This window comes from Biomphalaria glabrata, chromosome 10, assembly GCF_947242115.1.
Source record: "Biomphalaria glabrata chromosome 10, xgBioGlab47.1, whole genome shotgun sequence".
Classification (NCBI taxonomy): Eukaryota; Metazoa; Mollusca; class Gastropoda; family Planorbidae; genus Biomphalaria; species Biomphalaria glabrata.
In genome coordinates, this window is record NC_074720.1 from 19,476,945 (window position 1) to 19,605,402 (window position 128,458).

A 128,458-nucleotide genomic window follows, 5' to 3' on the forward strand; every position below is an offset into this window, starting at 1 on the left:
TTTGTTCGTGGGGTGACTGACTATCCGAAGAAATAAGAGAGTGATCTTTCCTTTACTTCTTCTCGTTTAAATTGTTGAGGGAAGATGAGAATTATATATATATAGATAATTGGTCATAATATATTCATATACAAATCGCGATTTTGAGAATGTACTAGGTGGAAGCAAGAGCTTTTCACATTAATTAAGTGCCTCTCTGACCGTTCTGCTTTCTCTTATCTTTTAATGGAATGGGTTGCCTTAGTCAGCCAGGAAAACCAATGATTTAGCATATTTTAAGTCACAGATCAACATGCATGACTAGATTGACACATGAAATGCGTAAGACGTAACAATCTTATTTTTTGAAGAAACGTCTGTAATCTATAAGAAATACCAAAAAGCTTCAAACTCATTAGGCTGCTATTGTATTGTTTACAGTTTTCAGACTACATACATGTATAAAAAGAATACATTATGTAATCTTACTAATACATACATCCAGTTTTCCATGCGTTATAAACTTTATATATTTTGTAGAGAATTAGGCTCACACATATAATATAACACATGGGCGTAGCCGGGAGGGAAAGGTCTTCAAACCATCACTTGCCTCAGACCTCATTGTCTGAAATGGAAACTTTACTTACTGCCCCAGTGCAGCCAACGTAAGCAAACTACAGTTTCCAAATTTCATGAGCGTAGCCAAATGGGTTTTGTGGTTTCCCTTCCCCCTCCAATACAAAAACTAAAGCATTTTACCATTTTCTACCAGTCGCTGAACTCCATTGAATAGCAGATTTAGTTTTTGAATTTTTTTTAGCGGAAGAGTAGCAGGCTAATTGCACTGTAGATACCTCAGAATAAGCATTTTTAAAGCTTAAAATAACGGAAATAACGATCCCCCAGACTCCCTAGCTGTTCTTTGGCGGTTTGTTGGCCTACTGTCTTTCTACTAATTATAGGAAGAGAGTATTCTAGGAGAAAAAAAAAGTTTAAAAGAATGAAAGATCAGAATGTAATATAGATTAATTACATATGCACACACACTAATATATATATATATATATATATATATATATATATATATATATATATATATATATATATATATATATATATATATATATATATATATATATATATAACATTGAGGAGTGGGGAAAAAATCCCCCCCCCCCGAAAATATATGACATGCCATTTATGGGCCGGTTTATATGGTAATGCCCGGGCCGATTTTGATACACAGTCCGCCCCTGGAAGCAGCCCACAACAATATCATAAAGATGAGAAACTTAGTGATTGAGTTCAGGAGCGTTGTGAAGCCCTAGTCGAATTCTCTGATTTTGAGTTTTAGAAATCTATTAGTCCCTTTTATTTTAGTTGTAAGATCCAAACTTTTTTAGAAAATATATATGTTATGGAGATGTAAGGTTGTGCTGGCCAGACTAGATCCTCGTAACACATGGAGCATGGCAGCTTGACGACGTTTAGTCCTAGAGAACTTCAAGTTTGAAAAGACTTATGATCATGACCACGTGACTCTAGTCACGAAAACAACTTTAGTATCAATGTCACCATCGACGTTGTCGTCAACTTCATGTTGAGATCTATCAACAACTTCTTAATCAAACTTTTCCTAAAATTCACAATCAACTTCACAATTTGTCATCAACTTGACTGTCAAATTCGTCGGTAGCTTCCTACTGAACTTGACATCAACTTGATCAACTTTATTATCAACTTTACAATTTATCTCATCAGAAACTTCATCATTAAATTTCTCAGCAAACCTAAAAATCTTTTTTTATCATTGACTTCATCAAATTTATTAACAACTTTATCCACTTTATCATTGACCTTATCATCGCATGTGCAATAAATTTTAGCCTCAACTACACAATTAACTTAATTGTCAGCTTCAATATTTAGCATCAACTTCGCCATTAACGTTATTATCAATTCCATTATTTCATTATTATCTTCCCCACCAACTTAATTATTAACCTCATTGTGACTTTCATCATCAACTTCATCGTCAACTTAATTATATAATAATTATTTGCTACAACTACTCTCGATCTTCCAAAACTCATAAATAATACAAGATACATGAAACGATACGGGTGTTTGCAACACGCACTTTTCTTTTTCTGTATCTTTTACTTTGAATAAAAAATGTTCAATACTTACACACACACATACACATAATAAAAAAAAGTTAATACAACTTAATTAAACACACTTATAGTAGACACCCTCACACACACACACACACACCGCCCACATTTCTGTATCTATTTCAACCACGTGACTTCGTAGAGAAAATAAAATGACGAGAAGAGATACAAGAGAGGTAACAATGTAACATTAGAGTATCGTAGTACTGGATTCAGTCCCTTGGTCTTCTGTTTTCCCAACAGACCTGTGCCGCCTCAAGCCTCGCTCTGATGACGTGACTGTAACCCAGTGTTTCTCAAACTGTGTGCCGCGGCACACTAGTGTGCCGCCGAAGATTTGCAGGTGTGCCGCGGGAGTTTTTAGAACGCCACAAGTGCAGGCGTTACACAGGTCTGCCTAATATTAAATTTTTATTTTACGTTGCGATGACATCTCCACTTGCAATGATCAGTAGTAGTAGTGGATCGCTCCATTATGACGGAAAGGGCTGTTAGCTCTTCAGGTTATGGAATTTTTAAACTATACATATATTATTATCATGACTTAAATGTAGGCCGCCTAAGCAAACGCACCGCAGTTCTTGAATTGGTAACGATAATAATAAGCAATGCGTTTCGTGTAAATTTTTTAGGTGTATGATAAAAATAACAAATTATCACTAAGCATTGTTATCCATGGAGAAATACGTTAGCGAGAATGAAACTGCGAAAGCGTTCAATGAAAAGCAAGGAACCAAATGAAGGTACAAAGAAGATTTCATCGGATATGGTTTCATATCTTCGGGACCTGAAGATTCTCCATTGCCATTCTGTCTGATCTGCAATGCAACTCTGTCGAATGAGGCGCTTGTTCCAAGCCAATTGAAGAGACACTTGGAAACAAAATATCCAGCTGTAAAAGCGCAACCGAAGAAATACTTTGAAAACATCAGGGCTCAACAAAATAAACAAGCTAAGCAACTTACGAAGTACCTAAAGCTAACAGAAAAGGGATTGATTGCAAGTTATAAGGTTGCTCAATTATTAACAAAACACAAGAAAGCACATACAGAGGCTGAATCAATCATTGCACCAGCTTTAGCAATAGTTGTTGAAACTATCCTTGGACCCGATGCCACCGAAAAAGTTAAAAAAGTTCCTTTGTCAAATGATACTATCTCGCGCAGAATTTTGCTCTTCAAACTACAGTGGAAAAACTGTGTCAGCGTTTGCACCGATGACTGTCCTTCCATGCATGGAAAGGGATTCGTCACTCTTGTGCGTCAAGAAAATCCAAATGTATTAGTTGTTCACTGCATGATCCACAGAGAAGCTCTTGCCTTCAAATCTTTATTTGATGTTTGCTCTGGATCAAGTGATTGAAGTTGTAAACTTCATCAAATCTCGACCGCTTGCACCCCGACTTTTCTCAAAGCTTTGTGAAGCAATGGATTCAGACTACAAATGTCTCCTGTATCACACCAACGTTTGTTGTCTCTCCAGGGGAAATGTGTTAAAGCAAGTCGTCCTACTCAAGGCTGAGCTAATTTCATTCTTGGAGGCTGAAAAAAAACAACTTTGGAGATTTTCTATTCATGACGAGATCTGGTGGGTTAAGGTGACATTTCTCTCTTATTTATTCGACAAATTAAATTCATTGAATTTAAGTCTTGAAGGACCATCGGAAACCATCATCACTGCATCCTCAAAACTGAAGTCATTTGGTGAAAAATTGTCTTTGTGGCAAAGTAAGATCTCGAAAGGAGTCTTCGACTGCTTTCCTACTTACTATGAATGTGCTTCAAATAAAGAAATCACCCCCGAAATTCTGGACACTTTGACCCACTTGCAGTCAGCATTGCAGCATTACTTTCCAACAGTTGGAAGTAATGAATACGGATGGGTCAGTTATCCATTTGGAAACAATGAAGCTACAAATCTAACAACTGAAGAAGACGAGCAGCTCATTGATTTAAAAAACGATGCAGTTCTAAAGTCAAGTTTTGCCGAGAAAAGCCTGGATGTGTTTTGGATTCAATCAACAAGTTATATCCTGCAATCAGTTTAAAAGCAATCAAAATAATTCTTCCATTTACATCTTTATAGTTTTGTGAGTTTGGATTTTCAGCATTGACTGAAATCAAATCTAAGAAAAGAGAGAGACTTCTTGCAATAGACTATGAAATGCGATTTTGTTTGTCGACTCTGGAGCCTCGATTAGATCGCATTTGCTCTAAAAAAAAAAAGGCAAACCCTTCACATTAAATGTAATACTTCAAAACAGGTAAAATACGTTTTTTCCTTTTTATTATAAAACAACTGTTGCTCTTCGTAGTGTGCCGCGAAATTTTTGTAGTTTTTTTTACTGTGCCGCCAGACAAAAAAGTTTGAGAAACACTGCTGTAACCGCTTCGTTCGTGGTCAAGCCCCGGAGCCATTCACACACGGATTTATGGCTGAATGGGCGTTTCCTGTGGAGTCTCACGGAGGGAAGAAACACGGGCGAGTGATTTTGATGTAGGGAATTAAAATAAGCGTCTTCAAGATATTGAGCAGAGTCTAAATGTGTAGTTTATGGAGAAAACGCTACTGTGGGAACAAGACATATATCTGGTTTATTAGCCACTTTGAAATTGTACAACTTGACCCATTTTGTAGTGACTATTGGCTTATATAGTGTAGTAGAAAACTATTCACTGGTATAGTTTTGAATACAAAGGGGAAACTATTTAATGATATAATAAATAATACAAAGGTGAACTTATTTACTCATTGGAGTCCTAGTAAGGTGAATCTATTTACTGGTATATAGTTCGATACAAAGATGAAACTATTTACTGGTATGATTTCAAACATAAAGGAAAAACTATTTACTGGTATAGTTTTAAATACATCTTAGAATGAAAAAAAAAAAAAAACACTCAGTGCTCAAACATTGAATGATGCATACATGTACATAAATAAGGGAATTGTACTTGGTAAAATCTATCCTATCGGAGATTTTCGTCTATTAAATTAAAAATTATTAAATTATAGCTTTTATATAACTCTACTTTCATGCTTATGGCGTGATCAGAGCGCTATGGTCCAATCTCATTTGTGGGTATCTGGGAGAAGGTTCTCCGTGCTGCCTTCACCATTAACGTTATCATCGATTCCATTCATAGCTACATTATTACCTTCCCCATCAACTTAATCACTAATGTCATCGTCACTTTCATCATCAACTTCATCGTTAACTTGAAATAATTGCCACCGCCTTTAGGCGCTCAGTAAACACAACTCGAGTCGGGTGTCGAACCTCAAGCCCCCTTCATAGGTAGCCAAGCCAAGTACAAGCGACCAGGCTTCCCACTCTGACAGACAACTAAAAATAGAAAGCTATTTGGTGTATCCGGTGTACAGAAACTAGGAAGTGTGGCTGAGCTGTGTGGCTGAGCTGTGTGGCTGAGCTGTGTGGCTGAGCTGTGTGGCGGAGCTGTGTGGCTGAGCTGTGTGACTGAGCTGTGTGGCTGAGCTGTGTGGCTGAGCTGTGTGGCTGAGCTGTGTGGCTGAGCTGTGTGGCTGAGCTGTGTGGCTGAGCTGTGTGGCTGAGCTGTGTGGCTGAGCTGTGTGGCTGAGCTGTGTGGCTGAGCTGTGTCATAGTGAAGGAATACGAAACTCAATTGTAGTCACTATTTAGAAATGAACATTTCTAAGGCTATTGTGCATGTAGGACCAACACATGTTTATTATTTTGTTGGCAGCTGTGATGTTTTAGTAAAAGTTCCCCTTTCAGACCTTGTGATCTATAGATGATGTAAAGGGACTCAGAGGTGCCTAAAGATCTCGAAATTTAAAATCCCAGTCTTCACCAGGATTCGAACTCGGGACCCCCGTTTCGGGAGCCAAGCGCTTTACTGCTCAGCCACCGCGCCTTCTTGTGATGTTTTAATGTTCTTGAAATTGTTAAGAATTAAAATATCTTTCGTTAACATGCCCACTAATTAGCATATACAACATGTACAACATATACAACATATACAACATGTACAACATATACAACATATACAACATCTACAACATGTACAACATATACAACATGTACAACATATACAATCTGTACAACATATAAAACATATACAACATATACAACATATACAACATGTACAACATATACAACATGTACAACATATACAACATATACAACATATACAACATACATATACAACATGTACAACATGTACAACATATATATTATAACATTGTTACAATTTGTAACATAGCGGAACTACAGTCACTAGAACGAAAAGGCAACACGTACTACTTGTCACTACTTACTTGCCGTCATTTGATTCTTGAGAACCGCTGCTATTCACAAATGCTGGTTTGTTGACTCAAACAGGGGATAATTAATGACAATTATTGATACGTTCTATTAATTCCTCATCCACTGTTCACCCACCATCATATCCACTTCCTCCGAGTGGGAGTCGCTGCTAGACATACCTGGGGCCAGGGGCTCTCACAAGAGATGACTGCACCAGTGAGCTTTGAAGTCCGACTGGTCGTAATGAATGGCTTTTTGTGTGTGTGTGTCCACACCCGCGCAGACTTTGTTTACATCCAGGCCTGGCAGGCTTTACGTCAACATTCAACAGTCCGGCACTGGAGAGTATGGGTTAGTAGAAAAATATTCAAAGTCTCTTTTCAAATCATTACAAAGGTTCTAAATTTATAATGAAGTGCCCCGTATTAAGGAGTGCTCCAAGGAAAAAAAGTGAAATGGACCTCATTCACCAATAGTAAACAAACAACATTTTGCCACGTGGTTCTCTTAATCTTCTATGCAAATTACGCAATCCATACAGGCTGTCACGTGATACGTAATTTTCATTGTTTTATCAATATTATCACGTGGCTAAATGTTGTTTGTTTACGATTGGTGAATGAGGTCCAGTCTGTGCTATTAAACGTTAGTAAGTCAGCTTTCTACAAACTTAATGGGAGGAAACTGGGAATACAAATCTCGTTTTGAGGGAATTAAATACTGACGTATTGATCATAAAAGGTGATGAGTTAATCTGGGTACATGGTCAGTCACAAGAGGTTAAATGTTCATAATATATATATTTATATAAGATATGAGATAACATAATAATATCATATCGTTTAATGTCAAAATTATAAAAGTTCATTGTTTAATAATCAAAAAATTGTTTTTCTAATGAATAATTAACGTCAATCTTGGTTTCACTTAGTGACCTTAGATGTAAATTGGCAGATCACGACTGCGCGATAACAAAATATTCCCAGGCACCGATTTTCAAAAAAGCGAAAGTGTGGATCAAAACTAATTTTTCAGTAACATTTAAATGTAATTTTTAATAAATAATTTCTTTATTTACTTAATGAACATTCAACATAATGAGCTTTTAATAGTTTTTTTTTTTATTTATAACATTCGATGCACATTTTTTGTACCAATACGCGACCTCTGTTGTTTTTTTCTCAATATACCTCAGGTACAACTGTCAATAAACAATAAATATGATATATGGCTTGAAAAATGTTTTATTTTTAGAAAAAAAAAACGTTATCTCTTTTAGAAGACAAAAAGAAGCCGTTGAAATAAAACTTTATAAGCTGCAAAATATTAGGAAAATGGATTTTAATAGTTTTTCTTGTGTTTGAGATCTAAACTTGATAGATGGACAGATAGACCACACAAAGGTTATAGTGTCTCTTCTCTTTTGGAGCCGCTTAATTATCTAAGGGAGGGAACCGCAGAATCATTGACTTAAACCTCAATACTTCAGGAATGAGCTCCATTTTTCTATTTAAAGCAAAATTAGTTAATTACTAGTAACTAATGGACTAATAGGCTATTTTCTTTTGTATTGACTCATACATTGTCATTGATAAAGAATAATTGTGTAAAATTTCAACTTGATTCTAGACCGGTGTGAGAAAAACATGTACAAAAAACGTAATAAGGTAAATAGCTCCACATATTCAGCCACATCACTCAACAATTAACATTTATTTCCATTTGTCTATTTCAAACAAAAGAATTAGTTACCAATATTTAACTAATTTTTTATACAGCTTAAATCAACTCACTCTGCCTTTTTGTCTGGTAAAAAGTTTGTACACATTTCTCTGACACCCAATCTCGGATCAAGCTGAAATTTTGCACAATTATTTCTTTTACCTGACAACAAAAGAATCAGTAAAGAAAAATTGACCAATTAGTTAATTAACTATTAATAATTAATAAGTTTTTTTTTTTTTCTTATCTCGAACAAGGGAATGAAATTGTACTTGACTGAAGATATGGTATAAGCTAAATTAAGCTTCACGGGTCGCCGCTTCAAAGTAATTTTGTAATGAACCATAGATAACTATACAATTTTCTATTTTCATTGGCACCTCACTAGCGGAGTAGTTAGTATGTCGGCTTGAGGAAGCTTGAGCCATTAGTTTCAATTCAGGTCGTTCCCTACCCCCCCCCCCTTTTTTTTTTATATAATGCTTTTCAAAAGTGCATCCTTTCTTCCCCCCCCCCCCCCTTTCCTCCCATGTCCCCAACTGGTCCAGACACGTGATAGGATCCTAGCGTCTTGACAAAGCGAGAAGCTTGAAATAGCGCTATACAAAAACAATTGGTAAAAATATTTATAATTACACAGAAGTATTGTTGGTCTAGATCTATTAATAATGAAATGACATGACTGATGCAAACTAATTAATACAATTACATTTCGTTAAAGCTTTGTTGTTGTTGTTTTTTTAAGTATTTTTTTAAAATGATTTTTCTTCTTATTTTGTTTTATTGATTCATGTTTTGTTAGGTACAAAAAAATAATTATGTTTCAACCTGATCTGAGAATGAGTGTGGGAGAAATAGCGTGTACAAAAACTGTACCAGAGACCGAGACCATTGCTATAAGCTTTGTAAAAAAGAAACCATCAACACATACTTCTATCCCATACATTTCTCGTGTATGAATTCATTGTATTCCAGGAATAAACTTTCGCATTTAAAAAAGGTTTTCAAAACTACATTATTATTGATTATTTTAAAAAGACAATGCATATTTTTTGGGGTTGTTTATTTTCTAACAAAATACAAAGTGCGTCTCTATGGACGTCTAAACAACTCAGCGCTGGGTTACAAGTTGGTCACATGAAACTAGTCCACATAAATTGCTGTTGGAGTTCTGTGCCTGTGTCCTCTCCTAGATTGTTTAACTCCGAGACTCAGCATGGTCTACGCTTGCTCACAATGTAACCACAAAACTCGGACTCAGGTGATTATTTTCGGACAAAACAATTCATTATAAGATGCATGACGGCCAGGAAGTGCTTTTATGTGAAGGCTTTCAGTTTGGCCAGTTGAGGATTTGCATTTAAAACAAAACAAAAACTGTACAACACAATTCTAACAAAACAATGTGCTAGGTTGTTTTTTTCTTGTTTCTGTATATTATATTTGAATACATTGCAAATGTGACATCTAATGTGCTATTGATTGCCTTCTGTTCACTTGTTTATTGTATTCGTATTTTATTTTGTAGTTAAGGTTTTCCTCTATAAAAATCTTTTTTTTTTGTTCATTAAACAGTATAAGCCTGGTTTGGCCGAGATTAAAAGGTCTGCACTCCTCTACTGGTGTGTAAAAAAAAAGCTCTTTCAACAGAGATCAGTCGAGTCATATTAGTTCCGTCATTTTAGTTCAGTCCTACTAGTTAGTCATATTGAATTATGCTTAATAACATGTCATAGTTACTTCAGTATTGATCAATACAAATGCCAAGGTGAAGGTCATGTAGTACCGATGACGTTGCTGCTACTCTGCAGTCAGTTGTTAATGTCTCCGATGTTTCTTCATCATCAGATAGAAAGATAATTACATTCTAGTCCAAATCTGACGCAGGATGACGGTGGATGGCGATGGGCAGCGTTTGGACCCTGGACAATTTAGAGCGTTTGGACCCCTGGACAATTTAGAGCGTTTGGACCCTGGACAATTTAGAACATAGAACGATAGTCCAGAGTGCATACTACATGACCAGGCTGAAGGGAGAGAGTGCAAAGGTTGGCTATTGGCTTTTGAATATCCTTCGCTATAGCACTGACACAGTAAAATCCTTTTTTTCTTTTTTAACGTATTGTCTGTGCTGTCAGTAGATATGTTTATTCAGTCGAGGTTTATTTTTAAAACAATTGAAATTTATACAACTAAAAAAGTATGTCTTTATTTACCCAATACACGTTTTGGGTGGAGAAGAAAAACCGAGAGCATCCTAGATCCTTAAACAGACACACTGTTACCAATTAGTCAAAAACAGAGAGTATTCTAGATCCTTAAACAGACACACTGTTAGCAATTAGTCAAAAACAGAGATCATTCTAGATCCTTAAACAGACACACTGTTACCAATTAGTCAAAAACAGAGAGTATTCTAGATCCTTAAACAGACACACTGTTACCAATTAGTCAAAATCAGAGAGCATCCTAGATCCTTAAACAGACACACTGTTACCAATTAGTCAAAAACAGAGAGTATTCTAGATCCTTAAACAGACACACTGTTAGCAATTAGTCAAAATCAGAGAGCATTCTAGATCCTTAAACAGACACACTGTTAGCAATTAGTCAAAATCAGAGAGCATTCTAGATCCTTAAACAGACACACTGTTACCAATTAGTCAAAAACAGAGAGTATTCTAGATCCTTAAACAGACACACTGTTAGCAATTAGTCAAAATCAGAGAGCATTCTAGATCCTTAAACAGACACACTGTTAGCAATTAGTCAAAAACAGAGAGCATTCTAGATCCTTAAACAGACACACTGTTAGCAATTAGTCAAAATCAGAGAGCATTCTAGATCCTTAAACAGACACACTGTTAGCAATTAGTCAAAAACAGAGAGCATTCTAGATCCTTAAACAGACACACTGTTAGCAATTAGTCAAAAACAGAGAGTATTCTAGATCCTTTAACAGACACACTGTTAGCAATTAGTCAAAATCAGAGAGCATTCTAGATCCTTAAACAGACACACTGTTAGCAATTAGTCAAAAACAGAGAGCATTCTAGATCCTTAAACAGACACACTGTTACCAATTAGTCAAAAAACAGAGACCACTGAAAATCACTAGGACGGAACACATCAGCGTATCTGTAAATCCGATGTGCACTCTTCAGCGTCCGGAGATCAGCTACAAACAACAAACAATAGGGAGATGTTATTGGATTCCATGACAATGAGACCAGTTCTGCGAATGTTCTCGTCATGTTGCTGTGTCGTGTGGATGCAATCAAGGGGTGGGCTGCGGTGGGAAGGGGCGAAGTAAAATTAAAAAGGATTACAGATTCCATAATTGACATCAACAAAATTAAAAGAATCTTTTTCTATTAGTCTTGACTTGCGACATGGTGGTGATGATGCAGGCTAAGAAATCTGTCAAATGTAAATTATTACTAGGAAAGAAAACTATGGAAGATTTATATAATGTGTTAGAACTTAGATCGCTTTATTCTAATCTGTAGCATGGAATTGTATATATGAAATCAGTTGGCCGCAGAATTGTCTTATTACAAGGAACTATGTGCATCAAATAACTATATGACTTGACGTAGTGTGCCAAACACCAAGTAACTATATGACTTGACGTAGTGTGCCAAACACCAAGTAACTATATGACTTGACGTAGTGTGCCAAACACCAAGTAACTATATGACTTGACGTAGTGTGCCAAACACCAAGTAACTATATGACTTGACGTAGTGTGTTCAGCCAAACACCAAGTAACTATATGACTTGACGTAGTGTGTTCAGCCAAACATCAAGTAACTATATGACTTGACGTAGTGTGTTCAGCCAAACACCAAGTCACTATATGACTTGACGTAGTGTGTTCAGCCAAACACCAAGTAACTATATGACTTGACGTAGTGTGTTCAGCCAAACACCAAGTAACTATATGACTTGACGTAGTGTGTTCAGCCAAACACCAAGTAACTATATGACTTGACGTAGTGTGTTTAGCCAAACATCAAGTAACTATATGACTTGACGTAGTGTGCCAAACACCAAGTAACTATATGACCTGACGTAGTGTGTTTAGCCAAACACCAAGTAACTATATGACTTGACGTAGTGTGTTTAGCCAAACACCAAGTAACTATATGACTTGACGTAGTGTGTTCAGCCAAACACCAAGTAACTATATGACTTGACGTAGTGTGTTCAGCCAAACAGTTTCAATTAAAATTTTATTCCAACATTTTAAAATGTTTGAAAGATGATCTACAAGACTTTACAATAGAAGTAACACTGTATGGCCCTCTTTAGAGATATAGTCCAAAACAACCGATTAGCCCATACAACTATATTGCCCAATACAACTATATTGCCCAATACAACTATATTGCCCAATACAACTATATTGCCCATTACAACTATATTGCCCATTACAACTATATTGCCCAATACAACTATATTGCCCAATACAACTATATTGCCCATTACAACTATATTGCCCATTACAACTATATTGCCCAATACAACTATATTTGCCCAATACAACTAAATTGCCTAGTACAACTATATTTGCCCAATACAACTATATTTCCCCATACAACTATATTGCCCAATACAACCATATTGCCCAATAACTATATTGCCCAATACAACTATATTGCCCAATACAACTATATTGCCCAATACAACTATATTGCCCAATACAACTTCATTGCCTGAATTGCCTCTTTATTTTCCAATTCTATCACGTTTCCTCGTGTTGCTGTGTTGCGTCATACGAAGGGCTTTACTTATATATTGGTTTCTTGTTCAGGGTCGGTCAAATACTCATTAAATTCCATGAGAGTAGCCAAAAAAAAAGAGGGGTGGTGAGTTTATATATATATATAATCTAAATCCTAACTGATGCCAATAAACGTTTATGCTGTGTGCCCTTGTGTGGCGGTAACAAATGATTTATTTCAACACTTAGGTATAGACACCTTTGTGTGGCGGTAACAAATGACTTATTTCAACACTTAGGTATAGACACCTTTGTGTGACGGTAACAAATGACTTATTTCAACACTTAGGTATAGACACCTTTGTGTGGCGGTAACAAATGACTTATTTCAACACTTAGGTATAGACACCTTTGTGTGGCGGTAACAAATGACTTATTTCAACACTTAGGTATAGACACCTTTGTGTGGCGGTAACAAATGACTTATTTCAACACTTAGGTATAGACACCTTTGTGTGGCGGTAACAAATGACTTATTTCAACACTTAGGTATAGACACCTTTGTGTGGCGGTAACAAATGACTTATTTCAACACTTAGGTATAGACACCTTTGTGTGGCGGTAACAAATGACTTATTTCAACACTTAGGTATAGACACACCTTTATTGCAAAACATGTCTAGTCAGTTGTCTTCATCCTAGAGAATTCATTTTATATTGCATTTAAGCCTGGGGTAGAAAAACACAATGTTCTAATATCCAATTTAAAAGCAATCTTCTCTATAAATAATATCGACACCATCAACACAGAATTAAAACAGGATGTACTTCTTCTGCCAATGTCATCAAAGAAAAGATATGAAAGTCTCTGTGACTCTGAGCGGCTGGCAATGTCTTAACACTATTACATAACACTATAACCTCTGTTGTGGGGCGAGGTGAGGTTGCTGTATTTGGTTCTGAGTCACGTTCCACGTTAAACTATCACGACACGTCTGTACAACAAGATCAACTGACATTTTCTAAAAGTTTTAACTGACATTTTGTCTGAACAAGTTGACCTGACACCCCTGGGGTGATTTGAAGATTGTAGTAAAACTACAAACAGTTCTAAAGAGATACACCTTTTACCCAAAACACTTTATAGGAAGAAGTTTCTAGCGCTGCACGGCCACGTTTGAAATGAACACTGGCGTTAAAAAGGGAGAGAATGGAGTAATAATATTTACCATTGAATTATCTGGCTTATTCCTCTTTTTCAAGGACTCCGAGAAAATATTCATTGTCTGGCAAGAGCCTTTCTCTATCTGGGTTTTCCCCCTAGATTTCTGTTCTAAATTATAACACATACATTTCAGAAAATAGAATCTAATGTTTAATTAGTCAATAAGTTCTAAGCAGAGGCGGCGCAAGGCGTAGGCGACGTGTGCGATCGCCCGTGGGCTCACGGTACTTGGAAGCCCTAATTATTTTTTTCTAAATTTATTTCAGCTACAATATCTTATTTACAAAGCTTGCAACAACTCACTCTGTCTGTCTGTTTGTCTGGTAAAAATTGTGTACACGTTCTTTATCCCCCATCCAATCTCGGATCAAGTTGAAATTTCGCACATTTCCTTTACCTGACAACACAAGAATCAATAAAGAAAAATTAACCATTTAGTTAATTAAGTAACTAATTAATTAACTATTGGCATTTAATTATTTTATTTGGTATCTTGAGCAAGGGAAAGAAATTGTACTTGACTGATGTGATGGTATAAGTTGAATTAGTTCTCTATATACTTTGTAGAGAGAAAAATAAATTTAAAGCTAACAACAGATAACAATAAAACATTCCATCAAAAAGGAATTCTATTTTAATAAGCACTCCCTGGCACAGTGGTTAGTGTATTGGCTTAATTGAGGCGGCTGGAGTTTGAATTCAGGTCGTTCAACTTTTTTTTTATTTTAAAAAATACATTTTAAAAGCAATCACGGTAACATTCACAATGCCCCCTTCTTACTCAACCCAGCCCTTTTCCAACTTGATCTGACAAAATTTAGGATCATAGAGGCATTGAGAAAGCTAAAAGCATGAAATCGCACTACACTAAAACAATTAGTAAACATATTTCTAATAGCACAGCTTTACTACTGTTAGTCTAGATCAGGGGTGGTCAAACTTTTTCTATCGAGGACCGCATTTTAAATATTCGGAAAGGGGTGCTGCATATATGTGTATAAAATATGTTGACAATCCGAATTGAGGAATTACAACAAGAGTTAGCAATTTCTGAATTGTGATGTTGCTTATTCAGGCTGTCTTGAAGTCAACCAATTACTCTGCAATCGTTTGGGTGTAATTGTTCGGGTGTATTACGTGTTGTTGACCAACAAGTCAAACAAGAATAAAACAACACCGGTTGTAACAAGTGAAGAGATGTAGTCGACTCTGATGAACAATTGTATATGGATTTATTCTGATAAAAGGCCACAGTAGAAGTCTCTGTCACTAAACACGTCGTTACCCTGGATTGTTCTATCGCTAACTGATTTTCCGGTCTCTAACCCAACATATCCCAAACGTCACTAGTCCCGTTCAATATGCGTCTACTATGGTGCGTCGCTAAATAACTAAAATAACTAACCTATATAAATAAGGTGTCTAACAGATTCCTCCCCCCCTTGAAAAAAAAATATGTCAATATTTTTCCACTACTGTCAAGTCGTACAAGGGCATTTTCAATTTAATGGGAAGACCACAAACATAAAATCTTGATCTCTTCATCTTGACATCTTCATCTTGACAGTTCCTCATATTCATGTCAATGTTCATAACAGTTCATAACATTCCAGAATCATCTTCATTGGTACACAGTTCATCATAAAAGAAAATGTGGCATCTTATGGGCACGTCACACGTCACAAGTGTTCTTCACTGGCAGTAATCTGATAAAATACAATATTTCAAAAAACAATTATAGACTTTATTTCCACATTCCATAAATTTTTTTTCTTACCACCCTTTTATACGCTTTTGTCCATTTTTCTTTTATACTCACCCTTTTCCATAGAACTAACTTTCGTCAATGATATATGAAATGATTCACACAAAAAAAAATATCCATACTTACTTTCAAATGCTTAACATCAAATTTACTTATCTCCCTTTTCCATAACATATAAATTGTGCCATGTTAATTAATATTACAACATAATATCAAACAGCAATGTACTATATACATAGTATTTACAAGTTTCAAACATATCATTACTATTCTATGGAATGTCACATCATAGAATTTACTCATTATCATTATAGTCAAATATTTAATTAATCAACATTATACTCCCAATTTAAATTCATTTGTCTCATAATATTTTTCAATACATAAATAAACTTTAATAGACAAGTTTAAACCTGATCACGATTCCATATTCAGAATATTTATTTATTTATATCATATCTTGTCCTGTCATTTTGTTTATCATAAGTTCTGTACCCATTTGATCTATGATCATTGTATTTATTTCTACTTTGGTTAATTCTTCCACCAAATCTACAACGAGAACTCGCAATCTTCTGATTGGTATGGAACCCACTCCAACATTCTTTAGCAAAATGTCCTTGTTTATGACAATTATAACAAGTCATGTTTCTTCCATTGTATGAGTTCATAGGTCTATTGTATTGTCTAGTATTTCTGTTTAACACATTTCTATTCAATAAATGTTCGTATTTGTTTTGCCATCTGTTAATGTCCCTCATGGTACAAGACCTAATTCCTCTAATGTTACCCAATAACATATCCTGTGTCAAACTAGGTATTGCTACAGCATTACAGTAACCAGTGAAAAATGGTGTCTTTATAAAAATTCTACAAGCCTTAAATTTCTTAATACTGCCATCTAATAATCTAACCTTTTTCATGTAATCTAAATAACACCATGGTCCTACAAATTTGGAATGAATTGCAATTGTAGTGCATGCTGTGTCCCTGATAAAATTTATAGATTTTCCATTTACTAGACCTTTGAATAGTTTAAAAGTATTTCTCTTTCCCTCAACCATGTTAATTTCTTCTATAGTGTTACCATAATTTAGTTGTTCAATATCACTATCCTCATCACTATAATCTCTATCCTGATTTTCATTAGTATAATAAACTCTACTTGTTTGATTCCTATCTCTATGTTTATTACTACTTCTGTTTTGGTTTCTATCTCTATATGAGTTCCTATCATTAGATTTATAGTATGTTGATTTTTTACAATGGGAAGCTATGTGACCTTTCTTATTGCAATTGAAACAAGTTATTTCCTCATAATGATTATCCCTAGATTTTGATCTTGCATTTCTATCTCTATTTCTATTTTCAAACCTATCTTCAGTTTCTTTAGAATGTCTATCATTACTTCTGACTTTTTTCTCACTTGTGTATCCTATTAAGTCTACCTTATTCTTATCTTTAGTAGAGAATGGATTAGTTGGATATGCATTTTTATAAATTCTCATTATTTCTGTAACTTCATCTAAACATTTTGGATTTCTCTCTTTAATGAATGATTGAAGTTGGGGATCACACTTGTTAATAAAGTTGTCTAACAAAATGAAATTTTTTAATCCCTCATAAGAATTTCCTACTTTTTCTAGTTTTACCCATTTATTAAAAAAATCTTTTTCCATATTAATGGTAGTTTGGGGTTCTATTTCTAATGATGGTATATTGTCAAAGTATTTCTTTCTAAATGTTGTAGCATTATGACCATATGCATTCAATAACTCTCTTTTTAAAACTTGATAGCTATCATCAATATGATGGTCATGATTTTGGCATATTGTTAGAGCTTGACCATGAACAAAGTCTATCAGTATTTCAGACCACTCTTCTTCAGGCATATTAAATGTAGACATTTTTGCCTCATATCTTTTCAAGAAATCACCAATGTCATCCTTCTGTTCATCAAAACTTTGAATTTTTCTTTTTAGCCATGTCTGTGAATTAGGGTTGTCTCTTTGTGTGGTACTATTTGAGTTATTTGTGTTATTTCCTTGTTCAGTTTGAGCTCTGGCTTGTGCTGCATCCAATCTCATCTTCTCCATTTTAACTTCATGTTCTCTAATTTTTTCTCTCTCTTTGTCTTGCCTTTCTATCTCTTCTTTTTTTTCTTCTTTCTGTCTCTCCATTTCTTCCTTCACAACTTGCTGTACATAAGCTGCTAAATCCTTTCCTTTTAACTCCATGGCTTTTCCATCCTGCATAGCTGCTTCCTTAACCTCCTTAAGGTCCACATATGATAATGTAGCCATTGTATGTTATTTTCACTCAAATTTATATATTTTTACTTAGCCTATATTAGTTATGGCTATACTTTAAACTTATTTTATTTTTAAGTTTTTTCAAACTTTTATATAAGTTTTAAATGTTATGTCTCTATCTAGATCTATAGATTTAGTAAATGAGTAAATCTAGTCTGAGTTATTATGGTTATATTCAAATCTGTATATTAGGTCTAGTATCACACAAATTTAAATCTAGTATATTATAGTATGTATAATAATACCATTTAGATCTATAGTTATCAAGAGCACTATGACTATTAGATCTAGTATGAATAACTATGATCAATTTTAAAATTTGATGTGACTGAAGTGTCTAGAGTACTCAGTAGACTCTAAGACTGTCTAGAGTAGATAAGATAGATCTAGATCCAGAAATTATGGTTCTATTTAACCATGCGAAATAAATATGTGTATACAGTGTCAAATATATCTTCAACAAGATATATATATCTAGAATGTACTACCTTCATTCATCTTTCAATTAATAATATTCTCAAATTAGAGTCTAGATGATTTAATTGTACCAAAGAGATGTACAACAATTTGCAGATCTAAATTTAGCCAGACGACAGTGTTTGACTACATAGCCAGTTTCGGCATTATTCTCATGGCAAAATCATATTTGATTTTAACCGCTCAAACTAAAATTATTTTAGTCTGATTCACAGTAAAAGAATCCTACCCGCACTTTCTATCATTAAGTGAAAAAAAAATACAGATCTAATTAAATTAATAAAAATAAATAATTTAAAATAATATAAACAAATGAAATAATTAAATGAGACTATCACTATGGGTTGGGATGTGACAATATGGCACACAATGATAACGTCACGAAGTAACTAGGCAACAACGGATATGACGTTTACACAAACAAAACAAATTACAACTCTAAACGTATAATATAGCTTTTCATCTAAATTATGTCTTTACCCCGAACGGGTTTAAGGCTTCAGCACCACCTGAATTTACTCAGGCTAACATACCAAATTTAGACAAAATCTATTTCTAAGGGCAATCTAAACATACACTAATAAGAAAAATGGCACTTAGCTTTTGATAAGAAAGATCCCTTTGTTCGGACTCCCGAATATGCTAGATCACAACAAATTCCACTGCCTCTCTTCCAGTTCTGACTCTGTTCTCCGGTGCTACCAGTATCCCACGTAATGCCACAGATGTCTTGATATGCCACAGCAAAATGAGCAAAATGTTTCAGTTTCTTCGACGACTGTTGATGACTGTATGTGTAGTTCCGACGACCTTGTGTACACAGTTACTGACGAATAGGTTAACGGTTCTTCTGGCGATGACTTGATTTGTGTAGACGACTACTGACAAATAACAGTCTCTTGACGGCAACTTGATCTGGACGACTGACGAATAACGAATTTCTTGACGATGACTTGATCTGGGCTGACGAATAACGGCTTTCTTGACGATGACTTGATCTGGGCTGACGAATAACGGTTCTCTAAGAATAGTTCACTGCTTCTGCTGCTACTCTGGTAGTACGACGAAGTTTGCTGTTGTACTCTGCTTCAATAGACCAAACTGTCCAATGTAGACTAGGTGAAACCAAGGTCACCTCCGACGACGTTCCGTTAGACGATTAACGGTTTTCAACGAAATTAAGTGGACGTAGCTGTTTCCACAACTTCACTATCAACAAATCTAGATATGGTCTAGACCGACGAATATTAGATATATCAATGTTCAGCAAATACGATTTTACTAACCTTCCAAAGGTTAAACACAGTGACCGTTATAAACGTGGCAAGCAACCGGTTCAATGAGCAAACTGCTCCACAAGAATCTCTCCAAGGGTAAGACGACAGAGCGATTTCGATTTAGTTAGCTACCAAACTTGTAGTACTCACAATACTTCTGACAGCGGGCAAACTGTCCTTCTCGAAACTGACGAGGTAAAACTTGATACTCGATGTGGCTCCTATGACGAAGAAAAAAATATGTCCAACAGGTTCACTAACGATCTCTCACCCGTTATGAATGAACGGTTTCTCTGGTTGTAGGTCGATTCAGCATATGAAGATCAGGCTTTGAGAATATACTGGTTAAGTAGACCAGACGTTACGATGATTACTGTCCTGACGAAGGTCACCCTGAGTTAACGGCTCGTTGAACGTGCGATCAAACAGGCGACGACTGTATGTAGATCTAGAACAAAGTCACTCTGCGATGATAATGTGTTCAGCCGTACTCCGATGAAATCTTATATCTTCGAGTGCACGACCCTCACCTGAGTAAACGTTCTGCTTCGAGGTCCGGTTCGATGTTCGGGCGTCGGGCTTCGAGCGTCGGGGGTCGCCACTGTGATGTTGCTTATTCAGGCTGTCTTGAAGTCAACCAATTACTCTGCAATCGTTTGGGTGTAATTGTTCGGGTGTATTACGTGTTGTTGACCAACAAGTCAAACAAGAATAAAACAACACCGGTTGTAACAAGTGAAGAGATGTAGTCGACTCTGATGAACAATTGTATATGGATTTATTCTGATAAAAGGCCACAGTAGAAGTCTCTGTCACTAAACACGTCGTTACCCTGGATTGTTCTATCGCTAACTGATTTTCCGGTCTCTAACCCAACATATCCCAAACGTCACTAGTCCCGTTCAATATGCGTCTACTATGGTGCGTCGCTAAATAACTAAAATAACTAACCTATATAAATAAGGTGTCTAACAGATTCTAATTTTACGATTATTTCTTTCGATTCGTTACTGTCACATTTCAACACGAATTCACATTGCACTTAATGTGAAATATTTAACTGTTTACACTTTAACAAACTTTTCCGGAACTATGGAACAACTTTACTAGTTGTTATCCCTGTGACTGTCAAATTGCAGCCAGTCAGCATCGACCTTTTGTTACACTTGTTTAGTTTCAAACAAAAAAAAAATGCTTGTTCACAGATATATGCGGACCCAAATAGTGTACAAGTTTAGAAACAAAGTTTTTTTTAGTATGGAAATACAACTTCTGGTTTCCATAAAACTTCCGCGGAATTACTGAATGGAACTTCTCTTTCAGGTCATAATTTGTTATGTCCTCTGGAGCTGAATCAGCTTCTGCACTAAATGGTGAGCTGAGGGTATTGAAAACTGGTTCTTGACGTCATAAACTTTGCTTTTAAATTCTACAATCAAAGAATCCAAATAAGTTTTGTACTTTTAATCATTTCACTAGAAATAGTCTCACCTTTCAGCAAAGGAAAATGACAAAATCTGTTTTCACTTGTTTGCCTGGAGAAATAGGAAAGTTTTGTTTGAAAAGACTTAACATGCACATACATTTCATTTTCAAACTAAAAACATGGAAATGTCTTCCACTCTTCATTTGAAATATTAGTATTAGTCACAGTCTACTTTAATAAACCTAACAATTTCTTCCTTAAGGTCCCATATTCTTCTCAATACCTTGCCCATGCTAAACGAGCAGACGCTACTGTAGTACCGAACTTCGAAATGTTTTGTTTCCAAATCATCAAGTACTTCTCGGACCTGCCTGTGGCTAAGACCCCTTGATAACTGTGATAACCAAATATGTTTAATATTCAATGCAGCTTTGTGCAAACATTCTCGATTAGAGTTTATGATTGGGATATTGTTCTTCAATTTAAAAAAACAAACTATTTTCCTCAGTCAAAGCACGGACTCCATCAGTTGTTACACTTGCCATCTTGTTCACCGTAGCATTGAAGTTTGTGTCTTTGACAGAATATTTCGAAATATTGCCAATAAGAATAATCTTCGTTTACTCAAAACGTATTAAATGACATGTAGAGACAATGTTTCTTTAACCTCTTTTATCATAAATGATAAGAATAAGAAGTTTCAATAATTTATATAGATATTTACAATTATTTATTTTAGTATATTTGCATTTTATATGAATACTTTGTGGGCATACCTGATTTCTGTAGGTGTTCGCGGGCCGCATAAAACACTCCGCGGGTCGTAATTTGCCTACTCCTGGTCTAGATTTATTACAAATTTAATTACATGACTGATCCAAATTATTGAAACAACTACTCTAAATATAAGCTTTGTATTTTAAAAAATTAATGTTTGTCTTCTTTAGAACAAACATGTTCAAAGCCGGGTATTTCTTCTAGTATGAACTCAAACAGACTCTTATGTTTACATCCTCATTCAGTATTGCTAGAACAATATCACTCAAGTTGAGGCTTTGAAGTACATGTTAGTGTGTGTGTTACCATGGAGATTACACACTGATATTAACCGATATTGAGCCTTCGTATTGCAAAAGAGCTCACAGCTCAGCAACAAAAAGCTGGCTAGAAGAAGAACCCTTGTATAAAAAATCATCAGAAATTACATTCATATATCCCTATCTTCTGTGTTTCTATGGAACTATAAGTGTATTTCAAATTATTACAGAAATATGTTATGGCTTTTAAATCATTCACATTTACAAATTGACTTATATGAATTAGCAATACTTTAAAATACTATAGTTTTAAAAATCATATATTAAGCTGTTATAAACATACAACATATATTATATGTAACATGGGCGGGGTTTGAAGGTAAAAAAATACCTCTTTAATATTAAAAACAAAGTAATTTATACACTCAACATGTTATGAGTATATTCAAAGGTGTTTTGAGTTTAAATTCCCCTCCAGTGGGGAGTGAAGCTAAAAATTACATCTTCAATATAAAAAAAAAAGAAAATACACACTCAGAAATCTATGAGCGTTGCCAAAAGGAGTTTTGAGTTTAAACCCTCTTTCAGAGTGGTTTGATACTAAAAAAAGACCTCTTCAATATAAAAAAAAAAAAAAGCAAATTACACACTAAAATTATTTGAGCGTAGCCAAGACAATTGGGGGTTTTGAGTTTAAATCTCTCTCCTACAGATTGCTTTTAAAAAAGTTTAAAACGACTCCAGATGGTTTTGAGTTTAAAATCCCCCTACAGAACGTTTTGAGGAGAAAAACCTCTATCCTCAATATTATTCTAAAGCAAACTACAGTTACTAAATTCTATGGGGTTTTGAATTTAAAAAAACCACATAAGTCCAGAGATTTTTTAGTTTAAAACCCCCAACAGTTGATTTTGACGATAAAACTTCCCTTTCGATATAAAATATAAAGCAAACTATAATCACTTAATTCCAAGAGAAGTTACATATTTCTTCCAGTGGCGGGGCTCAATTATTAAAGTGCATTGACTAGTCATCTGTCGAAATTGAAAAACACTAAATGTGGCTCAACAAAGATGGCTAAGACAGATTTTAGAAGTCAGTTATAGACAAGGAAATCCAATGCCGAACTGGGAGTCGACCCGTTAGTAAGATTGTGACAGAGCGTCGCATGAGGTTTGCGGGACATGTTCTCCGACAAAATGAATTACACATACGAAGATGACATCCTAGTACAACTTGGCGCCACACATTCATGAAGGTCCTCGGAGCAGGTGGGAAGAGGCTTCAGACATTACCAGTGACAGATTTTTGTGGAAAGAGCAAATGCACCGAACGGCGCGGGAGGGTCAAAGTCAGTAAGAATAAATAAAGAAAAATAAAAGTTTTTAATAGCAGTAAAATGCACTGTAGATACCTCAGAATATGCATTTTGTTGGCTTTCAATATCAGAAATAGTGCATGGCCCCGCGCTGGGGGAGCTCCTGGCGCTCCCCCAGACCCCATTGCTGGCAATGGCGGGAAGTCTACAATTTTCCCACTAACTCCAGGAAGAACCTATTATAAGGCACAATAAGCGTCTTCCGAAAGAATGATGGGTTAGAATGTAATAAAGATTATATACACACATGCATACTTATAAATATATTTTTTTCGCGGGGGAGGGGCGCGGGGGGGGGGAGAAAAAATTCCCCCTCAAACCCCCCCCCCCCCCGTAAAAAAATCCTGGCTACGCCCTGATATGTAATATTTCTATTAAAAAGTAAGTTATTATATCATAATATCGAAGAAATGCCAACAACCATAGAGATAATACAGAGTGACACCTACATCTGAAATATTGAATGTTGAATGTTATAGAATGCATACACTGGGTGATGGGTTCTCAAATTTACATAAATAGGACACTGTATTAAGTTTTTGTTTGAAAGACTATTGAGAAGATAACTTTAAAATTTATTGCCTCAAAATTACCAAAATATATCCATTATTTGGATCTCTCTCTCTCTATCTCTCCGCACAAACACACACAGTGCTTAAAACAAATACTCCAATGGGAAGTAATGATATAATAGTATAATAGTACTGATGAATTAAATTATCTCAATTATTTCCCCTTATTCCAATTCTAGTTTTAAAAAGAAATAAAAGATAAAGACCTTTCAAATATTGGGAAAATTTGTTCTAGTCATAGAGCTGTTTTTTTTTTTTGTTCTCAGAGCGATGTCTGAACATTATAGCATAATAACCGTAGATCTCGTGGGCCTCTATCTCATGGGCCACACACACATATATATACTTTATTTATTTTAATGGCATCTCAGACATCTTTTGTACCCTAGACAAAGTTCATTCTGGAGTTTGTGAAAGGAAAGTAGACACCCCTCCCTTGCCAGCTTTGCGATCCGTGGGAGCGCTGTGAGTTCCCCCAGCGTATCTCGGGACGGAGCACCAGCGCCAAGCATTATTTCCTGTATTTGAAACTAAAAAAAAAATGCATCTTCTGAGGTGTCAATATCCTGCTACTTTTCTATTTAAAATAGCAGGTCGAAAGTCAAATCTGATATTGACTGAACTGTATTAATGGAACCCAGTGACTGGTAGAAAAAGGAATCAATATGTGAAATCTTTTATTCCCGGTAGGGTTGAACTTCAAATGACTGTAAAAGTTTGCTTTAGTTTTTAATTCCGTGGTTTGAATTTCTCAGATTTATTTTAGTAATGGGTTCCTGCAACTGGCAGAGAAAATAAAACATTGCTAGTCTCAAATGGTTATTATAGTTTTGCTTTAGTTTTTAATTGGGGGTAGGGGATAACCACAAACCTCTTTTGGCTACGCTCATGGAATGTAGTGATTATAGAATTTGTAGCTTTATTTTTTTTATTGGAAGAGGGTTTTAACCTCCAAACCTACTTTGACTAGCTTCGTGGAATTTGTTGACTTAAGTTTTCCTTCATTTTTATTTTTTTATTGGATGAGATTTAACATTGGCTGTAGCTTTTAACATTGGCTGTAGCTTTTAACATTGGCTGTAGCTTTTAACATTGGTTGTATCTTTTAACATTGGCTGTAGCTTTTAACATTGGCTGTAGCTTTTAACATTGGCTGTAGCTTTTAACATTGGTTGTATCTTTTAACATTGGCTGTAGCTTTTAACATTGGCTGTAGCTTTTAACATTGGCTGTAGCTTTTAACATTGGCTGTAGCTTTTATCATTGGCTGTAGCTTTCCTTTTTTTTAATAGGAAGGGAAATTTTAACATCTAAAGCCCCCCTTGGCTACGCTCAAGGAATTTAGTGACTGTAGTTGGCTTTATTTTTTTATTATTGAAGAGGGACTTTTAATCCTAATCAGCCTGAAAAAGGGGTCAAACTCAAACTGTTGGACAGTTGGGGCACCACACATCATCTGTTAATCATTTCTCATTCTTGCATTCACATTTTATAAATCTCTAGGGTCATTTCATTGATGGTATCACTTCTTTTGACTGTTCCCTGCAGTTAGATCTTTGCGAGCCCTGAAGATGTTTTGATATAGCCTTACAGTCCTAGCTGATCTTTGCGAGCCCTGAAGATGTTTTGATATAGCCTTACAGTCCTAGCTGATCTTTGCGAGCTCCGAAGATATGATATAGCCTTACAGTCCTAGCTGATCTTTGCAAGCCCTGAAGATGTTTTGATATAGCCTTACAGTCCTAGCTGATCTTTGCGAGCCCTGAAGATGTTTTGATATAGCCTTACAGTCCTAGCTGATCTTTGCGAGCTCCGAAGATATGATATAGCCTTACAGTCCTAGCTGATCTTTGCAAGCCCTGAAGATGTGATATAGCCTTACAGTCCTAGCTGACCTTTGAGAGCCCTGAAGGAGTGATAAAGCCTTACAGTCCTAGCTGATCTTTGCGAGCCCTGAATATGTTGTGATATAGCCTTAAATTCCTAGCTGATCTTTGCGAGCCCTGAAGATGTTGTGATATAGCCTTAAATTCCTAGCTGATTTTTGCGATCCCTGAAGATGTGATATAGCCTTACAGTCCTAGCTGATCTTTGCGAGCCCTGAAGATGTGATATAGCCTTACAGTGCTAGCTGATCTTTGCAAGCCCTGAATATGTTGTGATATAGCCTTACAGTCCTAGCTGATCTTTGCGAGCCCTGAAGATGTTGTGATATAGCCTTAAATTCCTAGCTGATCTTTGCGAGCCCTGAAGATGTTTTGATATAGCCTTACAGTCCTAGCTGATTTTTGCGATCCCTGAAGATGTGATATAGCCTTACAGTCCTAGCTGATCTTTGCGAGCCCTGAAGATGTGATATAGCCTTACAGTGCTAGCTGATCTTTGCAAGCCCTGAATATGTTGTGATATAGCCTTACAGTGATAGCTGATCTTTGCAAGCCCTGAATATGTTGTGATATAGCCTTACAGTCCTAGCTGATCTTTGCGAGCCCTGAAGATGTGATATTGCCTTACAGTCCTAGCTGATCTTTGCGAGCCCTGAAGATGTTGTGTTATAACCTTACAGTCCTAGCTGGCGTGTTTAGACAATAGGAAGAAGGTAATTGTACAATTACTTGTATTAAATGGTTTTGTATTAAATAGTTCATCTAAAATCTAAACTATACGTTTTCCAACTGTAGGGAATGCACCGTGCTGACAGTGTAGGGTGGGGTGGACAAGAAGCACGTCAATTTATTTTTAAGTGACATAAAATGTATTTTATTTTTTGGGCTAGTTATGAATCCATTTCTGAATATTAACCAAGTAAAATGATAGAAATGTCAATGTGTATAAAATCAAAGTACTTTAAGTAGATAGACATCGTTTCACCTTCGAAGTATGACCTTCTCAAATTTGTAAAAGGCGCCTGCAACACCGTCAATTAAAAAGAAATTATAGTAAGACATTTCAATACGTCTTCGCCAATGAGATTCTTCTCGACTTTCTTTAAGTCAGAATGGTTGAATCTCTCCAGACTCGTGCATCATTCTGTTCAAGAGTTATTCGTGACAAAATTAAAAAAGGTCCTCGTCAAAATTTGAAACGAAGCTGATCTTGGGAAGACCACGCTCATTACAGACGTACGTGCGACATTTGTATGTTGTAAAGGCCAGTACTAACTCTTAGCAAACGACCAGGAGAATGCATTTCTCAGCTCTCATTGCAAAAAAACACCAAAAAAACAACTTAAATAACGCCTCGTTTCACGCACTATTACTTCAACCTTTTTTTATATGCGCTTTTATCACTATGAGAAAAAGTGCCTTGTAGACGGCAAGAGACCGAATTTCTGAAGACCTGAACGCAGGAAAACGCTTAGCTCTGGTTTTCAATACAATTTGTTAACTTCTTTCCAGAGGCTAAGTCAAAAAGTCTTTGAAATGTTTTGTATAATTAAAAAAAAAGTCTATTAAGTATTTAAAATGATCGTTAGTATCTAAATGTGTTATATATAAATTCCTATTTAGCGTCAATCAATGTGAGCCGTACTAATACTTCGTATAGGCTGTATGGCTGCTTGGTTATGTGGTTCGTGCTTCGGGCTGTTCTCGCGATGGTCCAGAGTTTGAGCCCTGCCAGTTTTAGGAACAATGATCTAGATCGAATTAGTGTTGATTGAGCTTTCAATAAATAAACTGTTGAATTAGAAAATCAATGGAAGGACACACCAACCATTCACCGAAATGTTTCACTGTAAACATCCGTTGCGATTGACAAAAAAAAAATAAACACTTCTTTTTAGCAGAACAAGAAATATTAGATTAAGTCAACATTCATTTGTCACCATACACTGAGCAGCGGCCCCGCTTTCGTGTTCCACCTTCCAACATACAGAGTAACTTTTGAAAAGTTCTTTCATTAAGATTTGAGTCAATAGTGTGGGCGGAGGAAGTGCCTTGAGTCACGTGAATGGGATATTTAGGTACGCTACAGCATTTACACACGCGATCAGCGTTTTCTATAGAAAATGTGAGGTTTGGTGAGATGCTGAGAGGCTTCACAGCAGGGAGTGTGGGGGAGAGCCACCCGACTCGATTTTGTTCTCGGCTTCTCGTCAGACAATTAGTCGAGATCCTCAAGTGGCGCGAGTAGCGAGGGACGTAGGTGACAAGGCTGCGCCCGGCAGCTCGGTGTGATTGAGTTTGAACGTAGCTCTCCAAAGGAGGTCTTTGTTTGGAGGTTCTCAAGATAGTACCAGAAAGAGCACGCATTTTAGACGTAAGGATTAAAACGAAGTGATGGGTACTAGTTAATTAGAATCTGAACACGAACTAGGTTGTTAGAATCTGAACACGTACTAGGTTGTTAGAATCTGAACACATACTAGGTTGTTAGAATCTGAACACATACTAGGTTGTTAGAATCTGAACACGTACTAGGTTGTTAGAATCTGAACACGTACTAGGTTGTTAGAATCTGAACACATACTAGGTTGTTAGAATCTGAACACATACTAGGTTGTTAGAATCTGAACACGTACTAGGTTGTTAGAATCTGAACACGTACTAGGTTGTTAGAATCTGAACACATACTAGGTTGTTAGAATCTGAACACGTACTAGGTTGTTAGAATCTGAACACGTACTAGGTTGTTAGAATCTGAACACAAACTAGGTTGTTAGAATCTGAACACGTACTAGGTTGTTAGAATCTGAACACGTACTAGGTTGTTAGAATCTGAACACGTACTAGGTTGTTAGAATCTGAACACGTACTAGGTTGTTAGAATCTGAACACATACTAGGTTGTTAGAATCTGAACACGTACTAGGTTGTTAGAATCTGAACACGTACTAAGTTGTTAGAATCTGAACACGTACTAGGTTGTTAGAATCTGAACACGTACTAGGTTGTTAGAATCTGAACACGTACTAAGTTGTTAGAATCTGAACACGAACTAGGTTGTTAGAATCTGAACACGTACTAAGTTGTTAGAATCTGAACACGAACTAGGTTGTTAGAATCTGAACACGTACTAGTTTATTAGAATCTGAACACGTACTAGTTTATTAGAATCTGAACACGAACTAGGTTGTTAGAATCTGAACACGTACTAGGTTGTTAGAATCTGAACACGTACTAAGTTGTTAGAATCTGAACACGTACTAGGTTGTTAGAATCTGAACACATACTAGGTTGTTAGAATCTGAACACGTACTAAGTTGTTAGAATCTGAACACGAACTAGGTTGTTAGAATCTGAACACGTACTAGGTTGTTAGAATCTGAACACATACTAAGTTGTTAGAATCTGAACACTTACTAGGTTGTTAGAATCTAAACATAAATTATGTCATTATAATCTGAACATAAATTATGTCATAAGAATCTAAACACGAATAAGGTTATTAGAATCTGGACATGAACTAGGTCATTAGAATCTGGACATGAACTAGGTCATTAGAATCTGAAGAAGGTCTGGGGGGAGGGGGGAGGAGAGAGTCTTTTGCTCACCTCCGCAAGAAGACAATCTATTGAAAGATCCTTGTGATAAAGTTCCATATAGTCTTCGTTTAGTTCATTTGTTGTTTTTTCTTTTTGATTCTTGTCGTGTCTGTGCCAATGAATAATTGTGCAAAGTTTCAACTTGATCCGTGAATGGGTGTGGGAAAGATAACGTACACAAACTTGTTACCAGACAGACAGAAAGACAGACAGAAAGACAGATCGAGTTGTACGAAGAACTTTGTTTGGATATACTTTAGAAGGCTTCAGAAACAGGCATGACCTAGAAAGCACTTTGGAAGAGAGTTGCCTGACTCAGTTTCAGTTCGAAGGTTGTCGAGTGTAGCTTTGACTATCTATCATGGGCGAATGGAGGGTGAGGACACAATTAGCCAACCATACTGTTGGGCACAACCCTGGTGACGCCTCTGATTATATCAATCTCACACAGAACAAAGAAAAAAGTTAGATGATTTATTTTTTTTTTGAGTTTTTTTGCTAGGAGCGTGTTACGGTTAAAGATTGTTGCACATGTTTGACATGGAATGAGAGATCTAGTATAGGTTGTCCAAAATGATGAACATTCCACTTTTTTTTTTGTTTCCAATGTCATTCTGCTATTGAGCTAATTCAGTTGGTTCTATCCTCTAGTTTTTGCGTCAATTAAATCGAAGGGAGTATTACCAAGCACTCAGCCCCCAGGCCCCCGAGTCTAATATTACGTTGAATGTTGTATGTAAGTGTGTTGTGACCAGTCAGACGTTCCACCAAGTAAGCAAACTGTTGAAGGATTGTCAACAGATCTCAAATTACGCCTTCACTCACTTGACAGTTCTGTTGACAACATCATAACCTCCCTGCTGGGATAATTACAGACAACCTGCATCTACCCCCCCCCCCACCCCTGTAAGATGTCGACTTGGGATTAGTCTCTTTTATCCATCTCTCATTAACAGCCAATCGGAAGTAATCCTCTGAGGTAGGTCACTGCTGCAGCACATATTTGTAGGCCCTTTGTTCAGGCTCGGGCTCCGAAGGAAGCATCTGCACTTGAGCGATCTCGTAGAGATTTGTAGTGCCCTGATTAGTAACGACATCATCGTTTTGTGTCTCGGGCTTCATCATCACGCTGTCAGTCCACAGCTCCTAATGTTGGGCTACATCTGATGCTGTACACCGAACGCGGACAAAAGAATTTCCCGCCTAAATATGTTTAAAGACGTCTGCTTAGCGCGCGCACTTTTTCAAGTGTTTATAGTTTTTGATTGTGTTTTAAGAGGTGAAGGAGGTGCAAAGAGGCGGGGGGCTGCAATAATAAAGACAGCAAATACTACGAGTTAAGGCATTAACTTTTGCTTGTGTTCTGATCTAGGTTCACTATGTGTCTGATAGGTGGGGCATATTTTGGGATCCCGTGCGGGACGGACACTTCAAATATGTGTGCACTATATGTTTTAAGAATTTAAATGTCGGATTGTTTTGGGTGGATGTCTTTGAGCATGAAAGTAAACGTTTGATTGAAGAGGGGAGATGTCCAAAGGGAATGTACCATTGATAGTATTTAAACTATGTAAAGAATTCTAAATATATTAAAGGACAACGCAAGATGTGGCAATAAAAGATTTTGTATTTGAGCTTGTACTGAAAGGTTGTAATGACAGCTTTTTAAGAGGTTGATGAGAGGTTTTGCGAAAGGTTTTGGTAAGATGGAGTAGTGAAGAGTTGTAGTGAGAGCTTATAAGAGGTGGAAGTGAGTGGCTCTCTACTTCTAGGACGACAGACTTTTTGATTTGTTTCTGATTGCAATTGGAGGAGTTCACATAAAATTTAAAAAAAATGTGAAGGACTCTCAATTCAACTTCAATGTTGTCTAAATTTAACTTCAATGTTGTCTAAATTTAACTTCAATGTTGTCTAAATTTAACTTCAATGTTGTCTAAATTTGAAAACAAAATGAGACACAAATGGAAAAACTTGGGAATTTTTGATTTGACAGCGTTAAAAAATGACCAAAATATTATGACTTAACTATTTAAATAGACATAGAGTTTGGCGTGAAGAAGGATATTTCATTAATACACAACGAACATTCTAATACCACCAGAAGAGGTGTGAATATAATACACAACGAACATTCTAATACCACCAGAAGAGGTGTGAATATAATACACAACGAACATTATAATACCACCAGAAGAGGTGTGAATATAATACACAACGAACATTCTAATACCACCAGAAGAGGTGTGAATATAATACACAACGAACATTCTAATACCACCAGAAGAGGTGTGAATATAATACACAACGAACATTCTAATACCACCAGAAGAGGTGTGAATATAATACACAACGAACATTCTAATACCACCAGAAGAGGTGTGAATATAATACACAACGAACATTCTAATACCACCAGAAGAGGTGTGAATATAATACACAACGAACATTCTAATACCACCAGAAGAGGTGTGAATATAATACAAGGAAACGTAAATTAACAAGACCGTGACATGAATCACCTGAAGACATTCTGGTCCATCCATGTTAGACTTTCTATGGCATGAATCAACTGAAGACATTCTGGTCCATCCATGTTAGACTTTCTATGGCATGAATCAACTGAAGACATTCTGGTCCATCCATGTTAGACTTTCTATGGCATGAATCAACTGAAGACATTCTGGTCCATCCATGTTAGACTTTCTATGACATGAATCAACTGAAGACATTCTGGTCCATCCATGTTAGACTTTCTATGGCATGAATCAACTGAAGACATTCTGGTCCATCCATGTTAGACTTTCTATGGCATGATTCAACTGAAGACATTCTGGTCCATCCATGTTAGACTTTCTATGACATGAATCAACTGAAGACATTCTGGTCCATCCATGTTAGACTTTCTATGGCATGAATCAACTGACTTTATAGCATTTTCATATAGCAATTCATCAAAGACAACGCCAAAACTTAGCGATTCAAAAAAAAATATTTTTTCTCACTAGTTGTGAAGCAGGTAAGTATTTTTATTTACTTTCTCCTCTCTCTCTCTCTCCTCCCTCTCTCTCCTCTCTCTCTCTCTCTCTCTCTCTCTCTCCTTTCTCTCTCTCTCTTATATTTCTCTTTCTCTACCTGCTCTTTCTCTATTTCTTTCTCTCTTTTTATCGTTTAGCCTCTTTTTTTTTATTCTTCTCATTTCAGGCGTAGAAGAGCTCCATCTCTCCTCGAGTACTTGTCAAATCAGAGTGGATGTAGTAGATCAAAACAGAAGGACCTAATTGCAACGAGCGAACTCTTTTGTCAATGGAAGGCCTTAGAAGACGATCTCACTACCAACTCTCGAGCTCAGCAGGGAAACGAGACTTCAACTTGGAACTAAACAATAGACCTGGAGGGCTCTTAGTGTGCCCAAGTGTGTGTGTATGTTGCTGTACATTCAAATGTGTGTGTGTGTATGTTGCTGTACATTCGAATGTGTGTATGTATGTTGCTGTACATTCAAATGTGTGTGTGTGTATGTTTCTGTACATTCAAATGTGTGTATGATTGTTGCTGTATATTCAAATGTGTGTGTGTGTGTATCTTGCTGTGTATTTGAATTTGTGTTCGTTTGTTGTACAATATGTGAGGCGCAGTGGCTGAGCAGAAAAGCGCTTGGCTTCCAAACCGGGATTCCCGGGTTCGAATCCTGGTGAAGACTGGGATTTTTTATTTTCGGGATCTTTGGGCGCCTCTGAGTCCACCCAGCTCTAATGGGTACCTGACATTAGTTGGGGAAAAGTAAAGGCGGTTGGTCGTTGTGCTGGCCACATGACACCGTAGGTCATAGTAACAGATGACCTTCACTTTATCTGCCCTATAGACCACAAGGTCTGAGGGGGAATGTTACTTTATGTGTATGTGTGTAGTCAGTGTGTAGATATAAAACGAGATCATGTTTGATTCACGATCCTGAGGACTTAGGTCAGTGATTGGCCAACTTGTAGTGAGTAACATGGGCAGTTTAGGTTAAGTTCATATGTTTCAATGGCCGATGTTAAAGGACCAACTGCCTTCACTTTTCCCTTGTATTTCAGGTACACATTAGAGCTGGAGGACAGTTGACGATAAAGTTATTTCCAAGGTTGAGCTGAGGCGTTTTTATCTCTCTATCTACTTCAGGCACAGTTCCAAGAGTGAGCTGGGGCGTTTTTTTCTCTCTACTTCAGGCACAGTTTTTTTTATCATTTTTATTATTGAAAAAAAAAGTAACGCATGAGGGTGCAAATGTTGAAATAATTATCTGTGTAAAAGATTTCAATTTAGAAAAGTGCATTTCCACCAGCGATTGCATAAACAGTTCAAAATAATTCTTTGCGACTGTAAAATTAGGAGTTCATTCAATTCAATCTGTAAGCCAGGATTCACTTTTTTACATCTAACGATAGTGCTACCGCTTTAAATCATCTTTTCAATCATTTTTAGCCTTTGAAATCGTGTTTCAAATTCGCTTTGGAGAGTCTAGAATAGTATCAGTTTAACCTCATGAAATGCGGCAATTTATTTCTTTGCTTGCTATAAGACAGGCATATATAACAATTTGCATCTTTTTAATTCCCCCCCCCCCCCCCAAAAAAAAAAAACCTCCACATAATGAATTTTTTTACTTAGATCTTTAACAATAAATTAAGTCATGTCACAAAGAATAGCTATGAAAATGCAAATATCAAAAGTTATGCTAAATTTTTAAATAGATCACATTCCGAAGACCTTGGTTCTCATAAAAAAAAAATTCGTTTTTTATTTGCCAAATTCTCCTAAAATGTTGTGCAGTTATGCACATAGGAGTCATCAGATTGCATAAAATTAAAGAACTATTGATATGGTCTGTAAGCCCACGGGAACGAATATAACAAGTTTTACTATGAGCTTTGAGAGCGATCTGCAGCTTTACCCACCAGCCACTTTCAGACAATGACCTGAAGGCCAGGGAATATTTCCGAGCTACGGGCCTACGCACAGCACAATCACCGTCCAGTCCAGGAACAGATCGTCTGCAAGCTCACCTTGCACTGTAAATAGAAGTTTCAAGTGGTCGGCACAACACGGGTAGGATATGACCCGCGTGTCGTAGTTTGAGCATCCCATCTATTGAAGGTGTGATTTTGATAATGTGGTTTGTAAAGATCTTCATAATCACAAATGATTTGATCTTGAGGTATTTGAGGAGAAATATGTTTAGAGAGTATTAGAAGAACTGTTATAGAGCTTAGATGCGTTTATTATGTATCTTTTATGTAGATTGTTAGTCCCCACCCAATTGGAAACACAGCCTCTGTACATAGATCTGAGTTTCCTGTCTCGCGCCAGACACTCTCACCACCTGTTCCATTAGATATAGTGCTCAGTATGTGGTCGTTGTCTACCGTCTGATATAACATCCACTTATTAAGGTAACTAAATCCCAGGTGTTGGATCATTAAAATATCGGAGGTGGCCGTCTTCCAGAAGCTTAGTGGATTTCTAATTGGACCCTTCACGCGCTGTCAAGCACCCATTGTTAGCCTCGTTAGTAGCGGTCAATGGTTAGGAGAAGCTCAAGCCCCAGAACCAAGTAAACATAATGTACAGAGAAGAGAGATCACGTGACATGAGGTCACACTGGTGTGACAATTTGTACATATATCCGTTAGGATAGTGATAAGTTTGAAGAACTGTAAGAGTTATCTTTTTTTTTTAAGGATTAATTCCCCCGGTACTATATTCGTTATTTTTAGACTTGGACACTGTTTCGTGGGTGGGTGTTCACACTTTCTTTAAAAGAAAAGAAAAGGAAAAAGAAACAAGAAAAATCTTACTCTGGAATAAATGCAACCTAACACAACTACACCAAGCTGCATTAAACTTTCAACAAACATTCTTATTAGAAAAAGACATTAACCAACTAGTCGATGACCTCTGGAATTTCATTAAAAACCATCTTAAAAGCATTATAGAAAATCATGTACCAACTGGGTATAGCTCAAATAAATGCTGTTTTAATAATAGACTAAAGAAGCATTTTAAACAGAAGGAAAACCTATACAGAAAATTTAAAGAAACTAAAGCAGAAAGAGTTTACAAAAAGTATATAAAGATTAAACACCTAACCCAAAAAGTAAGCAGACAGCTGCAGAGTGAATACATAAACAATGTAATATCTAAATGTGAGCTTGCGCTCCCAGAGCTATATTTTTATATATTTTATTTTTATAGGCTAGTGCCAAACTTATTATTGGTACTTCCGCTTTTTTTGAATAAAAAGTGATGCCACGCTGTTTTAAAAACAGTTCAGTGTACAGTTGACCAGTGGTCAGTACCATATCTGTCTGTGTGACAGCTGAAGATATTTGTGGTCTGTCGTCTAATTATATTTTTATTCCTGTACCTGGGACGGCCTGTAAGTGTAGAAATATTTATTTTTTTTTACTAGATCTATACTATGTGTAAGGTAGTTATTTTATTTTCTACTTGGACTATTTGTCATAATAGTTGGCAACATGCTGTACGGAAGATGGCGGCGTCCATCAGTCCTAATAGAATATAGATCTAATATAGTTTTGCATTTATGTATTGCAGGCTATTGTTACTGCTTTTAACTGCTGCTTTTAGCTGCTGCTGTTGAATATTACTGCTAATAGCTGCTGTTTATAACTGCTGTTGTTAGATCTATTCTAATTCTAGGGAAGTTAGTGTTACTTTTGTTTCTGCTATTGATAGTTTTGTTATTGTTTCTGTAGATCTATTCTATTCTAGATCTAATTCTAGGGAAGCTTAAGCTAGTGTTATTTTGTTTCTTTATTATCGCCTTAGTAAACTTAGTTATATTTATAGTCTGTTTCTCAGTTCTGTTCTTAGTGAATAGTAAGGTACTGAGCCTAAGGATAAGATATTCTTGTTTTAGTGTTAGTGTTATGAGTGTAATAGTAGGATATTGTAGATCTAGACTAGTTTATTGTAGTTTGTTTGTCGATCTAAGTCTAGGGTAGTAGTTGTAGTGATTTAGTTAGTTGGTTTGGTTAGTTTGTTAGTGTTTGTAGTGGTGTAGATTTAGAGGGTTTTAGTTAGTTGATGGGTTCAGTAGTAGTGATTAGTCAAGTTAGTGTATATATTATTTATTATTATTTGATTCCATGTAAATAAAGTTTCATTTTGTTTATTTATACTAAACTAAAGTTTGTTATCTTGTTTTCACTTAGTTAAGTTAGTATAGTTAGTTGTCTGGTTACTTAGGTGACTCTAGCCCCTTGGTCACCATACCGAGGTGCACAGATTGAGCCCACCCAGTAGCGCAAACATCTGCCTACTGTTGGTAAATTTTAATGTTGAGCAGAGAATAGGTCCTCTCTATCCACTCGCGCCTGCCTGACCTGCTCACATAAAGATAACAACAAAAACCTATGGTCATACATTAAGTCTAAGAAAATGGAAACAACAGGCAAAGCGCCATTAAAAGATGAACATAACATAATACATAATGATAATGATAACTAAAGCAAACATCCTAAACAAGTACTTTGCATCAGCATTCTCAGCCCCAGGAGACAAAGACATATTACTTAATTTGAAACAAGTAGAGAACATAGAAGATATAGTAGTACAAGAAAATGAAATCCAAAAACTATTAGCCAACACCAAACCAAATAAAGCGTCTGGACCTGATGGTATTCCAGCTAGATTACTCAAAGAACTAAGCAATGAGCTAGCCCCAGTGTTCAAAATACTCTTTCAGGCATCGCTTAACCAGGGCAGAGTACCAAAGAAGAAAAGGACTGTAAAGAAGCTTATGTCACACCCCCCCCTTTTCCTATTTAAAAAAGGAGAAAAATCTGACCCAGGAAACTACAGAGCAGTATCACTTACCAGCATCACATGTAAAATCCTAGAACACATAATATGTAGCAACATCATAACCACTTAGACAAACATAATGTCCTCACCCCATAGCAACATGGCTTTAGGAAATATAGATCATGTGAAACACAATAGGACTAATTGATGATTTTTCAAAAGGTTTAGATAATAGTGAGCAAATTAATGCTATCTTACTAGATTTTTCCAAGGCTTTTGACAAAGTTCACCACCATAGTTTGCTTAAAAAAGTAAAATATTTCGGCATTAATGGTCCATTGCATCAGTGGATTAAAGATTTTCTGATAGGGAGAGAACAAACTGTAATAATAAATGGCTCTAAATCAACACCGATAACAGTAAACTCAGGTGTACCTCAAGGAACAGTCTTGGGTCCACTACTATTTTTAATTTACATAAATGATTTACCAAATTGCATTACTTCAGGAACAAAAGTCAGATTGTTTGCAGACGATTGCATAATATATAGAACAATAAAAACAACACAAGACACAGATATTTTACAAAGAGAATTAGATGAATTACAGAAATGGGAATCAAATTGGAGCATGTCTTTCCACCCAGAAAAATGTCAGTTGTTAAGAGTAACAAAAAAAACTAAAACAAATGAATTCCACTTATCTTATTCATGGCAAACCAGTAACACAAACTAAAAACGCAAAATACCTAGGTGTTATAATAAATGAAAAACTGTCATGGAATCCACATATTGATGAAACTATTAAAAAAATCAAACATTAGGGTTTATTAAAAGAAATTTCTATAAATCAAATAAGAACATACAACTAAAATGTTATTTAACCTTGGTTAGCCAATAATAGAATATGCATCCTCCGTTTGGGACCCCTCAACTCAAGAAAACATTAAGAAACTGGAACAGACACAAAATAGAGCAGTGAGATTCATAACAAACGAATATTCACATTTGACTAGAGTAACACCTTTAGTAAAATCACTAAATTTAGAAAGCCTACAGGACAGAAGACTCAAAAGTAAAGTAGCAATTATACATAGAACACTGAACCATAATCTTCAAATACAAAAACAAAATTTAATAAAATACTCTGAAAGACACAAAGATAAAGGCACATTCCTCATCCCATATGCTAGGACAAATTTGTACAAATACTCCTTCTTCCCTAGTGCTATTAGAGCATGGAATGAGTTGCCTGAGCTAGCCAGGAAAACAAGTGACTTGGCAGAGTTTAAGTCATTGGTTAATATGCATGACTAAATGCATGACGCGTAGGACGTAATCATCTTCTTTTTTGAAGTAACGTCTGTAATATATAAGATGAATACACAAAATGAATTCATGTGAGGCTCCACTGTTCCTAATCCGAAGTCGTCTACTAACAATAAAAAAAAAATAATTTAAAAAAAAAGATATACATAAATACACAATAACTGTCATATCTCTCAATGTTGCAATATTTATTTCCCTTTTTCTTGAAAAAAAAACACAATTGATTAATCACCTATAATAAATTAACTAATTAATTAACTAATTGGTTAATATTTTGATTGATTTATATGTCACAAACAACAATGAATACTTGTGCGAAGAATGGGAAGTGTAGTGCATGTCAATGAAATACAGGAATCCTGCCAAACAGACAGAAGAGAGTTATCAATATAAGCTTTGTAACATTGCTATTTGTAACAAAAGTTATCCAAAGGAGAGGGGGGCTTGTCTTTCGTCTAATGATTTTATTTTGGCTCGAAATGCCATCGACCAATAAATAGTATAATGATAATCTTTACCCTGTTCTCTGTTTTGGCATTTTGGGTTCTATTAACGCATACTACTAATTCGGACCACTGGCGGATCCAGGGGGGGGGGGGATCGCCCCCCCCACTCGGCCGACCCCCCCCCCCGAGGTGGGGGCGGACGAATTATAGTATAGAATTCACACAATTTGTATGCGAATTTATTACTTATGTTAATAATATATACTAATTATTTATATTTCAACCTATTTTTAGATTATTTCGCCCCCCCCCTTTCTAGTATTTTGGCCGATTTGGTAGGGTCGGGGGGGGGGGCGATGGCATCAATCCGCCCCCCACCCACCATAAACTTTCGAGTGGGGGGGGGCGGTCAAATCTATTTGTAGAAATCACAGCTTGCTAACAGAATCAATTAAATATCTATATGATTAAAACTTGTTATTGGTATTTTAACCGGTCTTTATATAATTTCGTTCACCTGTTGGCCGATTGGAAGGGGAAGAGCGAATACCTCCACCACCCTTCCCATCTAAACCCTTTGAGTGGGGGGGGGGGGCGGTCCTACTTTTATGGAGAAATCATAGTATGTGAACAAAATTAGTCGAATATCTATATAATATGAACAGGTGGAAGTGTGATACATGCAATCCCCTTCCCCCCATCGGACAAATCAATACTTTTTCTTTTTGTATTATAGTAAGAAATTACAAAATTAAAAAAATCTGTCACTAATATAATTTATATATGCTATAAAGTAAATTCTTATATCGAGTCGCCCAACCCCTATTCTTTAATGCAAAATGCAATCAATAGCAGAAATTATAAAAAGGAGCGAGAATTAATCGTTTTCATTTTACCGCCCTTCCCCTTTCCAGACAGAGTTTGTGTAATTTGACATGAATTTATCATAACTATTTTAAGAAAGACTTTGTTTTGGAAAAGTTATAATTCTAACGAAATTTTTCAATATAACAGTCACGGTTGAGATTAGTTCAAAAGCCAGATAATCTTTTCCTAGTCGACTTTTTTCAACCTTTACTCTATCTCATATTTTTCTAGTTAAATAAATTTAGGACTATAACTCACAATTTATGCTTGAATTCTATTGAATATTATTAATCGAATTTTTTATTTTTTTTGGCGGCGATCTTCAAAACCTTAATCTAAATATCTGGGGTATCTAATCTTTTCAAAGAACAAATCAGTTGTATTTGCAATGTATTAAGGGACTATAAATTCATATTAGAATATTTTTCTCATTATTCAAAAGGCACTTTATAATAGAATGAATAATGAGTTGTAGGTCAGGAGAATGCGTTACTGCAGTGAAGAATGCCAGAAAACGCTTTTAGCGTCGAAGCTTCGCCCCGAACCCCACTGATAAATAATGAGCTGTAGATGTCAGAAGAATGCGTTTCTGCAGAGAAAAATGCAAGAAAACGCTTTTGGGCGTCGGGGCTTCGCCCCGAACCCCACTTAAGAAGCTTACAGCGCTCTCCCAGACCCCCAAGCTTGCAAGAGAAAGACTTTTTTTTTCTGTTTTTTTCGCCGTAGATTTAGAAACAGTCTTATTTTATTCTCATATGTCGAATACATACATATATATATATATATATATATATATATATATATATATATATATATATATATATATATATATATATACATGCTGTACGCACGTTTATGCATAGGGTTAGGGTTTACTGGGCGTTAGGGTTAGGGTTTGGAAAAAAATCGCCCCACCCCAATCCAAAGTTCTGGATCCGCCAGTGATTCGGACTGATTTAATTATGTCCTGTTCAGAAGACTGAATATCAATAAGGCTTTTAGTTTTTCAAAATAATATTAGTAACATAATCAATAGAGATACTATTACGATTAGTAAACTAATATGAATAGAATTACCTTTTCAAATTCATTTTTAATCATTTAAAATTATCTAGATCTTTTATATAAATATGACATACTATTAGTCTCTACAGCTCAGAACATATTTATCTCCCTTAGTCACTGACATCATGTTGTCTATAAATAAAAGCGTTCAAAACCATATTTGCCTCCCTTTGTCTTTTACACTACACTGAACTCCGACTCGAGGAGAGCTTGTTAGTCCTAGAGATCAGCGGCAGACGTCCGCTATTTTGATCTGTTATGTCCACAGGCTAGCGGGCAGTAGTGGTCAACTGAGCAAACCGAGGGTCGCAAGGCAAGAACAGAAATAGTTTTGATAATCCATTATTTAAACATGAATGTCTGACCTCAAGTTCGTTATCAAACCCTGGCTGCAAATCTGGAAAGGTGTGTGTTCCACTCCCAGCAAGCTCTAGTCTTTGATAAAGTCATACAAGAATACACTGTTCTGTCTGTTCAACGTATGGATAAGCTTCATGTTGCTCAGAATTCCCAGACCATATAAAGATTCGGGCTAATGTATACATTGTTTTTGCCATACCCTCGTCCGTGGCCTCCTTCAGTCCTAAGGAGAATATGGATCATCTCATAGAAATGAGATAAATGCTTGTGCATTTGCTTTGGTCGGAACGATGTCGCCCACACAGCAGCTCCTCCTTACACACACACACACACATTTAATCTCTCCAAAGGAACAGTTTGGGGTCATCGGAGTCGCAGGTTCTGTGTGCTGCAAACTGCCTAAGTGTCGCCGACTCCTGATTTTTCCTCAGGGTTGACTCCTGAAGCTTTTCCCATGTTCAGGAGTAGCCGCAAGGCAGCATAGGTTTGAGTTCAGAGTTTTCCTTCAACTAGGTGGGTAGCCAACCAAGGCTTTGGATCCCCTTCAGTCCGAATCGTACTGGTTTAGGCGCTATACTTTTTTAAAATAATAAACCCTACATAATCACGTGACCACTTAATGAGGTTTTGACCGAGCGTCACGTGAGGTTTGCGGAACATGTCCTTGAAAAGAATACATCACGCATCCCAAGGGTAATAATGGTATGGATGCCGATAGTTGGAAGTTATGAGTCAGTGTTATAGGCATTATTGCTTCTTAACTCTTAGTCATTCTGTCTTTGAGTGTCATTAAAATTAGTTATGTATATTTCTACGAATACATTTATATTTCACAGTACAGGATTTACGTAAGGGGCTCCACAAGTTTAGGGCCCCAATATTCTAAAGGCCCACCATAAAAAAAAATGGTCCGAGTGAGTCTGTTATGAATAATAATTATTTTAAGTTAAAAATACATTATATCACTATCTATTTGCTTCTTGATTGTATATCAGTTTTACCCTCACTCTGAGTATCCGAAAAGTTGTAATTGGCACTGACATATTATAGGCCTAAGTGGACTTACAAAGGACTTCATAATTGAAATAGCTCAGGACCTGACATGTCACGTCAATAATCAATGCAAGTTTTATTCTGAAGCTGATAAAAAATACAAGTATTAAAGTATTAAAATAAGCTAATTGAGGTTCCATACAGAAGATGAAACATATGATCAAATACAATTTAATAACATTTTAATGTTTTAGCAATTTTGTCTAGCGCATATTTAAATTAATTTCGGACCTCTGACCTCATTTTGCATATTCTCACTCTGCATCAGCATTATGCATTAAGTTACAATTAGTTACACCACAGTGACATGATTGTATATTTCCTGTACCCTCCATCGCCCAATCAGTTGTGCAATAACAAGGAACTGGTGGCCAAGATTAAATAAAGCTTTGGTCTGTGCCGTTTTGTTGGTTGAGGGGAAGGGAAGTTTACTCTCTAAAATCAGGTGTCACACGCCAAAGATTATTGCCAGTGATTTCACACTTGATTTTAGACTTTCACTTCCACCGATACAAATGTGCTCCATTGTTTTCAAATCTGTTTGGTAAGGAGGAAGTGCTGGCTGATCTTGTGTGGGGCTGGCGAGGCAATGATCAGATCAGTCAATAACCCAAAACATCGACCATGTGACCAGAAGGACGGCAAAGTTGAAGCCATCATTTCACGCCCCACCCACTTTAAACCGCGTTGAATGCAAAACATTTTTTGTGCGGTTTTGAAGGGGCGGCAGGGGACCAGGGGTGGGGGATTGTTTGCCCAAGCAGAACTCGCAAGCACCTCGCGCCTCCACGTCACCTTGGCCGCGACAAGTAATTACAGTGTTATGTCCCGTCGTTCTCCTTAATTCATGGGACATAATCCAACCGAAAAAAAAAAATTGCTATGGGTGGTCTTCCCCTGGATCGAATGCACTAAGATTTTTTTTTATTGCGGACGAATTATCGAGTTCACTCCCTTTAAAAAAAAAAGGCTTCATTCATAAACATACTACAGCACGCTTCGGCGTAGACATTCATTCATAAAATCACAAACAGTTGTAGTTTTCTAAAAACTATGATGAGTGATTTGTCATGAATGCGACCCCTGTACGGTGTAGGATGGAGAATTGAAACTTACAAAACAAAATCTCACTTATTGTTGTAGAAACCACTTTAAGAGTTCTTTCCCCTGTCCATCGGAATTTAATGCAAGGCTAAGTTCAAATTCAGAAAATTCTCTTGGACTGCCTGCAAAGTCAGCTAATCAAAGGGAGATTACACAGTGGGACAGAAGCGTGTATTTATGTTCTGTGCTGAGTTCACGTTCATTCGGGGTGGCGGCCATCTTGATTTGTTAATTTCAACTATTAAGAATGTTCTTAAGAGATAAAGTCTACAGGCGGTTTATACGCCAGATTTTTTTTAAAGCTGTGTACAGAGGAGAGGTTTTATTTTTCTTTCGAAATCAAATTGAGAAGTTTCGTGAGAGGATATTTATTTTGATCCCTACAACGCTTGATGCGGGGCATTAACAATATAAATGTGACTAGGGTGGGGGGCGAGGTGCTATGATGAAGTGGGCAATTAGTAGTGATTAACTCCCTGCTCAGTCAAGCATAAGGTCACACCTGGGATTAGTAAATAGAATTATAGGGACGAAATCATTATGAACTTCAATACGAGTTCTCCCTTTTTGCATTGTTTATATTTCCAATCCATCTGATGGGTCAAAGTTGCTTTGCTTAGAGCTGTTGAAGAGTATTTTAAACAGAAAACAAAAATAGAATGACTGCAACGATTTAGTCACGCCTTCATTTAATTCATTGCTGATTTTCTCATTGGTAGCGTTAAACTATTGAGATTAAATAGTCCGTATGGGGGTTGAAGTTTGCAGGGTCAGATTTAATTGGAGTATTTTGTGGAGCTCGTACTTTCTTCCAAAAGATTTAATTAATATTTAATATTGCTAAGTATATGGAAAAGAATGTTATAATGTTGAAGAATAAACAAAAGACTAATCTATATATTTTTTTATTATTCAAACTTTTTTTACATTCTAAACATGCTTGATATTAGTGCATTATGTGTTATTATCATAGTGACATGTGTCAGGAGCGTGAAGAGATCTATAGCTCTTGGTTTCCAAAGCTTGGGTTCTCAATTACGTATCTAGGAGAAGATTGAGATTTATGATATTTAAGAGACCCCTGAGTCCAATCAACCTTACTGGGTACCTGACATAGATTCACGTTTGGGAGGGCGGTCGGTCGTTGTGCTGACCACATGATACACTCGTTAACAGCGGGCAATATAAACAGATGAGCTTTGCATCTTCCGCCCGTAGATTGTATGTTAATTAAAGGTCAACTTTTAGTAGTGGGTTGTAATAAAACGTACCAATCGAGACCATTCGTTAGAGACTCATCAACACTGACCTGCGACGTCGCCACTTGTGCTGACTTGTGACGTGGCAACGAGGTATTGGTCTCCATTGCCCATGGGCTGGGACATTGCGGATCAGTTCAGGCCTTCTATGAAGAGGGATCTCGGATCAATACCAACACCATAAATATATTAAAACTAGCAGAACTCACCGGCTACGCCCGTTGTTTTGTTCCTAGGCTTTATATTGTTTATTATGCCCGAAACACCCTCTTCACTTGACAGAGTGGTTTCTTACCGAACCGTAGGGCTAGGAGTTTAAATCTTGATTTAAATCTGATAATTAATGTCGGAATTTTTAGGACGTCTTTGAATTCACGCAACTCTTACGGTTGGCTGACAGTTGCTAAAGGTGAAGGTCGTTGTGCTAGCCACATGACACCCTCGTCAACCAGAGAGATAGATGAGATTTACATCAAAGTGTCACACAAGGTCTGAAAGCAGAATATGTTTCGCTGAGTATCCGTTGTTCCTTTCATGTTTGTGTTTTGGGTATGCTATCAATGTTCATGATACTTATGTAAGCTTTTTATATAACTTAGATATAAATGTTCAAAATTAGTCACCAGAAAAAAAAAGTTCTCCATTGATCATTACATCGTTTTCTTTGCACTCTCTGACAATGAACGTTTAAGATCAGACTGTGTTTCCCGAGGAAAAAGTTTCATTTATGGCGGAAAACTATAAATTATTTCGGTATCGAACAACAGAGTTAATTACCAAAAGTTAATTTACTAATTACTTAATTTTTTTATCGATTCATATATTTTAGGTACAATAAACAAATATATGAGCTATCAATTTGATCCGATAATGCGTGTGGGAGAAATAGCGTGTTGTTAAAATTTTTCTAAGGGGAAAAAAAAACCTACACATTTAGCCATGTGTGTGAATACTAAAGGATTAATTTCCCTTGTTGGTGTCAAACAAAATAATTAATAAGAAGTATTTAGTTCCCCTTTTTTTTTTTTTTTCATTGTTTCATGTCTTGTCTACGCCAATGGATAAATGTGCAAAGTGTCATCTTGATCCGAGAACAGGTGTGGGAGAAATAACGTGTTCAAACTTTAAGCTTTTTAGCGGCCCCGAAAGAGGAATAGACGCTATTAGTTCTGTGTGCTCTGTCCGTCCATCCGATCCGTTTAGATCTCGTAAACTAGAAAAGAGAAAAAATCTAGTTAGTATGCATATTATTGATACATAATTTAGAATAATGGAGTACACACTGTCCAATGCATCACTACTTGAACTGCTGCGCCGCTATATAACCACATGACACCTAACCAAAGGAATTTTTTTTATTCAAGGAAATGGCTTTGAATAAGAGATTTACTCTGTACAAAACAATTAGATCAATTAGATAATCATTGTATGACATCGGTTAGGCCAGGTTCACATCTAACTTCACCTTCACTTTCACCTATCCCTTGGTTTGTTGGACTGTTGGGGCACCAGACAAGATCTGTCAACCTTCTTTCTCCATTCTTCACTGTCATTTGCCTTTGATAGAATTTCATTCTGAAATTTTTTTCTGAAAATATTGAAACCTGCCTTTTTGGACCACTTCGGGGGCCGATATTGAGTTTGTGTTTCCACATAAACCGTCTTAGTAACCTTGTTAAAAATACTTTTTAAAAAAATGTTGCTTATATTGTGTGAAAAGCATAAATTATTTTCAGTCCATGTTATTGATTTTCAATAGACGTAGACATACACTCTCTCTCTCTCTCTCTCTCTCTCTCTCTCTCTCTCTTTACGTTCTTCTCTTTCACTTCTTTTTCTACATGTTTGAGAGATAGTCAACATTGAATGCTGGGATATTTCTTTATTGTTCACATCTAGTCCTAAAACGGTTAATGGACAAACGTAATATAGACATCTCTCTCTCCACAATACAATACAGAGTGCAACGTGTCTGATAGTATTGAAGATAAATGGAATCTCAACTAACCATTATAGCCCATGGAATGGGTTGCCTGAATCAGTCAGGAAAACAAACGACTTAGCAGATTTAAAGTCACTGATTAATAAACATGCACGATTAGAATTTAGATTGATACATGGATACGTGTAGGACGTAATTATCTTCTCGTTTGAAGTAACGCCTGTAATTTGTGAGATAAGCCTTCATAGCCTTTAATAAAGATAAGATAAGATAAGCCGTCATGGCCTTCAATTAAAAGATTACGGAACTCTAACTATTGAATGGTGATACATGACAGCTATTTATATCAACATTTGGTTAGCGTGTTAGTAGGCGTGGACAATAGTGACATTTGGGCGGAGCTAAGTATGTACTAAACTGACAGGTACGAAGAAAGATGGAGACCCCACACACCTTTTTCTCTTCTCCCCTCCCCCCCCCCCCCTCCGAAAACAAAAAAAGCCCTAGATGTGAATGAAACAGATTCTGAGTGACTAGTACGTACAAACCAAATGGGAACGTGCAGGAACTAAGAGGGGAGGGTCACTGGAACGTTCAGCAGCCCCTAAGGTAAGAGAGAGAGAGAGGGGGGGGGGGGTCCAGTTCTGTTCTTCCTGTGGTACGCGACACCTGAGAGGTACATCTTCTCTCGCCTGGGTTTGAAGCCAAATCTTCAGTCCGATTTGAAAGCGAGGTTTTTATGTGGGCTTTTTTTCCCTTCTTCCCACCACTCCAAGTCTAGTTTGACATTACAGTGTGCTTTTCAAAACAAAGATCAGAATCTCAACGAAATAAAACCTAAAGTTTCATTTTTTTTTGTCAGCCGTAAAATCTTTAATAGTTTTAGGTCGCAATTCGTGAATTATATGTGTATTTAAAGAAAGTGCCAAAAAGAAATATTGGATCTTAAAAAGTTAATAAATCAGACTGAGCGGAACGCATAATTCCTGGAGACTACACAAGTGGACATAATACAATAATACAATAGCCATTTCTATTGATGTGTTGTGTATTTCTTTTCCGTGGAGCGGCAGTAGTGTGGTGAGGTGATCTACAATAGTATCATTTCTATACATTTTCAATATCGATTTCTTTAAGATTGTTTGGTTTTGATATTCCACTGGTCAGTTTGGTCGTTAACGTCAATACCATTAATATGACCGCAGTCTGTAAAGAAGTAGAGGACACTGTCCAGTGGCTGTACCATAAGGTCATTATACCATGATGCTGAGTGGTCAACACAGGACTTGAGTTTACGTTCAAAGAAAGACTTCTGAAACTGAAGTGTAACATGTCTGGTCAGACAATGACGACGGTTCTAAGGTGGGCTTTATATCTGTGCGGTGCCGTTGTTGTTAGCGATGCGTATATGACCCGCATTGACCAGTGTGAACCTATTGAGATCCCCAAATGCCGGGCCATGCCCTACAACATGACCCAGATGCCTAACCTGGTACATCATAACACCCAGGAAAACGCCAGGCTGGTGTTTGAGAAGTTTGAAGTCCTGCTGGAGCAGAACTGCAGCGACTCCCTTTTGTTTCTTCTCTGCTCCATCTACGTGCCCATCTGCGCCGTGTCCTTGCAGCCCGAGGCCATACCTCCCTGCAGGAGCGTCTGTGAGAAAGCGAAGGCAGGGTGCGAACCCTTGATGAACTCTTACAATGTGTCCTGGCCGGAGTCCCTGGACTGCTCACGCCTGCCGCGATACGAGAGAGGAGTCTGTGTTAGTCCTGAGGCTTTTGTAAAGCCTGTCAAGCCCAAGAAAGGTTAGAATTGTTTATTTATATACTTTATTTTACGCTCATGCCTATGCATATTTGTCTACCTAGGAGTATTTATTTCACATTCACACCTATAAATATTTATGTACGACGTGGCTACGAGCTATTGGTTTAAACTGCCCACAGGTTGTGACGTTGGAGGTGAGTGTTCAGGACTTCTATAACGAATGGTCTTGATCAAACCCATTAGTATTTATGTCCTATTAAACCTATACACTTTCATTCCACATTCACACCTATAAATATTTATGTCCTATTAAACCTATACACTTTCATTCCACATTCACACCTATATATATTTATGTCCTATTAAACCTATACACTTTTATTCCACATTCACACCTATAAATATTTATGTCCTATTAAACCTATACACTTTCATTCCACATTCACACCTATATATATTTTTGTCCTATTAAACCTATACACTTTCATTCCACATTCACACTTATAAATATTTATGTCCTATTAAACCTATACAATTTCATTCCACATTCACACCTATAAATATTTATGTCCTATTAAACTTATACAATTTCATTCCACATTCACACCTATAAATATTTATGTCCTATTAAACCTATACACTTTCATTCCACATTCACACCTATAAATATTTATGTCCTATTAAACCTATACACTTTCATTCCACTTTCACACCTATAAATATTTATGTCCTATTAAACCTATACAATTTCCTTCCACATTCACACCTATAAATATTTATGTCCTGTTAAGCCTATGAGTATTTAGTTGCCGTTCACATCTATAAATATTAATTGGATCATTTCTTCTACAACTATTAATGTCCCGTTCACACCTACAAATAAACCCGCATGAGATCTTTTGAAACGTGAGTGCCCTAGATGCCCTCACGTTTGAGCTAAGGATGCAAAGATGTGCAAGCTTGCTGTTCAGGTGCTTGAGGCATACTTTCATTTAGAAGCTGAGGATTTATTTCACCTTCACCTTGTGATGGAATCTTAGTTCATTTCCGACCATGAGGGGTTTCAATAATTCTCGTAGCACGCGACAGCAAGAGTCACAATACAGAGTCACAATACAGAGTCACAATACAGAGTCACAATACAGAGTCACAATACAGAGTCTATTTGCTATATTGGTACATGCGCTGACGAGAGAATTACTTCCACTGTAGACTGGTCTGGTGGGAGATTGTTGCTTAGTTTGATTTGTTGTATTTTATACGATAGGTGTTAATTTGTCCAATCTGGGTCTGTAGAGTGTGTACTGATCAGAAGATTGATTGCGTGTACGTGTAGTATTACTCTTGAGTTCGTTGTAACAGACGTACAGATCAAAAACATAAACAATAAAGTCAATCAACAGGTGTAGATCAAATAGGAATGTTGAAGTCAGCTCGGGAACAGTCTCAGCCACTAGCACAAAGATGTTGCTCCTATCAACTCCTATGAAAGCCTAGCCTCGAGTGTCTGTTTTTCTTAGCGTAATTTCCTGAGCAGACAAATTTACCTTATCTAAAAAAAGTGCTGTTAGTTTAATTAAGAAGACAAAGTGTGTATGTTCTGGGCTAAGCAGATCAGCCCTAGTTAGTGACCAGTGACCAAACACTAAGTACTCGAGTCTAAAGTGTGACTATTACAGTAATTCAATTCAACAATGACATGATAATGACAGGGTTAAGGTTCTTGTCACTTTATGAAAATAAGGAAGAAAAATATAAAAATAGAATTTTTCAAGGCAAATCTTCCTTTATTCGAGCGATTATTTTGCTCTTAATTATTAATGAAAATTTAATTTAAAACACAAGAAACATTTTTTACCGCTCCCCATTTCCCCTCCCCCGGAGTAAAAAATCTTGATTAAGCGAATGAGTAAATCTACAAGACTTTATGACATTCAAATGATCGGCCTATAGATCTAGATCTAGACTTAGGAGGCGGTGTTCCTGAACATTAAGTTATAAAGTTATTTTTTTATATATATTAATATGCCTTAAATGCATATGTCTGTGGGCGTAATCTGTTTCAGATAAAGATTTTAAAGTTTTTTTTATGTATCTCTTAATAACTTAAAAATATTAGATTTTTTTAGTGAACGTTTGTAACCACACACACACACACACACACACACACACACAAACACAAACACACACACACACACACACACACAAACACACGCGAGAAAGAATCCTAGTCAAGCGAAAGTATAGATCTACCAGACTTTCTAATATTTCAATGTAAGGCCTTTGGGTTTAGACTTTAGACTTAGAAGAAGACACGCTAAATGTTCCTAACATTAATTTATTAAACACTTGAATAAATGCGGAAATACCCAAAAGAGTTCGTTCAAGATAAATATTCTCTAGTTCTCTAGCCAAATTTCAACTTATTTCTTTTTATACTTTCAAAAAATTGTAGGCGAACTAGAGTTTTTCTGGATGGTCAACGAGCTAGTAACTCTTTTACCAAACATATACTTCAACTGTCAAATTTCTTGGAAATAGTTAGAGATTCGTGTCCAGGTTTTTTGAGCCCCACCCACCCAAAAGGTTTTAGTTTCCATGAAGGTAAGAGCTAAATAGAGGTATTGTAGAACTACGACTTTAGGCTACAGCGCTCATTTCTATTAGCTCAAGGAGCTTATCAAAGAAACCGCCCAGCAGAAGTGCAGCCTGCTCAGTCTGTACACTTCTATTAGCTCAAGGAGCTTGTCAAAGAAACCGCCCAGCAGAAGTGCAGCCTGGTCAGTCTGTACACTTCTATTAGCTCAAGGAGCTTGTCAAAGAAACCGCCCAGCAGAAGTGCAGCCTGCTCAGTCTGTACACTTCTATTAGCTCAAGGAGCTTGTCAAAGAAACCGCCCAGCAGAAGTGCAGCCTGCTCAGTCTGTACACTTCTATTAGCTCAAGGAGCTTGTCAAAGAAACCGCCCAGCAGAAGTGCAGCCTGCTCAGTCTGTACACTTCTATTAGCTCAAGGAGCTTGTCAAAGAAACCGCCCAGCAGAAGTGCAGCCTGGTCAGTCTGTACACTTCTATTAGCTCAAGGAGCTTGTCAAAGAAACCGCCCAGCAGAAGTGCAGCCTGGTCAGTCTGTACACTTCTATTAGCTCAAGGAGCTTGTCAAAGAAACCGCCCAGCAGAAGTGCAGCCTGGTCAGTCTGTATAACAAAAGGTCAAAACTGAGACTACCTTGTAAACTGCAGTTCGTGAAAGTGAACAGATGGGTGTGAAATAAGACCAGGCCTAGGCTAATCTCTGCTCGACCAGTTTAGGTTCACCAAATAGACTGTAGCCATGGATCGAACCGAGAAGTCAAGAATGCAGTTATTTCAGTTTTCTAAACGTCTCTAGTAATGAAAACAAAAAAGTTAATTCTGTTCGTAATTCTAATTTTTTTCTTTCTTTTTTTTTTTATCTTTAAATAGCACAACTTTCATCTTTCTATCCTGTTCAGTGCGCTATCATCCAATCTCTTTAGTGGTCCAGTAGGGGGGAGGGGAAGCTGAGAGGTCTCCGAGCTGCTGCCTTTAGGCGCTCAGCAAAAACAACTCTTCTCAAATCGGGATTCGAACTCGAGTCTCCTTTATAGGTAGCCAAGCAGTTTTGCCACTCTGCCACACATCCTGTTGAAAAAACAAACACTAAACGCTTGTCTGACCTTGAAGACTGTAAATGAAACTTTTTCTAAATTTGGATACAGAAGCAAGTGGAAAATAATGAGCTTGCGGCCCTGTTTTATTTTAAAATATCTTTTTTTTTTTTAAATAATTCGTTTTCTTCTTATTAATATCTCCCAGACAGAAGCAGAGACACCTTTGGCCTTCTGTCTGAAGGGTTCTCAATGTGACATACCATTCTAGGTTTGGCTAAGACCAATTAAGAAATAAGGTCAGCTATGGTGGTAATTAGACTAAGACAAGGATACCTAACCTACGACCCGCGGGTTATCTTCGAGCCCATGATGCGGGTCCATCCCGTCCATTTAGACTTCTGCCTGCAGTGGGCAATGCGTCTGCAGAGGCTTGGTGCCAATGGACTTTTAGATTTTTTTTTTCATCACCACAGCCTGTGACACGCGAGTCAGAAATCGCTACTACCAAAAATGGTTGTCAACTTCTGGACTAAAATGAAGACAATGAAACAATTGAAACTCTTATCAATAACCAGACAGAAATTCATTAACCTTTGAAAAAAAAAAAACTAATAAGACACGAGTCAATTTATATGTTTCAATAACAAATCGTGGGTCTGTTATTAATTATGGTTATGAGGCAGGGTAAAATCTTGATCTGGCTTTATACTTGATAATAAATCGATCAGAAATAAGACAATTTTTTAAAGGTTCCAATATATATGTAGTGGGGAGGACATAATATACGGGTCGGCTCAACTTGACCAAGCACCGGTCAGCAAAGGGTCAAGTTGACCTCTGCCCCGGTAGCTGAGATTTGAATTCCTTTTCCTGCTGGCATCCTCGATTGAAACTTGCTGCTACGCACCTACTCCAATACCACCTTGTCTGATCCTGCTGTGTTTGTCCTAAGTTCATTGTTTTGACCAAGGCTGCAGGTAAACACATTTTTACTGTTTCTTGTACATCACATATTCTTGTTTATTTTTTATATATCATATTGCTACCCAGGTTTTGTCCTCATTGTCGGACTACCTTTGTTTTGTAGTTTTGAGATGCCTTGGAAGGAAGGCCCACTCTGTATATAATGTGGGGACCTCAGTTCCTATTTTGTTTTTTCTTGTCAGTTGAGCTCATATCTTATGAGCCAAGCCCATTGTATCTTTTGTTTGTGAGTCAAGCTCACCATATTAATTGTCCCTCTTGTAAATATATTCCTATAACCAGTTGTAGATACTGGCTGTTAAGAAACCGTGCATAGATTTGTTCTATTTAATTGTCATAGTTTTTGTAAGAAAAGGTAAGAGCGAAGCTCTTCAATGTATGTTAGTTTTCTATAGAACTAGTTGATTTATTTTTTATTAATTACTTTGTCATTTATTTTATTAATGTTTGGTGGTGTTCCATATCTCTCTTATGTTTATAAAAGAGATGATTGGTTCACACTATAAGATTTTCTTTTTTGTTTTTGCTTGATCTAGTATTTATACCTGATGTTGTGTTTACATTTTTTTACAAATTGGTCTGTTCATTTAGACCATATAATTATGTTTATTTTATGCTCTTTAGTAATCATGTTGTATGTTTGCCTTTGGCAGGTTTTTTGTGTACATTAAACTTATAATAAGCCTCCTGACTTGCTTCGTCATTTTGGTTGTTATAATTCTGTGTCGAACCCACCACATTTATAAAAGAAAATAAAAACATATATATATGTATATATATCGCCAACCACCCATATGCCCTCTGTGCAAAAAAAAAAAAAAAAAACAATTGGTATTGTGCTTAAATAAATCATTCTAAATCTCTACAGCTACATTGCTCTTACAATGACAACATTTATTTTGTCTTTTCTCACATACCTGTGGAACATACCTGTACATGTGTAACTATTTGTTGTGACTAGATTTGTCCTCTGATAGGCACTTCTACTTAATGTCAATAAGGACATCATGACATTTGTCTTTGATGTCATGACATCAAAGGGCATGAATTATGTCTCGCACATAGGCACAAAGATATAAGTTACTCTAGGGAGATTATATTTTTTGTCACTCAATACCACCTTCAATATTTTGGCATATTGGACTTTCTTTTCTGTTTTAAGATTTCTTTTTAAGCTGTTTTTTTTTAAACTCACTGTCTGTCTGTTTGTCTGTCTGTCAATCTGTCTGTCTGTGTGTGTGTGGTAAAAAATGTGTACGTGTTATTTATCCCACAACCATTCGCGAATCACGTTGAAACTTTCGCATAATTATTCATTGGCTTAGACAAGACATGAATCAATAAAATAAAAAGTAACCAATTATTCAAGTAATTACTGGTAATTAATTATTTTATTTGATACCATTAAGGGAAACTAATCCTTCACTGTTCACAGGTATGGCTAAATGTGTTGGGTTTAGTCCCCTTAAATAATTGTTAACGCTATTTCTCCTTCACGTCTTCTCCGATCAAGCTGATCCTTTAAACCATTATTTATTGTACCTAACAAAACATGAATCAATAAAATATACCCAATCAGTCAATTAATTATTGATAATTAATTATTTGTTTGATATCGAATAAAGGAAATAACTTGTAAATTATTGGTAGCTATAGCTCTTCGCCTTAAAATAAACTTTTTTATTAGAGGATTATTTATATTTGGCATGTTTTGGGGTACATTTTGTTCTGTTTAAAAAAAAAGTTATTCTTTTCTAATTGCTTTGAGTTACTTATGTTCTTCTTGTGCATGGCGCAAACCCAATTGAATCTGAAGTTCGAATCTCTGAATGTTCGTTTTAAATTCAAACTGATCTCGAAAACCTTCTCCCAGCAGAGATCGGAAGAGAGCGCCCTGAACATTGTTCTAGCAGTAGTGGGAATGTTCACGAGCAACTGATCTATGTCAAGGACGCTGAATCGAGCTTCATTGTTGCCAACTAAAGAAAAAAAAAGGAGAGTTACAAACCGAAGATTCACTTTCAATACCAATGACAATGTTATATAAATGTCAACAACTCAACGTCTCCCCCCCCCCCCACTTCCTTTGCACACCGGAGACACCAACAATAGAGCTTTCTAAATTGGGTTGTTTGTTTTCACCATTGATACAAATAATTTCAGCGTGTATCAATAACAATAAAAATAATCATTTAGTCAAAGGAACAATAGAAGTATCCAGAAAAGCCTCACTATTCACTACACAGACAGGCCGAAATCTCCCATTTTTAACTGCTAAGCACATTCTAGGGGTGAAATACTCAAGACTCAAACTTTTTTTCTGTTCAGTTTTTGCACACAACAAAACGAAACCAAACCAGGTGATTGCGTTCCCACGTGCTCGCGTCTCCAAGAATCTCAAAGATGAGATTATGTGACTTAATCCCTCCCCTTGTCTCACGGATGTAAGAGGACTTATGGATATAAATCTTAACTTTTTTTTTCTTTTAGTTCTGTGAAACAGTTGATCCTGGAGACACTGGTGTAGGTCAAGATGACTAGAGGACAAAGTTTTTACTTTAGTGACTGGCACAATAATACTTTCAGGTCTGTAACGATCGGCGGAGGGAGGCTGCGTGGGGGGATGGGGGGAGGTGCACACGTACACATTGTTGAGTAGTGTCAGGTGTGCTAATGACTGCCAGGGAGTCTCCAGCTAATTCTGTAGAGGTATTCTTAGCAAGTCTTATTGTTATCATGAAGCAAGAAGAGTGGCCAGGGTGAAAGAGCGCCGAACCAACAAAAAGCTGAGAGAAGAAGCAGGCCTATCTGCAACCGACCAAACCCTACCATGCCACGTATTCGGCCGGCTTTTTAAAGCGAGGATTGGACTTTACAGTCATCTTCGAGTCCATAGGAAATGAGAAATGTGCACATCTTCGATCACGAAGGAGGAGCTCTATATTGTTATCATAATGGCTTGAATTGTTGGTCGGTAGCTCTTGGTGCTCGGGTGAAAGGTTACGTTTCACCCAAAGATGACAGTTGATGTTGTTTATCACTTTGAAATGCAGACGACAGTTGATGTTGTTTATCACTTTGAAATGCAGATGACAGTTGATGTTGTTTATCACTTTGAAATGCAGATGACAGTTGATGTTGTTTATCACTTTGAAATGCAGACGACAGTTGATGTTGTTTATCACTTTGAAATGCAGACGACAGTTGATGTTGTTTATCACTTTGAAATGCAGACGACAGTTGATGTTGTTTATCACTTTGAAATGCAGACGACAGTTGATGTTGTTTATCACTTTGAAATGCAGACGACAGTTGATGTTGTTTATCACTTTGAAATGCAGACGACAGTTGATGTTGTTTATCACTTTGAAATGCAGACGACAGTTGATGTTGTTTATCACTTTGAAATGCAGACGACAGTTGATGTTGTTTATCACTTTGAAATGCAGACGACAGTTGATGTTGTTTATCACTTTGAAATGCAGACGACAGTTGATGTTGTTTATCACTTTGAAATGCAGACGACAGTTGATGTTGTTTATCACTTTGAAATGCAGACGACAGTTGATGTTGTTTATCACTTTGAAATGCAGACGACAGTTGATGTTGTTTATCACTTTGAAATGCAGACGACAGTTGATGTTGTTTATCACTTTGAAATGCAGACGACAGTTGATGTTGTTTATCACTTTGAAATGCAGACGACAGTTGATGTTGTTTATCACTTTGAAATGCAGACGACAGTTGATGTTGTTTATCACTTTGAAATGCAGACGACAGTTGATGTTGTTTATCACTTTGAAATGCAGACGACAGTTGATGTTGTTTATCACTTTGAAATGCAGACGACAGTTGATGTTGTTTATCACTTTGAAATGCAGACGACAGTTGATGTTGTTTATCACTTTGAAATGCAGACGACAGTTGATGTTGTTTATCACTTTGAAATGCAGACGACAGTTGATGTTGTTTATCACTTTGAAATGCAGACGACAGTTGATGTTGTTTATCACTTTGAAATGCAGACGACAGTTGATGTTGTTTATCACTTTGAAATGCAGACGACAGTTGATGTTGTTTATCACTTTGAAATGCAGACGACAGTTGATGTTGTTTATCACTTTGAAATGCAGACGACAGTTGATGTTGTTTATCACTTTGAAATGCAGACGACAGTTGATGTTGTTTATCACTTTGAAATGCAGACGACAGTTGATGTTGTTTATCACTTTGAAATGCAGACGACAGTTGATGTTGTTTATCACTTTGAAATGCAGACGACAGTTGATGTTGTTTATCACTTTGAAATGCAGACGACAGTTGATGTTGTTTATCACTTTGAAATGCAGACGACAGTTGATGTTGTTTATCACTTTGAAATGCAGACGACAGTTGATGTTGTTTATCACTTTGAAATGCAGACGACAGTTGATGTTGTTTATCACTTTGAAATGCAGACGACAGTTGATGTTGTTTATCACTTTGAAATGCAGACGACAGTTGATGTTGTTTATCACTTTGAAATGCAGACGACAGTTGATGTTGTTTATCACTTTGAAATGCAGACGACAGTTGATGTTGTTTATCACTTTGAAATGCAGACGACAGTTGATGTTGTTTATCACTTTGAAATGCAGACGACAGTTGATGTTGTTTATCACTTTGAAATGCAGACGACAGTTGATGTTGTTTATCACTTTGAAATGCAGACGACAGTTGATGTTGTTTATCACTTTGAAATGCAGACGACAGTTGATGTTGTTTATCACTTTGAAATGCAGACGACAGTTGATGTTGTTTATCACTTTGAAATGCAGACGACAGTTGATGTTGTTTATCACTTTGAAATGCAGACGACAGTTCAGATTCAAAACGTCCATTTTTTGTTTTGCATTTTAGTGTATCTGTTAGTGTCGCATCCATCTCACAATATGCGTCTCACAATATGCGTCTCACAATATGCGTCTCACAATATGCGTCTCACAATATGCGTCTCACAATATGCGTCTCACAATATGCGTCTCACAATATGCGTCTCACAATATGCGTCTCACAATATGCGTCTCACAATATGCGTCTCACAATATGCGTCTCACAATATGCGTCTCACAATATGCGTCTCACAATATGCGTCTCACAATATGCGTCTCACAATATGCGTCTCACAATATGCGTCTCACAATATGCGTCTCACAATATGCGTCTCTTTCCGCCTTTCTTCTTTTTATTGTCAACCACAATGTCTCCCCCAAAACTTCTCTGAAAGCGTTCAGCAATGACCCAGCCACCTGGGAGACAGAAGCACATGACAGAGCATCAAGGCATTGCGCCGTGAAAACTGGCGCACAAATTGCTGAGGACAAGAGAACAGCGCTGGCAGAAGAAAAGCGCCAGAGAAGAAAAGCAAGGCCAATGACGCTCACAAAGGTCTCACCAGCCACATGGGGAGGCACAAAACCCCAGTGCAAAGCCCTCAGCCCCCTGGATGACAAAAGTGGTCATCATCGAACCTTGATGGACGAACTATATGTTTGTTTACAATTCCTCTTTTCAGCTTGCAGTGTCTTCATGTGAAGAAAAACGTGAACACAGTTCTCCAAAACAATTTTCCTAGAAATTTGACAGTTGATGTATATTTGTTTGGAAAAGAATTACTTGCTAAATTGGCGACACTGGGGGACCTCTACTCTGAACGTTATAATTTGTCGAAATATTCTCTTCTAAAATTATATTTGGTTTAGATCATCTGTATCTTGAACAGACATCGTCAGCGGGTTTTCCGGCTTGTAGGCCTTATTCATTAATTTGTTAATCATGACATTAGATAGATAGAGGTCCAGGAATATTTTGCGCACCGTCTGCTACTTCTGGATCTCATTACAATTGTATAGATTTGTACATTCACTTAACCAGGACTTCTTTTTGGGGTACGGGGGGGGGGGGGGGAGTTAAGGCGGAGTAAAAAAACTTTTTTTTTTTAAATTTATCATTAATTAGTTCCTAAGAGCAAAATAAGAGATGTATAGAGGAGGAATTTAAAACTCTTGTGTGTGTGTGTGTGTGTGTTTTGTTTTTCATATTTATTTCCCAGCCTTTTTTTTTCTCTTTCTCTTGAAATTATTTGTCCAAAACTCTGACTCGAGTGAACAGGTGATTTCAAATAGAGACATTGTGTCTTGGCAGGGAGAGGATGCTTGGGATAGACTTCAGTACTGCAATTGCTATTAGCTTGCATTCTCTTCAGGGGCGGAAACTGGATGGACAAGTATTTCGAAAACGTCTTCAACGATTTTCCTAGAAGTAAGACAGTTTATATATTACCTTGGGGAAAAAATAACATTGGGCACACGGTGAAAAACTCTGGGTAGATCGTTTTTTTAAATATAATCATCTTGAAATGGAATTTAGCTTAATAGAAGAAGCTGATTGTGAAAATCTCACTGGCAAGACTCCTTGCATTAATGAAGCAGTAAGGGAAATACATCAAATGAGAAACAATAAACCACGGCATCAGCTTTATAAAGTAGGAATGAATTTTTAGATAAACTTGTGTGTGTGTGTGTGTGGAATAGGACCTGTTTTAAAATACGAATATCTAGGTACAAATGTACAGCTCATCAGTTACAATTAGTTGCCAGAAAGAAGCGTTTAAACTCAAAACTAGTTTCCTCTGTTGATATTTACAATCATTATTATTTCACTGCATTCACATATAGACAAATGAGGTTCAACCAGGAATTTAAAAATGTCGCTAACAAAAAGATGTTTTAAAATAAATTTAAATACATTTTTTAAAAAGTCGAAAGTGCAGAGAACATCATAGAAAAGTCATTAAATATCAAACGCTTTCCTAGCATTTGTAAAAACGCTAAATATACTAATTAGTGAACACCAGCCAGAGTTTGTACTTATTCATAAATTTATTTGTCGCCGATAGACAAGGTTTTAGAGTTAATTCCTTGATCTGTATTATTTTAGATACCTTTTGGCGGTGTTGTCCTTTGCCACCCCCACCCCTCTATCTCTCTCTCTTCCATGCCCCACGTAAGGCCATGTTTGCTTGCCTAGAAAGTAGCGCTTGGGAAATACACCCTAGAATTAGAGGAGGATGGTATCACTAGGTAATGACGTGACAACTTATTAAGAATTGTTCTGATTTCACACTGTGACATCGATCCTCTGAGTGTGACAGCGTGTCGAGCTAGATCTCTTTACTCCAACGGCACACCGTGATATCGATTCTCTGAGTGTGACAGCGTGTCGATCCTCTGAGTGTGACAGCGTGTCGATCTTCTGAGTGTGACAGCGTGTCGAGCTAGATCTCTTTACTCCAACGGCACACCGTGACATCGATCCTCCGAGTGTGACAGCGTGTCGATCTTCTCAGTGTGACAGCGTGTCGAGCTAGATCTCTTTACTCTAACAGCTCTTAGATTCCCTCCTCCCTCTACTTCCTCTAACCCCCCCCCCTTTCCTCCTAACGTCACCTCCTATGAATCAAGCGCTCCATTCACAAGGACCAAATTCCTGCCGATACGTTTCTACCCCCCCCCCCTTTTTTTATACAGACACACACACACACACACACACAATGATGACACAAGTTATCTTATGTCCTGACAGAACGACATGGAAAGGGCGGAGGGGTGGGGAGATAGTTTGTACAAGGAGGAGAACACCCCCTCCCTGCACCCTAGATTCGGTGTAAAGGTACATACAGAGTTACCTGTCTTTTCTTCTGTTGTTTATAGCCTTGAGATAGTGAGCAAATTAATAGGGGAGGTAATTAGATGCCGGGATCTTGTTTTAGCGAATTAACGTTCTTTGTAATCCCACACGCTTGTTAAAGTAGCGGTTCGTTCAGCCTGGCGGATGTCCAGACTTATGTATCGACCTGACCTTAAATAGTAACCCAAGAGTTCGTCTGCTCAGCAGAGCAGAAGTAACCAAAGCGCAAAGAATGCGAGGAAGTGGCAGCATTCCAAGGACTGAAGTAAATGAGAGACCAGTACAGTGGAGGCCAAGTACTGAAGTAAATGAGACCAGTACAGTGGCGGACGTATTGAGGCCAAGATATTTGTTTATTACCAAAGAGTTGACCATTGAACTTTCAAGAATGTTGGGGGAAAAGTCTTATTAAATATCTGGACATAATTCAGGCACATCACTTTAGAAGTGGGCTGGGTTAAGTTATACCAATATGTAGGCAGGGATTAGAAAAAAAAATAATGTTTTTATTTACACAACTTATACTAACTCACTCCGTCTGTCTGTCTGGGTGGAATCTTGTACACGTTATGTCTCCCACTTCCCTATCTCTGATCAAGTTGAAACTTTGCACAATTATTTATGGCCGATGACAACACATGAAATAACGGATTAATTAATCAATCAGTCGTAATTCATTAATTTAGTTTTATATAGCAATGTAATAATGCTAAAAAACTAAAGGGACTTAAGCCTTGTGTGGAGAATAGGTTGTTTGCTAAAAATTTGGAGCTATAGACTTTATAGACAATAAAACCTTCTCTTTTCATATGCACTTGAATAGCTCAGTGGCTAACGCGTCGACCTTTCATCGTGGAGGCTGGAGAAAAAATAATGAATGACTGATTTTTTTTTTCTAAATTTAAATCTATAACATCTTAAGACTGCTAACGAACAGGCATCCTTTGAGGGTTATGAAGGTGGAAAGGTAGTTACTGCTTACAGAGCGGCTTTGAAAATAGTACAGACTTGAAAATGGGAAATAATCGACAGTTTCGGGAAAAGGGGAAATAACCACTGACCATCTTTCTAATGCTAGTTAAAATGTATTCTATCTTTGTTGCTCTACACACCACACAAACTGTTGTAGTCTAGTTATTTGCTTTGAGCAGTTGAAAAGATTGGATTGCCATGTCAAGGTATAAATACAAGTATATATATGTCGAGATAGGGTCGATGTCAAAACAATGTGTTCAGAAATATTTCTGATATGAATCAGGGGCAATGTTTGGAACGATCTAATTTCGCTGCTTTAATCCAACGACGCGATTACTCCCCTTTGTAGTCGTCACACAATACGTCATCAAAGAACTTTTGTTTTGGTTCCGCTAAGGGCAATAACTTCAGATTGCATCAAGTTGCAGTCTACATTTTTTTTTTAAAGATTGAATTGACTGACCTCGTAGTTGAACACATTTCATGTATAAAAATAATATTATTAAAGGAAAATAAAATAACAGTATTGGCTGAATGTCACGATAAGAATGAAAAGTTATCCATTTAAAAATCTGAAAAACAATAACAAATTGAACATCGACGAATATGTTATACCTTATATTATGGAGGTCGTATAGTCCACTATATATGATTGATTTCGGCCAATGATTAATAGGAAAGTTTTTATAATAAACATTTGTTTTCATTACACTATACTCTATAGCAGTGATGCTCAACCTTATTCGGCCAGCGGGCCATTTTAATTTCCGACCCTCGTGTCGCGGTCCACATCTACAAAAAGTAAAAAAAAAAAAAAGGAAATAGACAGTGAACCATTCGTATTAGAAACCCGTGTATCTAGTAGTTACATAAATTCATGTGAAGTTTATCCTAAACCAACTTTTAAATATTCGCTGCACGAGATGAGCACTGGCTCCAAAATGTCGAGATGTTCCTACGTGAGGTGAGTACATTACACGGGTTCCGGAGGATTCTCACTGCAAAGGTTTGTCCTCACACTTGGGGGCTGTTAATTATTGTTATCATCCCTATCGCTTGTTTTCGGAGATCTAGAAAAGTTACTGCAAGCAACACGGGGTATAAATCAATTCACTTGAAATTACACAAGCAGGGATGTTTAGCTTTGTAAATAAATCAGTTCCAGTTGCAGCTCTGTCTAGGCACTTGACACATTGGTCGCAGATGGATTTTTGAAACGACGAACATTGTTCAATCTGAACCACGATCATCAGCACTTGGTTCAGACTGAACACTTAGCCACTGAGATTTTGTTGGTGAATAATTCAATGAAGCCACAGAGGCTCGGTTCAATTAGACTCAACAACTTTTCTAATCATTCTTGCTGTCAACTATACTTGTGGCACCATCACTCCCACTCATTTCTCTCAAGCAAGAGAAAGATCCTCAGCGTTGGTTGAAACTTCTCTTTGACAGGACTTTGCTAGTGTTGGTCCCATGCATGCTCCTCATAGCTACTAACTTCTCTTCTTCAAAACTGCTGTTTGTACCGCGAATAAATACCAAGATTGTGGGCGTTATCAGATATGTCGGTAAACTCGTCAGTGGTAACAGAAAACATTTCGAAATCTGGTTTGTCTGTTAGTTTTGAATGGAGAATTTCAATCATATCTTTCACTCGCCTTGTAATTGTTATGAGAAAGGCTGACGGCTTCAACAGTATTCTTCTTTTCAGGATTCATTTCTTCCATCATTGCTAGCAAGCACTTTTTATGCATTCGCTGTCGGAAAATGGCTTCATGTCTCTACTTACAATGTGCACAACTCTTTAGCTAGCTAGCCTTACAGCCGATTCATTTTCTATTTGGTCAATATTTTCATAAATCCTCCACCTTAGGTGTATTTTACAATAGCGTCTCAAACCTGGAATGCCGCCTATATTTATGTGTTTAGTTTCATAAAGCTGTTTAATATTATGTTCTTTAAAAATATCCACTCTCCGGGTATGTTGGATAACTATCGATGCCAATCTATTTACCCTAAAGAAGGGGAAAAAATTCAAAGTTTTTTGTTTGTTGTTTTTTTGGGGGGGATTTTCTACACTTTGTGCCAACACTTCGGCGGGCCGGATCGATTCACATCGCCGGCTGGACGTGGCCCGCGGGCCGTATTTTGGGCATCACTGCTCTGTAGTAAACAGCATACATTCCACCCCCCCAGCCCCCCCAAAAAAAGGTTCACTAAAGGTTTTGAATATTTCATTAATATATATTGCGAAATTTGATAGGTCAGATCTTTACCTTAAAACCATCATATCATAATGTAATCGGAGAAACATATTTTAAAATTAAATAAACCTATTTTTTATTTGTTTGTTTGTGTATGTGTGTGCGTGTGAGTGAGAGAGAGAGAGAGAGAGTGAGTGAGAATTACAACGATTTTGTCTATCATTATGTCATTTATATTTTGTTTTGACAATATTAAAACTCACACACCATTATAATGTTGAGTGACATAACAATAATTACACAACAAACTGAAATCCAAAATCAAATAGAGAAGGAAAAAAAAAATTTGAACACAAGATCAAAAATTAATGATGACAAGTCTGTAATGGGGCGGATATTTAATTCACGTTATGGTATTGTGTGTGTGTGTGTGTGTTTGTGTGAGCTTTGTGATTGAGTCGGTTTTGTAATGAGCGTTCAGTGTACATTTTAAGCCAGTGGTTCCCAAAGTGATCCGTACTAAACCCCTGAAGTGGGCGGCATCATTCAGGGGGTCCTTGGCAATGCAAGATTGAATATAAAATACTGAAATAACGACGATCTGTGGCGCTGATTGCGGGTGGTTAACACGAGTCTGTATGTTAAAGTTTCTTGTAAGCAGACTGCGTACTCCTTATCAGATTTCTTTCTTAGTTGCGTACACTATTAATTGACCAACTGCAAGTGAGATTCAGTGCGTCCTTAAAACAACTGAATTTCTTCTAGAGCTTGACGAGTCACTTGACCAGGCCTTACATTTAGCTTATGTAGAATTTGTAAAAGAAGAAAAAAACATTTAGCCAAGAATTGTTATTTTCTAAATGGTTTGGTAACAAATACGAAAGGTGATACGTTATTTACTAGATAGACAAAATGTGTCCATGTAAAAGCTATACTCTTGACTAATATCATTTCTGTTGCTACTGACGGTGCCCCAGCAATATCTGATAAAATGTTTGCACACGTTATTTCTCCCACACCCTATCTCCTGCCACGCTGAAATGTTGCACAATTGTTTCTTTTACCAGAAAAGTCCAGAAAAAAAAAGGATTAACCAATTAGTTAATTAACTATTGGTAATTAAGTATTTTTGTTTGGTATCTCGAACAAGGGAAAGAAATTGTACTTGACTGAAGTGGTAGTATAAGCTGAATTGGTCCCCTTAATAGGTCGCCGCATTAAAGCAAGTTTGAAACAAACAATAGATAACCTGCAATCTTCTATGTTCATAAGCATCTCACTAGAAGAGTGGTTAGTATGTCGGCATGAGGAAGCTTGAGCCATGAGTTCGAATTTAGGTCGTTCCCCCCCCCCTCCTTTTTTTTTCTTCAATAATTGCTTTTAGAAAGTGATTATGACCAAATTTACCCAGATATCACCACACACACACACACACACACACTTTTTCCCATGTTCCCAGTAGGTCCAGAAAAGTGAGATAGGATCATAGCGTAGTCAGAAAGCTAAAAGCATTAAATAGCGCCAGAGCAAAACAAAATATTTCTAATCGCACAGATTTATTGTCGAGATCTATTACAAATTTAATGACATGATTGAAGCCAACAAAGTGTTACCTAGATATAACTACAGCGGTAGATTGTATGGCCCAGCTAGAACAAAAGCAGATCTACAAAAATAGATTGGTCCCCATCATCGTTTTAGTGGTCATTTCAAAGATCAATCATTTTATTTAATTTAAAAAACAATAAAGTTGTTGTTTTGTTGTTGTTGTTTGCTGTTGTTGCTTTTTTTTGCCATTCAGTTCTTTATTATTATAATATAACACGTGAGCACACAGTCTCTGGCTACGCCTTCGTTAAAGGGAAACAAATTGTATTGTTAACTTCTTACTATTGTCCACTGAGAAATGTCTTGACCTTGGTTACCGCCCTCTGACAGGTAATGAGACTCTTCCTATACATGTTCAGGGCTTCCAAGGTGTCTGTTAGGTCAGCTTTTGTAACTCCTTCTGCTGATATAACACTCTTGTTATTTAAGTTTCAGAGTTTCTGTTCTTATTGGCTTAAACATCCAAGTGTTAGTTCTTAGGGCGACACAGATAAGCAGAGTCCAACCTAGACACAGATAAGCAGAGTCCAACCTAGACACAGATAAGCAGAGTCCAACCTAGACATAGATAAGCAGAGTCCAACCTAGACATAGATAAGCAGAGTCCAACCTAGACATAGATAAGCAGAGTCCAACCTAGACATAGATAAGCAGAGTCCAAGCTGGTCATCTTGCCGTTAAGTGCTCGATCGTCTCAAGATGGGCATTTCGGTATTTCGGCTTTTGTCGAGAAGATCAAGTTGTACGCAATGCTTTTTGTCTAGTCATGATAGTCATGGTCTTATAGTGCGGCGACAAAATATAATGTTACTGAATGTAACTATGCAGCATTGACTAGCCACCTGACAAGGCTGGAGTTCTCATGGCCTCTCTCATCCGAACCAATGTCAGCATCAGTATTTTTAGGTTGTGGGAAGTAGCTTCAGAGTCATAGTTTTTTATGAAACAAGCTAAAAATTGCCATGTGTGTGCAGTTCGAATCTTATTTTTACAAAGTTTATTATCAACTCACTCTGTCTGTCTGGTTCAAATCCTGTACACGTTTTGTCTCCCTCTTCCCATTCTCGTATCGAGTTGAAACATTGAGCAATTATTCATTGTCGATGACAACACAGGAATCAATAACAAAAATTAAGTTTATTAGTGTTAATTAATTAGTTTTCTTTTATATATGAAAAGAGAGATTAATACTGCAAAGTAAAGTTTGGCAGTTATTTTGTGGTTCTTTCCATTAAATATTTTTTGTTGAAGTATTTTGTATATTTCGCTTGCTAAAACTTGCTTTTTGTTCAATTCAAAGCCGCCGTCTTGTTTTGGAAGGTACACAGTTATAATGGAAGACTTTTGAAGTTGATGAACAAAAGGACTATCCAAATAACAAGACAATAAGAAATAAAAATCCTACTTTGAATTATTGGATTGAAGACATGGCTTCGTGTTTCTCTGCATAATTTCTTTTAACTTCTAAGTCCATTTTATTATGTGTCACAATATCAATGTCATTTTATTATCTGTCACATTATCAATGTCATTTTATTATCTGTCACAATATCAATGTCATTTTATTAACTGTCACAATATCAATGTCATTTTATTAACTGTCACAATATCAATGTCATTTTATTATGTCAAAATGTCGTTTCCAAGCTTACAACGTTAAAGCTGCTGAACCTCGAACACCTCCCCCCTCCCTTTTTTTCCCCATTCAAATATTTTTTTTACAAACTTTAATCTCGGAGGGGGGGTGGGTGTTAGATTATTTCTCCCTTTTGTCCCCAGTACCGGTCTATCTGTGCTAAGTTGTTTCTAACAGTTCCTTTATGTTGAGGCTTAAAACAAATGATACGTCAGCTAAAGTTACTTCTTGTTTGGAGTCATCTACCCCCCCCCCCCTCCGTGTGTAATATTTAAGTTCCTTCTTTTTCGGAGTCATTTACCCACCCCCGCAATATTTTCTTACGACGTCACACATGGGCTAATGCATATGTGTGTTGGGTTTATGGGAGTGTGGGGGTGGAAGCTCTATTTAATATTCCTAAATGAGAGTGTGTGTTAGGGATTTTTCCGAGTTACATTGCGACAAATAGAAAGTAGATAAGAATAGCGCTTTCAAGTTAAGGAATACTTATAGAGTCACTATATTATGACACTAATATCAGGTGACCGAGCATCGCTCGGATGAATAATTTGTTAAGGAAGGATATTTACCCGAAGTTATTTTGGGAATATTGTTGTAATTACGAAAATGAACTATCGGGTAAACACTATCAATCCGAAGAGTTGCTTTTTAGTTCTTTCAGTTCTCAATGTAATTGTACATGGCGATAAGAATAGTAAGTCCCTATAGAAAACCACAGCTCACGTCTTAACGTTTTACATTGCTTCTTTCATGTAGAACTATTGGACTATTATAGGCTAGTAAGAAAGTATTTGCAGTATAACTTCTAAAATGGTTACTTCATGACATTTAATACTGCAATTAGTATATTCATTATGGCTCTGAGACATGGACACTTTACAGAAAAAACTAAGACTTCTTGAGTGCTTTCATTAAAGATGCTTGCGCTCCATCATGGACATACGGTGGCAGGACCCGCACTACAAACAGCGATGTCCTTGCCAACGCCGGTATGGACAGTATAGAGGGACTTCTTATGGTCCGACAGTTGCACTGGGTAGGGCACGTATCCCGTATGGGAGACGAACGAATGCCAAAGGCAGTCTTTTTTTGTGAGCTAAAATGTGGTCGACGTGACAGAAGCGCTCCACGGAAATTCTTCAAAGACCAGCTTAGTCAACTTTTCTTGGCTGACATAGAAGAGAGCACCTGGTTGTATGTGGCCTCCGAACGAGACAGCTGGAGGTCTCTCACGAAGGCCGCGGGATACACATTTGAGACAAAAAGAAAATCTGCTCCCGAGAACAAACGCAGACGGCGAAAAGGAAAATCTAAATCGGCCACCTGCGGACAATGGTTATGCTTGCCCTGGATGTGGCAAAATATGTAGGTCACAGTTGGGGCTGCACAGCAAAGGGAAATACTGCATTCCTCACTTATCTTCGGACTCGAATTTCATACCATTTTGCAAGAATATCGCTGTTTGTATTGTGGTCTTTGGTGAAGTCGTTCAAGAAGTCTTAGTTGCTTTCTATAAAGTACTCATGTCTCAGATCCACATAGATGAGTTGAGAGAATACTGGTTGACACTTATTTTCGTAGACAGGCGAGCGATTTATTTCGCCACACTCTCGCTTGGAGGCGTCCAAAAGCACGACTATCCATGATCACATATCAAACTCTCTTTAAAGCAATGCGTCAATTGATTCAATGCTTCCCAGATAATGTGAAGTTATCTACCACTTTAAGGGATGTCTATGGCAGTGATCTTTGGGCTGAGTAGGTTTTATTGGGTGACTTTTGGAACATGACTTCTGTTTTACCGAGGTTTATAGGTTAACAAATAAAAAAAAGGCAGCAGCGTGATGAAAATTCGTTGACCGCGAGCTGGATATCATCAGGGCCAGCCCTAGGCCTATGCTGTCACAGTGGTGGACCCCGAAGGTTCAAAAGCCCCGCGCTAATTCTAGGTGTAACTTATTAAATTAAACCATTATAATTTATAATAGGGTTCCCGTGGTCTCCTTGTTTTCAAGGAGCTCCTGGAAATCTCCTGAAACTCATAAAAATGTCCTTAAAAAGACAAAATTGTCACTTTGGGGTGTCAATCAATATGGTAAACGCCAGTCCTACGCGTAATATAAAAAAACGGCATCGTCAGCTTTCATTTAATAAAAATGTAATGCAAATACGAATTTATTTTCTAATACAAAATCTTTATGTTCACTTATTATCCTTATCAATACCCTTACTGGTCCACGCGCAATCCTCATTTTTTTCACATAGGGCCCCGCAAATGTTAGGGCCGGCCCTGATTGTGCAAGTAAGGCATAGATAAGCTGTGTTATGACCATTTCCTACGTTTTGGTATTGGACAGCAGACTTCGAAGCTTAAACACATTGCAATAATTCACCAGCAAAATAATAACAAAGTAAAAGCTACCTACGGGTGTACGCAATTCAAGTGTAAACAATTTATAAAGCCTTTAAAACACAATAACTAATCATACATAAAGATATTTCATTATTTTTCTTCCATAGTTTCATAATGGATCAATGTAAATTAAGATGGTGCGCAAATGTTTAATTACGCCAATTGAATCATTAAAACTTTTTCTTGTTTGCGAAGAAATGTCTTAGTGTACTGATGTGAGCCTAGTGACGTAAGCGGTGTCAAGTTTTTTTTCCCATTGACGTCATATAGAAAATTTCATTCATAAAACATTCTAGCCAAAATAAATTTTTCGATAATGAGCCATTTTCAAACCGATATAACGATCGACCTTGAGTTTTCCCGATGTGGCCAATGAGTTGAGAATTTTTTTCTCACTATTATGCACATACCGTGAACTTTTAAAGAAAATCGTTAGAGCCGTTTTCGAAATAAAATTTATATATATATATAAATATAAATATATATACATACATACATACAAGAATTGCTCGCTTAAGAGTATAGGATAGACTAAAGATCCCCCAGATTTTGCCTATATAGAATCACCATATTATAACTAATATCAGGTGACCGAGCCTCGCTCGGATGAATAATTTGTGAAGGAAGGATATATACCCGAAGTAATTTTGGGAATATTGTTGTAATTACGAAAATGAACGATCGGGTAAAGACTCAATCCAAAGAGTTGCTTTTTCGTTCTGTCAGTTCTCAATGTAATTGTACATGGCGATTTGAATAGAAAGTCCCCCCAACAGTAGGCCTATAGAAAACCACAGCTCACGTCTTAACGTTTTACATTGCTTCTTTCGCGTAAAACTATTGGGCTATTGTTGTAATTACGAAAATGAACGATCAGATAAAGACTACTAATCTGAAGAGTTGCTTTAGTGTTCTGTTAGTTCTAAATGTAATTGCACATGGCGATTAAATATAAAGTCTCTTAAGTCCTCCTACAGTCTAGACAAACCACAGCTCACATCCGTCTTATAGTTTTACAATCCATCTTAAAACTATTGTAGGCCTACTATTATTGGCTTGGAAGAAAGTCTTTGCAGTGTTACTTCTCAGATGGTTACGTTCAGACATTTAATTATGGAATTAGTATACATTCATTATGGCTTTAGTACGAAACATCAAGTGACGCAAATCTCTACGTTACATGGTAAAATAGGCACTTTGTGAAAAAGTAAAATGGCAAATTTTTTCTTAATAGGCTTAAATCATTGCATTAGTTTTCTAAAGAAACGTTTCCGTGGGGCACCTCTGTTACGCCGAAAAATATGTTCGTCCCCCATACGGGATACGTGCCCTGCCCAGCCTGACTGTGGGACTATAAGAAGTTCGCAAGTAAGGCGCAGAGAAGCTGTGTTATGACCATTTCCTTTGTTTTGGTACAGGACAGTAGACACCGAAGCATGAACACATGGTAATAATTCACCAGCAAAATAATAATAATAATAAGGCTTGTCTTCGAGTCCGAAAATTAATGAGGATTGCAGCTGTGACCTACATATTTTGCTACATACAGGGCAAGCATAACCATTGTCCGCGTTGATCGATTAAGATTTTCTTTTAGCGTCTGCGTCTGTCCTCGGCAGCAGATTTTATTTTGGTCTCAAATGTGTATCCGCGTCCTTTGTATAGATGGAATTCTTTAAGTCCGACAGTTACGCTGGACAGAGCAGTATCCTGTATGGGAGACGAATCTCAGACGAACGTATGCCAAAGGCAGTCTTTTTTGGTGAGCTAAAAAGTGGTCGACGTAACACCGTAACGCTTAAAAGACCAGTTTAGGCGCCAACTTGCCTTAGCTGACATAGAAGATAGCACAGAACGAGACAGCTGGAGGTCACCAGCAAAATAAACAACAATGTAAAAGGTATCTACACCACTCTACGCAATTAAAGAGTAAACAATTTATTAAGCACCTAAAACACAATAACTAATCATACATCGGCACATTTAATTTCATTACTTTTCTTTCATAGTTCTATAATAAATCAATCTACAGTAAGATGGTGCGCAAATGTTTAATTAGGTCTAATGGTTCTTTAAAACTCGTTCTTGTTCGCAAAGAAATATTTTAGTGTACTGCGATAAGCCTAGTGACGTAAGCAGCGTTTTTCCCGTTTACGTCATGGAAAATTTTCATTCATAAAACATTCTAGCCAAAATTAATTTTTCGATAATGAGGCATTTTCAAACCGATATAACGGTCGACCTCGAGTTTTCCCGATGTGGCCAATGAGTTGAGAATTTTTTTCTCACTATTATGCACATACCGTGAATTTTTAAAGAAAATCGTTAGAGCCGTTTTCGAAATAAAATTTATATATATATATATATATAAATATATATACATACATACATACAAGAATTGCTCGCTTAAGAGTATAGGATATAGAATCACCATATTATAACTATATAGAACCACCATACTATAACTATTTAGAATCACCATATTATGACTATATAGAACCACCATATTATAACTATATAGAACCACCATATTATAACTATATCCTATACTCTTAAGCGAGCAATTCTTGTATGTATGTATGTATGTATGTATATATATTTATATGTATATATATATATATATAAATCCTATACTCTTAAGCGAGCAATTCTTGTATGTATGTATGTATGTATGTATATATATTTATATGTATATATATATATCCTATACTCTTAAGCGAGCAATTCTTGTATGTATGTATGTATGTATGTATATATATTTATATGTATATATATATATATATAAATTTTATTTCGAAAACGGCTCTAACGATTTTCTTTAAAATTTCAAGGTATGTGCATAATAGTGAGAAAAAAATTCTCAACTCATTGGCCACATCGGGAAAACTCGAGGTCGACCGTTATATCGGTTTGAAAATGCCTCATTATCGAAAAATTAATTTTGGCTGCAATGTTTTATGAATGAAAATTTTCCATGACGTAAACGGGAAAAATGCTGCTTACGTCACTAGGCTTACCGTAGTACACTAAAATATTTCTTTGCAAACAAGAACGAGTTTTAAAGGATCAATAGACCTAATTAAACATTTGCGCACCATCTTACTGTAGATTGATTTATTATAGAACTATGAAAGAAAAAAGATGAAATTAAATGTGCCGATATATGATTAGTTATTGTGTTTTAAGTGCTTAATAAGTTGTTTACTCTTTAATTGCGTAGAGCGGTGTAGATACCTTTTACATTGTTGTTTATTTTGCTGGTGACCTCCAGCTGTCTCGTTCTGAGGCCGCATGCAACCATGTGCTCTCTTCTATGTCAGCTAAGTAAAGTTTGCGCCATAAGCTAGTCTTTTAAGGGTTTCGGTGTTACGTCGACCACTTTTTAGCTCACCAAAAAAGACTGCCTTTGGCATGCGTTCGTCTGAGATTCGTCTCCCATACAGGATACTGCTCTGTCCAGCGTAACTGTCGGACTTAAAGAATTCCCTCTATACAAAGGCCGCGGATACACATTTGAGACCAAAAGAGAATCTGCTGCCGAGGACAGACGCAGACGCTAAAAGAAAATCTTAATCGATCACCGCGGACAATGGTTATGCTTGCCCTGGATGTGGCGAAATATGTAGGTCACAGCTGCAATCCTCATTAATTTTCGGACTCGAAGACAAGCCTTATTATTATTATTTTGCTGGTGAATTATTACCTGTGTTCATGCTTCGGTATCTACTGTCCTGTACCAAAACAAAGGAAATGGTCATAACACAGCTTCTCTACGCCTTACTTGCTCACACTGAACATGATATCTAGCCAGCGGTCAACGAGTTTGCGTACACTGCAGCCTCTTTTGATTTTATTATAAACCTCGTAAAAAGCTTGGAGTTAGGGCGTGTTGACGGAAGGCCCAGGAGAGATCTGAATGGAGAGATCTGTATATCAGGCCGTATCCCTCCACGGGCTGTAGCACCACTGGGATGGATGGATGGATGGATGGATGACAAAAGCCGTTATGAACTTCTTATAGTCCGACAGTCAGGCTGGGCAGGGCACGTATCCCGTATGGGAGACGAACATATTTTTCGGCGTAACAGAGGTGCCCCACGGAAACGTTTCTTTAGAAAACTAATGCAATGATTTAAGTCTATTAAGAAAAAATTTGCCATTTTACTTTGTCACAAAGTGCCTTTTTTACCCTATAACGTAGAAATTTGCGTCACTTGATGTTTCGTACTAAAGCCATAATGAATATATACTAATTCCATAATTAAATGTCTGAACGTAACCATCTGAGAAGTAACACTGCAAAGACTTTCTTCTAAGCCAATAATAGTAGGCCTACAATAGTTTTACGCAAAAGATGGATTGTAAAACTATAAGACGGATGTGAGCTGTGGTTGGTCTAGACTATAGGAGGACTTAAGAGACTTTATATTTAATCGCCATGTACAATTACATTTAGAACTAACAGAACAACTCTTCAGATTAGTAGTCTTTATCTGATCGTTCATTTTCATAATTACAACAATAGCCCAATAGTTTTACGCGAAAGAAGCAATGTAAAACGTTAAGACGTAAGCTGTGGTTTACTATAGGCCTACTGTTGGGGGGACTTTCTATTCTAATCGCCATATACGATTACATTGAGAACTGACAGAACGAAAAAGCAACTCTTCGGATTGATAGTCTTTACCCGATCGTTCATTTTCGTAATTACAAAATTATTCCTAAAATGACTTCGGGGATGTATTCTTCCTTAACAAATTATTCATCCGAGCGAGGCTCGGTCACCTGATATCCTATACTCTTAAGCGAGCAATTCTTGTATGTATGTATGTATATATATTTATATTTATATATATATATAAATTTTATTTCGAAAACGGCTCTAACGATTTTCTTTAAAAGTTCACGGTATGTGCATAATAGTGAGAAAAAAATTCTCAACTCATTGGCCACATCGGGAAAACTCAAGGTCGATCGTTATATCGGTTTGAAAATGGCTCATTATCGAAAAATTTATTTTGGCTAGAATGTTTTATGAATGAAAATTTTCCATGACGTAAACGGGAAAAACGCTGCTTACGTCACTAGGCTTATCGCAGTACACTAAAATATTTCTTTGCAAACAAGAACAAGTTTTAAAGAACCATTAGACCTAATTAAACATTTGCGCACCATCTTATTGTGGATTGATTTATTATAGAACTATGAAAGAAAAGTAATGAAATTAAATGTGCCGATGTATGATTAGTTATTGTGTTTTAAGTGCTTAATAAATTGTTTACTCTTTAATTGCGTAGAGTGGTGTAGATACCTTTTACATTGTTGTTTATTTTGCTGGTGACCTCCAGCTGTCTCGTTCTGTGCTATCTTCTATGTCAGCTAAGGCAAGTTGGCGCCTAAACTGGTCTTTTAAGCGTTACGGTGTTACGTCGACCACTTTTTACCTCACCAAAAAAGACTGCCTTTGGCATACGTTCGTCTGAGATTCGTCTCCCATACAGGATACTGCTCTGTCCTGCGTAACTGTCGGACTTAAAGAATTCCATCTATACAAAGGACGCGGATACACATTTGAGACCAAACTAAAATCTGCTGCCGATGACAGACGCAGACGCTAAAAGAAAATCTTAATCGATCACCGCGGACAATGGTTATGCTTGCCCTGTCTGTGGCAAAATATGTAGGTCACAGCTGCAATCCTCATTGATTTTCGGACTCGAAGACAAGCCTTATTATTATTTTGCTGGTGAGTTATTACCATGTGTTCATGCTTCGGTGTCTGCTGTCCTGTACCAAAACAAAGGAAATGGTCATAACACAGCTTCTCTGCGCCTTACTTGCTCACACTAAACATGATATCCATCTAGAGGTCAACGAGTTTGCGTACGCTGCAGCCTCTTTTGATTTAATTATAAACCTCGGTAAAAAGCTTGGAGTTAGGGCGTGTTGACGGAAAGCCCAGGAGAGATCTAAATGGAGGGATGTGTAAAAGCAGGTCATAGCACCACTGGGATGGATGGATGGCAAAAGTCGGTATGAACTTCTTATAGTCCGACAGTCAGGCTGGGCAGGGCACGTATGCCGTATGGGTAACGAGCATATTATTCGGCGTAACAGAGGTGCCCTACGGAAACGTTTCTTTAGAAAACTAATGCAATGATTTAAGTCTAATAAGATAAAATGAGCCATTTTACTTTGTCACTAAGTGCATGTTTTACCCTATAACGTAGAGAAGTTACACTGCAAAGACTTTCTTCCAAGCCAATAATAGTAAGCCTACAATACAATTACGCAAAAGATGGATTGCAAAACTTTAAGACGGACTTGAGCTGTAGTTTGTCTAGACTGTAGGAGGACTTAAAAGACTTTAAATTTAATCAATTAGGCCTACAATTAGAACTAACAGAACACTAAAACAACTCTTCAGATTAGTAGTCTTTATCCGATCGTTCATTTTCGTAATTACAAGAATATTCTCAAAATGACTTCGGGTATATAACCTTCCGAAATTATTTAACAGAGCGAGGTTCGGCCACCTTGTACAAAAATATTCTCAAAATAACTTCGGGTATATATCCTTCCGAAATTATTTAACAGAGCGAGGTTCGGCCACCTGGTACAAAAATATTCTCAAAATGACTTCGGGTAGGCTATATATCCTTCCTTAACAAATTATTAATCCGAGCGAGGCTCGGTCACCTGATATTATATATTTATATGTATATATATATATATATATAAATTTTATTTCGAAAACGGCTCTAACGATTTTCTTTAAAATTTCAAGGTATGTGCATAATAGTGAGAAAAAAATTCTCAACTCATTGGCCACATCGGGAAAACTCGAGGTCGACCGTTATATCGGTTTGAAAATGCCTCATTATCGAAAAATTAATTTTGGCTGCAATGTTTTATGAATGAAAATTTTCCATGACGTAAACGGGAAAAATGCTGCTTACGTCACTAGGCTTACCGCAGTACACTAAAATATTTCTTTGCAAACAAGAACGAGTTTTAAAGGATCAATAGACCTAATTAAACATTTGCGCACCATCTTACTGTAGATTGATTTATTATAGAACTATGAAAGAAAAGTACCCGATCGTTCATTTTCGTAATTACAAAAATATTCCCAAAATGACTTCGGGTATATATCCTTCCTTAACAAATTATTCATCCGAGCGAGGCTCGGTCACCTGATATTTAGAATCCTATACTCTTAAGCGAGCAATTCTTGTATGTATGTATGTATGTATATATATTTATATATATATAAATTTTATTTCGAAAACGGCTCTAACGATTTTCTTTAAAAGTTCACGGTATGTGCATAATAGTGAGAAAAAAATTCTCAACTCATTGGCCACATCGGGAAAACTCGAGGTCGACAGTTATATCGGTTTGAAAATGCCTCATTATCGAAAAATTAATTTTGGCTAGAATGTTTTATGAATGAAAATTTTCCGTGACGTGAACGGGAAAAACGCTGCCTACGTCACTAGGCTTAGCGCAGTACAATAAAATATTTCTTTGCAAACAAGAACGAGTTCTCAAGGATCAATAGACCTAATTAAACATTTGCACACCATCTTACTGTAGATTGATTTATTATAGAACTATGAAAGAGAAGTAATGAAATTAAATGTGCCAATGTACGATTAGTTATTGTGTTTTGAAGGCTTTATAAATTGATAACACTTGAATTGCCTAGAGCGGTGTAGATACCTTGCACTTTGTTGTTTATTTTGCTGGTGACCTTCAGCTGTTCTATTTCAGCTTAAGCGTTTCGGTTTTACGTCGTCCACTTTTTTAGCTCACCAAAAAAAGACTGCCTTTGGCATGCGTTCGTCTGAGATTCGTCTTCCATACAGGATACCGCTCTGTCCAGCGTAACTGACGGACTTAAAGAATTACCTCTATTCAAAGCCCCGGATACACATTTGAGACCAAAGAAAATCTGCTGCCGAGAACAGAGGCAGACGCGAAAAGAAAATCTTAATCGACCACTGTTTGACAATGGTTATGCTTGCCCTGGATGTGGCAAAATTTGTAGGTCACAGCAGGGGCTGCGTAGCCACGGGAAATACTGCAATCCTCATTAATCTTAGGAATCGAAGACAAGCCGTATTATTATTTTTTTGCTGTTAAATTATTACCATAAGTTCGTGCTTTGTGTCTACTGTCCCGTACCAAAACAAAGGAAATGGTCATAACAAAGCTTCTCTACGCCTTACGTGCTCACACTGAACATGATATCTAGCCAGCGGCCAACGAGTTTGCGTACGCTGCAACCTCTTTTTATTTAACTATACACCTCGGTAAAAAGCTTGGGGTTAGGGCTTGGAGATGGAAGGCCCAGTTGAGATCTGAATGGAGGGATGTGTATAAGCAGGCCATATCCCTCCACGGGCTGTAGCACCACTGGGATGGATGGATGGTATGAACTTCTTATAGTCCGACAGTCAGGCTGGGCAGGGCACGTATCCCGTATGGGTAACGAGCATATTGTTTGGCGTAACAGAGGTGTCCCATGGAAACGTTTCTTTAGAAAACTAATGCAATGATTTAAGTCTATTAAGAAAAAATGCCCCATTTTACTTTGTCACAAAGTGCCTGTTTTACCCTATAACGTAGAGATTTGCGTCACTTGATGTTTCGTACTAAAGACATAATGAATGTAAACTAATTCCATAATGAAATATTTGAACGCAACCATCTAAGAAGTTACACTGCAAAGACTTTCTTCTAAGCCAGTAATAGTAGACCTACAATAGTTTTACACAAAAAATGGATTGTAAAACTATAAGACGAATGTGAGCTGTGGTTTGTCTAGACTATAAAAGGACTTAAGAGACTTTATATTTAATCGCCATGTATAATTACATTTAGAACTAACAGAACACTAAATGTAACTCTTCAGATTAGTAGTATTTATATGATCGTTCATTTTCGTAATTACAAAAATATTCCCAAAATGACTTAGGAAATTATTTAACCGAGCTAGGATCGGTCATCCAGGTACTCACCATATTATAACTATATAGAATCACCATATTATAACTATATAGAACCACCATATTATGACTATATAGAACCACCATATTATAACTATATAGAACCACCATATTATAACTATATAGAATCACCATATTATAACTATATAGAACCACCATATTATGACTATATAGAACCACCATATTATGACTATATAGAACCACCATATTATAACTATATAGAATCACCATATTATAACTATATAGAACCACCATATTATAACTATATAGAATCACCATATTATGACTATATAGAACCACCATATTATAACTATATAGAACCACCATATTGTTACGAATGAACAGTGACAGGTAGAGGTCACTATGTGTGACCCCGGCGAGATGACACAGCACCGAGTGTTATCTGGAATCTATGCATGTAAACAAAGACAGGATGGGACGTGCCTCACGTGTTGTTCCAGAGGACGAACAGATTTACGAAGGGGGGCATTGTGACAAATGAACAGTGACAGTTAGAGGTCACTACGTGTGACCTCGGCGAGATGACACTGCAGCAGGCATCCTCTGGAATCGACATGTATAAACAACAACAGGATGTGATGTTTCCTCCCATGTTGTTCCAGAGGGTACTAGCAGTGTTTTTGCAACAATAGACAAGCGATTAGGGACTCTTTATAAACCAGAGATGTTCATGTGAAAAGAGTCAGTACAGTCGTCGATACTGTTCTCTACTGTGCGAGACAGTAGAAGAGAGTGGACTTGAGCCGTTACAGTCGATACAGTCGATGTAAGACGTATACGCTACATGTTACAGTGACGAATTGTTATAGTTATAATTCAATAAAGTTATTTAAAGCTGAAAGTTGAGTCGTCAAGTTCTTTGCAGTGTTTCTTTTATTTGTGTGCCTAGTACATTTAGCCAGAAAATCAGAAATACGTAACAATTGGTGTCAGAAGTGGGATGTTTTCTGGCTGAAATGTCTTCGAGGAAACTACTTAACCAGCTGTTGGTCAAAGAATTAAGGCAAGAACTTTGTGAGAGAGGTCTGCAGCTCAATGGTAACAAAGAAACACTAACAGAACGCCTAAGACAGGCCCTTATTGAGGAAGATCAAGATCCAGATGAATACATATTTGAATTAAACCCAGATATGACAGAGATCCTGAGTAACATGCAGGGCCAGATGGACTTAATGAAGGAGAGCCTCAAGAAAATAAACGCCATGAATGAAAAAGTAAATGAACAGATGAGCTCTATGAACGAGAAGATTGACCAGAGAGTCAACACTGTGGAAAAAGAAATGGAAGAGATAAGGACTCATGTCCAAGAACAACTGAGTAAGGAACGGGGTACTAGAACAAAAACATTAGTGCCCGAAATCTCTGGGAAGATAAAGCCGCCTGTGTTTGATGGATCCATCTCATGGACTGTTTACAAAAGACAGTTTGAGGCAGCGGCCAAGGTTAATAACTGGAACACTGAAGAAGAGAAAGCGACTGCTCTAGTGTTAGCTTTAAGAGGGAAGGCAGCAGAACTGCTTCAGTCAATAACAAATCAACAAGATTACGCTGCCATTGTTAAGGCTATGGAGCTCCGTTACGGAGACGAACATTTACAAGAAGTTTATAGAGTTCAGTTGAAAACCCGACAACAACGCTCCGGTGAAACCTTGCAAGAGCTAGAGGCGGACATAGAACGTCTTGCTCATTTGGCATATCCAACAGCAGCACAAGACTTTCTGGACGTCATTATCATTGATGCATTCATTGATGCTATTCGAGATCCAGAACTGAAGAAGGCAATAAGAATCAGTGGTAAGCGCAAATCCAGCGAAGCTCTGGTCTACGCCCTCTCCTATGAAGCCGCCAAAGACGCCTCTAAGAATATCCATCATGGGCGTATGCTGGAAGTCCAAGAAGAAGATCTTACACAACTTCTCAGAAGGGTAACTGAAGTGCTAGAAGAACGCAGACCAAATAAGAAGCAAGAAGGACAGAATAGAACCAGTGTACGTTGTTGGAATTGTGGAGAACCTGGCCATCTACAAAGGAACTGCACGAGAAGATTTCCCCGACAAACAGAGTATCAGCACAGACCGGAGACAGATGCAAGGTCAGGTGCTCATGTCTACCAGGGAAACTAACTTTTGCCGGTTTTATGGGGCAAAAATCGGCGATCAAGAACATGACAGCCCCTGCAACTATAATTCCAGTCGCTGTGTTAGGAAAGAATAAAAGTCTGTACATCAATGGTGGAATTGGATCTCGAAATTACCGTTTTCTTCTAGATACTGGTGCCTCACGTTCAGTCATTCGTCCAGACATTGTCAAAAAGAACGAAATCAAGAGAGTGAACTCTTACTCCTTGAAGACGGCCAGTGGAGAGATGATGCCTATACATGGACTGACAAATATAAACTTTGAGCTCGGGCATCAGTCATTTATACATGAATTTCTGATCGCTAACATTACGGATGACTGTATTATTGGGCTCGATTTTATGCAGAAATGTGAATTCTCTCTGAACATCGGAGGTGGTACTTTGAAATGTGGTGATGTTGAGATTCCCTTGCTCGGGGATGAAGATGAAGAGAATGGTCAAATAAGAAGAATCCTTTTAACAGAAGATACAAGTTTGCCAGCTCAGTCTGAAGCAATTATCTGGGGAAAGTTAGAGCATGGTCAAACTGCAACGATGACGGCGATAGTGGAAGGCATTGAAAATGACAACAGCGGAATGGCAGTAGGAAAAACATTGGTCCTTGTCGGAAAAGATCAAAAGGTGCCCGTCAGAATCATGAACCTCGGCCTACAGGAGAGACATCTAGAGAAAGACAGCCCCATCGCAATATGTAATACTCTTGACCTGATAAGAAACTGTAATAATGATATCACGATCGTTAATTCCACCAAACCTTTCAATCCACAAATTACCAAGCTCCTGACAGAAATGAAAGTGAATTTATCAGATGAGCAGTTCAGCAAAGCGGAACAGTTGATCATTGAGTTTGAAGATATTCTGCCATCTGATGAAACAGACTGCGGACGGACAAACATGGTACAACATCGAATAGACACTGGAAACACCAGACCGATTCGACAGCCACCACGTCGCTTGCCGCTAGCAAAGCAACAAGAAGCTATGGACATGATAGAGGGCATGACGCAGCAAGGAATCATTGAGCCCTCAAATAGTCCTTGGTGTTCGCCTATTGTCTTAGTAAAGAAGAAGGATGGATCTATGCGATTTTGTGTAGATTACAGAGCTCTGAATGAAGTCACACATAAAGATAGTTATCCACTTCCTAGAATCGACGATACTTTGGACACGCTTGCAGGGTCCCAGGTATTTTCTACTCTCGACCTAAAGAGTGGGTATTGGCAAGTTGAAATGCATCCCAATGATAGAGAGAAAACCGCCTTCTCTGCTGGCAATGGCCTCTGGCAATTTACTGTGATGCCATTCGGTCTCTGCAACGCACCAGCCACCTTTGAACGATTGATGGAGAGGGTTTTACGAGGACTTCATTGGACTACATGCCTTGTTTACCTTGATGACATTATTGTCATTGGCAAAACGTTTGAAGAGCACCTTGCAAATCTGAAGGAAGTATTTCAACGGATAAGAAGTGCGGGAATGAGACTCAGCCCAAAGAAGTGTTCCTTATTCAGGAAAAACGTTAAGTACCTTGGTCACATTGTGTCAAATGACGGAGTCAGCACTGACCCTGACAAAGTTGAGGCAGTGAAACGATGGCCTACGCCAAGTAATATCCATGAGCTGAGAAGTTTCTTGGGACTCTGTACATACTACCGACGTTTCGTGCCAAATTTCTCAAACATCTGTAAGGTCCTTCATCAACTGACAGAGCAAAAGAGGCCATTTATTTGGACATCTGAATGTCAAGAAGCTTTCGAGAGGCTGAAAAACACACTATCCTCATCACCAGTATTGGCCTACCCCATTCCAGGGAAGACATTCATACTCGACACAGATGCAAGCAACACTGGAATAGGCGCAGTCTTGTCCCAAAAGGTGGATGAAACTGAACGAGTCATCGCATACTTCAGTCGAAGCCTATCGAGAGCTGAAAGGAACTACTGTGTGACGAGACGTGAATTGCTGGCTGCTGTGGATGCAATAAAACATTTCCACAAGTACCTATACGGGCAGAAATTTATCTTAAGGTCAGATCACGCAGCTCTGCAATGGTTGCTTTCGTTTAAGAGCCCTGAAGGTCAGGTGGCAAGGTGGATCGAACGTCTTCAAACCTATGAATTTGAAACTAAGCACCGAAAAGGGCAAATTCACCAAAATGCTGATGCACTGTCTCGACGATCCTGCAAAGCAGAATGTAAGCACTGCAAGAGGGCTGAAGAAAAGGAGGTAGCTGTCAATTGTCTTCGGCTCGGAGTAGATGTTTCCGGACCCTGGTGTGATAAAAGGATTCGAGAGGACCAAATGCAAGATGAAGATCTGGCTCCCATTCTTCTATGGAAAGAAGATGGACAACGGCCAGATTGGAAAGACATCTCTGAGAAGGGGGTAGCCATCAAGGCGTACTGGGCTCAGTGGGACTCGCTGACGTTAGTCAATGGTGTCATCAAAAGAGTTTGGGAATCTGCTGATGGAACATCCAATCGCCTTCAGCTGATGTTACCGAAGGTGAGAGTTGCTGAAGTACTGAAAGAGATGCATAATGGCGCTAGCGGATCTCATCTTGGTGTCAATAAGACTCTGGAAAAGGTTCGTCAGCGGTTCTACTGGTTCAGATATAGAGAGGATGTAGAGGAATGGTGTCGAAGGTGCGACATATGTGCGGCAGCAAAAGGCCCTCGACGCAAAACTAGGGGTCTTTTGCAACAGTATAATGTTGGTGTTCCATTCGAGAGGATCGCAATAGATGTAGCAGGCCCATTTCCTGAAACCAAGAAAGGAAACAAATACATCTTGGTAGTCATGGACTATTTCAGCAAATGGCCAGAAGCTTATGCCATACCAAATCAAGAAGCTATCACAGTGGCCAAAACACTCGTGGATAACTGGATCAGTCGCTTTGGTGTACCTAATGAGTTGCACTCTGACCAGGGCAGGAACTTCGAGTCCAAAGTTTTCCAGGAGATGTGCAAGACACTTGGCATCGAAAAGACTCACACGACAGCTCTCCATCCGCAATCTGATGGGATGGTGGAGCGATTCAACAGAACCCTAGAACAACATCTGTCTAAGGTTACTGATGACCGACAAGACGACTGGGACAGCCATATCCCCATGTTCCTCATGTCATACAGAGGATCCGTTCATAGCACCACAGGATATACCCCAGCGAAGATGTTATTTGGTTGTGAGCTTCGTCTACCATGTGACCTGTTATTTGGGATTCCGAGAGATACGCCAGTGTCTTCAACTGAATATGTCACCAATCTCCGAAGACGATTGGAGAATGCTCATGTATTGGCCCGCAGAAACATCAAGACCAACAGTGACCTGATGAAAACGAGGTATGACAAACGGGCCAATACGTCGGGGTTCCATGAGAATGATCTAGTGTGGCTCTATAACCCACAGAGACGAAAAGGCAGATCCCCGAAACTCCAAAGAGACTGGGAAGGTCCATACCGTGTCGTAAAAAGAATAAACGACGTGGTCTACCGGATACAGAAAAGTCCACGGTCCAAGCTGAAGGTTGTCCACGTTGACCGACTCCATCAGTACCGTATCAGTACCGTTGTGAAATAGAATCTGTTCGGGACGAACAGATCTAAGAAGGGGGCAGTGTTACGAATGAACAGTGACAGGTAGAGGTCACTATGTGTGACCCCGGCGAGATGACACAGCACCGAGTGTTATCTGGAATCTATGCATGTAAACAAAGACAGGATGGGACGTGCCTCACGTGTTGTTCCAGAGGACGAACAGATTTACGAAGGGGGGCATTGTGACAAATGAACAGTGACAGTTAGAGGTCACTACGTGTGACCTCGGCGAGATGACACTGCAGCAGGCATCCTCTGGAATCGACATGTATAAACAACAACAGGATGTGATGTTTCCTCCCATGTTGTTCCAGAGGGTACTAGCAGTGTTTTTGCAACAATAGACAAGCGATTAGGGACTCTTTATAAACCAGAGATGTTCATGTGAAAAGAGTCAGTACAGTCGTCGATACTGTTCTCTACTGTGCGAGACAGTAGAAGAGAGTGGACTTGAGCCGTTACAGTCGATACAGTCGATGTAAGACGTATACGCTACATGTTACAGTGACGAATTGTTATAGTTATAATTCAATAAAGTTATTTAAAGCTGAAAGTTGAGTCGTCAAGTTCTTTGCAGTGTTTCTTTTATTTGTGTGCCTAGTACATTTAGCCAGAAAATCAGAAATACGTAACAATATTATAACTATATAGAATCACCATATTATAACTATATAGAACCACCATATTATGACTATATAGAACCACCATATTATAACTATATAGAACCACCATATTATAACTATATAGAATCACCATATTATAACTATATAGAACCACCATATTATGACTATATAGAACCACCATATTATGACTATATAGAACCACCATATAACTATATAGAACCACCATATTATAACTATATAGAACCACCATATTATGACTATATAAAATCACCATATTATGACTATATAGAACCACCATATTATAACTATATAGAATCACCATATAACTATATAGAACCACCATATTATAACTATATAGAACCACCATATTATGACTATATAGAATCACCATATTATAACTATATAGAACCACCATATAACTATATAGAACCACCATATTATAACTATATAGAACCACCATATTATGACTATATAGAATCACCATATTATGACTATATAGAACCACCATATTATAACTATATAGAATCACCATATTATGACTATATAGAACCACCATATTATGACTATATAGAACCACCATATTATAACTATATAGAACCACCATATTATGACTATATAGAATCACCATATTATGACTATATAGAACCACCATATTATGACTATATAGAACCACCATATTATGACTATATAGAATCACCATATTATGACTATATAGAACCACCTTATTATGACTATATAGAATCACCATATTATGACTATATAGAACCACCATATTATGACTATATAGAATCACCATATTATGACTATATAGAACCACCATATTATGACTATATAGAACCACCATATTATAACTATATAGAATCACCATATTATAACTATATAGAATCACCATATTATAACTATATAGAACCACCATATTATAACTATATAGAACCACCATATTATGACTAAATACAACAGGGGTTCTCAACATGTGGATCATGTCCCCATTGGGGGTCGAATGACTATTTTCCAGGGGTCATCTAAGACTATCGGAAAAAAATAGATTTTTTGGTCTTAAAAACGTGTCTTTTTCAAAATATTTTCTGCGTAATTTCTTTTTTTTTTCTCTAATTGTCCTTCAAAGATAGATGTTGCAAACAATTGAATCAGATTCTTTGCAAACATTTTAATTGACGCATCTTAAATATTTGTAACAGTTAAAATTACAGTTCATCATATGGTGAAGATGTACGCACGTACTGGAAAATACGCGCCATGTTATTACAAACTTTTAGAACAAATCATGAAACTGGATCTCGGAAAAAGAAATCTAATGATGATTGTTGAAGCTCTAGTTTTATTTCAATAGTTAATGCAGAAATGAAAAAAAAAAAACTCAGTGCTTCATTTGTAACTCAGTTCTATTATCAGAACGAACCGAAACGTCATTTTGATATCGAATATCCCCGAGCTTAGCCGACCAGCACAAACAGCGATTTAGATGTAAAGCTGATTGAGTCTAGAAAGCCGCGATAATACGAGCTAAAAAAAATGGTGATTCTAAAGTCAAGTTTCCTTTTTGCATATCTCTTGAAATGACTACTCCAGCATCTGATGGATTAGACACAATTTCTAGGAATACTATTTGTAGTGTCTCCAAACATTCTGCAAACAGGTGTGCTTGGGTGTTGTTTCAACATGTGACAGGTGTGCTTGGGTGTTGTTTCAACATGTGACAGGTGTGCTTGGGTGTTGTTTCAACATGTGACAGGTGTGCTTGGGTGTTGTTTCAACATGTGACAGGTGTGCTTGGGTGTTGTTTCAACATGTGACAGGTGTGCTTGTGGCTTCTCCGTGCTGCAGACAAAAAAATGCGTTAAGTGATTGGAACTCACATCGATGAACAATAGTCGTTTTCATTTTGGGAAATTGACTGTTTTAAAATCGTTGTAACGAATTAGATGCGTCCTAAAATGTTCTGCTATTTCACACTGAAGTGAGATGGTTGTCACGAGTTATTGTTGTTTTTTATCTTCTTATTAAGTAGAAAATAGCCACAGCACTCTTTAGCACTGAAAGTCAACTTCAGAAAATATCTCTGGTTGACATCTTGGTCATCTTAAATTTTCAACAAAATGTCTTTGCAAAACAGGATTTTCCAACTTGTTAAAAACAGAAGTAGATTTGATTCTGATCTTGCAAAGACTGCCTTACAATTCGTAGTCTGGCTCAACTTTCGCCATGAAGTTGGACATTCTCACAAACTGTCGCAACAATTTTGTAGCGATATTTACCATGCTCCGTCATGCTTTTCAAGTTGCCACATCAATGTAAACCATGAATGTAGGGGGAATAGGCAGTTGAAAAGTAAATAGAATAAGAGAGATTGCCCTCGAGTGCACAAGTAAATATAATAAGAGCTTGCCCTCGAGTGCACAAGTATCTTATCTTATCTTATCTTATATAATACAGACGTTACTTCAAAAAAGAAGATGATTACGTCCTACGCGTCATGCATTTAGTCATGCATATTAACCAATGACTTAAATTCTGCCAAGTCACTGGTTTTCCTGGCTAGCTCAGACAACCCATTCCATGCTCTAATAGCACTGGGGAAGAACGAGTATTTGTACAAATTTGTCCTAGCATATGGGACGAGGAATGTGAAGTAAATATAATAAGAGCTTGCCCTCGAGTGCACAAGTAAATATAATAAGAGCTTGCCCTCGAGTGCACAAGTAAATATAATAAGAGCTTGCCCTCGAGTGCACAAGTAAATATAATAAGAGCTTGTCCTCGAGTGCACTAGTAAATATAATAAGAGAGCTTCTCTTCGAGTGCACAAGTAAATATATGCAAGTCATAAAGACAAAATGTCATTCATTTGTCATTTACCTATAAGCAAAATAAATTATAGTGCTTTGTGATTAAACATACAGCTGTGGCATTTCATACAATAATTTAAATCATGATTACAGTTTTTAACAGATGATTTTACGCATTGTGGGCAATTTCTTAAAGGGGTTGTGGGACTTTAAAGGTTGAGAAACGCGAATATAGAACCACCATATTATGACCATTTAAAATAAAATATTTTCAAAAAGAATATCATGAGGGAATCCGTGCAATAAACATAAAAACAAACAACATTATAATGATAGCAAAAGAAATATACCAGAGTTTACTCCAACATGACATATGAAGTTGACATCAGAAAGTTGGATTGGATTCAAGAAAGAATTGTATCTGGTTTTTTTTTTTTTTTTTTTTTTTTGTTTTGTTTTTTTTTTTACTCATATTATCAATGACTATCTTGGAAATCATAACTATTATTAGGCCCAAGTGTTAACTGTAGAATGACATTATGTCTGTCCTTGAAGAGAAAGTTTGGCATTATATTATTTTGTTAATATTTACATCTGTCTCGGATTTCTTCAACATACGACTTACAGACTTCAGCTTTCAACGGCGCTGTTACAGATGTGACAGTTGAGTACAATGTCAATAGTTCAAACAACATGTCTGTCAAGCGTTGTGGACCTTGTGAGCAGAGAGTTAGTTCCCTGGAAGAAAATTAGTCCAGAGTGGCGTTGTAAAAAGTCCTCAACCACGAGTGTGACAATGAGTCCAGGGAGTGGGACAATACTCTTCTGACATGTTTGCCTTGCGATAAATAGAACAATTGTTTTCTTCTTTAGTTGACAATTACATTTCCGATGTCAATGTAAGACGAGTAAAGAAAGGGTATAGGGAGGAGCTTTATAGATGGTCTCTGTGGATCATAGTCTCTGTGGATCATAGTCTCTGTGGATCATAGTCTCTGTGGATCATAGTCTCTGTGGATCATTGTCTCTGTGGATCATAGTCTCTGTGGATCATAGTCTCTGTGGATCATAGTCTCTGTGGATCATTGTCTCTGTGGATCATAGTCTATGTGGATCATAGTCTATGTGGATCATAGTCTATGTGGATCATAGTCTCTGTGGATCATAGTCTCTGTGGATCATAGTCTCTGTGGATCATTGTCTCTGTGGATCATAGTCTCTGTGGATCATAGTCTCTGTGGATCATTGTCTCTGTGGATCATAGTCTATGTGGATCATAGTCTATGTGGATCATATATGGTTTCTGTGGATCATAGTCTCTGTGGATCATAGATGGTCTGTGGATCATAGTCTCTGTGGATCATAGTCTCTGTGGATTATAGATGATCTCTGTTGTTCAAAAATGGTCTCAATGCTTCCAAAAAGGTTTTTAGATGGTCACTGTGCTCACTGTTGGTCTCTATGGTTCTTAAATGGTGTCTAATGTTAGTACAATAGAAGAAGAAGGCGAAGTCTCTTGGGCAAGTGGACTTTTAAGAAGAGAATAATGCCTATTAGTACGCCTATTAGTACGAGGTTGAAAAAGAAAATCTTTTCTTTTTTTTTCTTTACAAACATCTTTTTAAAACTTGAATTAACAATTAAAAACACTCCTCCCACACATTCCTCCCACACACTTCTCCCACACATTCCTCCCACTCACTCCTCCCACACACTCCTCCCACACATTCTTCCCACACACTCCTCCCACACATTCCTCCCACACATTCCTCTTACACACTCCTCCCACACACTCCTCCCACACACTCCTCTCACACACTCCTCCCACACACTCCCACACATTCCGCATATTTGTTAAGGAGTTAAAGGTTGTGCTCGTTGATGTGGCCACCCAACAAACTGTTAAAAATTATTCCACAAATAAAAGAAACATTTTCTTACGAAACAAAACTGTCAAAGATTAATGTGTCTTCAGTCTTGCTGTTAGTTGTTTTCTCAATGTGAATCACGTGACTGCTTCTGATGTCACACAATGTTTATCACCGCTGGCTAGACGGAGTCACCCAGGACTTTAAAGACTGACCACTGGTCAAACTTTTAAGCATGATTTAACGCCCGCCAGTCACCGGACCCTGGGTACACTTTGATGTTCTAGCACTGCGGGGTCTCGATGTTTTTTTCGGGGCACTCCAGAACCCCGGACTTGTGGTGTCCGTCTTGTCCTGCCTGGGCAATCAACACCCTCACAGCGGCGTCTAATATACTGGGCCTACTCCGTTGGTCAAGTGGGTTTAAAGGATAATGGTCAACTATTTGTTGCCTATATGGTTTGGCCAACTGTTTACCACCAGAGAGGGCGTGATCAGTGATGTGTGTCCCATCCACTATTTGTACATGTGGCTAGAGTTTGGGTCTTTGAGCTAGTTTGAAGACATCCAAGCACAAGAAGTAGAGAATAAAACTTCCCATAATGCCTCCTGTCCGTTAAGCCATAAATAATCCTGTTGGAATTCTTTTCTGCTTTGTATTTTGTATATTTTTCTTAGCGCAAATAAAATAAACAACTTAAGTATACCAATGGGTTGGAATGGCATGTTACGAGGTAACAGAAGACAGAACAGTGGCGTGGCTTGTAAGGGGAGAGTGGGCGCCCTAATGTATTAAGAGGTGAACCACAGAAATTGTGCGCAATAGAAAGGGAAGAGAAAGAAGATGATGTACAAAATGTTGTTTTAAATCTGATATCCAAGAATGAGCAGCTTTGCTCTGGTCTGTTTAAATGACCCACACCTTTACCTATCCCTTAGTCTGTTGGACCGTTGGGGCATCATGCAAGATTTGTCAACGTCTTTCTCCTTTCCTCTCTGTCTTTTGCCTTAGTTAGAGCCTCTTTCAATGGCAGGCCCGTCCATTCCTATAAATGACAAAAATGACCCACACAAACACATACAAATGCACAAAACCTATACACAAATGCAAAAACACACATACAGATGCAAAAAACACACATACAAATGCACAAAACACACATACAAATGCACAAAACGCACTTATACATGCACAAAACACACATACAAATGCACAAAACGCACTTATACATGCACAAAACACACATACAAATGCACAAAACGCACTTATACATGCACAAAACACATATACACATGCACAAAACACACACAAATGCACAGAACAATGTGCAAAAAGTATATTCCAAAATCTTTCACCACGAATACGTGTAATAATAATGTTCCAGCGGCATGAACTATGATCATGTGCAAGAAACTTGTGCAAGAAACATGTGCAAGAAGAACCATGATTCCTGTGGTAATTCCTCCTCAATATCCAGTTGCTCCATTTTGCTAACCAGTTAGCTTTCTCTTAGCAATTTGTAAAGGTCGGCCTAGTGTCAGCCTAAACCTGGTTCTCGAAACATTAGACTTGGCCCTAGCTACCCTTGATCTTCTAATTAGAACACCTGATGAGACGAGAAAAAATAAAGACAATGGATTTCACTTCAAACATTTCTAGGATCAAGTCACATTTTATTCCAGCGAGAAACGAAGTGTAGACAAAGTTAATAGCGAACTATTGGGGGACTTAATAGCACACTACAGAGATAGACAAAATACGGTGAGGGATCAAATGCCTCTAAAGGCAGGAAAAACATTATATACAGTAAGCTTTTTTTTTTTGGAGGGGGGTATTCGGTGAACAAAATAAAGAAACGGTTGATACGATGTTCTGTTAATATATAGAACTTATGTATATGTTTGCACTTTTTAGCACTGCAGAATGAAATGTTGAAGCTAACCCCCCCCCTTTTTTTTTTTTTAAATTTACTTGCCAACATTAAAGTTGACTTGAGCGTCCTTGACATTGCTATGTTCGACCCTGAAACTGCCAACTAAATATTCTGGGTATTTGATGCTCTAGTCTATTATGTTTCGTGGGTCTAGTAGGTAGCTAGATTTGTAGGTACACCTTTAAAACAATACAAAGTTTGTATGTGTGTGTTTTGGATGTTTACGTTTGTCTAGTAGGTAGCTAGATTTGTAGGTACACCTTTTAACAATACAAAGTTTGTAAGTGTGTGTGTGCGCGGGGTTGCAAAAAAAAACTACTAGTAAGTACGATCATATTACACGATGAACTGTGCGTAAACTCTAGATATTTTTATTTTATTTTATTTAAGATGGACTTTTTGCTGTCAGTTCTTCTGGTCAAGTCCGCTAATACATTCAATGACACTGTTGGGCCTACAGTCCAATTCATGACACTGTTGGGCCTACAGTCCAATCCATGACACTGTTGGGCCTACAGTCCAATCCATGACACTGTTGGGCCTACAGTCCAATCCATGACACTGTTGGGCCTACAGTCCAATCCATGACACTGTTGGGCCTACAGTCCAATCCATGACACTGTTGGGCCTACAGTCCAATCCATGACACTATTGGGCCTACAGTCCAATCTATGAGAGTATTATGTTTCTGTACGTCCGGCGATAAAGTTTTTATTAAGAGATAAAGAACCTAGTTGCAGATGGGATTGCGTTGTTTCCATTTTGGTTCAGATATACGTTCATTGACTTTTTTTGTCCTTACAAAACTTACGTCTGTCCGTCTGTCTGTCTGTCTGGTACAATTTTTGTACACGTTATTTCGCTCACACCCAGTCTCGGCTCAAATTGAAACTTTACGCAATTATTTGTTGCTCCTAACAAAACATAAATAATAAAAAATAAAGATTAACCAATTAATTAATTAATTATTGGAAATTAACTAATTTTATCGAAAAAAGGAAATAAATGCTACTTATATAGAGATGTAGTTGTATATATGGATTTATTTTCCTGTTTACTTTTTATACACGTTTTTTTAACTCCCATTATCCATTCTCGGATCAAATCGAAATGTTGCAAAATTATTCATAGTCGATGACAAAACATGAATCAATAAAATTAAACAACTAGTTAATCAATCAGTGGTAATTATTTAATTTAGTTTTATATAGAAAAGGGAGCTCATTCTTGCAGTACTGAGTATCTTCCCTCAAATAAGCTTTGTTTTTTTTTTTTTAAATTTATTCTGCTTGTTTGTTTGGTTTTTATGAAACTCTTGACCCCCGAGCTAGATCTAGTTGCCACGTTCGTGCCCACTGCTAGGTGTCGGTCTATTTCTGAGCACCCTCCCCTCCATTCTCACCTGTATATTGGAGTCCACTAACAAAGTCGAACGAATATTATTAAGACAGTTGACGGCCAGTGGATCTAGCAGTTGTTACACTGCTGTCCCTCACCCCACACATAGAGTTACACTCTGACTCGTAGAGAACAAAGGGAGGTGGGCGTGTTTGAACCTACAACCTTGTCCTTAAACCTTTTCTCCTCACCTTAGAACAAAATCCCTCATTCACCTCTTCGTCGTCCCCCTCCACACACACACACACACACAAACACACACAACGACATAATTATAATCTTATTGAACTCGCAACAAACTCGCTTTTTTTTTTCTTCCATCTTGTAGGGCGCAGGGCGGTTCAAAGGCGCCTCTGTTGTCTTGAGGGTGGCGATGGAGACCAGGGAAAGGGGGTAGAGTGCAGAGGAGAAAAAAAAGAGGGGGGGGGGGGGGTCCTGTGAGGTGACAGCCGTGTTAGGCCGTGACGGAAAGATCAAAGGTGGTCACATGACCTCGGGCGGACTCGGCACCCGACTAGGATCAAGGGTCTTAAGTTTCTCTGTAACAAATAATGTTTCTTGTGAATTAAAATTTAAATTAGAGAACTTTTTTTTGTCCTTAGCCTGCAATCTCATGAGTATTACTTGACGACTTAGGCATCATACACATAGATAGATAGATAGATAGATAGATAGATAGATAGATAGATAGATAGATAGATAGATAGATAGATAGATAGAAGACTACTAAAAAGAACACGAAATCAAAGTGTTGTAGACAATGTCTTCAGCTGCGTCAAATTTAGAAAAATATAATGTAGGTCAGAGTTGGATCCTCATTGCCACTCTTGCTTAATGTTTCTGAAAATAATGAATTATTATGCTAGTCGGATATGGCCCGCCGGCCTTAGTTTGTTTATCACGGATCTAGTGCATTGGATTTAGATCTATGTCAAACATGGCGAGATGTTCCCTTAACACTTTTTAAATTTCACACCAAAATAAAAGTAAACTATAAAAATGGGGTATACCCTTTTAGACGACAAATTCATAACTAATGTAAAAAGACTGTTAAAATGGGTTTACCCGATTAGTTAAAAGTTTCATTCTTCGATAGGTTTAACTTTAGTTATTTTGTTTGTTTGTTGTTGTTTTTTTTTTTTGGGGGGGGGGGGGGGGATGGGGACTTCTTGATGTGGGAGAGTCATTTAACATAGTCTACCATCTCCGCAGGGCCGGCTCTAACAAATGCGGAGCCCGATGCGAACGGATTGCGTGGGTAGGGATAAGGATAATAAGTGAAAATTAAGATTTTGCATTGAAAAATAAATTCGTCTCTGCATTTTATTTATTATTTACTAAGTACATTATCACGATCAAGTTCACTAGACGAGCTTTGCATGTTTCCTACATAGATCACGCTCAAAAGCAACAGCAAGTATTGTCAAATTGTTCAATCTATCTTCGCGAATTGTTGACCTCAAGTAATGAATGACACCCCAATATGACAATTTTGTCTTTTTTTCATGAGATTTTTTATGATTTCAAGAGATTTTCATGAGCCCGTGGAAAATCACGAGGCCGCAGGAACCCAGCAATATAAACTATAATGGTTTAATTTAATAATATAGGCCTACACCTAGAATACGCGCGGAGCCTATGAAAGTGCGGGGCCCACTGCGGCCACATAGGTGCAGTGGCCTAAGACCAGCTCTGGGTCTCCGCCATGATATAAGGAACATTTATTCCAAGTTGTATCAATACTGCTCAAACGATTATGATTTCTATTCGGGACATACATACATACATACAATCTCCTTACATTGTGCTTTATATATTAGATAAGGAAGCTTTGCATGGAGTCTTTTCTTTACCGAAAATCTTATATGCATTTTTTTAATGGACTGTACAGTTTATCTTTGCCATCACCTATTGATATGTTAATACTTCACTAGAACAAAGACTTCGACTAAATATATAATTGAAAAAGCATTCTGTATCACTAGAACGCGGCTACCAACTCTTGAAGAACATCAGATCTGAACGAAGTGGTCGACTCCTCTCCATTAAGGCTGAGCAGAAAGATTTTAAAACTCCTTTATCCCACTTTCAGTCAGAGTGTGTCATGGTTAATTGTTGTCACCGAGAAGAACATAGAAGCCTAATTCATAAAGCGATATTTTTATAGTAGTTCTGCTGAGGTGGGCAATAGTAGTCCAACTGAATTTATTTAAGTTCAAACGAATCAAATTATTTTATTTTATATTCTATCCAGACCAATCGTTAGAGAAGGCCTCAACACTGACGTGCGACGTCACAACTTGTGGGCAGTTAAGACAAACATCTCGTCGCCACGTCACACGTCTGACGTCACGCCCTGTGACGTATACATATATTTTTAATGTTCATGTATGTCAGTGTCAGCGGTCACAGTGACATCAAGCTCAATGCATAACTAGCCTCCAGTATTGTTTAAATTAGGTTTATATTTATGCAGATCTTTGTAGATCTGTGTGTTGGTGTAAGGGCTGTCTATGTTTGTAGATCTGTGTGTTGGTGTAAGTGCTGTCTATGTTTGTAGATATGTGTGTTGGTGTAAGTGCTGTCTAGGTTTGTAGCTCTGTGTGTTGGTGTAAGTGCTGTCTAGGTTTGTAGATCTGTGTGTTGGTGTAAGTGCTGTCTAGGTTTGTAGATCTGTGTGTTGGTGTAAGTGCTGTCTATGTTTGTAGATATGTGTGTTGGTGTAAGTGCTGTCTATGTTTGTAGATCTGTGTGTTGGTGTAAGTGCTGTCTAGGTTTGTAGATCTGTGTGTTGGTGTAAGTGCTGTCTAGGTTTGTAGATCTGTGTGTTGGTGTAAGTGCTGTCTAGGTTTGTAGATCTGTGTGTTGGTGTAAGTGCTGTCTAGGTTTGTAGATCTGTGTGTTGGTGTAAGTGCTGTCTATGTTTGTACATCTGTGTGTTGGTGTAAGTGCTATCTAGGTTTGTAGATCTGTGTGTTGGTGTCAGGACTGTCTCTTAGTGTAAATCCATTTGTTCCTGTACGTGCTACCTGTGTTGGTGTATTTGTTCCTGTACGTGCTACCTGTGTTGGTGTATTTGTTCCTCTAACTTAACAAGTGCAATGACTCTAATGGGATCTTGACTTCTCCCAGCAGGCTGTACGAAATGCAGAAAGAAAAAACTGTCTTGGTCTAACATGAAGAAACATAACTATAACTACGGTAGGTACAAGAACCTCTCCCAGATACAGTAAACTAAGTCTATTTTTATTCGTATTCTCTAATTATTATTATTACTATTATTATTACTATTATTGTCCTTCTAACACTAAGATAGTAATTCAGTGTTCCTTGTTTTCCCAAACACTTACATGACATTACAATTTGTCATTCAATAAACGATTTACAGTAGTTTGTTTATAAAGGTCTCATAAAATGTGTCATTATAAAAAGTCTTACATTAGTCTTATTGATAAAACTGTTACAGTAGTTTCAAACTAAACTTGTTTCCATTTAACCGTATCACTATGCTCTTTAAACTAAGCGGTACTGCTTTCGTAAAGATTTAGAAGCACTGATATATTACAGTTTAGCATTGACAAAATGGAATTCGCTTGACTTCCTTCAGCATGACCCGATAACTTAACCGGAAATGAGCGTCATCAGCAATCTCCTCGTGTACGAGATGTGCCGGTAGTTAGACACACCGGAAACAAGGCGGAGCCTTGGCTCTGCCATCTTGAATCAAGACTTTCGCGCCAATCGTTGATTTACATGACACCGAGAGACATTACACATTACACATCCTCGTTAGCTCTTCCTCTGTCAGATATTCTTGAGTAGTTCGTGGGAAAATAAACTGGTTAGTGAGACTAGATAGTGGAGATGTTCACGATCAACTGGTTAGTGAGACTAGAGAGTGGAGATGGTCACGATCAACTGGTTAGTGAGACTAGAGAGTGGGGATGTTCACGATCAACTGGTTAGTGAGACTAGATAGTGGAGATGTTCACGATCAACTGGTTAGTGAGTCTAGATAGTGGGGATGTTCACGATCAACTGGTTAGTGAGACTAGAGAGTGGAGATGTTCACGATCAACTGGTTAGTGAGACTAGATAGTGGAGATGTTCACGATCAACTGGTTAGTGAGACTAGATAGTGGGGATGTTCACGATCAACTGGTTAGTGAGACTAGAGAGTGGAGATGTTCACGATCAACTGGTTAGTGAGACTAGATAGTGGGGATGTTCACGATCAACTGGTTAGTGAGACTAGATAGTGGAGATGTTCACGATCAACTGGTTAGTGAGACTAGATAGTGGGGATGTTCACGATCAACTGGTTAGTGAGACTAGAGAGTGGAGATGTTCACGATCAACTGGTTAGTGAGACTAGATAGTGGGGATGTTCACGATCAACTGGTTAGTGAGACTAGAGAGTGGAGATGTTCACGATCAACTGGTTAGTGAGACTAGATAGTGGGGATGTTCACGATCAACTGGTTAGTGAGACTAGAGAGTGGAGATGTTCACGATCAACTGGTTAGTGAGACTAGATAGTGGGGATGTTCACGATCAACTGGTTAGTGAGACTAGATAGTGGGGATGTTCACGATCAACTGGTTAGTGAGACTAGATAGTGGAGATGTTCACGATCAACTGGTTAGTGAGACTAGATAGTGGAGATGTTCACGATCAACTGGTTAGTGAGACTAGATAGTGGAGATGTTCACGATCAACTGGTTAGTGAGACTAGATAGTGGGGATGTTCACGATCAACTGGTTAGTGAGACTAGAGAGTGGAGATGGTCACGATCAACTGGTTAGTGAGACTAGATAGTGGGGATGTTCACGATCAACTGGTTAGTGAGACTAGATAGTGGAGATGTTCACGATCAACTGGTTAGTGAGACTAGATAGTGGGGATGTTCACGATCAACTGGTTAGTGAGACCAGAGAGTGGAGATGTTCACGATGAACTCAACAATGTCAAGGACGCTAGCTTGTACGTCAGTGTTGCCAACTCAATCACAAAAGAATTGCTCTGTATTTACAACACGGATACAATGTTGGTACACGTTATTTCTCCCACTTCACATTCTGGATTGAATTGTAATAAAAAAAATCAATTTTACGAGAAATAAATGTTACAGCATTGATAGATATGCACAGTTCTTTCCCTTTTGTAAGCTTTTTCTTAGATAAAAATATGATCTTTTGTTATTTTCTGTTTTAACTAGATCTCAATGCGTTTATTTTATTATCAACTGGTCGTTAGTAGCCCACTTAGCTGACGATTTGTTCTTAAATAAGTTTTAAGTCATAGAACATAAGTATTATACGTTCACTATATTGAAATCACAGACCTAGATCTATATCTAAAAGTCATAGAACATAAGTATTATCCGTTCATTGTATTGAAATCATAGACAGATATCTATATCTAGACTGGAAAACGGAAACAAATTCTTATCCGATAATGATCAGATCACAGACCTATATATATAAATTGCTATGTGCGTAACTCTTTTTCAAGCTGTAAGGGAACTCGCCCCGAATCTAGGAAAATCGATCTTTTCTGTCTAAGAAAAGTAATGATATTTAGTTTTCAAAGTTTAGAAATAATGCAAGACAATTTTGCGCACTTTAAATTATTAATCACAAAACTATATATTCAAGCAAATCTATGTTAGTTTCCATGGAGACAATCCTGAGACAATCCTGGATTGAAATAATTCAAGTCTGTTGATTTGTATCCTCTTATGTCCATTTCAATAGATTGATGACCTAGATCTTTCTAGATTATGAAGCTAAAAAATTGCAAAATAATAATTATATGAGACGAGAGTGAATCCTATATGTTCTATGACTAGATCTAAACGTTAAGTTATATGTTACATAGGTTAGGGTTGAAAGACAACAACTTGACCACTTAGAACTACTTTACAAAACAAAACCTTGTTTCAGCTTTTATTGAAGTTTTTTCACATTTTTGTGACGTTTCCATGTCCAGACTTGGGATGGAAATAATTTTGTGCCACAAACAGAAGAGCTTCTAAAATGTGCTTCTATCGAGCTACAATGTGCGCAGACATGATCCTATATATACACCTCAGCAACACTTCCTGTAGTTTGTACACCGGAGACACCACACATTTTGCTTTTTTAGAGCTTTTTTTTTTTTTTGTCATGTATGAAAATCTCCAATAGAAATAATTGGAATAGTTATTTTATATTCCATTAAGTTATCACACGCGTTAAACAAGTAAAATAGAAAAATCCTTTTAAAAAAATGCTTATCTAAGGGAAAGAACCTCGCACAACTATATCTCTCTATATTGTAGAAGTTTTTTTCCCTTTTTGATATCAAACAAAATAATTGATTGCCAATATTTAATTGACAGGTTAATTTTTTTAATTGTTTCATGTTTTGTTAGGTACAATAAATAATTGTTTAAAGTTTCAACTTATCCGAGAATGGGTGTGAGAAAAAAAAACATGTACAATTATCTAAGGGGACAAAACCATACATATTTAATGACACAATTATAGATTAATAAAATAACGTGTACAAACATTTGACCAGAGTGACATACCGTGAGTTGTAAAACAAAAAAATAAACACTATAGAGTGTTTTGCAGTTTTTCTCAAACCTTCACTCCCCGCCCCTAAAAAAAAGTTCTCACCCTCGGGTCTCTCTTCCTTTTTTTAGCCAGCTGGAATGTTTGAAGGTAACTTTCACTTCCCCAGCTGGACCAGGTGTAGAACCCTCCTGAATGTGAAACTGCGAATGAGCGGCAGAGACGTGAGGGACATTAGAAGCACATGTTACTAATGCTTTGTCATTGGCGTTTCTTTTAGAAGATGACCCGTTTACCGAGGCACCTAGTTACGCTTCTGTTTTAGACACACATAAACAATACAACGGTTGGTGCAACACTCAGGAGTCTTATTGCAGAGACCTCTTGCACAAAAATATAGGTATAAAATAAAAGGACTCTCAATTACTTCAAATTTCAAATCTTTGGTAATCTTTGGTAACAATGTCCTTTTTTTTTGTGTTAATTTAATATTCAAAAAGGGATCCATAACTGCAAAGGAAATGCAACAGATTTTTCTAGGACGTTCATGCTAGGACGTTGCACAAATTCTTTGAGTGAGTACCCCACAGTATAAGAAGCAATGCTCTCTTGGGACTCGCGAGTTTAGACAAGAGATGAGTCAAACAAAGAGGTTCAACAAGATAAACCAAAGAGGTTCAACATTACAACTAAGAACTCTGAACGTGTTCACAAATACAACTCCATTAGTTATTTAAGTACATGATCAGCTCAATCAGATGCTGGAAAATGTTTTTGTATTTTTCCCAAATCAGATTTTATCAACATGTACTTTTTAAAATTGAAGTACTAAATTTTTTTTTGGATTCCTAAAAATTCAAATAAACTAGTCAACTAAACATTTATATTTTATTTGTCATTTAAAAAATAAATATAGATTTTTTAAAAATCCCAGCATGGAACTCAAACCCACTACACGGGAGTTATTAACCCTAACTTAGCTATCCAGCCATACTTCCTTGTGTGAAATTTTAGCTTAAAATAAACGATTCCATTTTTAACTCGATTTTGTTCTTCATTATTTCACCTCCTTTAGACAATGGTGAAAGTGTCAGATGGAATTTAAAATATGTACACTTCACTAAAGACAATATTTGTGCATTTAAAGACTGTGTTAATAATCTATTAATTGAACGGTAGAGATATAATCACATTGAGAGTAAAAAGTCACTTTAGACGCAACGGGGCATTGATGCTTAGTCATTGTAATACTAAATATTAAAAGAAAACATTAGAAAAAAAAATATTATTCATAGTTTATGTTTGTATTCTTTTTTATTTCTATTGGTTACACCATACATAGATGGCAAGGGCGAATCCCAAACTTTTGCGTGGGAAGGATCACACACACACACACACACATCCCTCCTCGCTCTCCCTGAATCCGCTAGTGTTTATATCTAGAATGTTTTCAATGTTGTATTTTAGTTGTAAACTAATGAACTTATAAGTTCTAAGTAATATTATTGAAGGTCTATGTTCTTGGTTTGTTTTGCAGCGGTCAAAGTTCAGATGGTCAGAGGGAAGCGCGTGAGTGAGAACGAGATGATGTACAAGGTCAAACTGGCCCAGGTCATCTTCAGCGGCAGGACAGTCAAATTCCCTGCTACCAGCGACGTCACGCTGTGGGTCAACGCAACCTGCGCCTGTCCTAAACTACACAGAGGAAGGGAGTACCTCATCATGGGTCACGCTGAGGGCGCGGTCAGCAAGCTTTTGATGTCCCCCTTGACCATAGTGACCGCCTGGAAGGAATCGCAAGCCACACAGATCAATGTAAGTCATCGGTTTGGAGATGATCAAACGAAATATATAAAGAGACTTCTCTATATGTGGCGCCAAGTCCAAGGGGGTTTGCAATCAAGTAGTGATCTATAGCCAGATAGTTCATTAAATCTCACATAGGTGAACGTATCATTCCGAAACTTCTATAGGCCTACACACAATAATTTCTGTTTACCCTCAATGCGTGCTAGCTCCAACCACTTCCAACAATGTTCTAGCCCTCAACTACTTCATCCTTTGATAAGGTCGCCCGGACACTTCTGTGAGGGAAATAGACACACTATCATCCAACAGTGCTGGGTTAACGAGAGTTTCACAATGACAAGTATAATACAAATATTCACAGCAAAACCAGTTCCATAGCAGATTTTTTTTCAAAATAAAAGTTACATTAGCACATCTAACATGAAATGGCGAACGGCCAGACACTTATTTAATCAGGTCAATCTATAAATCAATCACTTAGGCGGAGCTCCTATTTCAAATAGCCAGCTTGTTGGTGTATTCGGTGTACAAACTAAAGGAAGTGGCTGATAAACTTAGACGTTTTTTTTTTAAAGGTACAAGATCATTTGTTTGACTCTTTTTTCAAATTACAGAATCGTCATTTTCTAAACATGCTGACAGAGATGACATGCTGATAGAGACAATATGTTGACAAATATGGCATGCTGACAGTGATGATAAGCTGACAGAGATAACATGCTGGCAGAGATGACATGCTGGCAGAGATGATACGCTGACAGTGATGACAAGCTGACAAAGATGATGTGTTGACAAATATGGCACGCTAACAGTCATGATAAGCTGACAGAGATGACATGCTGGCAGAGATGACATGCTGAAAGAGATGATGTGTTGACAAATATGGCATGCTGACAGTGCTGATAAGCTGACAGAGATGGCATGCTGGCAGAGATGACATGCTGGCAGAGATGACATGCTGGCAGAGATGGCATGCTGGCAGAGATGGCATGCTGAAAGAGATGATGTGTTGACAGAGATGACATGCTGAAAGAGATGATGTGTTGACAGAGATGACATGCTGAAAGAGATGATGTGTTGACAGAGATGACAGGCTGACAGACAAATTATTATAATAATAAAGAAAACGTGATTAAGGGACGCAATAGAAATCTCACTTTTTAAAATAAAAATATACTTATTATGTCCCTTTGACTGTTTCTCGTTTCCTTTACGTCGATATTAATTATTAACAGGTTCAGACAAGAAGAGGGAAAATTTGTTGAAAGCTAGAAAAAAAATGGGGCGGTGTAAATAGCCTTTGGGATCTTTTGAAACCACAGTCTAGATCTAGAAAATTCTAGATGCATGTTTCAATAATGAAGCTCTATGGATCAAGCTAAAAGTTTCCTTGGGGCTAAACTTTAAAGAAAAATGGTTACGTTGGTTTTCTATTTTTTAAGACATAAACAATTTTTGTTTTTAAATATTTTAGCTTTGTTTTTATTTTGTTTTCTTGTGATTAAAAAAAAAGACATTATACTTGCTGGATTTAGACTTTAAAAATGCCTGTCCCTAAACTATTTCAGATGAGGGGGGAGGGGCCTTTATATGTCCAGATAGCAAATGTTACTACTAAATATACATTTTGGATAATTAGATGTTTTAACTTTACACAATTCAGAAGTATATAGACTGTGAAATAATAAACATTTACAAGAAATGATATATTTTTGAAACAATTCTTTACAATAGTTTTCTTAATTATTCCTAATGGGATAGGAAAACTTTTTGGATTTTGAAGCAATGTCTTGATTTGCAAAAAAAAAAAAAAACTTCTTTGACTTTTCAACTAAGTCAGTTTAGAACTGACGGACCTTTTTCTGTCCTGGACATCTCATCATTCCATAGTTGAACGTCATTCATTCATCAGGACACAATCTCATCTCATCATTTCATAGTTGAACGTCATTCATTCATCAGGACATAATCTCATCTCATCATTTCATAGTTGAACGTCATTCATTCATCAGGACATAATCTCATCTCATCATTCCAAAGTTGAACGTCATTCATTCATCAGGACATAATCTCATCTCATCATTCCATAGATGAACGTCATTCATTCAACAATGTCAGTATGTTTTGACAACTTTGTAAACAAATTTTTATGATGCAAAGTGTCCTGTTATGTTGACTGAAAGGGTTAGAAAAAAAGTTTTTTTGTTTCATTATAATTATTCAATAGTAATACAATCGCAGACAAATTATTTGAGCAATACCTGTAACAACCAATATAATTATGCATAACCTCCCAAACAAGGAATTGTTTTTTAATCAAAACATTGTAAACAGAAAAACATTATCGCGGTAGAAAACAAAATCGGTCTTGTATCTTGTATAATAATAATAATAAGGCTTGTCTTAATGATTAATACAATAGTTCCAGTGGCCACACAGCCCTAGCTGCGACCATTGTCCGCCGGTGGTCTACTTAGATTTACTTTTCGCCGTCTGCGTCTGTCCTTGGCAACGGATTTTCTATTGGTCTCAAATGTGTATCCCGCGGCCTTTGTAAGTGACCTCCAGCTGTCTCGCCCTGAAGCCGCTTTCAACCAGGTGCTCTTCTATGACAGTTAAAGCAGGTTGGTGCCTAAGCTGGTCAGCATGTCTTCCGTGGGCCACCTCTGTTACGCCGACCACCTTTCAGCTCACAAAAAAAAGACTGCTTTTGGCATACGTTCGTCCCCCTACGGGATACATACCTTGCCCAGTGCAACTATCTTGTATATACTATAAATAACGATACAGAAACAACTTTCTAAATATTGTTTACACTAAAGCAAACACTGTGGCTGTAAATACTAAATAAAAGGTAATAAATATTGTGTCATCTGCTGGCATGCGTGAGTGTAGCAGAGCAACACAGAATGCTGGAGTAAAAGAAATTAGATTATTTAAATTATAAAATAACTAGCGATACCCACCGGCTACACCCGCTGATTTGGTCTCAGGCTATATTCAGTTGAATAAGTCCCATTGAAACTTTGCTTTAACGTTTGAAACTAACAATAGATAGCTATGAAACCTTCTAGTTTCGTAAGAGCTTTTCTGCATAGTGGTTAGTGGCTTCGCCTGATGAAGCCAAGGAGACTTTAGATCTCGAGTTCGCATTCAGGTCGTTCACCTAAATTCATTTAAAAAGAAGATACCCACCTTTCTCCCTATCGCTTTCAAAATGTTTTTTAAAGTATTTTTATTGCTTTTCTTGTTTTAAAAATGTTAATAAAAAGTTTTCTAACATACATGTTATTGTTTATATTTAGAAATGGCACGTGAGGTCAGCTTCCAAGTCTGGACAATCGCAAAACAAGAAAAAGAAAATTCAACCCGAGAACAAGAAACAAAAGAAACGGCCTCCAGCTGTAACAGCGAGCCCCAAAGCCCAACCTAAACGGCTAAGGGTAAGCACAACCAGCGTGCAACCATTAAACCTCAAACCAACTCACATCAAGCCTGTCATTGCCAGAGCGCCATCTGTCCCAGGCAAAACGACGGAAAGTTCAGCGCCTTCCAATGTTTCAGATTTTCTCAACGGTTACACTCACGGCGGCAGGTACTACACCAAAGAGTTGGCCAAAAAATACAATCAGGCAACACTTAGAGCTGCCAGGACATAGTCTTGGAGAGACCAAATAATGAAAACTTCAGAAAACCAAATTAGCAATTTTTATATACAGACCAATTAAGTTTGTATTTAGCTAACTTGGTGAAAAACAAGGACCAAATTGATCACAAGCATTCAAATCAACAATTAACACTTTGGCTAAAATGGTTGTACCTTGAGAAAAGTCCTTCGATAGCAAGCCATTAGAATGAGTGTATCGCCTGATTAGCATATATATATATAATAAACCTTGTGAATTATTGTAGTCCAACTTAGTGTAATTGTATATATCTATAACTATTTAATGTACTATTGTTTCAAAATGTTAATTTTATCGATTACAAATACATGTCTATAGATGATATTTATTACAGTAACAAAGCAATACAAACTTAGATAGATTATGTAAGGAGTATAGAGAGCGCTCTTCTGTTATCGCTGTCAGTTGTATGGCTCTTGTAGGACACGTGATAGTCGGTGGAAATTCCTTTCACAATCATTTTTATTAAATAGTTGACACTTGAAGTGGGGGAGGTAATACACTATTTAAAATGATCCCGAAATCGAGACAAGGGATATAATCCAGGCACCTTTTATCGAAGTGAAGTCAATGATACCAGAAAGATCTATATCTCGTTGCAAATTATTTCAATTCAACATTTGTTTGATATCGTTTGCGGTTGAATTCCAGATCTGTTTAAGAAACTGTGTGCGTGTGTTTTTGTTGTTATTATTATGTTGACGATTAAAGTGTGGAATATCAGCTACCATCCACTGCATAGTTCAGTAGTGTTGAATACTGGCTGGGTTCATTTCTATACCTCCGCACGACAGTCCCTATAAGTGAATATTAGTCCGAGCAGAAAATCAAACGACATCCAGGTTACTTTTTAAATAGATATCATTGCGGATGTATCAGTACTTTCATTCTGTGACAACAACCCAACGATCTTTTGTTCTTCCTTTCAGACACTAGTTCGTGTTCTATGTGGTGGGTGAGCAAGGGAGATAAACAATCCAATAGTTTTTTACTTGACATGTATTTGGTTTGTATTAACTGTCCAGTGAGTTACTGGAACTGCAATACATTATGGAAAGGTTTCATCTTCAAAGCTTTGTAGTATTATACATTCTGAACTAGATCTCTTTTATTTTATTCAAGTTTAAAACATTTCAACATAATGGAAAAAATGGTGCCCCGGGGGGGGGGGGGTTTGAGGTGACAAAAATGTGATTTTTTTTTTCTGTTATTCAAATTTTTTTTTTAGACATTTAGTATTCTTAAGTTATAGACCTGGAGTCTAAACACTTGGATTTGTTGTTATAAGACTAGGCCTACAACTCTTGACACTTGGATCACGTAACTATAGACATAGAATCTAAACATTTGGATGCTTTTGCTAAAAGACTACCACTCTTGGATCCCTTAACCATAGATTTAGACATTTAGGGCCCTTTGCTATAGGTCTAGGTATTTAAAGAAGTCTAAATAACCGGACTTATTTTTTTTTTTTTTTTTTTTTTCTAATAAATTGCATAATTTAATTTTTTTTCACTGTAGGCCAATATTTTTTATTTTCTATTTCATTATGGGCCAGCTAATTCACTTCTCCTAGTCCTCCAATTATATAAGAAAGTCTAGACATTTAGATCACTATTCTATATGTACCAGCAGTTAAATCTTTAGTCTGTTAGATCTAGACATTTTGAGAATTCACGTAGTAAACAGATGTGTGTAGAGTTGTGTTGTTAGTACACGCCCAACCAAATGAAACTTGTAAATAGTCCTCTTGAATGTATGCTACGAAAGTGTCACTATTTGTACACACTCAATTCTAACATGTAACATGAAGGTATGCTACGAAACTGTCACTATTTGTACATACTCAATTCTAACATGTATCATGAAGGTAGACATCAAGCTCGGTAAATAAATAGATCTTACTCTCGTGAATCATTAGGCCACGCCATGTATCACCAGTGTTTTTCTCTTTAACTAATAGCGAAGAACAGTTTCTTGTTTAGTTCAAGGTTTTTATGGGTTGAAATGTTTAACTCATTTGTTAATTCTTGTTTAGATTTATTTATAGTTCATGGGAAATAAAGTTATTGTATATTTTAAATGTCCGAATTAAATTCATCTAATTAAAACTGAATAGTTTGTACCATAGATTAGCATTTCATATGTTGCACATTTTCTTTACACGGTAATTACACCCATACAGACATTTGCTCACTAATATAGACGTATACACAGTACGTATAAACATTACATAAATATATATATTTGTGTGAACTTAATATGTTCATTGTAAACACAGAGTCAAACAATGACACACACACACACACACATACACAATGTATTTTTCAATTCTTGTAACAAACACACGCACACACATACATACATGTTATATGAACTTAAACTTCTATGTTTGAAAACTTACAACTGATTTCAATGCCAATGATTTGTACCGACATTTTCTTCATTTGTCTTTTTTGTTCTTACACGTATTATTGTCAATAGTAGAGGCGTAGTGAGAGGGGAGAGGCAATGGGGGCATGACGCCCCTTGCACCACCCTCATTGTGGTGTCGTACGCATAGAGCGGGGGAAAAAAAAGATCTTCAAGAAATTTTTAATTTTGATTTTTTTAAAACTAAGAAACATTTTTTAACAAATCTGATTCTAGATTAGCCTATGATACGGTGAACAAGAGATGTGTAAAACTTGTATAAAAGAGTTCACTAAAATAATTAGACAGACAATAAAAAGACAATTGTTTTGCTACATCTAGATCAACAGTCTGTTTTGTTTTCAAATTGTTCTCTTTGTTAGTGAGTCATTCTACTTCTGAGGCCAACGTTTCTCAAACGGTTTGGCGGCCCCTTCCACCTTCTAGGGTACTGACAAAGGGGCGCGATCAAACCAATTACGAAAGTACAAGCTCAAAGGCTTAGAATATATCTTACAATTCTTTTTTTGTTTCTAAGAGTAAGTGTGGTATAGTCCAAAACATAATGAATTTCGGAAGCTTACAATGCAGGAAAAAACTTGATCCCGATGCTTACTAAACTATTAGCTGGATAAAGGGGGGGGGGGAGGAGGTGCAAACGTTTTGTTTTTTTTTGGGTGGGGGGAGTTGGGAAAAGGCAACCATTGAAAGTATGAGAAACATTGTTTCAGGTCTGCGCTTCTCTTATTGGAAAACGTCAATCTTGGTATTGAACGTGAGAAAAGTGATAGATGTTTTCAAAAAATCTTGCAACGATTGGATCTTATCAAGCTACAGTAACTCCTACTCAATTGGAACATTAATTGTGCACTAATTACAAACGATGCTTTTTTTTTTCATTATTCATTATTGAACATTGGTATGTAATCTGACATCAGGGCAGTATCATCATGCTAGTGTGATCTACAGTTTATTAATGAAATATGATAAGAAATGACGTAGGTTTTGTGATATACTGTTAGCAAAGGGATCTAAATGTCTAGATCTATGATTGAGGGATCCAAGTGTCAAGAGTCGTAGTTTCATAGCAAAAGAATCCAAGTCTGCGCTAGATATTTTTATAGTGGAATGTGAATTGTACAGACCAAAACCACTCTTTAGGAGTAGAGATACCCCGTAAGCGCTATAAAGATCAACTAAGGCGCCATTTTGCCCTCATTGACATAGAGAAAAGAAGCTGGCAGCAGATGGTCTCTGAAAGTTGGAGAGTCTCACGAAGGCAGCCAGATACACATTTAAGGCACAGAAGCAACCACGTGTAGAAGATTGGCGCAGAAGACTTTTTTAAAAAGTTAATTAGACCCCCTAACGGACAACGGCTTTGTCTGCATCAGATGCAGGAAAATATGCAGGTGACAGATGGGTCAACGTAACCATGTGAAACACTGCGCTCATAATTAATCTTCTGAAATAAACACATTGCCATTGTGATCGGAGATTATTTTTGTCTAAAACTGAGGATACATCTTTAGCGTGTATATCAAAAAGTCGCCAAAAACGATTCATTGAGGATATCGTTCATCTCCTTTTAATCCGACAGATAATAATAATAAGGCTTGTCTTCGAGTCCGAAGATTAATGAGGAATGCAGTAATTCCCGGGGCTACGCAGCTACATATTTTGCCATATCCAGCGCAGGCATAACCAGCTACGTCTGTCCTCGGCAGCGGATTTTCTTTTGGTCACATATGTGTATCAATCGGCCTTTTTAAGTGACCTCCAGCTATCTCGCGCTGCAACCAGGTGCTCTCTAATATGTCAGTTAATCCAACAGATATAGCCACGTTAAATGAAACACTGACACTAATCCACGAAGATGCAGATTTTGTATACTCTCCAATTCCTGACTTTTCTAATGCACCTTCAACTTCAGATTCCTTTGAACAAGTAAGTGGCTCTACATTGGATCCCGAGACAGTAGCCGTGTCGTAACTTGCATCAACAATGTAGTTGGCGTTGACTGAACGTGTAAGAAAGTACAGGACGATTACTATTTCTGAAACTTCTGGCTAAATGTACTAGTAGGCACACAAATAAAACACTGCAAAGAACTTGACGACTCAACTTTCAGTTTCCTATAACTTTAATGACTATTATCTCTAACAAATCGTCACTGTAACATGTAGCGTAGACGACTGTACAATATCTGCCAGTTTACAGTTAGCTATACTTCGTTGCAATTCATCTCTTCCCTTCGTTGCAATTCATCTCTTCTCAACTTGCATCGAGCCGTATTCCACAGAACAGACCAACGACACACTTCCCAGTGTCGCTCCAGGTCTCCCAAAGCTGAACCAAGTCGTACTCAAGTCTACAGAATCAGAGCCGTACACGTCTTACATCGACTGTATCGACTGTAACGGCTCAAGTCCACTGTAGTTCGCTATATAGACTTAAACGACAGTAGTCCACTCCAGTTAACTCTATCCTAGTTAACTTGCATCGAGTCGTACACATCTCTCTTCTACTGTCTCGCACAGTAGACAACAGTACCGACGACTCACTCACGACTGACTTTCACATTAACTCTCTGGCTTATATAGAGTCCCTAATCGCTCCTCCAAAGTTGCACAAACACTGCTAGTATCATCTGGAACAACACGTGAGGAAACATCACATCCTGTCTTTATTTATACATGTAGATTCCAGAGAACACCCGCTGCAGTGTCATCAAGCCGGGGTCACACGTAGTGACCTCTTTCTGTCACTGTTAATTAGTAACTGCCCCCTTCTTAGATCTGTTCTTCCCCTGGAACAACACGTGAGGACACGTCACATCCTGTCTTTGTTTATACATGTAGATTCCAGAGAACACTCGCTGCTGTGTCATCTCGCCGGGGTCATACGTTGATCTCTACCTATCACTGTTCATTTGTAACACTATTGTGGCGATTACTAAATTTGTATGATGTACAATCAATTAACAAGCTTCTAAGTTAGCGCGGTGGCTGAGTGGTTAAACGCTTGACTTCCGAACCTGGGGTCCTGGGTTCGAATCCTGGTATTTCGAATTTCAGGATTTTTAGGGCGCCCTTGAGTCCACACAACTCTAATGGGTACGGGGTACCTGGCTTAAGTTGGGGAAAGTAAAGGCGGTTGGTCGATGTGCTGGTTAACCGTTGGCCAAAGAAACAGATGACCTTAACATGGTCTAAAAGGGTAAAGTTTACTTATGCTATAATGTACACAAGTAACTAGGGAAAACGTATTTTAACCTTGAAATAAGTAAAGAATAGGCTAAAAAGCTCGCATGAAGGTTTCCGATTGAAAGCTTCTGATGAAGCAGTTCTATAAGCAGTTCCTTTAGTCAGCATCATAAAAGATCTTTCAGCGAGTAGTTTGTTGATGAGAGATCATTTTATGCTGTAAATGTGGATATGTTAAAGTACGCAGTAGACGGACAATCTTGTTGCTTTATTTAAGAAATAGAAAATACTTTCGAGAGCATGTCATGAAGAAATCAATTCAAGCCATTTAAGTTTGCGATTGTATTGTGGATTTTGTTTGGTACACATTTACATTTACAATAACCAAGTTATCTTAGATATAGAAATATAAAATGTTATGCAATACCACGTTTGTATTCATGCGTTCAGTGAAGGAACCAAACTTTATATATATAGATGAGTGCGGGTACCAATAAATGCACATTATATGACAAATACTTGTGGGCCGGTTCGTATGGTAATGCAAGGGCCGATTTTGATAATCAGCACGCCCGTACATTTTTATACAAACGGGCCAGATCCACGGCCCTGAATTGAGACCCCTGGAAACACCAATACCAACCCCTTACTTTCATAATGTCTTCTCCGACGCTTCCCTCAACACACACACACACACACACACACTATAATCACGAAAAATTCTGCTTATTTACTAGTTTGCACTTTAGGACGGCCCTGGAAATTTACAAATAGTTTGCACTTTAGGACGGCCCTGGAAATTTACAAATAGTTTGCACTTTAGGACGGCCCTGGAAATTTACAAATAGTTTGCACTTTAGGACGGCCCTGGAAATTTACAAATAGTTTGCACTTTAGGACGGCCCTGGAAATTTACAAATAGTTTGCACTTTAGGACGGCCCTGGAAGTTTACAAATAGTTTGCACTTTAGGACGGCCCTGGAAGTTTACAAATAGTTTGCACTTTAGGACGGCCCTGGAAGTTTACAAATAGTTTGCACTTTAGGACGGCCCTGGAAGTTTACAAATAGTTTGCACTTTAGGACGGCCCTGGAAGTTTACAAATAGTTTGCACTTTAGGACGGCCCTGGAAGTTTACAAATAGTTTGCACTTTAGGACGGCCCTGGAAGTTTACAAATAGTTTGCACTTTAGGACGGCCCTGGAAGTTTACAAATAGTTTGCACTTTAGGACGGCCCTGGAAGTTTACAAATAGTTTGCACTTTAGGACGGCCCTGGAAGTTTACAAATAGTTTGCACTTTAGGACGGCCCTGGAAGTTTACAAATAGTTTGCACTTTAGGACGGCCCTGGAAGTTTACAAATAGTTTGCACTTTAGGACGGCCCTGGAAGTTTACAAATACTTCTAGTTTACGTAACATTTATTTACAAACTGGCAACGTTTGAGTCGCGGACGTTTGAGTCGCGGACGTTTGAGTCGCGGACGTTTGAGTCACGGAAGTTTGAGTAACGACAAAAACAAATCCGATCTTTGGGTTTTGAAAAGAAGAGGAAGAGTGTATTGACAAGTATGACATTCGATTCCACAATTAAAATGTCAAATCAGGCACGAGCCACTAAAATAGGTTCTAAATATGTCGATACGCTAGATCAATGATTTTCTTTAGTGTGGAATTCTAGTAGAACATTTGTTAATTGTCTGCTCTGAGGTAATGGAATCTTCCAGGAGCTTCCTTCTCTTCAAGACCGAGTCATGACGCAATAAAAACTTTCTCCCTTGACAGTGATTTCCAAACGGCGATTCGAGGGTCCATTTCTGTTAAAAAGGAATTGCAACCTTAAAATGCTAATTGATTAACAAATTGGTTAACAAATCGATTAAATTATTGATTCATTTTTCGATTGATTCATGTGTTGTCATGAGCTTGTATACTAAATTTAATGACGAAAAAAACGATAGCAAAAAATCGAAACCTCCAAGGAAAGTAAACATCCAAGACAGAGTTAATATTAGCGTCGAAAATGTTTACTTGTTAAACCATGGAACTATACTAATGGAACACCAGCTTCGAGTTTTTTACAAAGCCAAAGAGAGTCGAAGTGCCGTCGCGCATCATTTTCGCGCATGGTGCAATGTGGAGAAATCCATGATGATGCCAAAGAAGAGATTTACTCCGCCAGTCCCTTGCAATGGGTGTAAAACTTTCGTACGCTCTATTTGATTAGATGTGTAAAAACGTCATCCATTTTCTGACTAACTGATATAATAGATAAAATTTTCTCGAATAAGAGATCGTCACAAAAGTTATTTTTTTCGACCACCCTATAAAATGCCACATTTTTTCAAAAAAATAGAATCTAAATTCCGAAAATACAATCTTTCAGTGTTTCTGTGTTTGGTTTATTTACACTAAATCTGGATGAAGACCTTTCTACCGTTCCGCTAAATGCGTATTTGTTACGATATACTAAATTGCACAAAATAAAAATAGGAGGCCTAATACAGTTTTGACACTCCAAGCTACGCATTTCTAATCGTTTTTTTTATTATTATTATCGAAAGGACTAGGCTATAGGCATACACGTCTCGTGGGAAACAAAGAAAAAGTTCATCTCGGTAATATTGTAGCCTAAATAAAATGACCAAAAAAAAAACAACAACAAACTATAGCCTAATCTAAAATGAAATAGATCTAGAGCTAGATTTTCTTGGACGAATGATACAAAATAAGTATAAATAATAAGTCATAGTCATATGAATCTGATAGATCTAAAACAAAGACTGATAGTCATTCATTAATTAATTATTAGAATTACTTGACTACCAACTGGGTATTTTTATTGCCAAAATACAGTGTATTTTATGTGCATTTATTAAAAACAACAACCAAAAATTAAGCGTTCGACGCAACTAGATCTAATATTAATAATATAGATTCTAGTTCTAGATCCAGAAAGCTACTTCTCTAATTCAGTTTTCTAGTTTAATTCTAGTTAGATCTAGATGTCTAGACCAGTAGATCTAAATCTAGACAGGGTTTTTGTCATGGAATAGATCTATAAACCTGTAGCCGCCTTCTGATCACGATATGACAGATACTATTGATGAGATACTCTCTCTACTTCTATATAATATATTATTTATATAGATCTACATTTAGTAATCTAGTAGATCACAGTAAAACTCAATGTGTACTTCCGACTTTAGCTCAACAAGTCTACTCCAAAGTATACTAGTAAAGTCACAAATTGTAAAGGATCATTATATATTCAAATAAAAAATTTATAGGCCTAAATGAATCGAATAATCAGTTACTAATTTGACTAATCTAAATTATTTTTTAAATGGCAAGTGTTATTGATGACTTCTGACTTGTACACGAGTTGCAGAGATTCTAGCTTTTATTCTGATGACATGTTACGATATATCAATGATATTTAGATAAACGCAAGTACCTAGACCTAGAAGAACAGAGAGAAGGACCATTTAATATAAGGCAAAGAAGTAAGATGTTTATAATCCATCAAACTCACAGAGGACTTGTGTCATTTGTGACGGCATTTCATGCATTTACAGAAGCTACAAACTATGCTACAAAAATGATAGGCTTGTCTTTGATTCCTAAGACTTATGAGGAATGCTATGTTTCCAGAGGCTACTCAGCCCCAGCTGTGACCTACATATTATGCCACACTGAGCACAGGCATAACCATTGTCCACCTGTGGTAGAATCAGTTGTTTTTTTTTGCCGTCTACCCTCGGCAATTAATTTTCATTGGTGTAAACCACACCTTTGTAAGTGACCTCCAGCTGTCTCGTTCTGAAGCTGTATGCAAACAGGTGCTGTCTTATTCTATGTCAGTTAAAGTAATTTGGCGCCTAAGCTTGTCTTTAAAGCTTGTCTTTACGTGCATATGACATGTTAGGCAAATGGTTTAGCCTATCGGAATGCCATTTCGGAAAGTATAGGTGCTTAAAATGAAACTCCAAATATCTGGACTTCCAGTTACCAAGAAAATAAGCTTAGGTTTCAAAGAGACGACACTGGCATTTCAGCTAAGACGATCAGTAAAATTAATAGCAACTTTAATTGCAGTCCACCAAACAAGATAAAAAAAAAACAAGTGTGGCTTCAATAGCATTGATGATATTTAGTTTACTTTTATCTCATTTACTAGTATTACTATTTCATTGACTAAGGTTTTTTATTGTCAAATAGGCATAAGTACATGTACTAGTTCCTGCAATTTGATGAAAAATAATAATTAAATTGTGTATAGTCTATATACAAATGTTTATAAGAGATCACAGCTTAGCTTAATTTACTTAATAAAATATTTTAAAACTATGATTTTGTGTTCTGACTCTACTCTAAATAAATTATATTTTATTTTAAGAATGCAAAGTTGGAAATTCTGTTCTGATGAAAAAAAATTATCTAAAGTAGATGTTTATGGTTCTTTTGTATTTATTTTTAAATTATTTATTCATTAAAAATTAATTGCTCATTAACATTTACTTGAAGTAAAGATCAAAAACAAATTCAATACATGATCAGCTCTCAATTCACGCAGATCACAGCCCATCACTTAAATGTATTTACTGTTAATTCTACAGACTATTCATTTCAAAATGTTGCTTTAAATTGTTATATGACACAATCAAAGTACTGGTACCTCACATTGATGTAGGCCTAAAGCAGCTGAAATAATGACAAATTTTCATTCACTAACTTGTACTGTCATTTATTATCAGACATGTTAAAACTAATGACCTGTATATATAATTGATTATGCAGGGGCATCAACAAATCTTGAACAATAATTGTCTACAGAAAAACTTTATTCTTATCCAAACAATATACATTTACAATGTATTTAAACAAGTTAATTTATACAAATCTGTAAGGCCTAAAGATTATAGTGTATTTTGAGCATTGTGTGAATACCAAGTTACATTATTACATGAAAATAGTGTACTCATTTTTTAAATATTCTGGGTAATAAAAATTAACAACTAATATGATACAATAAAATTGAAGCATTAGTCAAATAAAAAAAAATTTCACTCAAGATCTATGTGAACTCTATGCTTGAAAAAAAATCATTTTGAAATTAATTTAAAAAGAAAATAATTATGGTTCTTTAGTCAATGGAATGATAGCAGCAATTATTTAACAATTTCATGATTATCCATTAATCTCAATATACTTATAACTGAAAAATAATTCATAAGGTTTAGATACAACCATTTGAAATAATGATTATAATTTTTTTCTTAATTTGCTTAATTCAAATCTAATATAAACAAGATTTCCTCTGTCAAGAAACTTATGAGGGAACAACATGCATGTTCTTCTCAGTAAGGGAATTAAGAATATATGATGTTGCTTTTTTTTGCCAACATTTTAAACCTTCGCACCAGGTTTTAGTTTTAAGGAGAATGCACACATATTTTATGTTTACTTTTGTTAGATTCTTATTTTAATTTTAAAAAAGTAAAATTTCCCTTACATATCTTGCAATCTATGGGGCAGATGATATAAAGTTTATCAGTTTCTGTGCCCCATGGTTAGCGAGGGTGTCATGTACCCTGCACAACAACCAACCAACTTTTGAAAAAAAATCCCATTTCAGACCTCACAATCTATAGGGCAGATGATGTTAAGGTCATTTGATTCTTTGGCCAGTGCATCATGTGGCCAGCACAACAACCAACCATCTTTACTTTCCAAAACGAAAGTCAGCTACCCATTAGAGTTAGGTGGACTCAGGGGCACCCAAAAATCTAAAAAATTTAAATCTGAGTCTTCACAGAGATTCAAACCCATGACTTAACCATTCAGCCATGGATCCCCAAACTGCCTTTACTTATTCCTTACTATTGCCATGTATCCCTAGCCTTTTGAATTCTGAAATTGAAAATCCCAGTCTTAATCGAACCCAGGAACCCTCAGTTCAGAAGCCAAGTGCTTTACCACTCATTCACTGCACTCCCTATTGTTTTAATGGGGCTCAGATTAATAGTTTTCAAGTACAATATCAATCAGATTTAAAGAAATACTAAATCCAAACCTGTTGGCTGAATGACAAGATATACATAAATATGTATAGAGCTTACAGCATAATATATATATCTTAAATTAAAATTGGTCCAAGACTTTTATTTTGCAACATGATGGAATTTTCCTTTCTGGTGGTGCTATGCAGGAGTCCAAGAATCTCATCTTTTCTCATAACAGAAAGTTATCTAGTTATAAACATAAATAAAAGGATTTAAAAAAAATAAAAATATGTGTGACATATGTGTTGACCATGCTAAACGTATATATGTTATTAAGTATAATTATATAATTTTGCCATTCTAAAAATAGTCTGTACCTAAAAGGAGCTACTGTGTTAATGTGTAGACCTTAATAGTTATGAATTATTACTAAAGGTGAAGGCAGATATTCAGTTAATTTGATGGACATTGCACTCATCTAAAAGCAACTATAACATATATTATGATTTACATTTTCATGGAAAACTAGTTTTTCAAAAATACAAGTACTTCAGCTTATGAGAAAAGTGCATAGGGAAAAATTGCAGTACCTTACCTTTAAGAGGTGCAACCAATCATTGACTTGTCAGGAATGCATGCCTTTTTCTTGCATTTCCAAACATAACTGTAATTATACAATTAGGCATAATGGCTAATTTCTTTTGAAAACATTAAAATTAAAAAATAATATTGTTATAAACTTGGTGGTGGCACAGAGAGGGGTAGTGGTGTGTGTGTAGTCAGCCGACGCAAATCGCCCTAGGCCAGCGCTAGAGGAGCGGTCAACCGTGACGAGTTACGACGGTCAGCCGAGACAAGTGTCAACACGGCGGTTCGGGAAGGATCGACGGCGGTCCGGGAAGGTTCGACGTCGTGAACAGAGCTCAGGAGCGTCACGAGAGTTGTAGTCATCTGACCACCTAGAAACGTCGAGCGGCGTTCTGTCCGGTTCGAGAAGGCCAGTAGGGACCCTATATAAGAGCGGAGGCGACGCAGTCAAGACGGTCGAGAAAAGGGGCTCATTACAGCAAGGTTCATGGCAGGGGTTCAGAGCCCGGTTCACTACAGTCCGGTCGACTACAGCACAGTTCAGCGGTGTGGTTCTGTACGGAGCATTACGACGGTTCAGTGCGGAGTACTGTCAAGTACAGTTGAGACGGCTGGCGTCTTGATCTTGGTCTGCGATCGAGTCCGACACAACGAGCCTAGTGTGTGAAGTAAGTCCTGAACTGTTGAACCCAGTGCAAGCCCGGAACGAGACGGAGAGGCCAGTGCAAGAGTTGATACTGCGGAACGGTGTTATCGGAGAGATATTTGTACAGTGTACGTGTTGCCAATTTGTACAGTATTGGCTGTTATTTATTCAACTATTAAAGTGTTACGTTACTTTGGAGCCCTGAGTTGTCAAGTTCTTTAAGTTGGTGGTGTATGGTGCAGTTTGCAGAGAGCCTGGATAGTGAGATTCGTAACACTGGTGTCAGAAGTGGGATCGGATCGGATTGGATCGGATCTACTATGGCTCGTCTGAAACTGCTGTACGAACTTGAATTCAGAGAACTGAAGCAAGAACTCCGTGAACGAAGGCTGAAGACATGTGGAAACAAGGAAACGTTACAAGCACGCCTCCGAGATGACATTTTGGAAGAGAAAGAAGATCCGGACACATATCTTTTTGAAGTCGAACCTAACTTGCTGGAACAGATCAATTCCAAGTTAGATGCCATGAACACCAAGATAGCCGCTATGAACCAACGCATACCTGCTGTGGAGGAGAGAATCATCAACTCAGACGTTCGTTCAGATGCTAAAACCAGAGAGAGGAACCTTGGTGGTGATCACGAGGACCCATTGAAACCTGACGAAGCCGTTGAGAGACATATGCAAGTCGAGAGATACCAGCCAGGTCCGAACCTAACAGACTTTGGTCCAGCTGCCAAGACTGGAGAGGAAAGTCCTGAAGGTGGTAAAGAGAATCCAAGGCAGTCTGACGTTGACGCTGATGGACATTTGAAAGACGAAAGTCATCGACAGGGTCTAAAACCAACAAGTGATTGGCCCGATACTGAGACGAGAGAGAGAGGTCCTGATGGTGGTGAAGAAAGCCGAATGGAGCATGAAGCCGAAGACGAGGGATCTTTGCACGAGGAGTGTTACCAACCTGCCCCACAAGCATGCCCTCCAGACAAGGCTGAAGATGATGACCTGTCCAACAATTCCCTGTCCTGTGGATTTGAAGCCCATCCCAGTCCTTCTTCGCAAAGCCCTATGAAGCCACCTCTTTGGTCAACAATCTTGGTAATCCCTGCCCTTACATCCTATACCTCTCAATGTGTCAAGTGGCTGTCCTCAGTACCGACCGACAAGAGAGCGATGCAACCACAACGTCACTGCAACAAGAGGACGATCAACTGGAGGAAAAGAAGAAGGCGGCGTTTGCGTAGTCCAACGTGCATGGTGATTCAACCAAGAAATAACTGCAGCCACATGAAGACCAACTGGCGGAGAAGAAGAAGAAGGCGACTTTTGTTGAGTGCAACATGGATGACGATGCGACAACGACATCGATGGAACCAGATGAAGGCTAACTGGAGGAGAAGAAGAAAACGTTTTCTGAATTCAACTTGGATTGCGATGAACGCAAGACGTCCATGCAAACAGGTGAAGGCCAACTGGAGGAAAAGAAGGAAGATGACTGCAACATGGATGGCTCCATCAAGCTCAAGAGGCAAGCCAACTGCCACCGATCGACCCCCACCTACAGCGATGAAACTTCACAGCCAATGCCATGATGTTGATTCTGTCCGGGACGGACAGATCTAAGGAGAGGGCAGTGTTATAAACTTGGTGGTGGCACAGAGAGGGGTAGTGGTGTGTGTGTAGTCAGCCGACGCAAATCGCCCTAGGCCAGCGCTAGAGGAGCGGTCAACCGTGACGAGTTACGACGGTCAGCCGAGACAAGTGTCAACACGGCGGTTCGGGAAGGATCGACGGCGGTCCGGGAAGGTTCGACGTCGTGAACAGAGCTCAGGAGCGTCACGAGAGTTGTAGTCATCTGACCACCTAGAAACGTCGAGCGGCGTTCTGTCCGGTTCGAGAAGGCCAGTAGGGACCCTATATAAGAGCGGAGGCGACGCAGTCAAGACGGTCGAGAAAAGGGGCTCATTACAGCAAGGTTCATGGCAGGGGTTCAGAGCCCGGTTCACTACAGTCCGGTCGACTACAGCACAGTTCAGCGGTGTGGTTCTGTACGGAGCATTACGACGGTTCAGTGCGGAGTACTGTCAAGTACAGTTGAGACGGCTGGCGTCTTGATCTTGGTCTGCGATCGAGTCCGACACAACGAGCCTAGTGTGTGAAGTCAGTCCTGAACTGTTGAACCCAGTGCAAGCCCGGAACGAGACGGAGAGGCCAGTGCAAGAGTTGATACTGCGGAACGGTGTTATCGGAGAGATATTTGTACAGTGTACGTGTTGCCAATTTGTACAGTATTGGCTGTTATTTATTCAACTATTAAAGTGTTACGTTACTTTGGAGCCCTGAGTTGTCAAGTTCTTTAAGTTAGTGGTGTATGGTGCAGTTTGCAGAGAGCCTGGATAGTGAGATTCGTAACAATATTATTAAATTGAATACATTGTTGTATCAAACATACAAATTATCAGACATAATTTTGCCTAATTTCATCTAACAGTTTATTGTATAGGAATGGCCTGCACAACAGCCAAGTATATTAGGCATTCATGAAAGATGAATTTGCTTAAGAGTGTTATAAAAAAAAACTAGAGAAAAATGTTAAATTCCATATTATCCCCGATATTTGGATGTTGCTTGACCATGAAAATCACACTTCATAAAACATCTTTTAGATAACTAAAATAAAAATTGTATTATAGTAGTACTTACAATAAATATTGAATGGATGCCAATATTATTAATGTCTGCCCAGAGAGTAGAAATAGTATAAGTATGATCCTTGAGCCATTCTGGTACATCATCAGAACTGGTTGGCATGGTTCTATTTGTTAATAACTGAAACATTACAAACATTTTTTTAAATTTATAATTTATCACAGACTAGAATAGAAATGTTGCCAGGAAAAATGCCAATGGTTAGAATGCACCTGATGATACTTTTGTAGCCTTAAAATGCACCAAAACTTCATTCATTAAATCTGATAAGAAACATATATGTATCACACAAGTCCAAGTTGATCAGAGTGTCATAGCAAATAATTAACTAGATATGTGAGTTTTATATTAAAGTGCTGAATTTCAGGGGATAGATCCAACTTGACACCACATCATTTATTATTTCATGAACTCATGGGTCTGGGCATGGCATGGAATGGGAACTATTATTTAATGTATGGGGTGTAGGCGAGGCATGGATTATAAATTGTCTTGTATAGATTAGATTGGGTAAAACTTCCCATCGAAGGTAACTTTTACTGATAGATCTGGATCAATTATAAATTTATGGGATCTAGGCCTGCATAAATTGTATCTTTTATTTATATATTTTATGTACATAAATAACTAGTCTAGAATCTATAATTATATCTTAATAATAATTTTTGTAGATGTCATATAATATCTAAAATATTAAGTTTAGATCAGTAGATTTAGAATTTTAGCTAGTAAATATTTTTATATTCCAAATCTAAACTGGATCTATATATTGTATATCTATCTAGAATTTAGATCAGTAGATTTAGTATTTTAGCTAGTAAAATACTTTTATATTCTAAATCTAAACTGGATCTAGATCTAATTATTCTAGAAGCTTAGATCTAGAAGACTAGTTGTCAAGATTTGACTACACTAAGGCTAATGCACTAGCTAAGTAGGCCTACTAGATAGATCAAGAGACAGAGTACTAATAGTAATAGACTCTTGCCTCGTTGGACCTCTCAAATCAGCTACAGACTTTAGAGACAATTTAGGAAGGTGAATTTCGATCCAATTCCAAGAGCTACAAACTACAAGTTAGAGTCTAGCTAGAGATGCTAGATCTAGTCTAGAAGGGTGATCAATTAAAAATAAAATCAATCATTTCTAAAGTTTGTAAAATTATATTTTATAGATCTAATCTATCTATTTATAATATAGAAATCTATGTCTACTATTTTAATATTTAAAATGATATGGCTGATGATATTAATTATTTTAATTGAGACATTGACATACAAAGAAACAAAATAATTAGATCTTATACTAACTCATAGACTCTACTTATACTGTATTGTATTCAACCTTCGAGTTTACGTTCCACTATCTTGACTTGACTACATTGACTTAAAAAAGGGCACTATCACGGTGACTATGATTATTTATAGATCTAGAATACTAGTCTAGATTATTATCTATGAGATGATGATAATCAACTGGTAGAGCTATAAGTATAATCAGTATAAACTATAATATAATCACTGCATTCTTTCATTCACTGTCTGTATCAATAATCGTGTCATTCGTGTGATGTGAAAGTGAAGTCTAGATTTAAATCTAGAATCTAGATTAGATAGATTATAAATCTACTTTCTACTATTAAAAAGTATTATTATTATAGATCTACATCTACTAATATTAGTACAGGTACTAGATCTACAGGCAATACACTATTCTACAGTGACTATACAGAATACAGCTATACTTTCAGTATAGGCTATAGATCTAGATTATAGATGGTCGATAGATCTAGAGTTCTAGACGTAGACTAGATCTATAAACATTCATATTGATCTCATGTATGGTCTAGATCTTATCTTCTTATCTTATAAAATAGAGTGGAAATCATGACTTTATTAGATCTATTGAGTTATTTTTTTTATAAATATCTTTAAATAGATCTAGATCTAGAACCATAGTCTAAGTCTGGGTGTTGTATATCTAGATTATTCTAGATATAAGAGATCTATAGATAAGTTCGGTTTTTAAAAAATGCGCATTCGAAATTTAAAATACCCAGATTTAAGTATTAATATACCCATATTGGTAGGGCCGCGTTAATCATTTATTAGATCTATTAAAGCATGTCTATATAAAAGATATTATTATTTAAAAAATATATTATATAAAAGATAAAGTTGTGAATAATTACTAAAAAAATTAAAATAATGAATTTTTTTACTTTTGCCAATTAACACTCTGGCTGGCAAAAAAGGATGACTCCTCAATACTGTGAAAAGACGATAACTGCATGAGTTGGTTTGGAATTGTATTTTGTAAGACTAACTTAAAAAAAAATATCCTTCAAGAGAATAAACGAAAAAAGGTTTGTCAGAAGAAAAGCTGGCTGGACTACGCAAATAATGGGCCATCAGCCTCTCTCTCTTGATATCTTGTTAAGAACATTGGTGACCGGGAAAAGTGGAGGATTTGGTTACGCGGGACAGATGATAATGATTTCATGTACATAAAAAAATCCAGATTTTGTGTAAAATACCCACATGTGAAAGTACTGAAAACAGCTATTTTAATGGGGTGGCCTTAAAAAAATAACTTTTGTGACGATCCCTTATTCAGGAAAATTTTATAAATCACAAAACATTGTGAGAAAATGGATGATGTTAATTATGATCTAGGTTCACAGTCAGCAATAAACAAACAACAACCATTAGTGTCATGGCGGAGAATGATACTTTATTATATTGAACGCGTGCACCTTTGCGCACCATATCAACATCCCCTTTTCTTTAAAAAAAAATATAAAAAAAAATAAAACATTTCGGGGAGTATCATAGAAAAAAAATAAAACAAAACCACAACATAAACAACTAAACATAACATACATGTATACGCTTCACTCAATATGAAACATATCACATTTAAAAATCAACATTCAATAGTTCATTAAGACACATAGTCATTGAATCTTGTCGGTTTCTTCAACTGATCCCTTGGTCGCAGGGAATGATGAGTTGATGAGTGGCTAACGTGTTGATCCTGAGTTCTATTGTCCTGTATGTTGTTATCAGTATCGGGAAATATATCTTCTTCTGTTTCTCTGTTCGGGTTAATATGCACTCTGTTTCTTTGGTACACTGCACCATTGTCACCTCGAATAATGTAAGCTCTCTGATTGACTTGAGACTGGATTCTTCCACGTCTCCATGTAGGGTCATTAGGAGATTGGAAATAGACCATCTGTCCAGTTTTCAGCTGACTTAAATTTCTTGACCTCTTATCATAAGATGTTTTTACACTCATCTGACGTTTTTCTTTCCTTCTCATAATGTTCTCTTGACATGTAGAAATCCTAATGTTACTCTTTTTGTTTGGTATCAGTGTTCGAGTCATCCGACCAAAAAACATCTGAACTGGGCTTAGATTTGTGTCTTGCCTTGGAGTATTTCTAAATTCCAGAAGAGCTTCATAAGCATCTGACTTTGATTCTCTAGATTTCTTCATTATGTTCTTCAAAATTTTAACTGCTGACTCAGCCTTTCCATTGGATTGATGGTGTCCTGAAGAAGATTTCAAATGAGTCACTCCCCATTCCATCATAAATTTGGAAAAATATTCCGATGTGAACTGAGGTCCGCTATCAGATATACAAACTTTGGGCACCCCATATCTTGCAAATAAAACTTTCAGTTTCTTTATAATTGCGTGTGTTGTTGTCAACTGCATGTTTTCTACCTCTATGAAATTTGAATAATAGTCCACTATGGCTAGATATTGTTGGTCACACATTTGAAATAAATCAATTCCAATCTTGTCCCACGGATTAGAACCTATTTCGTGATGTATTAATTCTTCTCTCTGATTTGCTGGTTTATTTTTCTGACAAATGTAGCATGAGTTGGCTATTTCCTGTATTCGAGCTGATAATCCAGGCCAGAAAACTGTTTCTTTTGCTCTTCTTTTCATTGAGTCTACTCCCAGATGTGCTACATGGAGTTTTTCTTCTATTTCCTTGCGAAGTGATATCGGTATGATTATTTGTTCTCCTTTCAACAAGAGTCCGTCTTCGTATGTTAACATGTCTCTTAGTGAAAAATATTGTTTGAGTTCAGGTAAACTATTATGTTTGTCTGGCCATCCATTTAGGATATACTGAATAAGTGTTTGCATTGTTCTATCTTTCTCTGTCTCGATTCTGACTTTCTCCAGCACTGCATCTGGTATTGCCAGTCCCACTGTATTGACACAAACATCAGGGATATCACTCTTTTCCTCTGATGGGTCTCTACTCAAAGTATCAGCTATGAACAAATTTTTTGCCTTTGACATATTGAAACTGGATATCGTAACGATAAAGACGCATCATTAGACTTTGTAGCCTTCTCGGAGCAGAACTGAGTGGTTTTTGAAGGATGTTTTCCAGTGGTTTATGGTCATTCTGAACTATAACTGTCCTGCCATACGTATACTGGTCAAAACGTTCCAAACCAACAACCACTGCTAACAATTCTTTTTCAATCTGTGCCCATCTTTTCTGAGTATCAGTTAATGATCTAGAAGCATATGCTATTGGACTGCCATCTTGTAATAACGCTGCTCCTAACCCATTTTGGCTACTATCTGCTTGTAATGTAAGCTCTTTGTTAGGGTCAAAATATATCAATGTGCCATGAGTCGATATTTTCTGTTTTATCTTGTTGAAAGCTCGTGTGCATTTATCAGACCAAACAAATGGTGTGTTCTTTCTGATCAACTCTGTTATGGGCTGTAAATCTGTCGACAAGTCTGGAACAAATCTTGCAAGATATTGAACCATGCCACAGAATCTTCGGACTGATGAAATATCTTTTGGAGCATTCAAACTCAAAATCGCAGATACTTTGTTCGGGTCTGGTTTTATTCCTGCTTCTGTAATAATATGACCCAAAAAATTAATCTCAGCTGTTCTAAAAACAGACTTTTCGTGGTTCAGTTTAATCTTCTTTTCTTGACATCTCTTCATCAGCTCTCTTAGGTTAATATCATGATTTCTGAGTGCTTCTTCTTTCGTTCTTCCTCTTCCTACCACTATAATATCATCAACGTAATTGAAACAGCCTTTCAGTCCTTCTAGTGCTAGATTTAATCGTCTCTGAAAAATTTCTGAACTCACTTTCAGTCCAAATGGTAATCGTTTCCATTTGTATCTACCAAAAGGGGTTATCATTGCTGTCAAATTAGATGACGCTGTGTCTAGTCTGACATGCCAGAAAGCTTCTTGCACATCCAATTTGCTGAATATTTTGGCATCGTTCAAATCTGCCAATATGTCATCTAAAGTAGCAAGATTATAGAATTCCCTTAGTAAAACTTTATTCAGGGCTTGTGGATCTATGCAGATCCTAATTTTTCCATTAGCTTTTTCCACAATTGCCATCTGACTCACCCACTCTGTAGGCTCTATCACTGGTTCTATGATTCCTCTCTGCACTAGGGTCTTTAACTCCTCCTTAACTCTTTCTTGTAAAGCAATAGGGATCTTTCTACACGGCAGAACCTTGGGCTTAATGCTGCTATCAATCTTTAAAGACACTTCTCCTAAGTCACCCAAATCACCAGTAAACTTTGGACTACAGTCTTCTTCTTGGTTATTCACTACTGATGCTATGAACCTATCTTTATTGACTTTGATTAACTTCATTCTTGTTAAAGTTTCATGACCTAGAAGGCATGCTAGATTATTTGGTACAACTATATATTCCACCTCAAATGTTTCGTTAGTTTTCTCATTTCTCGTCGTTAGAGTGGCTTTCCCTATGGGTCTCATTTCAGTCTTATTCCACATTAGTAATCTTTGCGTTGCCTTTTCTATCTGATTCTTATTTACGTATTTTTCCTGGATGGTATTTACATCAGCTCCACTATCCATTTGAAACCTTACACGGTGACCATTTACTGTCATAACTGCTGTCATCCTTTTCGTTTTGTGGTTCTCCAAAGACATCACCCATTCATTTTTTACCATCATGACATCATCTCTTGTGTCCGACTGTAGCTGTCTTTCATCGTTAGACATATCATCTGACACCTGCTGAATTTTCTTTTTGCACATCACAGCAAAATGATGTCTCCCCTTGCATGCTAGGCACATTTTACCCCATGCAGGGCATTTTTCTTTAATGTATTCGTGAATCCTTCCACAATACCTGCATTTACCTTTCTGAATGTTTGTTCTTGAAGGTGTTGATACTTTCTCAATGATTGGAGGGTCGGCTTGTATTTGTCTCAACTGTTTGTTGGCGGTCTCGTATGTTTTCCAAATATCTCTGCACCTTTCCAATGTGAGACTACTATCTTGTAACAATTTCATTTTGAGGCATTCATGTCTAATACCAAGAACTACTCTGTCCCTAATCAAGCTATCTTCCAGGCGTTCAAAACTACACGTTTTTGCAAGTCTTCTCAGATTTGTTATGTACTTTTCAATGTCCTCGCCTTCTTGCTGTTCACGCGTATTGAACACATAGCGCTCATAAGTTTCATTCGTTTTTCCAATGCAAAAACTTTCAAATTTGTTCACTATTTCTTCCATCTTTCTTTCTTTTCCCTTCTCAATTTCAAGACCTTCATATATGTCCATTGCTTTTGTTCCTATAATTGTTAGAAAGGTGGCCACTCTGACCTCCTCTGATTCTTCCGACAATTTAATGGCTAACTCATAGTTTCGCCAGCTCCGGTGAAACTTTTGCCAATTAGCGGCCATGTTTCCTTCTACCTCGAGCGGCTCGGGTACAGGAAGGAAATTTCTAGCTGCCATTGCACGGCGTAGCCTTGAATTGTTGCCTATTTATTATTGCAAACAATAAACCTTTATATACTGATTAATGATTACCTCTGATCATTAATATACCGCTGCCACCATGTTAATTATGATCTAGGTTCACAGTCAGCAATAAACAAACAACAACCATTAGTGTCATGGCGGAGAATGATACTTTATTATATTGAACGCGTGCACCTTTGCGCACCATATCAACAGATGAAGTTTTTAGAGATCTAATAAAATAAAGCGTAGGAAAGTTTTACTCTCATTGAAGGTAAGTCCAAGTGACTGGAGGAGTAAATTTCTTCTTTTGCATCCTCCTGAATTTCTCCATATTGCACCATGCGCGAAAAAAAATGCGCGACGGCACTCCCCTAGTAAAAACTAGGAGCTGTTGTTCCATTAATATAGTTCCATGGTTAAACTAGAGTTTTCACGGTGCGGCCCATCAGCTTTTTTTTTTTTTCCAAAAATAATTTGTTACATTTCTAAGAAAATTGTTGGAGCAGTTTTTTAAATCCATATGCCTCTAAAAGAGCGGGTAGTAGGACACACTGTTGAGGCCCAAAGAAAAGCCCTTAATGAAAATCGTCTCATAAA

The 128,458-nt window shown here is 37.3% G+C and overlaps 1 protein-coding gene and 1 long non-coding RNA gene across 2 annotated transcripts; one reads left to right on the forward strand and one right to left on the reverse strand.

Annotated features, from left to right (window-relative positions):
* Nucleotides 1-15,335: 15,335 nt before the first annotated feature.
* LOC129928821 (uncharacterized) lies at nucleotides 15,336-20,925 on the reverse strand. The gene is made up of 2 exons (XR_008780317.1): nucleotides 18,686-20,925; nucleotides 15,336-15,826 (listed from the first exon to the last, which is right to left on the reverse strand). It is a non-coding gene; the product is annotated as an uncharacterized LOC129928821 (long non-coding RNA).
* A 26,796-nt stretch (nucleotides 20,926-47,721) lies between these two features.
* Nucleotides 47,722-106,659, forward strand: LOC106054348 (secreted frizzled-related protein 3-like). Its single transcript, XM_056044773.1, has 4 exons — nucleotides 47,722-48,891; nucleotides 96,569-96,637; nucleotides 101,535-101,812; nucleotides 105,112-106,659. Exons 1-4 carry the CDS (start codon nucleotides 48,414-48,416, stop codon nucleotides 105,463-105,465), a joined length of 1,179 nt encoding a protein of 392 aa, XP_055900748.1. The 5' UTR covers nucleotides 47,722-48,413; the 3' UTR covers nucleotides 105,466-106,659.
* Nucleotides 106,660-128,458: the final 21,799 nt, after the last annotated feature.

Excerpts from the sequence above, each read along its gene's own strand:
- LOC106054348 (XM_056044773.1), top strand. The coding sequence starts at position 48,414 with ATGTCTGGTCAGACAATGACGACGGTTCTAAGGTGGGCTTTATATCTG. Across the intron at positions 96,638-101,534 it reads GAAACATAACTATAACTACG|CGGTCAAAGTTCAGATGGTC; the intron begins GTAGGTACAAGA and ends TTTGTTTTGCAG. Across the intron at positions 101,813-105,111 it reads CGCAAGCCACACAGATCAAT|AAATGGCACGTGAGGTCAGC; the intron begins GTAAGTCATCGG and ends GTTTATATTTAG.